The sequence below is a fragment of the Triturus cristatus genome, chromosome 5_1 (assembly GCF_964204655.1).
Source record: "Triturus cristatus chromosome 5_1, aTriCri1.1, whole genome shotgun sequence".
Lineage (NCBI taxonomy): Eukaryota > Metazoa > Chordata > Amphibia > Caudata > Salamandridae > Triturus > Triturus cristatus.
The window spans coordinates 988,482,217-988,626,395 of NC_140587.1; positions in this window are offsets into that span (position 1 = coordinate 988,482,217).

The window sequence follows — 144,179 nt, forward strand, 5'->3', positions numbered from 1 at the left end:
GTACAAAAATGTAAGTATTCAATACAATTCACCATAAACCAAACTAACCAATCCAAATGTGAACATAATTAAGTGAACACTATAAAGAGACCATTTTTTCACATTAAAAACTTAACAGTTGCAAGAAAATGACATTCTGCCAGTGAGCATGTAGAAAAGCCAGATTGTCAGCTTTAAGAAAATAACAAGACACATTCACAAGTAAGTTTAAAAATTAAATGAACTACAATGCAACATAAGTTTAAAATGAAAATCTAAAAATACATTACTAAACTCTTTTTTCTTTTATCCATTTATTAATTAATCAATATATTAAAAAAGCATTTTAGCAAAAAGTACATTATGCTGAAAAATCCAAGTCTACGCTTGTAAATCTGGTCAAAGGCACTTTCAAAGCTAGTAAAATAAACACAGTTATAAGGATAAAACAAACCTTATTGGTTAAACTTAAACTAAAACTCCATCACTCTCCAAAAATAGGCAAACCTTAATTTTTGACATGTATATAAAGCAAAAATGTTTTCACCAACACAAAAAGAAACACCACCTGACCGAAATCTCCATCACATCAAACTGTAACCTAAAGCAACAGGACATTTGCGAGTATAAGATGTAAAACGTGTGGAAGCATTTGTAAATTATGTTAGTGAACAAAATACATGTTTTTAACACAATAACTAAGTTTAAATTCATGCTACCTTGAGACAGAATGGCTGAAACAGCCATATATTTCACTTCAGAGAAAGGTAAACAGTTGTTTTCACACATTGGATACAGTCAGGAAGGCACAAGGAACAAGAATGTTAATGCGAAATGTATTAAATATTATGCAAATGCTTGTTGTGAGAGGGCTACAGTGAAAATCAATATTGTAATTAACATCAAGGAACACAACCACCGTTGCAATTGTAACAGATATAGATTAGAGCACTTACTACAAGATGTAAACAAGGCAAGCACTAGTTCCCAGGGCCCCACAACTATACATTTTCAAAACATACTCTATAAAGTACATGGGCACAATATAGATCAGCTACCAGCAATCCCTACTATAAAGTGGGTAATATCACATACTTTAAAGGTCACAAGTGAAACCCCAGCTGCTTCGAAAAGATACCAAGACCTGAGATTTATAACTTAAAAATAACTTCAAAAGACGTGATTACGACTTTGGCGGCCCAACAGCGGGGACAGCAACGCACCGTTCACTTGAGGGCAGCCAAAGCTGTGGTGAGACCGCCCACCATATTAGGATTTATATCTTGATCTAGCGGGAGATCCTTCAGTGGTCTCATGGAGGCTGCTGTTAGGCTCATGGAAGAACCTAACATGCAGATTGCCGCCCTCAGACCACTGACTGCACCTTTCTGCATGGTGTGGCATACATGCCACACTGTGCAGGAACTGGGGGTGCAAATCCAGGCGGGTACAACATGTGCCCCCCTGCATACACCTCCAGACCTGGTGCATCTGTTAGGGCCCCTTTAGTTGCCTCTCCGACACCCTTTTCATGGCAGCATACCACCATGAAATGGGCAGTGGACCAGCAACTTGTAATATGCTCAGCAGAGCCGCAGCAGCATCGCCTGCATATTGCTGCCACTGTCAGCACCACCTACAACGTGCAGCACTGCCTCTGCCGCATGGAATCCTTGATCCCTGCAGAGCGGGCGGTCTTGTGGTAGTTGGACCGCAGCACTCAAAATAATGCGGGTGGACTCACAATGTGGAGGTGGTTGGACCACCACCACAATTACGGTGGTCTTGTGGACTGCCTTACTCACAATCAGGCCCTAAGCAAGTGTGATGATAGACTGAACTTTTAAAATGTGCTCTCCACCATTCACACATGTAGACCACACACTGTGAATATCATAAAACTAACATAACCCTCATTTATGCAGAGCTGCCTAGCAAAGTGCAATTTACTATGAACTTTTAAAACACCTCAATGTAAAAACTAACAGCTACTCATCACAAAAAAATTATCATAGAGTTTGAACAGGCAATTTTACAAACAATACTTAAACAATACCCACACTTTAGCCAAAGTATTGGAAACATCTGCAAAAATCTGCACTACAGGCCTGAATCCAACCTTTGCAGTTGGAACTCCAGGCCTCTGCCTCGGCAATCACAAGAAAGCCGCCAAGCCAGCGGCATCCTGACTGCCGCATTCTGAGGTGACTGCCGGGCGGTGGTGGTCTTGTGGGGGTGGCATGCTTTAACTCACAAAGTGAGCCTGAAGACAATGCTGCCACACTGCAGCATTTGAACTGTCATACCCGCACTGCACCATGTAGTGCATGGCACACAGTGCGCACACCGCAATGGAGGCATAGTGGGCACAAAATTCGCCCCCTGTCACAATACCCTGTTTAGAGCACCCTCCCTGCCTTTCTGCTGAACTTTTTATGGCGGGATACCTGCCATGAAAAGGTCGGCAAAAAGGCAGGTCGGAATTCTCCACTGCTTTCCACACTGCCGCCTCCACGGGATCCAGGATCCTGCCAATGGTGGCGGTCTTCGGTCGGTTTGACTTCCAGGGTCGGAATTGGGTGGTCGGACTGCCAAGGTTGCGGGCGTTGGCCCGCCACCAAAAGTATGGAAGTCTTGGGACTGCCATACTCGTAATAAGGCCCATAGTTTAGAATATGCCACAAACAGCCAGTTTGCATTTGAAATTAAAAAGGTAATAGCTCTGACAGATCTGTAGCAAACATAGCAAACCACTGCAACATGTTAAAAGAATTCCCATTTTATCCAAGAAATGTACAAAAGCGAAGTCCATTGAGGACTTGGGCCTGCAGACTGCACTGTTCTAGACACAAACTCCAACCCAAATGCCAAATACCTTGGTGGAATGTGTAAAACTGCTCCATGGCTCAACAAGCCAAAACCAGCCATGTAGTTGAAGGATGGAAAAATGCCTTCCAAGCCACGCTAGGAAGAACCCAATTAACACTCTGCATATTCATAAAAGCCTTTCAAAAAGAACAAAGCAACCAGCATCCAAGGATAGAATTGTCATTGAACTAAATCAAACCTTAAATAACTAAAAAAGCTAGAGAAATGTACAAAATGTTACAATTCAAAGTCAGACTCTTTGTAAACAACAAAGAAGTCGATTACCTAGAATTATTAACTAAGGGCCTGATTTTTACTTTGGTGGTCCTGGTACCCCTGTCCCTTTTTGGCAGTCTGATCACCCGCATACCTGGCGGTCCAACTGCTGTATTACAATGTGGGTAGTAAGCAGGCCGTTAGACCGCCTCCAGACTGCTGCTTCTGCCAAGCGTTTAGCTCCTGCAGTGGCAGTGGTGGGGATAGCAGCAGTCATTGGTGGCAGTGCCGGCATTGGCACCGCTGTCAGTATCATGACCTGCCTTTCAGCCGACCTTTTCCTGGCTGGGATACCCTCATGAAGAGGTCAGGGGAAGGGCAGGTTTTGGGGTGCAAATATGTCTCCAGAGCGAATGTGCCCTGGAGACATGTTAGCAAATGGCAGTTATGTGTGGCCATCGGCACTGTTGCGCACACTGATTCTCATGCAGACCATGCTGTAGGGAAACCATCCAGATGCAGTGCAGCATGGCCAGCATTGGCTGAAGGCTCTTTCCTAGAGCCGCATCATCCCGTCGTCATGAATGCGCTGCTGATATACTGTTGTTTCTGCGGTGATGTCGTGATGTGGCAGTCGGAATTCCGCCTGCTTGGCGGTGTTTTACCGACCGCCACCATGGAGGGCTGGGGGTGTATTCACCAGGGTGATAATCAGGCCCTAAATATCTTATAAACCACCTACCTACTAATATGCGTACAAATAAAATACAACATAACCTAAATCCATAAAATAATCAATTTAAATAAGTATTAGAATAATTGTTTTTACAAACCAGTCAAAAAGAAATATATATTAAAGTAGAAAATAAGACTGGTAAATAAAACCTTTTTATTTTAAGATTTAATAAAAAATATTCATATAACAAAAAAGATGCAATATAAATATACACAAAGCAGCTCAAGCATTCAACCACACACATACAAAATAAAACGTTTTACTTCTAGTAAGAGTAAAAGACATACCCATATTACCACGTAGCATTTTCCACCCAGAAATAATTTTAACAATCATACTTACAGTTGTGTAGTGGGCGTTCTTGATCTACCTCCACCTCACAAAAATTCGATTCGCACAAAAGTAAAAAAATGAAAAGCAAGAAACCCAAAGAAATGTCAAAAATAAGGGGCTCATTATGATGTCGGGCAAAAGGCTATCCAACAATTCATCGGTGATGGTTCACCCTACATCTGAGGCATCGGTCTGACACAGGCGGTCCAGCTGATGCCTGCAGAGAGAATCCGCTCTGCCTCCGACAGACTTAAGGAAACCTGCGGGGCAGCGGGTGGATCGTAATTCCCAAAATGGAGGGGGTGCCTGCTCAGGTACCGCCATGGTGAATACGATGCACCTTTCTAACAGCCTTTTCATGTCAGTTCTGCAGCCATGAAAAGGATGGCGTAAAGGGTCTTTTGGGGTCCCTAGCAGGGCCCCCCATGGCCCTCCGCTATGGGCCCTGGGAAGCACCTGTGGTCCCCCCCCAAACTGCCACGTGTGTTGAAAAAGTTTATTTTTCCTATTAAGGCTTGCGGTCGGCAGCGCAATGCTCCAAAAGGAACAATACACTTTCCAACTGCCATGAAAGCGGTCACATCCTAATAATGGTAGTGGGACCACTGATTCCTTGATGGGCGGTCCCATTTCCACTACGATGCCGGTTGGACGTTCATCTGACCTGCATCGTACTGAGGCCCCTAAATGTCCAAATTAAACTCACCAAAGTAATCGCCAGTTATTGGATATTATAGAAAACGTGAAAATGGAAGGTAAAAACAACTCCAGGGAAAATCAAAGCAAATTAAAAAATAATATTGGCTTAAATAAATCCAAATTAATTTTCTTTTTTTAGAAAAAGTAGTAGTAATAGCTTCAAAAATTCCACTCTGACTTCGTAACCTGGAAAAATATAAAGTAACTAACTCTTACAAACCACACATGCCAAATGCAATTCAAACAAAACAAAAAGGGCCTTATCACGAGTACGGCGGTCCTGGGACCACCATACTCACGGTGGCGGTCCCACCTCCACCACCCGTCAGCCCTAGTACAAGTGTGCCAGTGAAAGCACCACAAGACTGCCACCTCGCCAGGATCAAGGATCCCACTGCGGCAGTGGTCTGGCAATGGCCTGAATATGCTGACGGTGCTGACCTGAATATCCACCACCCTTTTCATGGCAGGAAACCTGCCATAAAAAAGGTGCTGGTAGACATGCATGTAAAGGTGCCCTAAAAGGGCCCTGGCCGATTCTGGGCCTGGGGGTGCATGTGAGGGGCACATGTTGTGCCCCACTGGAATTGCACCCTTGTTCCAGCATGGTGTAGCATTCACAACATGGTGAAGACCATACCATGCTGGAACGTGCTACAGCCATTCTCACAGCTACGGTATGCTGGGTAGGCTCTCCTAAAGCTTTAGAAACATAATACAACACATAACTCTTTATATATCCAATACCATACTACTACTACCACACTATACATAGGCCTACCACATTGCAGTACATAACAACACAAACTACTACTATAAACCTTACCAAATAAAACTAATGCCGTAGCCCACACTAACTAGACCTACGAAAACCCTCAACCCCTAAAATACTAAATATTAACTTTGAAAAGGTCTTACCTGGTCCGTCAAACTGCAACAGGGAACCACTACCAACACAATTAAATCCACCTCAAAAGGACAGTAATAGAGTACAAAATACAGGCAGCAGTAACTACGAACTGCCACTAAATGAAATAAAAAGGCTATCTTCCTATGGAAAACAATAGAAATATTATACAACCAATTGGGGTGTTGCTGACAGGTGTGTTGTCCTGGGATACAACCAAAAATTGATTAAAATGATAAAGAATGTACTGAAAAAAGCAAATATATATGTAAAGAATAAAGAGCACTATACAAACATAACTTTTTGTTGAATAGTTATGAAGATATAAAAATACAAATGGACACGCATAAAAATATATGTATGTACCATTTTGTATAGATGTTCAAAACAATACATGTGTTTGAATTGTGTTAAAAAACGTATATTACAGCAAAAAACTACATGAAGGTGCCAATTCCGATCCTGTAAAATCTGGGTACGAATGGTCGTACGGAGCGTATTCTCCGTCCGACTCGTCCCCGGGTAAAACACCTTACAAACCCGCAAGTACGATTCGTAAAGAAATACAATTTCCGTACGAGTCGTACAAAAGACCGACCGACAAAAAAATACCCACAATTCCGATCCGGGACACCGCGTACGTGACGTACGGACGGAGTCAGCCAGCGTTTTAGGAACCAGCAAGTACGATCCGTGCCTACGTCACTCCGCACGGATACAATTTTACGGCAGCCAAAAACTCCCGGGAAATTGAGGACGACGCGAACAAGGAGCACTGGTACGCAACGGACAGCCATGGACCCCATCCTACGTGTCATCCCGGCCCTCATAGCCTACGACCTTGTGTACAGAAACTGACGCAGACGCCGCAGAAGGTCAGAACAACCCCCAGGGGCAAAGGAGGGGGCAAGGGGCAGGAAACATAACCCACACCCCACAAAAAACAAATATATCCTGCACATTAATTACCTCCATGGTCTGGTCACTTCGGGGGGCGTGTCCACCAATCCCACGTCCCGCCACAACGGAAGTGGACGTGGACGCGTACCCGTCACCACCACAATGGTGGTACGGGATGTACCCATGTCCCTCAGAGCGTGGGTACGGTCCGTACCACCATTGCAGTGGTGATGTAGGGGTACGCGTGTACGGACCGTACCCACGCCCCCCAGAGCATGGGTACGGTCCGTACACGCGTACCCCTACATCACCACTACAATGGTGGTACGGACCATACCCACACCCCCCAGAGCGTGGGTACGGTCCGTACATGCGTACCCCTACATCACCACTACAATGGTGGTACGGACCGTACCCACGCCCCCCAGAGCGTGGGTACGGTCCGTACCACCATTGCAGTGGTGATGTAGGGGTACGTTTGTACGGACCGTACACACGCCCCCCAGAGCGTGGGTACGGTCCGTACCACCATTGCAGTGGTGATGTAGGGGTATGCGTGTACGGACCGTACACACGCCCCCCAGAGCGTGGGTACGGTCTGTACACGCGTACCCCTATATCACCACTACAATGGTGGTACGGGACGTACCCACGCACCTCAGAGCGTGGGTACGGGCCGTACCACCATTGTAGAGGTGACGTAGGGGTACGCGTGGTACGGCCCGTATACACCCTATGAATGCAGGGGTATGGGCCGTACCACCCGTACCCCTACGGCCCCATTACATGATGGATACAAGGCGTACACACGCCACGAATGTTGGTCTACCGCTTGGTGCAGCACATCAGCTGTAAATTGGGGGTGGTGTATGCCCAGGACAGCAGTGTACCACAGCAAGGGGGCAAGTGGGTGGGTGGGTGGGTGCAGAGGAATACCAGCAGTGGACACAGACATGTGAGGGGTGGGTGCAGAGGAATACCAGCAGTGGACACAGACATGGGGGTGGGTGCCTATCACTCCCAGCAGTGGACAGAGACATGTGAGGGGTGGGTGCAGAGGAATACCAGCAGTGGACAGAGACATGTGAGGGGTGGGTGCCTATCACTCCCAGCAGTGGACACAGATATGGGGGTGGGTGCCTATCACTCCCAGCAGTGGACAGAGACATGTGAGGGGTGGGTGCCTATCACTCCCAGCAGTGGACAGAGACATGGGGGTGGGTGCCTATCACTCCCAGCAGTGGACACAGACATGGGGGTGGGTGCCTATCACTCCCAGCAGTGGACAGAGACATGTGAGGGGTGGGTGCCTATCACTCCCAGCAGTGGACACAGACATGGGGGTGGGTGCCTATCACTCCCAGCAGTGGACACAGACATGGGGGTGGGTGCCTATCACTCCCAGCAGTGGACAGAGACATGTGAGGGGTGGGTGCAGATGAATACCAGCAGTGGACACAGACATGGGGGTGTGTACATCCTTATCAGATGATCCCAATTCCATGGGTGTATGTACGCATCCCGATATTTGGACTATGTTGATAGTGCCATAACAACACATCACTGACAGCAGTGTCCCACTCCCATGAGGATGGATGTCTTTCCCCCACTGCATGACACACCACATGTGGGTGTGAGGCCAACCACACATGCATACCCATCCCTGGCAGATGCAGCACAATACACACACAGAGATCATGCCACAAGACTGGATGGTCATGTCAATGCCTACTAAACTAAGAGTGACAAAGGGAACACACACTGTCACGAACATCCCAGGACTGATAGGAATGTACAGGTGCTGGGACAGCCACCAAGATGTTGTCTGCCATGGAAGGAATAGGGTGGAGTTCCCACAGATACAATGCCCACAATTGTGAGTCAGGTGTTCAAATACCCAGCAGAACAAGTACCATATGTGTGATAGGCTGGGATTACACACATGCATTGTGCGGAAAAGGGACAATTTCTCCATGAAGGCATGGCTAAATACTCTATACACAAGTACAGCGAGTACCAAGGATGGCACAGACGATGAAGCCGGAGACATTGCTGAGCAGGCATGGCCAGAGTTGAAGGGATCCATCACCAGCAAAGGAAATGTAGACACAGGGCAACACAACAATTGTGCAACCCTCTGCAGGGGAGATGTCAGGTGCCACAGAGGAAGGAACACTCCTAGGGACAATGTCTCCAAACACAAAGAGCAGACACGACCAAAGATTCTTTGCAGAGACCTTGTGAGGGCACGCAGATACCAGGTTCCACCCCATGAGATGCAGACTACAACATTTCCATGAAACATAACACATTACCACCACCCCAACTCCTGGAGCCTCAGCATCAACATCAATACATGAAATGCAAGACTTTTCAAAACGGAAAAAAAATGCTTTATTCAGCATGAAAAAATAAGATGTAGTAAAGAACACTATGTACAAAGGCCAATGGCCAGTCCAGATATGAAGTCCTTGGGGGGGACACATGGCCACGCGTATCCCCTAGCGTGCCTGCACATACTAAACCTCTGGTTCAGCGACTGGGGGGGGCATCATGTGGGGAAGGAAGGGTAGGTGTGGTGGGTGCAGGGACGGACGACTCCACCACAGGGGGTGGGGCAGTGCCAAAGGTGGAGGCGACCTCGACGCTGCACACTTCTGCCAGATCTTCAAGCGTCTCCTCTGCACCCGGAGAAACAACAGGCCCAAAGAGGGGGGGGGGGGGTCGGAGGGATGGCCTGCCGCGCTACTGGGGGTGGTGGTGGACAGGCTGGGGGACTTAACTCCCCTACCCGTGGAGTGCCTTGACCATTTGAGGCCAGGTGAACTAGTGGGGCTCAGGCACAGCCCAGCAAAGTAGGCCTCCTTCTCTGATTCTGGGGCAGGGGAGCCAAGGGGAGTGACATCGGAGGGACTGGGGAGTGAGTCATGTGGACGAGGACTGTGGCTGCGTGCCTGCCTGTGTGCCTCAGACCCAGTGGGTGTGCCTGCTTCCCCCTGAGTGTGCGTGCCAGGAGGTGTGCGCTTGCCCTTACGTGGTGGTGTGCTGCTTGTGTCTGGTGGGGTGCGTGTGTGTGGATGTCTTGGTGTGATTGGGACAGGCATGGGTGTGGGACTTGTGGATGGTGCAGGGGTAGGGGAGGGGACGCAGCGCTGCAGGTGACTCACTACTGCCATCAGTGACGAGTCCAGGGACCTCAGCAACATGCGTTGGTCAGACATCGCTGATGACATGCCCTCCATGTACGACACCATCTGGGTCAGCAGTCTGGTGTCACCATGGAGGACAGTCAGGATTGATGTCTGCCCAACCTGCAACTGCCGCGGAATGTCCACAGACTCGGCAGTGAGGGCAGCAGGGGGTACAGGGGCAGGGGGTGCGGTGCCTGGCCCGAAGGAGACATGTGGTCGCCTAGCACGGACAGAAAGGACCCGAGCAAGTGGGAGGGCGGTGATGGGAATGGAGGGGGCGGTGAGAGATGTACTGCTGCTTTCAGCTGTGGGAGCACCCTTCGCCCCCTTTGGGAGCTCAGCCTCGGACCCGTCAGCCTCGTAGTCAGTGTTGGTACTGGGCAGGTCCTCCGCCTCATTCCCCTCGCCCTCCGTGCCACTAGATTCCGCCGACTCCTCAGCAGTGGTGGCACCAGTGCTCGATCCCTCCTCCACGTCCGTGCCGGTGTCTCCCTCGTTGTCCTCCGATGATGCTGTGGGCAAGGTGAAGAGACAGGAAAAAAACAGTCACCTGTATACATCTGACACATGAGTCCAAACAAAATAGGCAACAGTGCATAACAGGAAAGGCATCATGAGTAACATCTAGAATACTCCCCACATATGTAAGCCCTGCACTCCCCAGTCGGTTGACCCACCATGCCACTTGGAAAAAATGAAAATTAGGACACAACAGTAAATAACTTGAAATCCCAAGATCCTGAGAAGCTAGTGTCTGGGATCAGTTGAGCACAGCAAGACTATGAAGGAATGCCACCTCTTCTTCACTGTGAACCCAACAGTAATGTCGCACCCAAGGCCAAATACCACATGCCAATGCAGAAGGTGTCCCCACACTCAGAGACCTGTGAGTACTTAGGAAACCCCAAAGAAATACATTGTGATTCCTGGAGAATCACAACCCTTTACACAATGGACATGTCTAGAATGTGTGAATGTGCCACTTTGTGAACAGAACACACATGTGTCTGTATAACAGAAGTCACACAAGGAGGTGCACACCAAACTACATGTACACAGTCATTGTCTGAGCTGCCAGACTCATTCAAATAAGCCACTGTTAGGCAGAAATGGGGTATCAGTCAGTAAGTACATATACATGGCACCACGGTGGTCTGGATGACTTGACACTCATAAGTTGGTATCGGCCACAACCAAGGACTAACCCAAATGCAACCACACTGTGGGAACATGTATATGTATGAACTCTAAACACGTTTTGTTCAAACTGTGCCTTACTTTAAAATGTGCCAGCGGCTCCCAGGAAAGTGTAAAGGTGGTGTCTTGTGCACTTCCTTGGGAGACATCTGTCATGCAGGCACATTATTGTCCTTCACAACAAAACAACAAGGTCAAGCATATGAAACATTGAGACATGTTGACAGGTGTAGTGATTGCCAAGGGACAATTTCTCTGAGTAACAACTTGAATAATGTCATTTGTCACATGGCTATCCGTCACCTGATTACACAGTTGGCTACACATATAACCTACTGACTGTCATCTGGAGTGGCACACATGACACCCTCATGGCAAGCCAGAATTTACCCACAGATGTCAGCACACAAAGTCACAACTGTGTAGCATCTGAACCACGCACAGGTGCAAAAAATGTACAAGCAGGATACATGATTGTCAAAAACTGACACAGGCTACGAAGCACAAACATTAAGCACTGGCCGACATCACGGGGGCACTGCACGGTGACTTTCTGTACTGCGAATTATCACACACAAGTCAGAACTGGAATTGAAAAATCAGGGTTGAACATGTACACCCCTCCCGCACACACGCACCCATACCTGAGTCAATGTGACTGATACCGATCAAGAAGTGACACCTCTTATTCATGGTTACAATAACTGTGCTTGAAAACTCGCTTCATTAACACAACATCACCTTGTAGGGCTGGCAAAACATATTTGTCACAAACAACCATCAACAGATTGTTGTGAATAGCCACACAGGCACTGCCCAGTGTGAGTATGCACAAGCAAACTGGTGTATCCATGTCCAGTGGACACATGTAGCACACATGTGAAAAATACAACCTAGGCCAGGGAACAATGCCACAGAGGCAGGGCCATGCTGAACCCACAGTGAATGTGCACAGTGTTGGATGACACACATGATTAGGAGGGCAGGCTGTGTCAGGGGACTGTAGTGGGCACACTGCTCCATGGTCCTGGAATGAGCTGACTGTAATAGGAGCAACCGTCCCAGCACTATGCATATCTCCCACTCATGCACATCATGTCTGAGGCCACAACATTGGTAATGCATGCTGCAAGTCTGTTCTTTTGAAACCTCACACTCCTATGTTGAGACTCAGCATCAGTGCCAACAATTATGCACCCCCAAATGACTGAACAGGACAGGGCACAGGCAGACCACCCCCACACATGATGCTGAAAGCAGTGTGCACCTTGATTAACTGGCAGCCTATATGACCATGTGCAATAGTGATAACACACAGACCAGGTAACACATGTCAAGGAGGGGAAGGGAGGAAGAACAGCACAGGTTGACTTGGGGGAACAGGATATGCACTGCACATATATACCCTGGCAGTGTCTCCAGGCGACTGAGCAGCAACAAAAGCTGGTGACACACAACAAACACACATGTACCTACCCCCTTCCTGCTGCTGTAACTCCTGTATCCGCCTATCCAGGTCAGGGAAGACCACCGCCAGGACACGCTTCATTTGGTGGGTCAGGCGCCGGCACCCGCCATGCTTGCTGGGAGCCTCCTCCTTCAGCAGGACCCGGGCGATCCTCCAGGTCCAGCACCGGATGTTCTTACATCTCTTCCTCACTTGTGGCAGGCGCCGACTGCGACCCTCCACCGAATGAACGGCCTTGACGGCCTCTTTCCAGATCTTCCCCTTATGGTAGGCGGTTACCTGTGAGGATGACAAAGTGGGACAACATCACTACACCTGCACCATGTCACAGAGACACACATTTTAACATCTTTGATTTGTTGAACAGGGCATAGTATGCTGGCAAGTAATAGCACCTTAGTCATAGGGACATTTGCCACTGTGGACGCACCAATGCACTACATGGCATAGTAAGTACACAGGTGGCATGAGGGGTGCGAACCAATCCCTGATCATGGCACACACTGTGCATCCCAAGCAACACAAGGCTGATGGCCAGCACCGCAAAGCAGTCACATGCCCCAGGCCACTGACGAACCCGCAGCAGAGTACACAGACACACACAGGCACAGATCAATCACCTGCCATTGTCAACCGCAGATACAAAGCTCACTCTGCACATGTGCCACTTGCCAGGGGGGTGTCACAGGTGTGGGGCTAGCTCAGCAAGTCAGACACACAGCACAGCTTCCTTCTCACATCAGATGGGTCGAGCAGTTGCCTCCTCCATGCAGCTGTGGTGCAACACTCCACATAGACACTCACCCACATGACAAGGAACATTCACACACATCAATGTCCAGGGGGCGTACACATCATTTGGACACTCTCACCACAGCTCCACTCAACTCACACACATCTGTGGGTGCAGTCACCTGTCACACCGGGGTGACCAATGAATCACCGCAGGACAATAGAACAAGAATGCCCAAGAGGATTAGCCAGGCTTAATGTGCCATGCACTATGCAGTGAATGTCACAGTAAGCACAATGCAAGTGAGGAGTGCACACATGAACTACATCAAGCCCTGCATGAGAGACATAAGCCATCCCCCCCCGGGACCCACTCTAAACAACATTGCATGTCTGTCACACCTAGACACAATGCCAGAAGTGACAGACACAAAAAAGGTGCACAGGCAAAGGTAGTGGAGTCAGCAGTCACGTGATCCCCTGGTCGACCATACAGCATGGGGTACCGTGGGAGGATCACATCCAGCAGGGCCTCATTCTCCTCCTGGGTGAAAGGCTGGGCTCTCTCCACAGTCCTTGACATGGTGCCAGAGGGAGACAATACAGCAGCAGTGGTATCGACTGACATGTTGTGCAGGCAAGTGCCCTCTCATGGGTTCTGCCTGCCTTATATCTGCATTGCTGGCCTATTTCATTTACAGGAGTACAGAGTGATTGGTCAGACTCATTTGCATCCTACGTTTCCTCCAATCCCTTTAAACACACCAGTGACAGCCTTAGCATCTTTCGAATTTGCAGCATCATGTCAAGTCAACAACCACTTTGCAACAATGTATAATGTCGTGGCCAACTGCTTTTTCCAGACCACGTGATGTAAAGTTTTGAACTTGAAACTCGGTATCCATGACAACCAGCATGCATTTATGCCCTAATACTTGTCCCTCATGTGTCCCCATTGTAATTTTTAAATCCCCACACAGGTACGGCGCGTTTCACACGTACCCCTAGGGCACCATCACTACAGTGATACAGCCCGAACTCACGCGTGTACGGGCCGTACACGTGTGAGTACAGCCCCTATCACAATGGCCTACGGTAACACAACTATAGTGATAGGGGCCGTACTCACGCGTGTACGGCCCGTACACGAGTGAGTACGGCCCCTATCACATTGGCCTACGGTAACACAACTATAGTGATAGGGGCCATACTCACGCGGGTACGGGCCGTACACGCGTGAGTACGGCCCCTATCACAATGGCCTACGGTAACACAACTATAGTGATAGGGGCTGTACTCATGCGTGAACGGGCCGTACACGCGTGAGTACGGCCCCTATCACAATGGCCTACGGTAACAGAACTATAGTGATAGGGGCCGTACTCACGTGTGTACGGCCCGTACACGCGTGAGTACTGGCCGTACATGCGCGTCTATGGCCCGTACACGTATGAGTACGGCCCCTATCACAATGGCCTACGGTAACACAACTATAGTGATAGGGGCCGTACTCACGCATGTACGGCCCGTACACGCATGAGTACGGGCCGTACACGCGTGTGTACGGCCCGTACACGAGTGAGTACGGCCCCTATCACTATGGCCTACGGTAACACAACTATAGTGATAGGGGCCGTACTCACGCGTGTACGGGCCGTACATGCGTGAGTACAGCCCCTATCACAATGGCCTATGGTAACACAACTATAGTGATAGGGGCCGTACTCACGCGTGTACGGCCCGTACACACAGCCTCAGAGCGTGTGTACTGCGTTTCACAGCTTACACTGGTGATAGGAGGCGCACACGAAAGGAATGGAGGTGTCAGACTCGCACAAGGCTGTACATCAAGTCATTGTCAGTGCAGTCCTTCATGTGCAGGGCCCAGGTGTGTCAGGCAGTGATGTGGCACATGTCTCCTCATGTTGTGGCACAATAGACGTGTGATGAGCTGTTTACACATGTCATGTGTGATGAGGCACTATGTGGCACACTTCCCCTTCACACTTTGCACATGTGTGCGTGTTGTACAAACGTGTCAAGCACTGCATCACTGGTAGGGGTGGGCGGAATTTGCGAAATTCACTTTAGCAAATTATCACGAAAATGTTCAAAATCTCCGCAAGCACGCGGAAATATCGCAAAGATGCGGAAGTTTTTTTCCCGCCCATTCGCGGTATTTTCTGCGTGGTCGCAGCTCGCCAACTTACCCATGCGGTTGCTCGCGGGCGTGGCCATCTTGTTTTCACTTGTCTCGCGGTGCATGATTGCAAGAAGAAAGACGTGATTGCGCGACGCATGACGTTACTGCGGGCGCGAACTGTCGCGAGACAGCGCAAATGGCTACCAACAATCCAACATCTCATGGAGAACGCGACCGGATTGGGAAAACTTGTCAGCAAACGCGGGGATTCAGGTAAGGCAATCGCGCGCACGCGAGAATGTATTATTTTACAGCGCGAGCAAGAAACAAATTATCGCTAAGCTGCGGAATGCGGAAATTTTGACATTTTCGCGCTTTCCGCGGAACGCGAAAATGCCAAATTATCTCAATTTCCGCGAACGGAATGGAATTTTGGCCCAGGCCTAATCACTGGTATGCCACAGTCACCAACACCCACAACTGTCCCCTGATGGCAGGTACATGGATAATTTCACCTGACATGTGAATACCAGCATGCCACGATGTGACTATGTCATGTGTGTGTCATGTGTTCCCATGAGCTTGCAGTTGGTGTTCCGTCAACTCCATCTGCTGTTGCAGCATCCAACATGTGTCTGTGTGCATATGTGCATGGCACACAATTACGCACACCATGCCACATGTGCAATACCACGTGACATGTGTCTGCATGCATCGAACATGGTATTGCAACCTGAAGACATATCTGCGTTGTCTCAATGTCTGGGTTATCAGCATTTGACATGTACCCCTTCATGGAAAGGTGTGTGATCTGCCCTTCTTAAATGACATCTGACCTGTGCGTCTAGCTTCCCGTCTGCTGGCTGTATGAGATTACATCCTTCAAATGCAGATATGTGGATGTCTGTCACTCCTGTAATGTGTCTGGCTGTTCACTTACACTGGCACACAGCTCGTTTCATGGCATGTCACGTCGACCTTGCAAATAAACTATTGTAGCTGGCTCTTTGTAGGAGTATCACCTTGCTGGCATACGTGTGCTGGATGTATTGCACAGACTCAGACTAGCAGATGTGTATTAGCTGTTGAACATGTGCTCATTTCATTGACATTGTTGTTGTGATGTACTCGCTCATCGTTATTCCTTCCAAATCTCTGCAGGGCACCGCCTCTCCCCCGACCAATGCCAGACCTGGGTGCCATGCGTGAACATGACTGCATCCGAAGATACCGCTTCTCGCAAGAGTTGATTGAGCGCTTGACCACGCGGCTGGAACCACACCTCCAACCGCGACACAGGTATCCTACTGCTCTGACGCCCAAGATGAAGGTGATGGCAGCCCTACATTTTTTTGCCACCGGTACCTTTCAATTCACCATAGCTGATGTCGGTGGCATGTCCCAGACAATGTTCAGCCGTGTCCTGCATGATGTTTTAGAAGCCATGTTGGAGCACCTGGATGAATTCATCCATTTTCCCACTCGTGAGCAGTTGACAGGTGTCAAGGGTGAGTTCTATGCCCTGGGAGGGATGCCTCATGTAATTGGGGCCATTGATGGGACACATGTGGCTTTGGTACCACCACAGGCACAGGAGGTAGCCTTTCGGAACCGCAAACATTATCACTCTATTAATGCCCTTGTGGTGTGTCTACCTAACATGTGGATTTCCCATGTCTATGCCCGTTTTCCAGGGTCAGCACACGATGCCTACATCATGAGGCATAGTAGGGTGCCAGAAATGATGCTGCGGCTGCACGACAAACGAGCATGTCTTGTTGGTGGGTATACTCTGTTTGTCCTCTGTTTAGCGGTATCTTTGTATCTTACGGCATCTCCTGATCCACTTCTTCACATGATGTTTCCATGTAGGGGACTCTGGCTATCCCAACATGCCATGGCTGATGACGCCTCTCCGCAATCCCAGAACAGCCGCAGAACACCGTTACAACGACGCCCATGGCCAGACCAGGCGCGTGATTGAGAGGACGTTTGGCCTCCTGAAGAGCCGATTCCGGTGCCTCCACAAGACCGGCGGGTCCCTCCCATATGCCCCGGTGAAGGTCTGCAAAATCTTCCTTGTGTGCTGCATGCTGCACAACATGGCAGTGGAGAAGGCAGTGCCACTCATCCTGGATCCCGATGAGCAGGAACATCCACCCGTGGAGGATGAAGGGCTTGGGCACGAGGAAAGTGAGGAGGAGGAGGAGGACATCCAGAGTCAGCTCATCCACAACTTCTTCTCATAATGGTGAGTCCCTGTGTCTGAGTGTGCACGCTTTGAGCCTTGTGTGGCATGTGTTTCAATGTGTGTGTCCAGCTGACCATGTGCTAAGTGACTTGGAGGTGTGTTCTGATGTGTCATTCAAGTGATGATGTCATTCCACACATTTTAGCATGGACACTAATTTGTTAAATTAGCATGGTGACAACATCATTCCTGTCGAGTACATGTCCATGTCTGCCGATAACTAGCTCTTTGCTGACTTGTGATGTGTCTGTCATCCACAGTTTCTTGCGCATGTCGTCTGCTTGTGTCTTCGTTGGCCTCCAGCTATTCCTCATGAGTATTGCAACGTGTGCTGAATCAGCGTTCCATGCACGGACATGGTGAAAAGTCATTTTGCGTAAGGAGTGCAGCAAGGCATTTTGTGTGTGGTACGTGTTTGGTTTATGTTGTGACTGCTCCTGTGCTTGTTACCATGCATACCTGTCGACTCACCATGGGGCACATGGCATGTGGCATGGCTCCCATGACTTGATATTCACCCTTCCTGACAGTCATCTGTAATGTTTTGTGGAATGTGATGAAGGCATCAATGTGTGTCAAACGTCCCTCAGGAACATACGGGATGCTGATGGTGGACATAGTGTGGGACATCCCCATAAGAGGCTCAATGGCGAATTGCAGACTCTCCGTGTGGAGCAAGGGGTGTTTGGCTCACACACTTCACTTGTGTGCCAGCTCAGTAGGATTTTACACATCTGGGTGTTGCAGGGGGTGTCCAGTGTAGGTCCCACATGGTCAGAGGAATGACCTGTGAGTCTGTTCAAAAGGATGCATTTCCCTTAGTGTGAGCCTGAGTAATAAAGGTGTTTCTCACACTCCAAGGTGCCTCATCTCTGTCAATGCTGGTCTCTTGCCACTTTGCATGCGGCATCTCTGGAATAGTTGTGAAAGATTGTGCAGAGGAGTCCATGTGTAGTTTAGCAACATGCATGCAGTTCCTCATGGATTTTGATCCCTATTGTGCATGAAGTCCATGGTTGTGTATGTATTTTGGCATGTTGGTCCACACAATGGGCCATCAACACCTGCTGAGGGTGTGTCTCCTGTGCGCAGCGTGGCCTTCAGTTTCCTGATCCGGTGTCATTCATCTTTGGTGTTTGTGCATGCATTGTCTCTGGCTGTGCCATGTACAACCGGACACTCCTTCCTTTACACACGCCTGTTGCAGTTGTCCTTCAGACATGCTAGTCTTTGTGTGCAAATTGTGGCATATTTTCAAGGACATTCCGCTTGCTGCTGCGGACCCTGCGGCAAGGGCCCACAGAGTATCCTGATTTGGCAACACACACGCCTCAAAGATGCTCCTCCCTCCCTTCCTCCCTCCACCCATTCATTTGGCTGTCCTCAGCTTGTCTATGCCACAGTTGGCGCCACATGGTGGCAAAGGCTAGACCATCAGCACATGCAACGTGCACATTGCACGACCCTCATGTCCTTGCATGACACACATCACACTACAGTCTGATGTAGCAGCCACACTCCAAGCAATGTCCATCCGCAAATCTACCGCATGCTGTCAGACATACCCTAAGTGCACACACAACACCTTTGCATGCTGAGTGTGCTACTCCAACTGCCTACACAGTGCTTCCATGCCTTCCAGGCCCTGTCACACCAACCAGGTCATGTCCCGCCTACTCCCCACCGGCTCTGTACCCCAGCAAGGCCATGGGAGTGGGACTCAAGGCTTCTGCATGTAGTATGGTGTCGTCGTCTGGCACATGGCACAGGTATCATCTCTCAGCGTGTCAATCTACAATGTGTCCAGGACCCCCCTCTCCACCATCACATGCGATCAGCACCTCATCAGCTGGTATGCCATTGACAGCCAGGTGCTCCTCACCCTCACCAAAGATGCAGACATTGCCAGTTCCATTATTCCTGAATGCATGAGATCCATTGATGAATGGCTGTACATGAGCCACCTGAGGCTGGACTTGTACAGGACTGAGGTGATCATCTGAGGATTGTCCCCTTACAGCTGGGTCAAGTGCTTGTGTCCCACCCGCAAGAGCCCTGCCCCGGCACCCAGTGGCCACACACACAAGATGGTGTGCATCATGTATTGCTCGCACACATTTGCCATGCCAGTCCACAGCATCTGTACCTCATGCTGCAACGCCCTCTGCATTTTGCACATGATCCACAGATAGATCCACTCCAAGGAAAGACAGACCATCCCCCATGTCCACGACAACATCCGTGTCAAATACTGGCCTGCCCTCTACGGAGCACGTACATCCAAACTCACGGGAAACTTGTCCACATCCAGGGTGCATCTGCACACCTCAGCTTCAACATCCTGTGCCCCAGCCACATCACCGTCCACCATAGATTGCTGCAATGGATCACTGTCTGCTGCAGGATGACCTCAACACTCCCCACCCACACTCAGGTGGCAGTCCACAACCCCGACACAAAACCAACCTTGTACGTCTTGTCATACGAGACCCCGTTGGGCCATCTCCATGCATCCGACCTTGCCCTGGCCACCATTCTTCACATCCACCATACTCCAGCATGCAGGGCATAGTTCTCCCACCTGCCACACATACCTGGGACTCCCTCCCCGGGAACCTCCACATGAGCCATGACCTCTACGCCTTAATGATAATCTTCCAAATAGGTCTGTCCGCTTAGTATTGCAAGCCCCCTGTCGTGGCGACCCCTGGGTTTTCTCCTCGGGATGACGCTGATGCTCTAGAGGGGTCCCCCTCCCATCCGTCCCCAGCTCGGATTCGTATAAAGACCCTCGGGCTCAGGAGACAGGTGGGCGAGGGAAAGAAGGGAGGAGTCAGCCGGGAGAGATACCTGAAATGAGACAAACAGATGTTTTAGATGCGACACTATTCTTTCCCTTCCTGAATACAGAGCTCTCTCCGCAGTGTTCCCCACATTACCTCTCTCTCTTTCTTCCCTTGAAGGTTTGGTCTGAGGTCGGGGTTCTTGCCATGGTCCCGGCCCAGTTAACTGCACTGGTACGAGGCCTCACGGTCGTAGGGTTGGTCTAGAGTTGAATCCGGGGGTGTGCTCTAGGACTCAAGGGTCTGTTGCCAGGTTCTCTCAATGCTCTTGAGCTTCGCTTGAGCCGCCGGTGGTGCTACTACTTCCAGCCCAGGTATCCGTGGGGCCGAGGAGCGCCGTGAGAGCGGGTTCCGAGAGGAAGGGAAGGTTGTCTTGAGCTTCCCAGAAACCGCAGACGGCGCTACAACTCTAAGCCCAGGTATCCGAGGGGCCGAGGAGCGCCGTGCCAGCAGGTTCCGTGGAGATGAGTAGGGGAACACACAAGAATAAACAACTAGAGAACGGGAGGAACTTGGGGACCTACTCACTGAGCCTCGAAATGTTTGAGGACCAGAGGGGGTTCCCAGCACCCAAGTACGGAGGGGTCTTAGCCCGGTGTTTACGCTGTGACTCTATGCTCAGGAAGGAGGAGTGGAGGAGCGTCCGGTCAGACGCGGAAGATTGTGCTGCTACTCCTTTCTCATCACGGAGGAGGAGCAAGCACCCTTGAGGCGTTGGCCCGGACAATCCGTGGGTGCTTCGGGACGGATGCAGACGGTGTCACTCACCTCTCTCGGCAGTCCGTTGTGGTCGAGAAAGGAACATCTTGGGATGCGGGGCGTTTCGAGAGGGAAACGCGGGCAGGAGGAGTTCTTATCACTCGGCGGGATCGGACAAAGCAGGGTAACGGGCCGTTGACAGGAAACGGGTCAATCAGGAATCATTGGCACCGCCCCTTGCGTCGAGTCGTCTTTTATGAGCGGCCGTGCTCATGGTCACGGGGAGAGCGTGGCCGCTGTGCCTCTAGGGAGATGTAGTTCCAGAGTTTTGTCCTCCACGGAGAGTGTTCGGTTCCACTCTCGTCCTTCTGCGTGATCGTGATCAGGACACCCCCCCCTCAGCAGCTTGTGGCCATCACAGGTGAGTGTTCTGCTCCATGCCTGCTTTGAATGATACCTTGTGACCCATGTGTGTCCTGTACCAGACTCAGATCCCAGGGTATGGATGGCTGGAGTTAGTTTAACACTCAGGCATAGTTTGAAATTTACACACACATATGTTGTGGAATTAAGCAACATGACAGCAACGTCTCATGAACCAAATAACATTTTTATTTGCGGTGGGGTACGTGTTTTGGTAGGTGAAATTAGGTGCTCTACCGGGGGAATAGAATCCAAAGTTCACAGTGGGAGATGGTATCCTTGGCATTGGAAGTCATCAGAGTCCAGAGGACAGTGTTGGTCATCATTGGTCAGACTGTGACGAGCAAGTCCATGTGGCAGAGAATGTCATTGGATGAGGTGCTGCTGTTGCACTAGAGGGCCAGGTGCCAGGCCAGGTCACCTGGGAGATGTTGATGGTCCGCTGACTCCCACGGTCTTTTCCGTGGACGACCCACCTTCCTCCGGGGACCCTCAGATGCAGGCCTTGACGATGTTTGGGACACTCTGTCAGATGAATCCTCCTCCTCCTCCCTCCCTGTGGCTGGTGCTGGTCTGCGCCTGCTGTCACAGGGAGGGTTGCCCATGTTGTCGGCAATCTGACGGAGTGAATGGCTCATGTCCCTTTGCACCGCCAGGAGCTCAGCCTGTCTTGCCTCCATCCATCCTTGGTGTTGTTGTTGACTGGTATGTTGCTCGGCCTGCATGTTCTTGATCTCGTTGAGGGTCCCCTGCATCTCTGTGAGTCTTGACACTACCTGGCTGATGCCCCTAGTGTCACGCTGGTTCCCTCAGCTGGCTGGTCAGGTTTGCGCCTCCGCCTGCCTCCACTCCCACCACCCCTGCCCACTTGAGCCTGGCCTGCCGTTGTGGTCACATCAGGTCTAGGGGACCTCTGAGGGATGGCATTTGCAGGGTTGCCTGCCTCCTCCTGGGTGCCCGGAGAACCTTGTCCCTCCTGGTCAGACTGGCTCTGTTGTTCAGTGCGAGCAGGGCTCCTGGGTGTCTCCTGGGATGTGGCAGCAATGGGGGTGGTGGTTGGCACAGATGTACCTGATGCAGGTGCTGCAGGGGCTTGGGCACCAGAGGGGCCAGGTTGGTCGGGGTCATCCACGGAGTGGAGAGAGTCGTCGCTGCCGGTGGGGTCATCTTCACGCCGAGCCGGGGACTGTGATTGTTCCCCCCCAGTGTTGGGGGGAGATCCACGACGTTGCCCTGTTTGTGAGAGAGAGACAATGTTAATGCTGTTTCATGCGACATCCATGTTTCATACATATTCAAGTTGTCACAGTTCCTCCAGGTAGTTGGATGTGCCTAGCATTCCTCTCAATGTCCACTTGGGGATGGGTATGTTGCGGGGGACAGATTGATATGTTCTCCTGAGTGTTTGACCTGTAGAATTTTGGCTGGGATGCTTATTTGGCTATGGATTGGTCTTGTGTCACATGTCCATTGTGAGAGTGTGTAAATCTGTTGCCTGCCCCGGGGGTGTGTGCTTGTGTAAGGGGGGGTGTGTGTGACCGGGACTGCTGTTGGGTGTAGTGTGAGTTGGCATTGGGTCTCCCAGGTGATGTGTGTGTCCCCTAATGGTGAATGCTGGCATGACAGTGAGTGTGAGTTCCTGTGCTAGTTACCTGTGCTTGTGGAGTTGGTGTTTGAGTGTACAGTGGTCCCAGGAAGGCCTTGTGCTGCATACAGCAGGGCCAAGTGTCAGCGACCTTGTCAGTACTTTGTCAGTCCCTGTGCATTGTGCATGGGTATGTACCTATGCCATATGGGCTGAGGGCATTGGTGTCTGCTTCTTATTTTCACAATGTGTTGTGTGAGGCCCACCCTCCCAGCCTCCCGGACATCCAGTCTTGGGTTTGTGGTTGGTGTAGCCTGGGACATGGCATTGGCTTGATTTGTGAATGGTGCATGGAGACGTTGGTGGCATGAGCGTGGTTTTTGAGTGTGGTTGTGTGCGGTGAGTGCTTGGAGGAAGTTGCGTGCATTTGGTGTATTTGTGGTGTGGACCCCATTGCCCACATGTTACGTAAGTTGTTTTTGTACTCACCAGGCTCTGCGACTCCTTCAACTCTGTGTACTCCCACCGACGGAAGCCGGGCCATCACCTTCTCCTCCCAGGAATGGTAGTGTACGGGTCTGCGGGGCAGCCCGCCTCCAGTGATGTTACTCTGGGCGTATTCCTCATTCATCTTCCTCTTGACTGCCCTGCACAGATCGTACCACCTGGCTTGGCATTCATGCCTGGTCCTTCGGATGGGCGCAACAGCATTCACCTTATCGAAGATCCTCTGCCACAGGCTGTTTTTTTTGGCTATGCTGGTCTGTCTGACCAATGTTCCAAACAGCTGTGGCTCGACTCTGATGACTTCGTTGACAAGGAGCTCCAGCTCCGCCCTTGTGAACTTTGGATTCTTGTCTGTGGGCATGGTGTGGTGTGTGGATGGTTGTGGGTGAGTGGGTGTGAATGTGACGGTGTGTGTGTGAATGTGAGTGGGGGTGTTTGTGGAGGAGGTTGTGGGAAGGTGTGTGAGTTAAGGTGTAGTTAAGGGGTCAGTAAGTTGCAGTTGTTTGTGTGTGGGGTCTGACAGCAGTGGGTCTGTTGCAAAGGCTCATGGGTTGTGTGTGTGGGCCCTTTTTATTGGTCCATTTTTGGGTGTGGCTGTGTTTGAATTTTGGTGGGTGTGTTATAAGAGGTGGTTGTGAGTTTGGGCCTCTGTTTGCCTGTTTGGATGTGCCAGGTCAGTCTTTGAGATGTATTTTGTCATGTAGACGTGTTTTGTGGTGTTGTGCGAGTTGAATTGACCCTCCTTGTGCTGTTTTACAGTGTACTGGTTCTGTACGAGTATTTTTCGCGTAGGTACGGTCTGTACATACGCGATGCTGGATGAGGGTGCTGGGGTACAGGGTTGGGGTGCTGCGCGTACATGCGGTGGGGGTACGGCGCGTAGAGGTGTGGGCCTGGGGCGGTGGGGGTAAGGCGTGTACAGGTGCGGGCCTGGGGCGGTGGGGGTACGGCGCGTACAGGTGCGGGCCTGGGGTACCCGCGTACATGGGGGGGTACGGCGCGTACATGCGGGGGTACGGTGCGTACAGGTGTGGGCCTGGGGCGGTGGGGGTACAGCGCGTACAGGTGCGGGCCTGGGGCGGTGGGGGTACGGCGCATACAGGTGCGGGCCTGGGGTACCTGCGTACATGGGGGGTACGGCGCGTACATGCGGGGGTACGGCACGTACAGGTGTGGGCCTGGAGTACCCGTGTACATGGGGGGTACGGCGCGTACATGCGGGGGTATGGCGCGTACATGTGGGGGTACGGCACGTACAGGTGCGGGCCAGGGGTACCCGCATACATGGGGGGTACGGCACTTACATGTGGGGGTATGGCGCGTACAGGTGCGGGCCAGGGGTACCCGCGTACATGGGGGGTACGGCACGTACATGCGGGGGAATGGCGCGTACAGGTGCGGGCCTGGAGTACCCGCGTACATGGGGTGGGGGTACAGCACGTACATGCAGGGGTATGGCACGTACTGGGGGTACGGCGCGTACGCGTGCAGGCCTGGGGTACAGTGCGGACAGGGGGGTGTACGGTCCTGACATATTGGGGGGTGGGGGGGCTGTACGGCTCGTACACAGGCACAAGTTTACCCGTGTACATGTGTGCTACTGCGTTGGCTCCGTACGGGGCCTTTTACATGCGGTTGTGTATTCGGACGGGCGGTACAAATCGTACTTGCGTGTTTGGACTTTTGTTTTACGATTTGCACGTAAAAATGTCCGGCTCCCTCTCGTACACTTTTCACGAGGCCATTCGGACGTAAGAAATTCCGACTCCCACTCGTAGACATTTCACGACGATATTCGTAGGTATTTTTCACGTCCGAATCGTACTTGGCCGTTTGTACGGTACTTGTACGATTCGTACGTAAAAAAATACGGATACGAGTTGGACGGTAATTTTTTTTGACGGATCGGAATCGGCACCCAAATGTTGTAACACTGTAACATAAGAAAATTCATGTTTTCTTTGCAAACCATGGATTTATCAGAAATAACAATATTCATTCAATAAAATAAATAAAAAACAACAATAAAAAATGTGTAAACACTTTAATATGTATTGATTATTATTGTAAATAACTACACACTATCCAAAAGCACAAACTATAAACCATTTTAGGGTAGGTGTTTGACACTAAAAGGTTAACTTTTGCTACTATAACTCCAATTTGAACCATTTTGGGAAAGGTTTTGTGTACTAAAAGTGTTAGGTTTCCTATTCCCTCAACTAACGTATACCATTTTGAGGAAGGTGTTCAACACTAAGAGGGTTATTCTGGTGGTGGTCTGATTGCATCCAACAGCTCGACGGATGCTATTCGACCACCATCTCTTGCTGCGGTCCGACCAACGCATTACAATGTGTGCAGTGGGAGGATGTAGACAGAGGCACAGTCCGGTGCTGAACCCGTCGGACCGATGGAGGGTCAGTAATCCTTACAATAGTGGTGGTGCCTGCTCAGGCACTGCCATAGGATACAATGTCCCATTCTACCTGCCCTTTCAAGGCTTTTCGCCATCCATAAAAAGGCAGGCAGAAAGTGACTTTCAGGGCCCATAGCAGTGCCCCCTTCCTTCTGGACTTCTGCTATGGTGCCCCCGTAAAATCCCTGCACCATGTGGCAGGCACTGCATGGTGCCTGCCACATGGTGCAGGGATGTTTTGAAAGTGTGCATTTTCTGTTGCGTCGTGTGCTGCAGGCCGCAGCACAAGCCCCAATGGAAAATATATATTTTGCGACCGCCGTGAAGGCGGCCGCATTGTAGAAAGGACATCGGACCGCTGATCCCTTGTGGGGGAGGCGGACCCACTTCCACTAAGGTACTCTCGACCAACCGGCATCGTAATGATGCTCTAAAAGAGGTATATTTACTATCCTGACTCCAATCTTAACCAGTTTGGGGGAAGGTGTTGAACGCTAAAAGGGCAACATTTACTATTTCCACTACGATCTAAACCAAAATTTGAAAGGTATTGCGCAAAATTAGGTAATTATAATTTTCCCTCATATTTTATGAAAGGTGTTGAACACTAAATGAGTTACTATTCCAAACCCGATGTAAACCATTTTGTGGAAGGTGTTGGACACTAAAGGAGTTACATGTAATATTCCCACTTCAAAGTAAACCATTTTGAAGAAGGTGTTAAACACTAATGGTGTTACATTTTATATTCCCATGCCAATCAAAAACATTTAGAGGAAAGTGATGAACACTACAGGGGTAGCATCTAATATTTCTACAAGGCAATACCAAATTTTTCAAAATTATAAATAGTCAAAACTAGACAAAATAATTTGCACTACCTATTTGCATAAATACTCCACAAAATAAATATAAAGCAATATAAAATAGAACATACCAAACAAATGAGAAGAACCTCTATAAACTAACAAAAAAACATGTACCAATCATATAAATAAAAACTAATAAATAAAAATATTTATAAACTGAATCACTTTAATTCTACACAATAGTTTTACCAACAAAATAAAAATTATAAAAAATAAAAGTGATGTTATAAACTTAATATATATCTATATATATTAAAATATTTTTAAATATATAAGTAAATTATTATAGTGACATAATTTATTTAAAAATTAACACAATATACATGCAGTATACACATATACAAAAAGATACATTTTAAATATGTGAACACAAAATTTAATTGTAAAGTAAAAATTGTAACTTTTTATAAATGTACCAGTTAAAACAGAATAAAATATTTACATTTATATTTCAGAACTTAATTCAAAAATAAAAATACAATTCTTAAAAGGTAAAACATTAAATAAATAGAAATCAAATCATAAATTCTTCAAACATCTCCCCACCCTATTCCCCTATAAACTCAATGATCTAGTAATAATAATTATTCATCATTTTATTTCAAATAAATACAAAACGCCAAATATATAAAATTCAAGTTTGGTGGAAGATATAAGAAATGCACAGGTTTTTGTATAAAATAAATCTAAATTAAATGTATAATGTTTATTGAAAAAACAAGAAAAATATATTACATTTTAAAAATTACACTTTAATAACTAATGGAACAATAAATTGCTTTTAATATTTCCCTCTTAGTTATCATAAACACAGAATATACACAAAATAATGAAACATGAACATGCCATTAATTAAATAACTAGTTACCAAAGTCTAGAAACAAGTACATGTACAAAATATATTTATAACTTACATTTAAAATAAATATTAAAAATCAACCATAATCAAAAACAATATTTTTTACCTTTACATATATATTTATATTTTTTTAAAAAATATATAAAAATACAGTAAAAAGTGTTCATACAAATATACTTTCAAATCGTCCGCACTGTTATCCCCATTAAACCCAACCTTGTGCTACTAAAAATGTTATTAAACTTATATTTCCATTTTAAAAATTACAGAAAATTTAAGTAAGTAGAATAAACATAACAATAACATACAATAAATATATACAGCATCAAGCTATTTTAAAATTAAATACATAACATACATTTCACAATCATCCCAACTATTTAAAAAGAAATCCTCAAAAAAGACATCATATACAATATTTTAGTTAACAATATATTTTATAGAAATATTAAAAACAAGACTAAAAATGATAAACTTACCTTCGATATATATGTACAGCATATTTTTGACATCACAATATTTCTGCGACAATATTTTTGTATCACAATATTTTGTTACAAAAATTTATCCAAACATGCTTGTGCTCTGTTGGGAAAGGCAATGATCTCAGTTTAACATCTTGTTATCTATCAATGGTGCTCTGCAAAACAGAAGCCTAGTGTATCAGAGCAACACACAAGATGACCAGCACTGCTTTAGGATGCATAACTAGATAATTAGTTATGCATTCACAAAGCAGTGCCAACCATTTTATGCGCTGCTAAGTAGACTAGGCTATCATTTTTCAGAGCACTGAGTACATTTGGGGGCCTATTACGATGGCGGGTGGATCGCCACCGCAAGGCGGTAGTGATCCGCCTGCCAAGTGACCCATTTTCACCCCTCGCCATATTAGAATGGCGAGGGGCACCGCGTCGGACGGAAAGACCATCCACCGCTTTTGCGCCAGTCAGATTGCCGGCCGGGCGGAAAAGGCACAGGTAATGGTGGCGGTGCCTTGCAGGCACTGCCATCCATATTAGGATGCATGCCTTTCCATGACGGAGACTCCGCCATGAAAAGGCATGCGGGAATTCACCATGGGGGCCCATTGCGGTCCCCTGGGAGTGGGGGGTGGGTGGCTACACTGGGGGGTACCCATGGTACCCCCCATCATTGCCATGCACAAGGTGGCAGGCACCGCGCGGTGCCTGTCACGCAACATGGGCTTCAACATTGCTGTGGGTGCTGCTTAAAGAACCGCCCGCCGCAATGTTGAAGTCGAGTATGCATGCGCCTGCCAGTGTGGCAGGCGCATCCTGATTTGCCTGGTGGACCGCTGCAACTTCGGCGGTTGGTCCCGTGCTCCGTTGCATTGGCGGGCGGACAAATAATAATAATAGACCCCTAAGTTCTTTACTGCATTATAACAAATTGGGATTTTTAAAAAATTGAAGGGGGAAGGCATTGATTATATGGGAGGTGTTTACACATAACGTGAGAGGTGGGCAGTGGGAGGATTGGAAATAATGGGGTGAGAGAGAGAAATGAATGCAGCAAGAAGTGGGCAATGGATGAGCATGAGATCAATGGGAAGAGGACAGCAAGGACAATGAGGGGAGGAAGGGTAGGAAGCAGGACAATAGGATGTGAGAGGGAGGGGATTGAGGACAACGGTGGTGAGGGGGAAGCAAAAAGCATATTGACCTATGGGAACTGTGATGGGACACTGAGGCATAGCTTTACTAGATTCTCATGCAGCGCAGTAGCCAAGAATGCTGTGCTGCATTTCTTGAGAAGGAGATAAGAGCAAAGCACCATATTATAGAGATATAGCTCTATTTTCCACTCTCCCTAATGCCGGTGAAGAAATTTGCTGCCAAGCACCACACCTTTGCAGCATTTTGAAAGGGTGTCTGCGTGAGACTAGCAGAGGAAGGATACCCTTCCAGTGCAAAATACTGTGCTTAGACTAACTTTAAAACTTTTCCCACCCTATTTGTGTGCTGTACAAGTCTGAAAAGAACGGAGAAATAAAAGCATTTCTCCTTGATAGTGTCTTAATAAAATGGGTGTTATGTTTTGACAAAAAAATCCTGTCTCCAGTTTATAGTAGATGGGGTCTTGCATAAAAAAAACATAGGTGGTTGCATGGGAACCCTCAGGCACCACCCATGGAGTGTCCCCTTGGTGCTAAGTAATGCAGCTGCTTTGCTTTATTTTCAAGTAAAGTTTCATTGCCAAACAAGTTTTTTGCTGAAAAGTAAATTGGAAACAAACGATTTTGCGCTGATTTGCGTCACTTTTGAGATGCAAACATGACACAGTCAATATCAAACCATGAAAAAGTGCATGAACATTATTGACTGTAAGGGACTGATAAAATGCTGACACTGAACTTTTCTTGTATATATATTTATAACGTTTTCATAACATGAGGTCTTTGTCTGTAGAAGAGAACTAAAAAGAGCAATAGTGCTCTCATTTACTCTTTCTAAATGCTGAATAGCACTAACATAGATTTGTGCATACGCTCCACAAAAGGACTGGCTAAGTGATCTGAGGCAATGGGCAGTTGAAAAAAAGGAAATTCAAATGATTACAGGCCTGATTACAAGTTTGGCGTTCTTGGGACCGCCGTCAGATTCACCGCTGCACCACTGGCGGTTCGACCGCTGCACTACAACACATGCGGTTACATAGACAAAAGACCATCATGGTCCCGCCGCCACCACAAGGAAATCCCGATCATTGCAAAGGCAGGATAGGCCAATTCATCTGTTGGAGGGCAGACTGCCAGTGTTACCACCGGCCCCATTATAAGGTGCCTTGCAGCCCACCTGAATGTGGCAGTCCAACCACCACATCTGAGCTGGCAGAAAGGGAGGTATATTATTATTATTATTATTTAAACTTATAACGCGCATCAGCTACCCGCAGTGGGTTTCCCGGCGCAAGGGATAGACTCAAGGAGAAAACAAACCTCTCAGACAGCACCGTGAATCAACTAAGGCGGCATGAAGATCATTGGAAAAGTAAAGTTTTCAGTTTTTTTCTAAAAATGAGGAAATTGGTTTCCGTTTTCAGAGTGGTGGGTAACGCGTTCCAATATTTAGGACCTAGATGGGAAAAGGTCCGTCCCCCCATCCTTACAAGCTTGAATCGCGGGACAATAAAGTCGCAATTGACAGAGGATCTAAGTGTGCGACTAGGCTTGTAGGGTTGGACCAGACTTTGCAAGTATTTTGGGGCCGAGCCCTGCTTGATTTAAAAAAGATAGCATATGGCTTTGAAATTAATGCGGCTGGGGATCCTGAGCCAATGTAGATCGCGCAGAGCCTGTGTGGCCGATGATCTCCTCAGGATATTGCAGAGAAGTCGGGCTGCCGAGTTCTAAACAACCTGGAGTTTGTTTACGGTGGCCACATCGGCGCCGAGATAGAGGACATTTCCGTAGTCCAGGCGAGATGTTACTAACGCCTGGACAACGGTTCTCCTGGTGGCAGGAGGCAGCATCCAAAGAATTTTCTGGAGCCATCGCAGGATGGCAAAGCATATGGCAGCCGCCTTTGTGGCCTGCTGTCTCATGGAGAATTTGTCGTCTATAAGAAAACCGAGGTTGCGAACCACAGAAGATGGCTGAGGAAGGGGTCCCATCTCACTAGGCCAATGTTGAGGGCCCCATAGATCTTTATGCTTCCCTAAGATAAGAATTTCGGTTTTGTCACCGTTTAGTTTGAGGAGATGCCTTTGCATCCACTCAGCTATACGTGACAGTCCAATTTTCAGAGCCGATATATCGTTGCTCTCGCTGCTGGAAAGGGAGAAAACAATTTGGGTGTCATCGGTGTATGAAAAAATAGTCAGCCCCGCGTCCTCCGCAATGGAGGCCAGGGGTCTCACATAGATGTTAAACAACAAAGGGCTGAGTATGGACCCCTGAGGAACGCCATATGCCGATGGACAAGTGGAAGATGTGGCTCTCGCGGAAAAGACTTGGAAAGTGCGCTCACTTAAAAAGGAGGCAAATCAGGCCAAAGCCGGACCGTCCACTCCCAGGGATCGAAGAGAGTTCAAAAGAATGCAATGGGACATGGAATCAAACGCCGCGCTCAAATCCAAAAGGATGAGGGCAGATGTTTCCCCGCGGTCGATACCGTGTCTTAAACTCTCCGTCACCCCTAGAAGGGCGGTCTCTGTGGAGTAGTGAGCAAGAAAGCCAGACTGGGATGGATGTAAAAATCCCGAAGATTCCACTAGATGGTATAGTTGAGTGTTAACGTGCCTTTCCAGCACTTTGGAAAGTACAGGCAGCAAGGATATCGGTCTGAAATTAGCTAGATTGGACACATCGGCTCCAGCTTTTTTTAGGAGAGGAACGACCATTGCGTGCTTCCAATCCTGTAGCACATGGGACTCAAGTAATGAGGCATTTAGGAGTCTCATAAGAACCTGTCGAGGTTCAAGATCCAGCAATTTAAGGATTTTGGCAGGTACAGGATCACGAGGTGAGCCAGATCTTATACTGCTTAAGCAGGTGAAGAACGAGGTGTCATCAAACAATTGCCAGTGCGTTACCTTCACCGTAGAAGGAGGCTGTTCGGTCCCTGCGACCTGTCCCGAATGAAGTTCCTTTGCATTCAAGGGAGTGCTCATAACGTCGTATATGCGCTCAACCTTGGAAATGAAAAATTTCGCAATAGAGTTACACTGGGCCTCCTCTAAAACTGGAGGTGTCGGGATAGTGTCCGCTCCTGTCAATTTTTTGACGATGGAGAAAAGAGTGCGAGGACAGTTCTGAGCTTGTGTTACTGTATCCACAGTATAGGCAGCTCTCGCGATTTTACATTTTGAGTGGTATTCCTTTAGAGCCTCTTTATATACAGTCTTCCGAGAGACTGAGTAAGAGTGCCTCCATATCCGTTCTAGGGCCTTGCATTTGGTACGCAAGGCCTTCAGGTCGGTGGAAAACCATGGTGCCGGAAGGCGGTGTGACCTGGAATGTTTCGAAGAGAGCGGGAGAAGGGTAGTTACAGCGTTAGTAAGCCAGTGGGAAACAGCGGTGTTCAACTCCGCAACTGAAGCCTCGCATCCCTCAGGACGGGTATTCAAGAGGTGCTGGTTCAACTTATTAATATCAAGTTTACCCCAACAATGAGTTGGTGCACCCTTGTCGAGGCCACTATTTTCCTGGTTCTTGGTATAGAGTAAGGAGAAGTGGACTGCGAAATGATCGGACCACTCCAAAGGGCGAGCACTCTGAGAGCAATCAAAGGAGAGATTAGAGAGAATGGGGTCCAATTGGTGTCCAGCAGAGTGAGTGGGGCCAACATTGAGCAGGGAAAGGTTGAGAGCCTCCAGATCAGATAAAAAGCGTTTGCTGGTGGTACACTGTGGGTCTTCAAGATGCAAGTTGAGATCGCCAAGAATGGTGAAATTGGCTGCCCTGAGGAGTAGGGGAGCTATAGTATCAGCTAGTGAAGATACCCAAGGAAGAGCATTGCCAGGAGGGCGGTAGATCAGGAGGCCCGATAAAGTGAATTGGGGATTGATGACTAATTTAAAAAGTGTGGTCTCACTTCCAGACATGGGAAGGGCTTCAAGCTTACATGTGTAGGTAGACTTAAAAATTATGGCAATCCCCCCCCTTTTCCGGAGTTTCTGTCCAGTCTCACCATTACATAGTTGTTAGGGACAGCAACGGCGGTGTCAGGACCGGAACAATCCTGAAGCCAAGTTTCAGTAAGGAACAACGCATCGGGCTGCTCTTCGACAATGAAGTCGTAGATGTGATGTTTGTGTTTCGGGAGGGATTGGCAATTAATACTCCAAAATTGGAATGTAAAGCTGTTAAGATGTGTATGCAATCTCCTCCGTCTACCACGAGTGTGAGAACGACGTATTGCTTTACAATTGGACATTCTGCCAGTAAGAAAACTACAGCCAGCACATTCAAAATTATGAGTCGGGAGAGAGCAGACAGTACAGTTTGTATGAGGAGTGGGACGTAGGGATTCTAAAACTTCACCTGAATAGAAGACACTACCACAGGAGCTAGTAGTAAGAGTCATGGCCCCTGGGCCCGGTCTGGCACGGACGGGCACAGACGGGCTGAACTCTGGCGTAACTCCGGTGGAAGTTCGGTGATCCACTGCGCGTATCCGCTGGGCGTTAGCGTGACCCCTTTAAGTAGAGGTCTAGCGTCCTTGTGACGTCTAGACCGTCAAGCAAAGTGGCGCCGTCAGGCGTCCTACTCACCCAAGATGGCCGCCGAGTTTTGACTACCAGGACAAGGGCCCGCCAAATGCGGTGCTTGTACAATTATTGTGCAGGTGAGGGGCGTCAATTAAAAACAAGGGTAAACAACTCAAATTAAATAAAATAGCTAAACAGGTTGTTTTAAAAGCGCGAATTGCGCGTGAAAGCGGCGTTCAAATGGCAGTAATAATCGCAGCACGCTCTGAGCGATCTCCGTAGGTGCAGATAGTGGTATGGTCTGTTAAATGGCCGAGCGCCTAGTTTATCCCCCTTAAGTAGAGGTCTAGCGTCCTTGTGACGTCTAGACCGTCAAGCAAAGTGGCGCCGTCAGGCGTCCTACTCACCCAAGATGGCCGCTGAGTTTTGACTACCAGGACAAGGGCCCGCCAAATGCGGTGCTTGTACAATTATTGTGCAGGTGAGGGGCGTCAATTAAAAACAAGGGTAAACAACTCAAATTAAATAAAATAGCTAAACAGGTTGTTTTAAAAGCGCGAATTGTGCGTGAAAGCGGCGTTCAAATGGCAGTAATAATCGCAGCACGCTCTGAGCGATCTCCGTAGGTGCAGATAGTGGTATGGTCTGTTAAATGGCCGAGCGCCTAGTTTATCCCCCTTAAGTAGAGGTCTAGCGTCCTTGTGACGTCTAGACCGTCAAGCAAAGTGGCGCCGTCAGGCGTCCTACTCACCCAAGATGGCCGCTGAGTTTTGACTACCAGGACAAGGGCCCGCCAAATGCGGTGCTTGTACAATTATTGTGCAGGTGAGGGGCGTCAATTAAAAACAAGGGTAAACAACTCAAATTAAATAAAATAGCTAAACAGGTTGTTTTAAAAGCGCGAATTGCGCGTGAAAGTGGCGTTCAAATGGCAGTAATAATCGCAGCACGCTCTGAGCGATCTCCGTAGGTGCAGATAGTGGTATGGTCTGTTAAATGGCCGAGCGCCTAGTTTATCCCCCTTAAGTAGAGGTCTAGCATCATTGTGACGTCTAGACCGTCAAGCAAAGTGGCGCCATCAGGCGTCCTACTCACCCAAGATGGCCGCCAAGTTTTGACTACCAGGACAAGGGCCCGCCAAATGCGGTGCTTGTACAATTATTGTTCAGGTGAGGGGCGTCAATTAAAAACAAGGGTAAACAACTCAAATTAAATAAAATAGCTAAAACAGGTTGTTTTAAAAGCGCGAATTGCGCGTGAAAGCGGCGTTCAAATGGCAGTAATAATCGCAGCACGCTCTGAGCGATCTCCGTAGGTGCAGATAGTGGTATGGTCTGTTAAATGGATATAAGGCCAACACTCACCTGTACTCACCTCCACTTGTCCTGTGGTGCCATGGAGCCGATCGTACACGTCCTGCCGCTGCTGTTTGATGAACGCCAAAACTGACACTGTCACAGACGCAACTGACAATAAGCTATTCTCTTACCTGTTTCCATCGACTCCTCAGCAAATAGATGCCTCGCCATGGACCTGGCATCGGGGTTGGGTCCCTGGGCAATACATAATTTGTGGGACCATGTTCAAAACTGTTTTCAATGTATGACCCAAATACAGCTCTATGATGTCCTCTTTGGCCAGGTCACTGACACTGCACAGGCACACTGTACACACGTATTTACATCTCATAATCAGTGATAGTGATGTGTGCATTGTGTCACACAGCAGCACCTCCTCATCAATTTCACACCTATTAATCTATATCACAGCCTCACATTGCCCATATCCTAGGCCTGTTGTGATATCAAATATACATCTGTAGAGATGTGTCATGAAACTCAAACCTACGTTCTTTGCCACAACTCTGTATTGGTCTCTCACACATCACCTACATTAAAAGGCAATGCCAGTAAATGGGATGACAAATAATCTGTGTGATAAGCATTCATAGGGCACACTGTAAACACTTCCTACAGAATATGTATGCCTCTGCCAGTGGGAACCCTGGGAGGATTGGGCCCTGGGCCACAGTCCACTTTGCACATGCCTTAAAACCTCAATGTGCACATGACCTGTGGAATTAAGTATATCAGGGACAACCAATAGCATGCCCAAGTGCCATGCATTTGTAGGAACTGTGTAAGTGCAAGTCATGAAAGCAAACACAGCACTAACAGAATTTGTAACACATTTAGCTAAAGTAGGTGTAAGGTACACACTGGAAAATGGACACATATCCTTACAAATGCTTACAGAGATATGTCAATGTGGATGTATGACGTTACAACGCATGCTGTTACAACGCATGCTGTTACAACGAAAGTTTTACAACGCAAATGCATTGACAATGCAGGACATTCAAATTCAAATTCAAATTCAAAAGACCTTTATTCGAATTACTTGAATTCATAAAAGTACAGACATAAAAACAATTCATCATCAACACAATATCTCTAAAAATTTTATAAGGAACTAAAACAACAATCTTTCAAGGATTTTCCATCATATTGCGTGCACGGATTATTAGTCTTAAAAAGGTGCCAGTACGAAAAATCAGTTCCTCAGAGTCCAGGGAGAGTAACATTTGACAAGACTCCATAAGGGAAAGGGGTTTGTGTTTTCTAAAATAGGGTGTTAAAAACCAGTTAATATATTTTAAGTAAAATTTACAAAAGAATAAAAAGTGCAACTCATTCTGCTTACTGGTGCTATCACAGGGGCACGGGTTACAGTCGGTAATTAAATTGTAACCCAAAGGGAAACCCAGCATGAATTTTATGGAACCGGCCCTTAGTCGAAATAACAGAGACCTCTCCCAACTAGTCATAGGTAAAGTAAGATAAAGTGGGAGAGGTTGCCTGGGCAGGTCATTCTCAATATATCTAATAACCGTAGCTTTCAATGTTTCCCTTTCCAGCCGTTCTGCCTCATAAAGTGCGTATAATGCTTGTCTGACCTCTACCTTGTCTTGACATCCAATACTGGAGGGATCTACAAAGAGATCACCTTTATTCACAGCGCTTAATGATTTTGAAACTCCCGCTAACCATGGGATTAAAAGCCCATGATCACATTTAAGACAGTCTTTGATTATGTCTTGTGTTAGCGAGGCTGCATTATTCCTCCAAATTCTCAACCAGAATAGAACTGGTCTACTTCTAATGAAATCACAAACGTAAGGGAGGTTTAGCTCTTTGTGGCAGATAAATTCAGAGGACGAAATTGGGGCACCCAAAACTTTTCTGCAAAAACGTGTCTCTTCTCGTTGGATGCCGGGATTTTTTGCAGTAGCCCAAACTTCGGCCCCGTAGGTGGCAACAGGAACGCACTGTAATTTAAAAATTTTTAAAATAGCACTGGTTGCACCTAATTTCTTAGGGCGTGGGAGACTCAATATTGAGTTAATGGCCTTCGAGAACTTGCTCGTGGCGTGGGCGGAATGCCCACTCCACGAGTTGTTCGCAGCGAAGGCCACCCCTAGATATATAAAAGAATTTACGGAGTCAAGTTTGTCAGACCCGATATGGATAGTGTTAAGTTTCCGTTTACCAGGTCCGCATGACATAACAAAGGATTTTTTAAAGTTCACACGCAGGTCCAAGCCCTCCATATGATGTACAAAATTTTCCACAAGCACACGGAGGGCATTAGGGGTGCGGCCCATAAGGACCGCATCATCTGCGTATAATAGAACTGGCAAGGGGTGCCCCTGGATGGTTGGGACATCTCTGGTTACTTGTTTTAGAGCCTTTGCTATGCCATTAATATAAACGATGAACAACAGGGGTGCTAAGACGCACCCCTGTCTGACCCCCCTGCCAATTTTTATAGCACCGGAGACTTCTCCTCCTGACCCAATCCTAACTTGTGCCCTAAGATCGGTATGGAGATATGCCAGGAAGTGTACTAAGGGCTCGTCCAGTCCATAACTGAGAAGCATTGACCACAGTTTAGATCTGTTTACCAGGTCAAATGCGGATGAAAGATCCATGAAAGCGAGATATATAGGAGAGGATCGGGCAACGGTATACTTATCAATTATTAATTTTAAATTCAAGCATTGTTCGACCGTGCCCACCCCACTCCTAAATCCCATCTGACATGGATCCAATAGGTCAGAATCTTCAGCCCACTCTACCACCCTATTGTAAATAACTCGCCCAAGTATTTTTAGAGTATTGTCTAAAAGCGAAATTGGTCGGTAGTTTGCTGGGTCTGACCTATCGCCCTTTTTATAGATTGGAACAATAATACTAAGAGACCATGTCTCAGGGATGGATGCTCGTGTCATACTGTTAAAAACGTTATATAAAATTGGTGCCCATAGGTCTGTGCTGTGTTTTATAAAATCTATCGGTAGGCCGTCTGGGCCAGGGGCCTTATTGCCTAGGCTCTCTCTAATGGCTGTCGTCACCTCAGGGAGATCGAACCGTAAGTCTCCCAACTGTTTCAAATCCAAGGTAATTATTTCTTCAGCGGGAGCAGCATAAATGTTGGAGAAGTGGGCTTCCCAGGTGGGGCCAGTTATATTGCAGCCAATAGGGGATACATTTTTACCCATGTCGCGCATTTTCCTAACAGCGGGCCAGAATTGCCCGCTGCTCTTTAAATTGGCACTATCAACCAGGGCCTCCCACTGTTCCATCAGAAGTGCCGCCTTCCTTTCAGCTATTTTTTGTTTGTAAAATTTCCTAGCTGTTTGTACCTCCGCTGTGTTCCTTGGTTTCGTGGTTAGTACCCTACGTAATTCCCTATTTGCCATAGAGCAAGCCGAATCGAACCATCTAGGGTCCTTCGTCTCAGGGAGTATAGGGACTAACAAATAATTTTTAATTGCCACGCATAATTTCCCAAAATCGGCGACTATTCTGTGACAATCTTCATCCATTGATAAACAGGAGTTTACCAATGCTAGGTGATCATTCTTCACGTGGTCAAGTAGGGCTTCACAGTCAATTCTCCTCCATTTAAGACGAAGACCGTCTCCCGATGGCGTGATATCTCTTGCGCCATTGAATTTAGCGTATATTGGGCTGGGGCCCAAGTACAAGGTGACTGTAAGAGGATTATGATCTCCATATAGGGTCTCTACCACATTTGAGTCAGTAACACAGTCTGTTAAGTGGGGGGATGTGAAAATAAAATCAATCGTTGAATTTGAATCTCTCCCTCTAAACGTGGGGGCGTAAGTCAGTCCTGGGGATTGGCTTGTTTCCATAACATTACTAAGAATGTGGTCGTTTAAAATCTTAACAAGCTCAATACCTCTGCGATCTGCTAGATCGGAGCAGCTTTTGTCCTCTGCATGGTATTTACTTGAAATTTTTGCATTGAAATCACCCCCAATGAGGATCCCTGACTTCTCGCCTGGGCCTATATTCATATTTGCATCAAGGTGTACCAATAAATTAGAAAGTGCTGCATAATTCCTATTTGGAATTGAATTAAAATCATTATTATAAAAATTGATTAAATAAATCAAGGTCTTTCGTTTATACTCGAGGACCTGGATATTTGGGTTCCCCAGTGATAGGTCCTTAAAAGTACCGCCAGCCAATATTCTGATCCCTATAAAGAGTCCTCCCATTGCTCGACCATGGGCGGGCTTAGAGGCGGGTACACTAAAACAGTGATAGCCCTCTAGGTACACATTCCCTGTAGCCCAAGTCTCTTGAAACATAATGACATCTTTGCCATCCAATAGCTGGACCCACTGGGGGTCAGACAGTCTTGATTCGATGCCTGCAACATTCCAGCTAAGGATGGACAGATCATAACCACTTTGCTTGCCTAGGTGTTTAACACTGGTGGTCTGCTTGTAATTAGGTTGTGGCGTTAATGTTACGTCCTCACATACAGCTCGGGATTTGTCAGTAGTAGGCTGTATGGCCATAGGTTGAAATCGGATAGTATTGAAGAATGTAGTTCCAGGCCCCACTAATATCGGAGATACTAATGTAGTGCTGACGCTAGGGGCCGGTGGGTCAGAAGGCCTGCTACAAACAATCTCCACCGATGATGTGTTGATCGAACTTCCAAGAGCGTTGGTAACATTATGGGCCGATAAATTATCCAAAACAGCCCGATTATTCAGTGGCCCATCCAATACAACAGCAGTCAAGGTAGGTAACTTAAGAGAGCTGCAGGCACCGCAATCCACAGCCATTGGTTTATCACTAGAAAGTCAATCGACCCCATCCAAGCCATTCAGGCAGTTAAAACGATTAAAATGATTAAAATGGAAGTAGGGCCTGTCTAGCACCTGAAAGTTTGGACGTTGTGCATGATCCCTATACCTATGTCTATGTTCCACCCTCACCCACTCATCTGATGTCGGAGTATGATACATATGGGTTGGGGGGAAGAAGAAGGATACTGGCATGGTCTGGATAGTAGAATCCAATGACCTATTTATTCCTTTGCAAATATGCCGCACAGTGCCCGGATCCTTAAAGCTTGTCAGGATGCAGTCCCCTATTATAGATTTCCTAGTTTTGCCTAGCCAGGAGACCCTTCTTACCATAATAATCTCACTATTAAAATGGGACGGTAGGGGTCGATTCCAATTCAGCCATTTAATGACCTTATGTTTTAGTGATTTGTAATCCTCGTTCTCCCCTGGTCTTAAGCGGGGAGCACCTGCTAAAACCACCGTTAGACTATTGCCTCTGGTGGCAGGTCTGGTCTCCGTGGACTTGGGGCCGGCCGACCCGGAGATGGTGGGGGGATACCACCAGCTTCTAAGTTGCCGTCAATAATCCCCAGGTGGGAACTTTGAGAGGCAGAGTTTAGTGTCTCTCTGGGCCTATTGGGTGTGTTACAGCGCGATACATGGTCTGAAACAGCCATTAATGGTTGTAGAGGAGGGGCAGTAGTCACTCTCTGGGGGGAGACTTTATTGTTACCCCTCGTACCTCCCTTTTTGGTAAGGTTCCCTGCGGGGGGATAGGGTCCCATATTATTTGATTGCATGCTAACTATGATGTTCAAATTAGTAAAAGCTGTTTCCAATAAGGTGAGCCTGCTCTCTACTTTTATCAGACTATCGCTAATGGGCTGTAAAAGAGAACGCAATAGCGATTCTAAGCTCCCTATAGCTGTAAGAGGGTTAGATGTATCAGCCACTGGGGTGCTTAGAATAGGGGCTCTAGTTAAACTAGAGACCTTTGAGAGAAGAGCAGTGGGAACATTCTCGTTATCCCTCCCAGGTTGGGGTACGAGTGTATGTTTTTTACCGAAATCTAGATGCGTCGGTTTAATTTTCCTCCTGCCCCCTGTTGACTTTTTACTCCGTTTACTCGGTGGGGGCTTGTGCAGCTCTACCTCAACTCTTTGTTTAGGCTTGCATTTCTTGGCTGCGTGCGAGTGTGAGATTTGGGTGACCAGATTAACAAAAGTAGGACAAGTCCCAGAAGGGGTTATATCTGGGGGTTTTCCAGGGGCCAGCTCAGGGGAAGTGGGAATGTCCCGCAATAAGAGAGGAAAATCCTCAGGGGTCAGAGATTTTAAGCTAGGTGGGGGCGTATCATCCTCTTGGGTAATAGGATACGGGATGATCTCTGGCAGGGGCGTATTCTTCAAAGAATCAATGGAGCGCCGCCGCTCAACCCTGCGTTTCTCCAGTGATTTTTCCTTACCCACATCATCTTTAGTAGGTTTAAAGTACTTGTCCAATGTCCCCGCATTACAGCCCCCTTCCCTGGCAGTCGGTTTGCAAAGTCCTGGGGAGGACATCCTCCTGGACAAGTTGTGTTTTGGACGAAAGAGATGTGGCCCAGCCCGGCCTCCTTTGGCCCCTGACGGCCACAGACGGCCCGCCCTCTGCCCGGGCTCAACCCGGCGCCGCCCGCGCGCGTCCCGCGACGCGGGGGATAGCCTCTCTTAAGTAGCGCCTCCGGGCGATGATGGTTGGCCGAGAGCTTCCGCCCCAGGTGCCGATGGGAAATGTAGTCTCCCTCGTGGCGCGGCCGCGGGAGCAGCGGACACGGCGCCGGGAGGGAGACAAGCAAGCAGGGCAGAGAAAGGTGGCTCAGGAGGCCTCAGGTGCAGCAACAATGGCGGTAAGTTCCCCCGCTCCACCGGGGATAGCCTCTCTTAAGTAGCGCCTCCGGGCGATGATGGTTGGCCGAGAGCTTCCGCCCCAGGTGCCGATGGGAAATGTAGTCTCCCTCGTGGCGCGGCCGCGGGAGCAGCGGACACGGCGCCGGGAGGGAGACAAGCAAGCAGGGCAGAGAAAGGTGGCTCAGGAGGCCTCAGGTGCAGCAACAATGGCGGTAAGTTCCCCCGCTCCACCGGGGATAGCCTCTCTTAAGTAGCGCCTCCGGGCGATGATGGTTGGCCGAGAGCTTCCGCCCCAGGTGCCGATGGGAAATGTAGTCTCCCTCGTGGCGCGGCCGCGGGAGCAGCGGACACGGCGCCGGGAGGGAGACAAGCAAGCAGGGCAGAGAAAGGTGGCTCAGGAGGCCTCAGGTGCAGCAACAATGGCGGTAAGTTCCCCCAGGACATTACAACGCAAGTCTTTACATCGACTTGCACTAGATGGCGTGCTAACATTAAAAAAGTGTAATTTACTATTCCAACTCCAGTCCACGTAACAGTAGGGAAGGTGTTGGGATAGTAAACTACACTATTTTTAATGTTAGCACGCCATCTAGTGCAAGTCGATGGAAAGACTTGCGTTGTAATGTCCTGCGTTGTCAATGCACTCGCGTTGTCACAGTTTCGTTGTAATGGTAGTGCGTTGTAAAAGTTGCGTTGTAAAGGTTGTTCCCCTGTCAATGTATCACCCTCCTTGTGTGGATAAACACATATCTAACTTGAACACATCAAACACATATCCAACCTACATCATAGTGATAAGTGCAACCTAAATGATGTTGACATTGGCCAGGCCAAGCTGAAATACTTATCATATAATATAACACCCAATTCAATGTCAGCTCCAATTAGATTTCATCCCACATATCCATCCATTCAACATTTCACCTTGTCCTGTGTAACTCCAGTACTGGTACCAAGATCAGATCATACTATCCACTTCAACTGGATCAGCAATCAGGGATGAAACAAACACAGCTGTAAGTCAAACATCACCAACTATCCAATAACATCAAATAATTAAAAAAAGTAATGGCAGGACTAATGTCTTCCAAACTAAGAATTTTTTTAATGATTGGACAACAAAACACCAAGTAAGACAAAGGCCAGCCAGCAAGAAATCCTGTCTATACCGCGGCATCGACTGACTTAGAGTGAGCACTCAGCCTGAGAACACCTCTTCTTCCTACACAAGTGGCATAAGAAAGGCTTATGGGCTCCTAGACTGCGGAGCCCAGTGCAAAAATCTGCAGGCGACGTGGAGAGGCAGCCCATCGGGGTGGACCGTCAGGCCTATCGCACACAGAACCTACCCGACAGCTGTGGCAAAGACGGCGAGGCCTGAAGGAGCAGCGGAACGAGAAGCGGAAATGCAGGGTGGAATCAGAAGTGGGGACACACGGAAGCGGAGACAGGTCCCAGCTGAAGCAGGCCCGAGTAGTAGGGGCGCAGCTTAACATTAGGCCACCGACAGCAATTCCTCAATGACGAGCACAGCCCATACGTGCTGAAAAAAAAATGCTTGGGAAGGAGAGAGGAGCAAGGGGAGGCGCGCTAGCAGGGAATCCCTGTGGTCCCCAGAGCAAAGAAAACCGGACTGCCCTCCCTATCCCTAATACCTACATCAAGGCCTGAGGGCCTAGACTGCTGGCACTGAGACGGTGGTGGGGTCCTGGGAGCACCGGATCACATAAGGAAGACTCCTGAGGGCCTGGTCCTACCCCCTCAATTGACCACCAAGCTCCCTGAAGACGTCTATGACATGGTAAGGCGGGGTAGAGAGCGGGCGAAAGCGATGTGCATCAGTTGGTCCTGGTTATGAGTAGAGCCGTGACAGTGGAACTCGAGCCCAACAGAAGTCTCTTTAGTAGCCCTCACTGACCAGATAGTTAGCACCCCCAGATGACCCCATAGAGAGGAGGAGCAGGGCCGAGATCCGAGCCCCCCAGAAGATTCTGTCTCCAGCCAGGTTTCCCTAGGGCTCGAGCTGGGTGCACCACAACCCACGCAATGCCACAGGTCTATGCAGGGACCAAGTACAGGCAGCCGGATGGAGAGGGCATTAATGTCCTGTAATCAACATTGAGAACTCATTACTAGCATCTTTTTAATTGAAACTTATGCCAACGGCTGATAGTTGAGCCCACCAGACTCCTCCCTAGCCCCAACCAAACTAATCGGGCTGTGCACACATTAAGACAAGCTAAAGAGAACAGGAGCCCCCTCTTCACCACTGCTCTTGCTGCGCTATCCCAGATCGAAGAGAAGCCCACTGAACCAGGATCGGGCCACGATGCCTAAACCAAAGCAGAACCCTGGCACCACCCAGACTGCCACCAGAGAGCCTTCCCCTGTACTGCAGGAGACAGGAGGAGGAGAGAACACCAGAGCAGACAATTCTCTACACTCACACTTAAATAGAGTGCTGGCAGCCATTGCAGACACCAAGGGAGCTTAACAGGAGGACATTGGGGTGGTGTCCGTGGGTCTAGGTCTCTGCAGGCAGACCACCACAAACTCGCTGAAAGAGTACAGGGAGTGGAGACCGCCATTATTGAGCTTCAACCGGAGCAAAAAAACACATACCTGCAAGCTAGATGAGCTCTCCTCCAGAGTGACAATCTTGAGTACAGAGCTGAAGACGTGGAGGGCCACAGCCATAGAAATAACATCAGACTTATAGGAGTAGCAGAAAATGCAGAGAGGTCAAACATGGTGGACTAACTGAAATAATTGTTGCATTCTGTAGTGACTCCAGAACACCTCTCCCAATTCTTCGCCCTGGAGAGGGCACACAGGGTACTGGCTCACCCACCGGCTCCGGGAAGAACTCCCCGCCCTGTAATTGCCAAACTACTTCACTACGGGGATCGAGACACGATATTTTAACACTGTACGCATGGACCCTATGTAATAGAAAACAGTAAAGTGCTAATATTCCCTGACTTCACTGCCAAGGTTCAGGCCCAACACGCGTCTTTCATGGAAGCTGAAAGAGCCCTCCGTGAGGCAGGAAACAGTATTCTTAAATATTCCCTGGACGGGCCACACACTTCTGCGACTATCCAGACAAAGTTTGGTCTTGGTTAGAAGCACACATTGTGGGCACACCACTGCCTCTGAAAAAACAGAGTGCAAGGACTGCACAGTATACAGACAAAAAGAGACTGAGGAGACCCCGTAGGAGATCACAACTACTAAAACCCATGGCCTCCCAAACTACACGCAGTAGTGCAACTCATTTCGCCCCACAACCGAGACTGAGACATTAGCTAGATCCAAATATGCAACCTCCGAGTCTGGAGACTCAATTGAAAGTGACCCCCCCTCTGACAAAAATCACTCCACGGTCTGCAGATGATATTGTGTAAATCTGCGGAACCCAAGCTACACCTAGACTGGAGTACAGACAGATGCCACCAAGAGAATTCCAAATTGGGAGGATGTGACATATCGAATTGAACACTGGGGCTCCACCGGCTGGGGGTTTGAGGAGTCCCTTGGGAGCAGCCGCTTTGAAGAAGCACATGGGATGGGTTCAGGACAAAGCCCACCTGCTCCATCAACACGGTGTTCCCCCCCACCAGAGTATTCTGCCTGATGGTCCAGAGGCAGCGTTCTATTTTAACATGCAATTTTGTTTACAGATTTAGGAGATTAGCGGTTGCGCTGTTGCCCTTAGGTAGGGGAGTTGGGGTTCTAAACTTACAAATGAGCACTCGGGGGTCCAGACATAGTCCCACCCAGACATGGCAGGTACAACAAGGCATTAGAAACATATGGCAGTCCCAAAAGCAAATATTATAGGGATAACATTTTTATCTTGGAATGTTAGAGGCATGGGGTCCCCCGTAAAATGCCACAACATACATAGTTACATTAGGTGTAGAGGAGCACAGATAGTTATGCTCCAGGAAACCACCTAACACTAGAAGGATAGCATCTCCTTCGACGGTGGAGAGGGCAACTGTTTGCAACAACAAACTCTGCTTTTTCCCGAGGTGTGTTGGTGGGGATACGAGCATGGACACCTTTTGACACGACACAAACACTTGTAGACCCTGAGGGTTGATACGTGCCGGTTAAGGGTAGGCTTATAGGCAAAGAGGCACCAGTGGGAAGTATTTAAGCTCCTAACCAGGACCAACTGCTGTTCTTCCACAAGCTCTCAGGTCCACTGGCGGGAGCTGCTGCACAAAACATATTACTGGGGGGGGGGACGACTATAACTAAAGAGCAGAAGTAAATATTGACAGATCCACCTCACTGCTATATGGCACAGTAGCCAATACAAACGCAAAAATCCGCCGAGACTGGATAGAGCATGGGGAGTTAGTCGACATATGGTGGGTGGAACACAAACAAACCAGAGACTACTCATTCTACTCCCCACTGTACTACTTACGCACTAGACTGGACATGTTCCTCTGCGTGACACATCTGAGCCCACTAGTAACAGATACCGAATAATTGGGATGCACCCTTTCACACCATAGCCCAGTACTTTTGTCCTTCTCTCCTGTCCCCGAAAAGGCGGCCATCTGGAAGATGCCTGTTTCCAACAAACATTAAACTCTTCCGTCACCGAATATTTCCAAAAGCACCAAGGCACTGCTAGTTCCTCCCTAATTGAATGGGATGCTTTTAAAACTGTCATTAGGGGCCATTGTAGGGGCAGACAATAGGGGCAAGAATGGAGATAGAGAGTGAGCTATGGAAATATGGTAATGAGATCCACACTCTAGAAATTAGGCTCAGGCACAAAACGACACTCAAAACCAGCTTTCCACAGCCAGAAGTAAATATAATAAAGCGCTGGACAGACTACGAGCATTAGATCTCAAAACATATCAGAAAAAACAACATCTAGAGGGCGGGAAGTCTGGGAAACTACTGGCGTGGCTGATTCAGCCTGAAAGCCGAGGCTCACCCATTACCAGTTTGCAGGCTAGGGACAGGGCCACGATTTATTCACCCAAGGCCATCAACAGTTCCTTCTTCGAATACTACACTACACTCTACAAGCCCCCACTAGAGCTGTCGGATGAACACACATAGATACCTTGACAGACTAAACCTGAATAGAATAGACCCTGAAGCACAGGAAAAATTAGGAAAAGAAATAAGCGCCCATGAGATCCAAGGGATGTATGTCGTTACAACGCACACTTTTACAACGCATGCACTTACAACGCATTTTTTACAACGCATAATCCATTACAACGCATGACATTACAACGCATGACACTACAACGCATTTTTCAAAACTACCTTTACAACGCATTTCCATTACAACGCATACTACCTTTACAACGCATACCATTACAACGCATAATATTAAATTGCATTTAAGGTAAGTATTAGATAGTATAGGGGTAAAAGTTACTTTTCTAACTCCAGGGGGTGCAACAGTAGGGTAAGTGTTGGATAGTATAGGGGTAAAAATTACTATTCTAACTCCAGGGGGTGCAACAGTAGGGTAAATGTTGGATAGTATAGGGGTAAAAATTACTATTCTAACTCCAGGTGGTGCAACAGTAGGGTAAGTGTTGGATAGTATAGGGGTTAAAATTACTATTCTAACTCCAGGGGGTGCAACAGTAGGGTAAGTGTTGGATAGTATAGGGGTAAAAATTACTATTCTAACTCCAGGGGGTGCAACAGTAGGGTAAGTGTTGGATAGTATAGGGGTAAAAATTACTATTCTAACTCCAGGGGGTGCAACAGTAGGGTAAGTGTTGGATAGAATAGGGGTAAAAATTACTATTCTAACTCCAGGGGGTGCAACAGTAGGGTAAGTGTTGGATAGTATAGGGGTAAAAATTACTATTCTAACTCCAGGGGGTGCAACAGTAGGGTAAGTGTTGGATAGTATAGGGGTTAAAATTACTATTCTAACTCCAGGGGGTGCAACAGTAGGGTAAGTGTTGGATAGTATAGGGGTAAAAATTACTATTCTAACTCCAGGGGGTGCAACAGTAGGGTAAGTGTTGGATAGTATAGGGGTAAAAATTACTATTCTAACTCCAGGGGGTGCAACAGTAGGGTAAGTGTTGGATAGTATAGGGGTAAAAATTACTATTCTAACTCCAGGGGGTGCAACAGTAGGGTAAGTGTTGGATAGTGTAGTGTAATATTATGCGTTGTAATGGTATGCGTTGTAATGGTAGTATGCGTTGTAATGGAATGCGTTGTAAAGGTAGTTTTTAAAAATGCGTTGTAGTGTCATGCGTTGTAATGTCATGCGTTGTAATGGATTATGCGTTGTAAAAAATGCGTTGTAAAGGTAGTGCGTTGTAAAAGTTGCGTTGTAAAGGTTGTTCCCCGATCCAAGCAGCAATTAAGGAAATGGCAAAGGGAAGACTTCAGGCCTAGATGGGCTTCCAGCAGAGTTTTATGCAGCCTATAACTCTCTATTGGCTCCCTATCTGGAGAAGCTATATGCTGACTCACTACGATATGGCCAACTACCAACCACGACCATTGAAGCCCTGGTGGTTCCCCTTTCCAAAAGCAAATCAGGAACTCCCTCTGTCACAGAATTTAGACCACTGTCTATGCTAAATATGGACTTTAAAATCTTAAGTAAAATCTTAGCTACGAGAATACTTCCGTAAATGCGCGCATTGGTCCACGCCAACCAGAATGGATTCATTCCCACCAGATCAACATCTTAAAACCTCCGATGATTATATTACGCAATGTTCAACCGTGACCTCACGACTCACCCCAAAGCTGTGGTAATGGCAGTAGATCTCGAAAAAGCCTTTGACTCCCTGCGATGGGATTTCTTGATGTGTGTAATGCAAACAATGTGATTAGGAGAGGGCTGGATTAAATGGGTCAGGTTGCTTAACACATGTCCCACAGCCAGGGTTAGAACAGGAGGAATAATCTCAAACTTGTACAATGTGTATAGAGGAACCAGGCAGGGCTGCCCATTGTCCGCCGTCCAGTTTGCTTTAGCCATGGAACTGTTGGCTCAACAGTTTTAGGGTAGAGGGAGGGTGATTGGGTCTGTTGCTCGACAGGAGGGAGTTTATGATCTCCTTATATGCAGATGACATCCTCCTCTATCTACAGAATGGAGATTACGGGGTCAAGAGTGCATTGAGTATATTGAAAGAGTATGCTAAGCTGACAGATCTGAGGGTAAATACATCTATAACGCAAGTCTTCCTGCTCACCCCTACTACCCCTTGCCCACCGCCATTCCCATTAGACACTAATTGGGTCACCCGCTCCTTCAGATATCTGGGAATACAGGTGTACCAAGAGCATCAAGACCTTCGGGAGGGTAGCCTTGGGCATACACTACGCTCACTAAAATCAAGCATTCTATTCTGGCGATCCCTCAAGCTTCCCACTAGGTCCAGGGTGGCACTAGCCAAAATGGTAATGTTGCCACAGCTGTTATATTATTTTGTAAACCTACCAGTGGTAATTTCAAGGAGCTGGTTCAAGGATCTAGATACCTTACTGAGAGGTCTGATATTGGATGGGGACAAAACCGAGTGTCATTGTTCACTATACAGAGACCCCCGGAGGAGGGAGGATTGGGGGCTCCGGGCTTCTAAGGGTACTACCTAGCTGCACAGCTGCAGTGGCTGTCCCTGTGGCTGGAGGTGATAGGTCTAGAGACCCTAGACTTTTCAACACACACAGACGTAAAGGGAAGTTTATTAGCCAAGCTGCTGCATCCCAGGATGTGGAACCAACACCAGGGTATCTTACTCACAGTGGCTTTGAAATGCGCAAATAGAGGTATACTGAGAGCATCCGGAACCTCATTATATGCACCTGACCTCCCACTGGTGGGTCTCCCACGTAGTGGCGCCTCCTCATCCTTCACCGAGACCCAGATGAGGGAATGGACTAATGCGGGTATACAGACGACTAGGGACTACTATCTAGAGGGTGAACTGATCACACTAGCAGATTTAATCACCCACTGCGATCTACCACCAGGGCAATTCCTGAACTACCATGGGTTACAGAAGGTCTTCCAGACACTATGGGGGGGGTGGGAACCAGGAACCAGCCACACATGCTCTGTTGCAATCCATAGTAACATTGGATCGGTGAGGCACCTTGTCACATGGTTATACAGGGCTATCAGGGAGATGGTTGACAGACCACTGCCAACACTACAACAAAAAAGGGAGCTCTTCTTAACCAAGACATATTAGAGGCAGTATGGAAAAAAGCGTTCAGTTTGCCCAAGAAGGTCTCTAGAAACTCCAACTTTAAATACTCCCAATTCAACATTCTGCACATGACATACATTACCCCACACAGACTCAACATAATGCTAGACAGCACTGACAAGCAATGCCCGTGATGCGCAACTGTTGATGCAGACTTTAAGCACATGATGTGGGATTGTCCGGCTCTGCTTGACTACTGGCATAAGGTCACAGGGTTGCTACACAGGGTTCTTGCACGTAAATTTCGGATTGGGAAAAAGACTTTATGGCCTGGGCATGGGCAGAAGACTGAGCACTTTTTAAAAAAGAGAATAGAGGTGTGAGATGCTGCCCCGTAGTGGACCTGTGGTCGAAGGTGTTGCGGGAGTAGGAGGCAAGGGACATAGGTGAAAGGGACAGTTGCCGCAAAGTCTTATAGACCACCGTACTAATGCATATACTACTTTTGGTGCCCCCACTGCTTTAACAGTAGCATTAGAATACCCCTAATACACAATTAAATTCACTGATCAATAGGACAATTGGGTAGATGCCTGTCAATCCTTATTAAAACCCCAGAGTGTTCTCGTTGTTATTGAGTTCTATAAGTACCAGTTCATTAAAATGTTCAACTATAAATCATTGGAATATCGTCCTAAAGACACTGTGCAAACTCCCTCATATTGCGCGATGGCCATTGGGGCTCAAAAACACAATTGGATCTCAAGAGTACTCACAGGCATGTTGTAAATTTGACTGATTGAAGATAACGCTGAGACGTTTATATATCTTCATACCTATTGCTTGATGGATATTATTGTTTGGAGGCCTAATTGCATATGTATTTTTTGTAGCTGAAAAATGTAATGAAAAGATGTGTAAAAAATGTTTTAAAAAGTAAAACAAAGGCCAACGGCCAGTTCTTCCTTTTGTACAGTCTGTGCTACAGCACAATGCTGTGCCACTAAACTTGCCCTTACTGACACTGCCAGGAAACCTTCTCACAAAGTGGTATCCATTGGGCATGGCAGGTACCTCAAAAATGGTACTTGGCACAGGGGCAGTTTTGGGAGGGGTCGGTTTGGTTTTGGGAGTGGTTTTCTTGGACTTCTTAGGGGTATGGCTGGATTTATTGGGGTGGTGATCAGGTTTTTCAGGGATAGATTTGGATGTGGAAGTGATTGGTTGGGGTCGGGTGGGGTTTGGGAGAGGTTTTTTAGATTTTGGTAGGGAGTGCCAGATTACACAGGGTCACAGGCAAAGAATACACTTTCACACAGGGGCGTAACACAGGCCCCCACAGCCCCCGTGGTGTGGGGGACCCCCTCAGTACCACACTTCGGCTAGAGAGTTCCAGATTGAGTCTGGAGGGGGCCCCTTCACGTAGCCTGCGGGGGGCCCCCCTCACGTTTCGTTACATCACTGCTTTCAAAGGGAAAATGGGCAGGATGTTTGGGAGGAAGTTGGGTATGGGAGGTACAGGGAGTTGAAGTGTGAGGTGTGTATGCTGTGTCTGCTGTGTGTTTTTTATAGGTGTCTGTTTTAATGGTGACTGTGAGAATTTGTGTTTTTTAGGTGTGTGTGATATGAACATGATGGGTATGCTGGGTGTTGTAAATGGGTCTGTGTGTGTTGATGTGGTGTCTGTGGGAATGCTGGTGGTTGGGGATGGGTCTGTGGGTGTTGGTGGGGTATCTGCTGGAATGCTGGTGGTTGGGGATGTTGGTGGTTAGGGATATGTTGGTGGATGGGAATTGGTCTGTGGGTTTAAGTGTGGTATCTTGGGGTGTGTTAGGTCGTAGGTGGAGGTGAGGGCAGAGAGTGAATGGTTGCATGCCTGTGTCTTATCTGCTGTTTATGTTTGTCTGTATGCTTGGATCTGATGAAGTGTGTGAGTGCAAATATTTGCGTATGCTTGGGACAGGCATGAGAATTGGGAATTTGGATGGGGAAGGGGCAGTAAGTGGTGCGGAAGGTTGGGATGGGTGCAAGGCTGCCTTGAGGGAGGAGGCCGGAGCCTGAAAATACCTCTGTAGGCCAGACATAGCACAGTGGATGGCTTTCAGGCAGGCCACCATCTGTGTCAACTGGCTGCCTTGCCCCTGGATGGCACTCAGGAGTGCAGTCTGACCCGCAAAGATGTTCCTCAGGAGGTCAATATCCTCCTCACTCAGGGAAGCAGGGTAACAGGGGCAGGGGCTGAGGTTCCTGGAGTGAAGGAGACAGCTTTCCTCTTAGGGGAGCTAGCCCAGCCAACTGTTTGAGAAACAACAGGGAGGGTGGTAATGAAACAAGTGATGGCGGGCCAGGATGACGGTGGAACTAATCCTGTGGGGTCCGCCATCATTTTGGGACTGTCCACCTGAGGATGACTCAGATGAAGAAGAACTGGAGCTTGTGTCCTCCGTGGTACTCCCCCCACTTTCCTGCTCACTGGGTCCCTCCATGTCTGTGCTGTCATGGCGGTCGTCCCAAATGTCTTATATGCGAGGTCAAGGATCTGCCATTTTTAGGAGTTGTATATCAATGGGGTGACCCGATAGACCACTGGACTCAGGTAAATAATGGTACACAAACAGATAGTCACAGTGGAAATCATTCACAATGTATCAACAACCAATAAATGGTAAATGGAGAAAAGATGTGACAACACCAAAACAATTTATATCATACAGTAAATGATTTGAAATTTAATTAGCGGTTGTCATTAGATCAATAATTCACAAGATAAACTAGGGCTAACATGTTTACATTTGAAATTCTCCATTCCCATGTAATTTCCAACACACAAATCATTTGTGAAGTGTATTAATGTGCCTAAAGGCAAAATGTGTGCTGTGCACTGTTCTTTGGTTGACAGTTTTTGACCTACAATCTCTTAAATCCATCATTATAGTGCAAATGTAACATTTCTAAATAGATAATGTTAACATTTCTGTTACAGGCACATGTAAAGGCCACAATGGGGATTATTGATGGATGCTGGGCAGTAGACAATGATTATGTAAATTATGTGTAATGCTTTATGAAGAAGTTATGTTTTGTCACATAACTTTTGGCTTACTATTTATAGTTGTTACTCTGGACACTGTGACCAATGTTCAAAAATGTCTTCACTACTCACATATGTATCCTACTAAAGGGAGGAGACAACAGCCTCTAGTGTACCGCCCATTCCCAGACCTTCAGACCATGGAAGAAAGACATGTCATCAAGACGTTTTGTTTAAATAAACAAACAATACAGGATTTATGTCATCAATAGGACTCTTTCCTCAAATCACTTATCCTACATGTATCCCACCAATTGTACAACTTATGTCAGTATTGCATTTTCTGGCCTCTGGTTCTTTTCAATACACCTCCGCCTCCAAGTGTGACGCGCCAACACATCACCGACACATCACCGAGAGGGAAAGCCGCGAGGGGAAACGCCAAGCGCCGACCTATGCCGTGTGGAGTAGTGCTTTCCGCCGGCTAGTGTATCGGAGCGTAGGCGTGTTAAAGAAAAACCACTGGTTAAACAGGCACGGAAGGACCGGGGAATTGAAAGGAAGTCTGTGCAACCCCGCAGGATTTAAAAGGAAGTCTGTGCAACCCATATGCCCATGTGCCGAGAGGCAGAAATTGACACTGTCTCGGACCGGCAAGATAAGTGACGCTGCAGTTTTTAGTGGGCAGAACTTTGTATTCTGCGTTTTTAAATAAAGGACAACAGGAGAGCAGCCGCAAATCAGCAGAGCAAAGCTGAGTAAAGTAGGAGACTGCGTCGGATAAGGTACACAAGCACAGGTGGAAATAAGGGGCTGGAAAGTGTGCAGGGGAAAACCGCGGGAATAGAGGTAAGTGCTGAATAACAGATATTTTATGCTGGCAATCTGTAGTGGTTTAAAGATTTAAAAGCTATCCTTTTGGGTTTAAATTAATTAATATTTAATCAATGATGATTGCCCTACGCTACATAATTTAATCTAAATCTAGTGCTGGAACAAGAGTCGGTATACCCCCAGAGGAGGCCTGTACCCAACGAGACAGATATCCTGGTAATTCTAACCCAGCCGGGGGAGAGGAAAGTCAAAGTTAGAGAAAAGAAAATGGCACCGGTAAAAGCACCGACCAAAGCGAGAGCTCGTAAGACTACAAAAACAGGGAAAAAGACTGAGAAGGATATCGAGGTGAACCCTGCAGAGCCCGGGGAAGAAAATGGAGTAAACAATCGAAGGGGGGTGGCAAGTGACCCAATCGAAAGGAAAAAGCGATGGACGAGAAATGCACAATCTCTGACCCTAACTCCTAAGCCAGGAAACCTAAAAACAGCAAAAGGTGGCGCATCAGTATCAAATTCAATCAAAGACTTCCTTGGAAGACATTTTAAGGGGAAGGACGTGATGGAGAAGGAGTCAAGGGACATGGATCATTCAATCTCTGGAATAGTGGGCAAAGAAGATTTAATTTCCATAAATCAGATTGTACTTAATTTATCTGAGGCCTCCTTAGACCCATGGTTGTCTTCTTCACCGAAAATGACTCAGTGGCCTCTTGAGCGGGAAATAGAGGACGGAGGCGAAGAAAGACCTATCTGCAGTATTGAACTAAGCTCAAAAGACTTAAATGACTCAATGACCCATCCAAATGAGAAGGGGGAAGATGACTATTCTCTTGGTATAGAGAATGATTCATCACGCTCCCCACTGTGTGGGCTTGAGGTTACAGGAACTTCAAGTACCGCCATGCTTGAGGTTATGTGGGTCCTGCAAAAAAACCCTGCAGGGCCTACTAGAGGTCTCGGTATTGAATAATGACCTTTTAAAAATACAAGGAGAGCAGTCTAAGGCTATGCTGGGCGAGCTGGCTCAGATTAGAGGTTTAATGCCCGCCTTAGCGAGCCCGATTGATGGAGTTCAGGAGGGGATAGACGGTAAAAAGAAGGAGGAAGTAGGGTTGAGCGCCCCAAATTTTAAGAATGAGGAAACCTCTGTATATATATCTCGTCAGCCAATGATGTAAAGAAATGGGGGGAAAGGAGATACTATGCAAGCGGATTCCCGAGGTTAGGAGGGGGTGAGGTAGCCCGTACTAAAAGACACCTAACCAAACTCCACGTAAGGAATGAGAGAGTGAAGGATGGAGGAAAGAAAGAACATAAACTTAAAGAAAGGGAGAAAATGCAAAATTTAATAACGAGGAAAGTAAAGACTCAGATAGAAGGTGAAAGAAACCACACAAAGTTAGAAAAACCAAAGAAAGGTAAAAGCGACTCGGCACTAATATCAAGGGAGATGGAGATGAAAGAAGGGGAAAGAATAAAAGGGAGATTGATGATGCAGGGGGGACCAGGAAACTTAAATGGTAGCCAGGTTCCCTTAGGGAAAGATAAGGGTGAATATAAAATAAAGTAAAAAGAATCCAGTATTAAGGGGGATTTGTATGGTACAGGACAAGACTGCTCCCCAGACCTATGGATCTTCTTAGAACCGTATAGGGATGCAAAAGGCGGGAAAAGAGTAAGGAAACTAAACCCTCTAAACTGATCCCAACTTCTCTTCTCAATGGCTAAATGCGTAAGTCTCAGAAGCATTGGCACAGAGGATCTTAAAGAAGTGGGGTTTGTCATAAGTAGTAAAGGGGGAGATGTGACTAAAGTACTCTTTCACTCAGCCATGGTGAAAAATGCTGTAGAAAAAGCCAAAACTGAGCTGCAAAGGGAGGCAATTAGACTGGTAAGAAAGGAGGAAATACTGGGACAGGATTTCTTGACGAAGCATGCGGGCCTAGGTCTATGGCAGATAAGACTAATTAATTCAAATTGGAATAGGAAGGAGGATCTTGCAATAACTATAACAGAGAGCGGATCCGTGAGCTATGAAACAGACCTATTAATAGGAAATAGATACAACCACCTAGCATCCCCAGATTTTAGGGTTGACGATAAGGAGGGTTCTCTGAGCGAAATAGACTAGGAACCTGGGATGTCACACAGCTTATCAGCCATTTCATGGAACATAAATGGTCTCAAGAAAATAAGTGTAAACACAGATTTCGTTAAATTTATAAGGAGTAATGATATTGTATGTTTACAAGAGACTTGGCTGTGTGACGATACCCTAGAATTACAAGCTTTGGAAGGATTTATCCAATATTCCAAAGCAGCAGAGAAAAAAAATTTCGGGAGACCATCCGGGGGCCAAATAACGTTGATCTCTTCACAGATAGCAAGGAAAATTGATAAGTTAAAGCTTTTATGTGATTGGGCATTAGGTTGTAGGGTCCTAATACAGAAGACCAACCCTCGATATGAAGGAATATGTGTCATAAATGTATACATACATAAGGGAAAGTATGGCGGAGACAACGATTACAAAGTAAGTTTGGGTAATTTGAAAGAAGATATAGCGGCAGTTTGTGTAAAGTATCGGAAGGATCTAGTATTGGTGCTAGGAGATTTTAATCACAGATTAGACCCCCGAAGAGTGGATAAATGGTATAAAGAATTTTTAGACGCTTACAATATAGAAGGAGCCATCTTTCCAAAAGGTGAGATCTCGGCACAGGATATGATATTTACCCAATTGATGGGCTCATTGGGCATGATCTGCGCAAACGGGAGATCCCATCTGGATCGACCATCAAGCCGGACCTTTGTGAGGGGCCAGCAATTCTGCCCAATTGATTATATGTTCTGCCAGGCCTGGTGTTTTGACACAATTAAAAATTTTGAAGCGGTAAAAATGTCAGGCAGTGATCATTACCCACTAAGGGCAGAAATCCAACTATCAAGCAATAATAGAAATAGAGAAAGGGTGTTATCCAAAATGGCTGAGAACATGTATAACTGAAGAGCATGTTAAAAAGCTATCGTTAATCCAGCAGGAAATTTCAATGGAAGAAATGTTTGTGAATGTTGGAATAACCTGGTATGAATCATCCTTGGGAAGGCTGGTGGAAACCCTAAAGAAGAAGTTTAGGGCAAAAAAGTCAGAGATGGGTAGGAATAAATCTGTAAATATGAGGAAGACCTGGTTTGATAAAGATTGTAGGAGGGTAAAGGCTGAGATTAGACAAAAGGAAAGAAAACTAAGGGCTAAGTTCAAGCTGGATGTATATCAGTCGCTCCAACAAGTAAGAACCAAATATAAAAAATTAATCTGGGAAAAAAAAGAAGCCATAAAGATAAATGCTGGACAAATATGTTGGAGGTAATAGAAACCAAAGACATTAAAGGGTTTTGGAAATTAGTCCAAGAATGTGTGGGTATGAAAACCGGCTCCCTGATATGTAAGGTTGCAGAAGATGATTGGGTGGGTTACCTGGGAGAAATTTATGGGCAATGGCCAACGCAAGAAGATCCAAGAGCTATCGACTGGACGCCGTTGCCAGAGGACATAAAATAATATTTTTCCTCAGAAAACATAAAAAGTATAATAGCCAGTTTGAAGCTCACTGGTGTGGCAGGCCCAGATAACTTACCGGCTGTAATAATAAAAACAAGACCAGAATGGTGGGTCGACCTTTTTACAAAACTGTTCCAAATAATCCTGGAAACAGGAATTATCACAGAAAGTTGGAAGGGTGCCATTATAAGACCCATACATAAAAAGGGTGATTATAATTTACCGAAAAATTATAGATTGATAAATCTCCTAGATATAGGGGAAAAGGTCTTTGCAAAAGCATTATTGAATTTATTAAAAGACTGGGCTGAGGAAAAACAGATTATCCCACCGGAACAGGGGGGGTTTAAAGCTGGCCATTCCACAATTGATCATTGTTTTGCGCTATGGGCAATAGCACGGAAGTCAATGGAAACACGGGGTAATTTATTTTGTTGTTTTGTAGACTTCCGGGCCGCTTTCGATCTGGTGGATCGGAAGCTCCTATGGGAGGACCTAACTAGCTATGGGATCCCAAATGAACTGCTACGCTTGATACAAATCCTGCATACCAAAAATTGGGCCCAGATAATTCTAGATATAGACGGTAGTTTATCTAAGAAATTAGAGATTGGAAATGGGCTACGGCAGGGATGTGTATTGGCTCCCCTGTTGTTCTCCATGTTCCTGGCAGACCTACCTTCGATTCTAGGGGAACCAATTGGGGCTAGCCCGAAACTTGATGGGAAGCATATTGCCTGCTTACTCTATGCTGACGATCTGGTAATTATGGACCAGACCGAAGTGGGCCTGCAAAGGAAACTGAATTCTTTTAAAGCTTATTGTTTGAAGAAAAAACAGGTGATTAATATGGATAAGACCAAAACCTTGACTTTTGGTCGAAAGAAATCCAGCTTTACATGGTGGATGGGGGCCGAGAAGGTGGAATCAGTTTCTGAATACAGATACCTGGGGATATGGTTTGAGAAGAGCATGAAGTGGCATACCCATCTAGATGCATTAAAATTGAGATCCTCAACAACAATCAGTGGCCTGAAAATATTTAACCAAGCCTATGGTGATTTGTTGGATGGCCCAGTGTTAAAAGCTTATTCCGCTATGGTACCCCCTAAATTTCTGTATGGTGCTGAATTGATATATCTAAGTGGGAAGACGACCTGGGACCTTGAGGAAGGTAAAAACTTAAAAAACTTATTTGTGCTCCCTCAATCGTCAATGGTTCAGGCCGTAAGATTGGAATTAGGACTGACTTCATGGGGTGTGTTGGCTGGTATGGCCCTGCTTCGTTTTTGGCAACGGTTAGGGGCGGATGGAAACTTAAAAGTATCCCAATGGTGTAAAAACGAAGTAGAGAAAAGCGAGTTAAGATGGGCAAAAGAGATCAGGGCAACCATGAAGAAGTTATACCGTAGGATGGAGGTTACCCTGGGCCCTAACGATTCTGTGGTAAATATTGATAAAAAGATCCTCAAATCGCTGGGGAAAGAAATTTCTATTGTAGAGGATCGAAAGTATCTTGGGACTAAACCATCAGTAGATTTCATGATTACTGTTTGGGAAGCTAATCAATGTTTCCCTTATATTGATAGGCTACCAGATTGTGGATTACGGAGGGAGGTCCTTAGGGTAAGAATTGGGGTAAACCCATGTTATACAAACCATATGGTAAAAAGCGCCATGATTGACAAGATGGGAAGATGTACTTGCACTTTGCACACACGTTGTGATCTGTTACATATATTATTAGATTGCCACAGGCTTTTAGAATTACGATGCATGTTCTTAAAACCATTATTTAAGCTATATGAGATAAAAACTAGGACACAGGCTGTCACACTATTAACCGAAATGACTAATTTAGATATTGCTGTTGCTATGGGGAAGTTTATGCAAAAAGTGAAAGTATTTTTGAATACCTTTATTGAGCTGTAGCAAATAGATTACGTGCAACTTAGGTTATAAGACGTATAAATGAGTTTTTAAGATGTATTTTAATGTTTTAAAAGAAATGAACTTTTTAAGATGTAATTTTAAATATTGTGTGTTTTGTTTATGGATCTACGGTCCAAATAAACGTGAATTAAAACTGAATACACTGTAGCTATACCTGGAGGTATGTCACAACCAAAGTGGTGTACTACAAGATGTTCTTTCAGCAATGATGACACACATGGACAGCCACTTCCAGTTCCCCAGATGTGAGAATTCAGCCACTGTGAATGGGGATTTCTATATATTTGGTCACATTCCACATGTGGTTGGAGCCATTGATGGTACCCATATTGACTTAATACCACCGTAAGCCAGAGAACAAGTTTACCATAATAGGAAGCACTTCCATTTTATCAACGTGCATGATGTCTTCTTACCGGATTTGTACATCTCAAACATCTGTTCCTGGTTCGGAGATTCCTTCATACTGCAGAACAGCACCATACCCCAGCTGATATTGCAACTACTACCAGAGGGGGCCTGGCTTGTTGGTAAGTATGATATTTCCTAACTTTTTGTGAGTAATATCAGGTGCTATAATCAGAAAGTGTGTGACTTATTGTTGCACTTTTGTCTGTCTTCCATCTAGGAGACTCTGCATATCCTAACTGTCCATGGTTGTTGGCACTGCTGAGAAATCCAACTACGCCAGGGAAAGTCTGCTTCAATGAAGCTCATGGAAGAACAGGCCTTTGGGCTCCCAAAGGCCAGATTCAGATGTCAGGACAAGCTTGGGGGCGCCCTCCTCAAATCTCCTCATCTGGGAAGGTGTGTCAAATCACAGTGTCCTGCTGCCTGCTGCATGCTCTACAACATTACCCAGCGACGAACATCCCTAATATTGCAGAGGATAAAGACAATGATGAACCACCGGGAGAGAATCCTGAAATGCCAAATGATTTGGGGAGAGGAGTTGGCCTAACGGCTAGGTCGGTCGAGATCGAATCTGGAGAACTGGGTTTGAGTCTCTGCAATGACGCTGAACATCCTGTGATTCTGGGCAAATCGCTTAATCTCCACGTGCCTAACAAAAATGAATGTGTCCTCATGTAACGCAACTGGTGCTATGTAAAGCGCTCTGATACCCGATACCTGCGGGTCCAGTTCGCGCTATATAAAACTCCGTAAAATAAAATACAAATAAAAAAATTGTACTGGTGCAGAGTAAGGAGCTGACTTGCGTCAAGATCTCATCGAAAACTTCTTCTCAGTGTGAGTATGTTGTGAGATGTTATGACTTTGACTATTATAGCAACTCTTTGATGATGCTGTGAGGAGGATGTTTATGAGAATTTCTAGGAAGCTAAAGCCCTGGCAAAACCTGGTGAAACATGTTTGTTGAAGAAGATTATGGCACATGCTCCCTTTTGTTAGTATTGTTTTGTTTAGCTTAGAATTTGTTCGTGGACTGTGTTCTCGAGAGGTTGACTATGTGAATTGTGTCATATGTATAGTTTCAAAGCTAATCTTTTTGTTTTGGTCTGTCCCTTCAACATGGCATCTTCATTTGGACATTTCAGACTTGTGACATTAGCTGGTATATGATGATATTTGGACGCCCAAAGATGATGCAGATTGTTACTGGGAATGTTTGTCACAGATATTGGGTGTACAAACCCTGCACCAAGACAGCTTGCCCAGTGATAGGATAGAAGTTATGAGGGTTCCATTGGACTTGTTCCTTGTGGTATGGTGGTCCTAATGCAAAATGTGTGTCATTATGTGCTCCAACCCAAGGTTGTGTTGGGCTCCAATCATGTTATTCTGCCTTCGCATTGGCTAAATCCTCATTGCGTATGGGCTGTATGTCGCTGTTGATGTGCCTCCTCATTGTAGGCCAACATGCTTGTGGCACATCACTGACATTTGTTTGTGGCATTCCACCAGAAGCAGCAATACTGGATTGGAATGACCCTGTGATCAGACACTGTTGTACTGCCATGTGTCTGTTTATTGGTATAAATGATGTGGGATTCCTTTTGTGAGGTAGGAAATATGGCTCCAGCTGATGATATAGACCTATTTTTATTTTTATATTGTCTATTCTATAGGAAATTGTTTGATGTGTCTCCTCCTTACATGTTGGTAAGGTTTGCACATGAAAATGGATTACTGATGCAGAATATTTGAGTCATGTATGATTTTCTATGTTTTTGACATCATGTCATTCTTTGATTGAAACAATGGAAGAAAGATAAGACCAGATAATTGTATGTATGTGTTGGTGTGACATGGTTGTGATCCTGAGTTAAACATTGTTTACATTCAACATATCCATGCTTACACAAGTAGCTTGTTTTGGCATTGTAAAGTTCACAAGGGAGTATATGTACATTGCTAGATGTGAAACATACTACAGAAGACATTGAGTTTGTGTCTAGTGTATTTATTGCAGTTAACAAGTAGAAAATAAACAATGTGCAAAACGAAACAGGGAAAAACAAAAGTGAAGAAGTCAGTCATGGTGAATTAAACCATAGTTGTAGATGCCAAATTGTCTGAAGTTCTAAATTCAAAATACTACTTCTATCCAAAATGGAAAGTGTCCAGAAATAACCCACAAAGCAAATGTGTTGAACACACTGGAGAAAATTAGGTGTAAGGTTTCTTACTGGTGGTGGTGAGTGTGTTGCCATCCACACGACCTGGATTTTTGGGTGGACGTCCCCTCTCGCAGTGGAGGGTGGGATCTGCTGCTCCTACGAGACAGGGGTGTCTGCAGATGTGTCTTCCTTTGACAGAGCCTCCCTTGCTGTGGCTGTCGTAGATGTCAATGGCACAGATGTAGAAGGACCGCAAGAAGGGGAAGATGGTGGTTAAAAAGACCTGCAGAGGGTGGTGGTGATACCCTGCAGCACCCCAATGAGCTTGCACATGTTGGTGTTGTGGGTGGCCAGCTCCTGATGTTTGTCCCTCTGCAGCTGCTTCATCTCCCGGATTTCGGTAAGTACCTGGTTCATCATGCTTTGGGAGTCCGAATAGGCTCCCAAGACTTGGTCAATGGATGCCTGGGTACAAGTGGCCCCGTGGGCTCACTCTGTGGGGCCACAGTTACCATCCCATTAACCCTACCCCTCTGGGCCTTGTGCACCTGGACCAGGCTGCACCCTCTCACTGGGTCTTGGTTCCTCAGTGACTGGGTTGGTGATTTTCACCTCAGAATAGAGGACTGAGGGCACAAGATGTTAGTGATTATACTAGGTACCCAGGTTATGGGGGCAGGGGTTGGCTAAGATGTAGCTGGGGTGGGAGGTGTTATTGTGGCCACAGTGAGACCCACTGTTGCTGTCTGCCTAGGCTGACAGATGGGCCAGGAACATCATCCATCTCCACACCTCCAGGAGCGTTGTCATCTCTGAGGACAGGGTGGAGTGGGAGTCTGTTACGTGGCCAAGCTCAAGCCAGGTGAGAAAGAGAGAATATTATGTGTTATCTACATCCACATCATTTGTGTCACAGTAAGTAAAGACCTAGGAATAAACAAAACAGGTTAAGATTACGATTGTGATCTATTTCTGTGGAATTGAATTTTTTTACAAGACATTTGGAGACATTCAATACATGTAGTGGCATTGAGCATCTCATTAGATGTGCTGATATGTTGCATTTTGGATTAAGGAATGAACATATAGGTGAACACACATCTTGGTTGTATGTTTAGCGTTAGTCACTATGGCTCAATTCACAAAGGTAAAGTTAGACGAAAGTTTAACTTTACAACTTTTGGTATTCACAAAGGGCATTTACTACTCGTAAATGCCCCTTGTGACTACTGAAAGTCGCAAAGTTCAACTTTCGGTATTCACAAAGGGCATTTACGAGTATTAAAGGCCCTTTGTGAATACCAAAAGTCGTAAAGTTAGACTTTCGTCTAACTTTACATGTGTGAATCAGCCCCATTGTGAGTAATGCAGAGTCAATGGGTCACCTGCCACTTCTAATCAGCTGAGTTACCTTCATGTCTTTTATTTAATTTTATTTATTTATAACGTTTTGCATAGCGCACACAAGATTCTAGAGGGTATCAGAGCTCTTTACATGAAGGAGAGGTAAGGTAGAATTGTCATAACAACTAAAAACTAGTCATATATATGAGCGAAGAACAAAACATTGAGGATAGACAGAATAATGAACTTGACCTCTAAGGTAGTCAACTATTTAGTGGGCAGGCATCATAAATGAATAGCATGCATGAGTACAGTCAATAAACAGAAGGTGTTATCTTAGGGCGAAAATGTCTTAATCAGAAATGTTTTTACTTCTTTTTTTAAGGCGGCGGTAGACAAGATCAAGCAAACATCCCGAGGCAGAGAGTTCCAAATCTTCAGGGCGACACTGAGAAGGCTCTGTAGCATGTTTTCTTTTTATGGAAACACTGTGGTTTCAGTAGCAAGGAGCTAGCACTTCGTAAAGATCTGCAACCCCCCCGATTTTTCTACCTTTTGAACCAAATATCTGGGGTATTGAAATGTAGGGTTTTATGAGTCATGCACACAAAGGGAGCCACTTCAGGTATTTTAGAGCCAGGGAGATATGAATATTTATTTTTCTACCGGAAACAAGTCTGGCAGCAGCATATTTGATGTACATCCTTGGTATGGTGACACTCATGCCATCAATAGTTTCAGTTGAGGAGACCAAGACAACATCAAGCTAAGTAGGCAGGGCTGTCTCTGAGTAGAGCATTGTTTGTAGATTGTTCAGTCCACGAGAAGTGGAAAACAGTTGTAACATGGCTGACAAATGAGAATGGGCTAACAACACTATTGCATCTTGTTTAGAGTTACAGAAACATGGCCTCATAGTAGTAGTGTCATTTCAATCTCTACTTTCCCACACTTGATAAATAGACAAATCCATGAGAAGTGAACATCAGTTGTAACATGGCTGGTAAGTGCGAATGGGCAAACAACACTGTTGCATCTTGTTGAGGGGTACAGAAACAGGGCCTCATGGTAGTTGTAGTCATTTCTATCTTTACTTCCCAACCCATGACAAATGGTTAGTGCAACATACCTGTTGCTAAAATTCAGTTGGGCTGGACCATACATTTATATATTGACACATTTCATGTGTCCTGGAATGGCAATTTCTTAGTAATACATTTACAGACAGCATTGCAACACGTGGCATGTAATTGAGATTGTACTGCATGTTTGGAAAGTAGATAGAGAACACATTAGCAAAAGCTGAGATGAGAGCATACAGGACATTGAAGTGTTATGACAGTTAGTGAGCTGTATCTTACCAGACTCTCCTCCCCCAGTTATTCCTGTCAAGCCCTCAGAATGCAAAATGGCATAGACCTTCTCCTCCCACAGAAAGAGTTGTAATGGGGAGCTGGGAGGACCATTGCCAGTCTTTTTGGCCTCCAAGTGATGCTTGGAGATCAGGGAATTGTCCTTCGCCCTCAGGTTGTGCCACTTCTTACTAATTTCCAGCTGTGTGTGCACGGTGAGACCTTCAGCATTCACTTTGTTAACTATCCTGGTCCACCTTTCTATTTTCCTACTGCGAGGAGTATGTTAGACTTGGACTCAAAACAATTGTTGCTGTACTTTTATGATTTCATCCACCATGACTGAAAACGTGGATTTTTTGTGCATAGCATAGCTAGAAATTAAAGTGGCTGACAATGACTTACAAAAAACAGCAAGGGTTGTTTGTGATGTTCTTTAAATAAAAGTGTGTGGAGGTATCAAATGGAAAAAAGGGAAGCCTTATGTGACGGAATATGCAGCTTTGTCTTGCTGTGCTGAAGTGTAGAGAGAAAGGATCATGGTCTGGGATGGGGTATATTTTTTAGTGTGATTTGCAGGTGTGTCCACTCGGTCGAAGGGACTGCCACTGCGGCTGTATGGCGGTCAGACCAACAAACTTGTGATCAGGCCCTATGTTCTGGGAAAGGAAAATTAGTGAGGATCTGATTGACTGGAGCACATTTCCAAAAAGCATAATTAAACTGACCTGTCACTTTAACCTTTATTCTTAGAACTACACAGATACACCTATACTGTGTTTAAATATAATCCTATACAGTACATAGAAAAGCCTTGTGCTGACAGCCCTAATGGGTGTTGAGCTACGACACCTAAATTGTGTTTCTAATTATATAATCAAGGCAGTATAATGTTGATATGTTCTTGGCTCTGGACTGCATTTATACTGCTACCTTGGGTTTACAGAGGAGTTTCATAAATGTATTATGTATTTATATGCTACTGTATTATGATCAACTGAAAATTACATTTAAACAAAATGATTACTGTGAAGGGAAGTCTTAATTTTATTAAATACATGAAGACAATCATTTTCCATCTACCGTGTGTTGGGAGCTCTTGCCTACCCACTGCTATAGCTTTAGCTGCCTGACAAGACCCCATGTAGGTACACACCACACTCAACATTATAGACACAATACATACAGAAAAAACGTACAACATATTTAATATGCAGAATGAGGCTTGTGGTATCCCTCTTTAGACCTTGACTTTTTTGCGTGACTGTTATTTGAGCATTGTTTTGATGGACTGCCCCTTACATATGGATCAGTTCTCTTTATATGAGGCAAGACTAAAAGTAGTTCTGTATATTGTTTTATGTTATTTAGTATTTAGTAAAAAATTCTAACACATGACACCACTTAATCCACATTTCCAGCAAGGTGAACTGCACCAATGTAAGCCATCCACCCTCTAACCTTGATATATCATAGCTTGTGCAGTCATAGGCGCCTAATCCATCATGGAGCACTGATTGCTGATTCCGGACAGCAGAGTACAGACAACCCTATTAATACATCCTCCAGACATGCAATGTGACCTCACCTGGACCTGCCACCAGTTATTTTCATTCCAGATAAAATCAAATAAGCATGTCTGGTTAGCATATTGAAATTGCCTCCAAAGCTGTGAGTACCACTGGCACTCATTGGTAAAGATCAGGACTCCTGCCAGATGTTGTTGTGCCAGCAGCGGCAGTTCCGGTCCTCTCACTCTATAAGCAGTGGTGCAGGAGTGTCAGAAGTTGTTTTATGCTGGTGAACCCTGCTGTAATGCATTGTTCACTTTGCTACATCTAGCTACAGGCTCAAGAAGAAGTGAAGGGTAAAATAAATGGGAATGGTCAATGCTTGATGAAGAAAGAGTGAGAAGGATTGCACCATGCAATGATGGGAGAGAAGGTGAGCGATGCATCAAACATCAGGGTTCTTGTTTACGCTTACAGTAAGGGCGTTTTACAACGTGGCTGTCTCTGCTTTATGTTAATGAGAGTGAAAGGATTGGAATGGTAAGTGGTATTTTCCATATGACTTTCTGACATTGTTCTATTCCCGGTGTGTATCTACAAGGAGCTCTGTCACTGCCGCCTGAATGTGCTGGCCTTTAAATGACTTTTATTCACAAGGAAGTGACATGTTGTTAAGATAAACAAGCTCACCTCTGTCTACTCACACCTTTTAGTTTTAGTCAATCTCATATGCCCAGCCGCTCTTGCTGGTATGCAACAAGCTCTCTTTAAACACTTGAGTCCAAATTAATAAGTAACATAGAATTAAAAATGGGTAACAGTGAATTATGGCAATGTTTTTCAATGAGGAGTTCTGAGTAAAATCAAATTGAGAGAGAAGTTGTCTTTGATGTCGCTCAGCATCCCGAGGTGAGAAACATCGTCCAAATTCACTTTTACCCATCTATAATTTTATGTTATGTATGGTCCCCAAAATCATCTTTCCCTGCTTTGAACAGAAACGCAGTGACCGAGGAGTTTTTCCGGGAATCATAGATAACATGACCTCCGTTATGCATCCCTGTCCCGAAGGCAAAAAAAAGTATCCTTGACTGACCCTCTCCATCTTCCCTGCCTCACTTTCCCCTCATTTCATCTGTGCTCTCCATTCTGCTTTCAGTCAAAGCAGATAAGTAGTACTGTACTGACAGGCTCTCAGGGAGGCCTGTCAGCCTGGACTGGAAGGTCATTTAAAACATCACAACAGTGGGTAGCCAGTTTGTTATCAACTGTTGCCATCTCATAGCAGTGGATTATGAGATTCAGAAACTGAAATAAACAAGAGACTCGCTATGAGTGCCATACATAACAATTGCTCCTTATCACGGAGAGCACTGTATTAGGCTGAATAAACACCTCACATGAAAAAGCACTATTAGACACTATTAATTTGGGGCAGTTGTATGTAAGGATAGTGATGTGTGTCCAATGATTATTTATTGTAATTTGTAAATACATTATTTATGGAGAGGTGTCAATACACTTCTTGTCAGAATAAAAATACTAGCTTAGACCAGTATTCTATACTACATACTAAAAACATTTGGTGATAGTTTAGCGGTCCAGCTAATTAGATGCTCATGCCAAATGTAACCTGTCCAACTTGTCATGTTTAACATGTTGCTCTGCCTGTTTTTCCACCTCTGGTACATTATTTGACTGAGATATTGTGTCCTTAATTTTGACAACTTTCTTTAAAGTGGAATGGCACAGTATTATATTTAAACAAGTTATTTGCAGTTTGAAATTATGGATCCCTTTTGCCTCCTAATCGACTCTATGAAACTCTGATGTAAGTGTTAGAGCTGAAGGCAGTGAAGGCTGGTTTAGAATATTGAGTTCACGGTTACACACAAAAGATGTGTAATAATAAGCTCCGTTTGTGCATAGTCACTGGTGGGTACCCGGGCTGGTGAGGATGCTACCACTGGTGACGAGATAGGGGATAGGGAACCCTAAGATAGACAGTGCTCTCCCAGAGTGTTTGTCATGGTTCAAGCAAACTGCATGTGCATGCCATGTGGGTTGCAGCTGAAATATGGAACCCATGCTTGACGCATCTGGAGTCAAACCTCAACTCCGGCTGCTGTAAAGCAGTTGACGACAATGTAAGCAGTGCAGAGAATCTACACGTCGTTGGGCGAGAACCTGCTGGTCAGGCAATACATAAAGGTGCCACGCTGCCATGCAAGAAAAAGCCATATGTTATACTGAGCGTTAATGTCACAGATGGATACATACAGATAAAGAAAAGAAGCTCTAAAGACTGCAGGAGTCAAATACGAATGAAACAGGTTAATCGCTGGCTGATGAATCAGGTAAAAAAAAAGCATACTCTCAGTTCACTTACCAGAGCCTCAATAAGTGGAGCTCTATGACATCAGCACTGGGAGAGGAGACCCAAGAAGAAGCATGAGGGTTGTGCTTAATGAGCTGTCCAATACATGGAGTGGCACACCACCAAAGCTGCCAGGTGGTGTCTCAGAACAACTCCAGAGGTCTCCAGAAAGTGAAGGGCTCCGATAGAGACCCAGAAGGAGGTCACTATACCACAGACTGTCCCAGATAATCCAGAGTTCGATTCACTACACGGTCTCAGAGATGGTGCTAATGAAGCAGGTGTTGGTGGACAGCCGGTGAACTCTGACAGAGCTCCAACCCTTGATGTCAGCCACTCCCATAACTGGGTACAACACTGCTGCTTTCCTGAAACCACCACCACCGTTCGATACTGCCAAAAAGTAAAATATTGGTGAGGAATGGACTGTTTAGAGAGACAGTTGATGATTTCATTGATGCTTTCAAACAGACTGAGAACAAAAAGATTATCAGGTATATCAGAAATCTTGCTGGTGATGGTGTAAAAGAAGTCATAAAGAAAATGCTCCAAACTGATGAAGAAGTCACATATCATCAGATTAAAGAAGTATTGAATCTAAAGTGTAATCCAATGCCAAATGTTGATTACAAATGATACATCCTCAACCAAGAAAGCCGGGAGATTTGTAAAACCATTGATGAATTTGTGGAGAGATTCGACAAGCTCATTGGACATTGTAAGTTCAATTAATTCAATGATGAGGAAGCTGTGCATCTGGGAGTTATTGACAGATGCTTGTCAGATTCATTCAGATGATGAATGCTGAGAGAAACTCTTTATCTGAAGTGAGTGCTGATGAATGATGGAGCTGAAGAGCGGGCTGATGGACAACCTGCTCATATGGAGGCCGTATATATGTAATTGAGTTGTCATGAAATATATGCTTAAATTGTTCCTTATATGCTTTCACACTTTTAATCATATGAAGAAAATATGGACAAAAAATTAAGAAAATGTTGATAAAAAATTAGAAAAGGGTTGATTTATACATCTATATTTGTTTTATGCATCTTCATTTGTCTGTGTTAATACAGATGTTGTCTTGAGAAAATGGATGCACAAATATGATATAGAAAAAGTCAAGAAGAAGTCCAGAGAGGAAGGATAGGGAACACACACAAAGTTAGAAAACAGGAGCATCATTTTCCTGTCTGGAAATGAATAGGCTACAAATCTCATGAAAGCAGACACACATTTATGGAATACGGAGTATTTTTTTGTTGTACATTTAGTTTCATTTGATCCCTCCCCTTATTACCTCAACAGGATCACCCCCATATATGTTATACAAAGTGCCTAGTACAGAGTGAGTAACACTGCAATTACAAGTGCTGCTTGGAAAAGATCAGCCCGGTGTCAAGAACAGTAAAAAGCGATAACCAGGTGCACAAGAATTCTGTGGTTGGAAGCAGACAATCACATCCTGTCAATGTACGTACCCGAGCCTTGATAGGGAAGACCTCTACAACCTCAGCGGCGAGAGAAGAGACCCAAGAAGAAGGACAGGGGTTGTGCTTACTGAGCTGTCCAATACCTGTAGAGGCGTAGACAAATTGCTTTTCATCTGCAAGCAGCTATTGAAAAAGAACTTGAATCGTTGCTTAAGCATGATATTATTGAGCATTCTACTGGTCCAACTCCATGGGTTTCTCCCATAGTAGTAGTGCCTGGAAAGGAAAGGGAAGGATCTGTACGCATATGTGTTGCTATGCATCAGGCAAACAAGGCACTTGAGCGAAAATGACATACAGGTCCACACATTGCTGACATGATAGCGCAATTAAATGATGCAAAGCTCTTCTCTTGCCTCGATTTAATCTTGGTATACGTGTTTCTCCATTACAACGATGATGGATATTCCGCCCATCAAAATATAAATCCCATAGGATATAATGGGATTTATATTTTGGAGGATTGGATATCCATCACCATTGAGATGGAATAACTCGTCCGCCAAGATGTTAATCAGGCCCTACGTTGTAGTGTGTCATTTGCAGCAGAAATGTTTCAAGACGTAATTCGACGTATCATACTGCCTGTCATGAGTGCGTTCAATTACAGCGATGACATATTGATTTTCAGAGCTACACAAAAGGAGCTTGATAAAGCTCTTATACAAGTATGTTGTTTACTAGCAGAAGCAGGTCTGCCTTGAGTGTGAGTTCTAAGACAAAGCTAAAGTTATTTGGCCATGTCATTTCAGTTTGGGGTATGACACCTGATTCTGTTAAAGGACAAGCACTGTCAAATACTGATCCCCCCCAGGATATTTCTATGTTGTGTACATTTCTTGGCATGGTCAGTTACTGTTCCAGAAACATACACGACTTTGCCACTGTAAGTGCTCAGTTGAGAGACTTAACAAAAAAGAAAGTTTCATTTCATTGGTCACATGAATGTGAATTTATTTTTAAGAAAATCAAACAAACCTTTGAGAATGCTACTAAAAGGGCATACTATAATCCAAAGCTTTATACAGCGGTTGTGGTTGACGCTAGCCCAGTAGGGTTAGGCAATATACTTGCACAGCACAGCGAACACCTGAATGCTCAAAGGCATATTGTGGCATATGCCAGTAGAAGTTTGTCCCAAGCAGAAAATGTTTACTCACAACCTGAAAAAGAAAGCTTATCAGTGGTATGGGCTTGTGAACATTTCCATGTATTTCTGTACTCTGGTAAATGATCATTAAGCTTTACTAAAGACATTTGGCAATCCAAAGGCCAACATGCCTCTTCACATTGAACGATGGAGACTACGGCTACAAGAGTACCAGAAAAGGATCAGAACCCTGCTGACTATTTTTCCAGAGTGCCTATACTAGGTTGTGGTACTTCATCCAAGAAGACTGAAACCTATAATAATTTAATTGTAAGATTAAACACACCAGCTGCCATTTTGTTAGCTCAGATTATCACTGCCTCGAGCCATGATAGTGACAAGTTTAAGTTTAAGGATATAATTACACATCAGTCATGGAACCAACACCCTCGACCGCTCACCAGTGATGATGAATATCAAAAATACAGAAATGTCAAGGATGAACTTGTCATAACTCAGGAAGGAGTTATACTATGAGAGTTGAGAAACAAACTTGATTCCAGAGACTTCGACAGAAAATCATTGAAGTGGCCCATGAAGGACATTGTGGAATCATTGCAACACAACAAGCTCTCCGAGATCGTGTTTGGTTTCCTTAACTTGATGGCAGGGTTGAGAAGGAGTTTAGGGCCTGTTGTCTATGTAATTGCCTTTCTACAAAAACTGCTCACCACACCTTGAACATTTCAGAGCTCCCGAGGCATGATGGGAGAGAGTAGCTGTTGACGTTTCGGTCCACTCCACAATGGACATCACCTGATGGTGATTGTAGATGAATACTCATGATTTCCATTAAGTGGAGATCTTTTGTCTACCACTCAAGAACGAGTCATTGAAAGACTAGATAGAATCTTTGCGACATTGGGTATTCTAGCCATAGGTAAGTCTGACAATGGCCCGCCTTTCAATGGAGAGTTCAAAGATTTTTTGGAGCATCTGAATATAAAGCATTAGAAGAGCACACCTCTGTGGCTGCATGCCAACTGACTGGTTGAGAGTTTTATGAGTAGGCTAAAAAAAGAGGTGTGCTACTTTTGAGATGCTCAATTTAAAAACTTTGCTGAATTCTACCTTGAGAGGTTATCTTTCAACACTTAACTCAATCACAGGTGAAAGTCCTGCAACATTGATTTTTGGGCGAGCACTATCCAAGTCCACGTTACCTCAATGGATCAATCAGAGAAAGAAAGATGAGAAAGCAACTCATGAGAAGGACTTGGTTAACAAACAAAAGATGAAAGCATATGCTGACAAAAATGACATACACAAAACATCATCCACAAGAAAGGAGATTGTGTGCTCGCATGACAAGTGCCAAGAAGAAAATGTGATGCTCCATTTGGTGCATAACGTTTTCAAGAGGTGTCTACCAAGTGACTCATGGTAATTGCCAGCGCCCTGAGAAGTCCATTACCATTTTCGGCATTTAACTAATCGTTCATCAGATCTAACTGTCAAAGGAGAGAGTGGGTCTGAAACCTCAGTGACTGCTGTTGCCCATACACAGATCCTGGGTAATGGTGGTGACCAAGATAAAGATCAGGTTGATCAATTAAAGCACCAAAAAGATTGATTGAAGAGATTTAATGGTACCTGTCTCCCTCTCTCTCTCGCTCTCGCTCTCTCTCTCTCTCTCTCTCTCTCTCTCTCCCTCTCCCTACATATATATCCCAAAATATATATATATATATATATCCTCCACTCCATTTCCTACCGAACGGACCGAACTCCCCAGTGTGTGCTACCGTGACATGAGGGTAGGACTCACGGAATATACGATGTTCAGGAAGAATGGAATACACGATGTTCAGGAAGAAAGCACGGAGCACTCACAGGGTGTGTCAATTGCTTCTTTAATTATAAACAGACACATTTTGACAATGTTGCCTTTTTCAATGTTTTTCAATCAAAAGCAATGCGCACGCAAAATTCATGTGATTTAAATTGTCCCAATCTTCTTCTTATTGGTGGTTTCACAAGGTAAGCAGTGACAAAGGACTACATAATCTTTCGTGAATGTCCATTATTGTAGTTGACATGATGGCATGATGTTGTTCACTTGCATTTCAAATGGCAGCCTTATTATTCCTTCTTTGTAGTTCTAAATTACAGCTTAAATGCCTCCATCAGCTATCAACTCCTTCCTACGCAATGGAATAATAGAGTCACTTTCATCCATCACAAGATCAGACAGATCTACAACAGCTTCGACATCCCAGACCCTGCCACTACACCCGCCACCACTGCACGCAACCACGTTCCACCCCAACAGACCATGCTCTGCTGGACCCTGCTCACAACTGAGGATACACTCAAGAACATGAAGAACATCCACTCAGGAGCCCTGTTGGATCCTTGCCCTTACCACATCTTCTACAGAGCAGCTACCGCCATCGTCCCCAAGCTTCGCCACACCATCAACTGCTCCATTGAAACCACCACTTTCCCCGATGACTGGAAACATGCCGATATCAACCGCCACTGAAGAAGCCTTCCACAGACCCGATGGACCTGAAGAACTTCCTCCCCTTCCCAGCCAAGTTCCTCGAGAAGGCCATCAACGCCCAACTCTCTGTGTTCATAAAAATGAGCCATGTCCTGGAACCTCCCAATACAGCTTCTGAAGAAACCACAGAAGGTAGATCACACTCATCTTCCCCCACTGATGACATTCGCTCCCTCCTAGAATGGGGTGAGACTGCAGCCCTCATCCTACTTGACTAATTAGCCGCCTTCGACCACCATCTTCCAACACATCCTGATCACGAGCCTCCACAACGCTACAGGGCTCTTCCCTGAGCCCCATTTTCTTCAACATCTACATGGCCCTCCTCACAGCCATAGTCAGAAGCCACAGACTCAACATTGTCTCCTACACAGATGATACCTGCTGATCCTCACCCTCACCAATGAACCATCAACTGCCAGAATCAACTTTCACAGCTGAATGAAGGCTGTCGCCATGTGGATGAAAGACAGCTGCCTTAAGCTCAACTCGGACAAGACTGAAGTACTCATCCGGGCACCCTCCCATTCATCCTGGGACAATTCTTGGTGGCCAGCCATTCTGGGACCCCCTCCTACCCCAACAGACCATGCTCACAATGTTTGCAATATACTGGACTCATCACTCACAATAAACCACCAAATCAAAGCAGTTACCTCAGCCTGCTTCCACACACTCTGCCTACATCGAAAGACATTCTGATGGATAACTACAGAATCCAGAAAGATGGTTACCCTCGCACTCATCACCAGACTCGACTATGGCAATACACTCTTTGGTGGCATCACCCAGAAACAGCTCAAGAAACTACAGAACATCAAAAACACAACAGCCAGACTGGAACTCGACATCCCCACCACAGCCATATCAAGCAACACCTCTGACAGCTCCACTGGCTCCCAGTCAACAAGAGAATCACCTTCAAGCTCCTCACACATGCCTACAGAGCTCTGCACAATGAAGGATCAGCATACCTGAACCACCGACTCGCGTTTCACATACCTGCCAGACAACTCAGTTCTGCCTAACATGCCCTAGCCTTCATCCCCAGGATGCAAAAGACCAGAACCGGTGCAAGTTCATTCTTTTACCTCACCGCCAAGACCCGGAACACCCTGCTCCTCTATCTGAGGCAATCCACGTCACTGATCCAATTCAAGAAGGACCTCAAGACCTGGCTCTTCAAATGATCCTACACCCGGAGGGACCAGCAGCACACCCCAGCGCCTTGAGACCCTCACAGGTGAGTAGCCGCGCTTTACAAGCCTTGATTGATTGATTGATATATATATATATATTTATATATTCCACACGAAAGCATGTGCTCCTGCAGTGACATACCAACAGGGCCACCAGGCGTGCATGAGTGAAAAATCCTTTAATCCTGACAAGTCTTACAGCATTACACGTTTTGACTCTTTAAGAGTCTTAACCATATGCAAACAGGTAAGAGTGAGCAACCATCTGATCTCGTTCAAGCTCAGCTTCAAAGAGAGTAATCAAGGACTACAGAGCATGGACTTATCTATAATATTTGATATGAGATGCTCTTTTTTCCAGCTGTGTTGTGCTACTTGTATGTGTATGTGTGTTAATGGAGATTGTACACCACTCCTTTAACTGCTCTCACTGCCTCTTTAGTTTGTGAACTACCTATGTTATACTTGTCCTGCATGAGTGAAAGAATCATGCAATGTTCCTCCTGCTACAGCCACCTGGTCTTTACAGATTCTTTGTGTTAGGGAAAGCAGCACTGCTACTTTGTTGTGTTGCAATGCTCAGCATAAAACTTTCCATCCCACAAAAGATAAACTAATGTGTATTGTCAATGATTGTTTTAATGCATGCCATGAATGAAAGAGCGCACCCTCCAAAAATATTTGAGCAGTGTTTACTTTTGTTTTATGTGTGTGACAAGTGATTTCAAAATGGACTAGAAGAATCTGTAAAATTTTAAAACATATCTGACAGATGGCTCTATGTCATGAATAACACTCCTGCTACTTCTGTTATGTTAGCCAATATCATTTTGCATTCTGGGGTGTTGAACCCATTAAAAAAATTGTTACGGCAAAAATGCAAGCCCCAAAATGCAATAGGTTGTTGGCTGAAAAGCGGGGAATGACTGATATGACAGACTTGTAAAATGCTAAATAAAATGCAAATCCTGGCTTTCTGCCTTTTTCCTTGAGGGTTAAACAGCCCAGTAGTTGAGAGGGCATAGATAGCCTTTCCAATACAAACAGCAATATTACATGCAAATAGGCTAACATTAAAACTCATTAGGGAATAATAGAGGGCCGGATTTACCACGGTTTTGCATCGCCCTTGCAACACCAAGGAGGTGCAAGGGTGACGCAAAACCTAAGTGAGATTATAAAGCCACGCAAGGCTACCTTTTGGGGCCTTGCATGGCTTGATAAATCTGGAGTAATGCAAGGCAGCACAAATCGTTTACTTGCGTTACTCTGGCCTACGGAGGAGTTCCATGAGTGGTGTGTGGGTGTTTCCAGAAATACACCCACCAATTTTGATGCATTCCCAGATTTACTATTAGTGGTAGACAAGGGAATGCCCCAAAATTCTACTCCTCCCCAGATGAGATGTAAGTAGGAGAAATATCTTTATTTCTCCTAGTTTTTTCCTCTATCTATGTGTGCTGCATTCAGTAGCACACATAGAAAAATGAAAATGCTTCTGAGGATTGCTTTTGTGCAGGAAGGTGTCCCTTCCTTCACACAAACAATCCTGACTACATCACCTTGCACCATGGAGAAAAGGGTGCTTACCTTGGCACTAGGCAGCCAAAAGTGTGGCAGCACTAAGAAAGGCCTGGTATGCACCATATAATGTTAAATACAACACATTCCTTCCTTTTCACTCAGCCCAGCAAGGTGGCTTACTGCATTGCGCTGCATGAAAAAATGATAAATATGGATCACAATGTTTTTCAGATCAAAGCAAGCAACGGAGACACCATGAAAGGAAAAATAATGTGCTGGCACCCCTCCTCCTGAGTGCCTTCCTGTGACCCGCCTTCAACTGGTGCTGCACGTGATGCAGGTGCTGCCCTGTGGGTGTCCCCAGCGGGACAGGGTAAAGAGCTAATAGTGAACTCATAAAGTGAGTTCTCTAACTAGGATTGAACCTGGTGTGCACAAATTACAAGCTAATCCCTGCATTCAGTACATCAATTCAGAGAGAATTATTAGTCTAATTGGAACCTTTGACCTGCATGTGATTTGTACGTCAAGCAGTGGTAGCTCCGCTGCTAAGGGAGAAAAAGAAAGGAAAAAATAAAATCATAATATTGTAATGTTAGTATCATTTTATTTTGTCCTCCTGCTCTGGCAGCTTGCGTGAGGGTGAGGGGCGGGAACAAGGAGTGGTTTTCCCCCACTCCTAAGTGTGCAATGACTGTTTTTCCGACTCTCTTGGGCAGCCCAAAACAGTCATGCACACTTTCCCTGTTCTCCATGCAGGCTGCATTACAGCCTGCATGAAGAACATGCCCACCCCATCCAGCCCCTGACTGAGCGCCGTGTCATAGCGCTCAGACCAATCACAACGCTGCATTGCAGCATTTTGATTGGCTGCGGGGAGCATGGAAGCCCTGGTGCTTCCTGCTTCCTGTTTCTCCCAAGATGCCAGGAAGAAGATGCAGGAGAGGCGGCGGCTGCCGGCCAGCCTGTCTGTCAGGCGGTAAGTGATTTATTTTTTACCCGATTACCCCCCACCCACCCCACTGCTGCTTCAAGGTAGCAGCCGCGACTGACATCAAGTATTGTCACTGGGACTAGAATCTGCCACCAGGTAATTAAATACATGTATTAGCAGTTCACTCATTGACCTACCTCATTAGGCCTGTGAGAAGTGGTACACTATTTATATTTTAATCTGAAATATGCAGAGTCTCTCACTATAGCCTATACAATCTTCAGAACCAATTTTGAGAAGGACTAATCACTATTTTTCAATCCCGTATAGACAGCTATAGCTGTCAGGCAGTCCTATTGTTTGTAATACTTTAACAGATGCTTAGTTACAATTATAACAAATAGTGAGGCATCTTGGTTTTGCCAACGCTTGTTGTTCATTGGAGTGGTTGAACTACAGAAGATTTGAGGTGGTAGCAAGGGAGTTTGTGTCCTCAACGTCTGTAACAAAATCACTCTTGCCTTTATGATAGAAAAGGTCAAATTTCATTTATAGCTTTTTTTTTTAGAAAGTATGGGAACATATTTCCTATTGTGGATAGGAATTGGCACATGCTCACCTTTCGCTTCTTCAACTTTAAAACGAGAACTAATTATCCATTTTGAAATGTGCTCACTCGTATTAAAACAAATGCTTTAGTTTTATGAAAACACAGATTTTTTAGCAATATATTGTACTAGTATTCGATTACTCACATTTTATGTGCTGGTTCAAATTCCCCCACTTTCAGGGTTTTTTGTTAATGGCTGGATACATCTAAATATAAAAATAACAGATTGTTGCAAAACTCTCACACAGGGCCAGATGGCCCCAGTAAACATAATGTGTCCTTGTACTAAACAGTATTTGGCAGAGAAATGCTGAGGATCAGGTTCTGTTTGGATACGTATTCCCCTGAGTTTAGAAGAACCACTTAAAGAGAGACGTGTGTACAGTGCATCATTACTAAACTCATTATTCCAAAGATTATACTGTATGACAATAAAATACATTGCCCCTGAGGTTTTAATGTTGTGTAGTCTCATTTGATAAACCTGATAAAGTGAAAATCTATTGCAGAAAAGTATTTTCTAAAGCGCAGAACGATGTTGTACACTTTTTCTGTCATCCTCTGTCAACACGAATAAGCTTCATGCATACTGCCCTCTCTATGTATGGGACCCGATAACACTTTAATTATTTAATCGGCTGGCTGTTTATTAGGAAATCACGGCCTACTCTCTTTCTAGTAAAATCTGCAAATACTTTTAATGACCAAAGCTAAAGAAAAACATTTGTTTCATAGTTCATCATCATCAATATATCAGTTTATTCCAGTAGTGAAGCCATAAAAGGTGCCACAATACAACGTACAATTAAAAATATAAATAGTACAAAAGTTGCAGCCATAAAAACAATACAAAATACAATAAAAGCCTGCTAAACACTCAGTGGAAGCAGTTCCACTCTGTAGCAAATAGCTCTTAATTCATGACAAAATAATGGAAGAGTCACATGTACATAAAATGTACATTTCTGCATGCTTTCAGAGCTCGAAAACGACCCCAAAGAGTGGATAAAGTCACATTTCTGACTCATAGTCCATTTTAGATTATGTAACCAATTCTTTGAAGGACTCCTGTATTGCAGTTAAAAATCTTCCTATTGCGCATACAGCATTAAAAAATCTCATATTTATCAACAGACTAAGAGCTTGATCCGCATTATTAATTTTATAAATTATAAAAAGAGGTTTTAAAAAGTCCTTTCGTTCTTCTACAAACCACAAACAGTCCAGCAAAAATATGTGGGCCACTGCATTTTACCTGTATTCCACTTGTACACCAGACCCTGTTCACTTTTCATTGCGTTTTTATCTTCCTGTCTGCATTACATGGCTTCAGGACATCTCTAAATTTCAATCCCGCATTTCTAATTTGAGGATTAGGCATGATCTCGATGTAGGAGAACATATGATCATTACTCCACCCATTTACCAAGAACTGTGAGGACGATTTGCTTCCCAAATAACATAAGTTTTCTTCTCGAGCCTTTGTGTTAGTAATGGCACGTAGCACCTGTTTGAGGATCTGCTACTATAGTTTCCATTGTTCTGGTTCAAGAGAAAGTTTAACACACATTTTAGCTGACATATGTCTAACCTGGGATGCCCAATTAAGTTTGCTTTCCCCTATTTCTCTTTTACAAAGGTGTGATATTTTCAGGGTCCCTTCTCTACTCAATCTCTGCCAGAAGTTCAATGTAGCTTGCAGTCCCTGAAAGTTTCAGGCTGTAAGTTGAAATTCTGCTCTCACTGCCTGGATCATTGTTGATAGTGGGAGAGCAAGAAGCTGCTTCAAACATTTACCCTCCTCTAAATTCCAATCCAATTTACCACCTAAAGGTAGAACCTCTGCTCCGTATTGGAATTGTGGGAGGACCATTGCATTGAAAGCTGATAGAATTGGCCACAGAGAAGGGCCACCATACTTCCACTTGAATTGTTTAAGGGCCATACTGAGGGCTTTTAGTGATTGTATGTGGTCCCTCCAATTTAGCTTCCTTTCGAACCACATACCCAAGTCTTTATATTTGTCCACCACCTCAACTCTGGCCTCTCCCAATTGCCAGTAAAAGGAACCCTTTCTTTTCCCCAGCACCATTATTTTAGTATGTTCTAAATTAACCATAAAGCATTTCTTTAAACAATAATCATAAAAAGTTTTTTTTTGCAAACCCATCTCTGTCATGTCCGTTATCAGTAGATCGTCAGCGTATAACAGACATGGTATATGGGTCCCAACCATCCTAGGGCTTAACCCACCAGTGTTATAATTTGAATTTGGTAAGTCAGAAAGGAACAAAGAGAATAGTAGTGGGGCCAGGACACAACCCTGGCGTAATCCATTATTTATCTGAATTTTCTTGGATAGAGTCCCAAAGGTATCCAAGATTACCCTGGCCCAATTCAGCGACTGCATTTCCTGAATTAGCGAGAGTACTGTTTTATTGATTCCAAGCTTTACCAACATATTCCACAATAATCTACGATCTACCAAATCGAAGGCCACTCGGAAATTAACAAAACAGCAGAACAATCTACCTTGCAATTCAGCTGCCTTTTTTGTCCATAAGCTAAGGCAATGGTCTATTGTTGGGTGGCCCTCTTTGAACCAGCCTTGCTCTATCGGTATCAAGTTATTCTGTTCTACCCAGGTCTTCAATACACCTAGCAATATCTTAGAAAATACTTTCTCCCCCACATCCAGCAGACTTATAAGGCAATAATTCTTGGGATGTGTGGCGTCCTCCTTTTTATATATTGGTCTAACAATTGCCCCCTTCCAGCTTTCTGGTCCTGCTGCTTTCGTTAGTTTTAAAGAACGGATGGTTTCTTTTATATACAGCTTTATTTCATCCACATCCTTGAACTTTGTTTCCAGAGTCTCGTCTACCCTCTTACTATCGTACAAGCTACTAAAATAAGTAACCCAATCATCTTCTCCCACTAAGCACCGCATTCGCCCCTTGAAAGTTTCCCTCTCTTCCCAATCGCCAGAATAATCTTCTATTATTTGTGCCTATCACTTCAAACATTGTTTGCCAATTTTTGGGCATATAATCTATTTTCGTTTCCTTCAACTTTTTTTCATACTCAAGTTTTACCAAGCAGAGACTCTCCATTGTTTCCTTCTCCTGTCTTTTTCTAAACTGTCTTTCCTATTTTTGTGCCCTCAATTTTAGACTCCTACACTTGTTATTAAACCAACCATTTCTCTTCCCCCCCCTTCTCATGACCATTTTTCTTGGTCGCGGGTCCTGATTTTAGGTGTATCCTTAAACAATTTACCACCTGCTCAATCACCTGATCGTACCATGTTAGGACATTCTCTATTCCCTCTAGATTACCGAGCAACATATAATCAATCATGAGCTCATTAACCAATTTCAGACTGTCCTCAGTTATATGTGTTGAGGGTGTTCTATCTGTAAAGGGACCATTCTATCTCTTTTCTACCCTTGTTCTATACTGAATAATAATTGTAAGGACTAGTGGTCACTGCCTTCACTTTGCAGCACCTCAAGCCCTTCTACTTCAGTAAAATGCCAAGCATTTATAAAGGCATAATCAATTGGGCAATTCTGATTCCCTATGCGAAGGGTATTTCTTGCCGGCTGTCGGTATCTACACGCCCATTGGCACAGAATAGCCCTATAGATCCTAGTAACTTTGCTAGAGATTCACCTTGTGCATACCCACCTGCCCTAGTAAAGTTTGCAGGGGTCACCTGTGCCATGGTTAATAGGTTTTTAAACAGTTTATAGCTAAGAGAGTGGTCCAGTTTGTGGTTAAAATCCCCTAGGGTCGTTATCAACTGTGATGCTTTTGTTGTGCAGATGAACTCCAGGTCTTTCTCTAGCAGTTCCAGCTGCCCTTCATAGCCTGTTATAGCCCTTGGCCGGATGTATTCATTTATCTTCTTGCCCAGGGTCCACTATAGAGCTCTACCTGGCCGGCTAATAGCCACAGACTTTTCATTTTTAACTTGGTAACTTTGTTAGCTATTTTTGATAATACTAATTATAATTGTTAATAATCAGCACCCTTGAAGGTTGCCATAGGTTCATATGCACTGCCTCTTTAATAAGTATAAAGAAACCATCAATTGGTTCAGGTACCTTGCACAACCAAGGCTCCTGGAAACACATAATTTCATAACTGCCCAACATCTCTCTAAGGGTACCTTGGGTCTCTTACAACCCCCTATGTTCCACGTCAATATCCGTAGGCAGTGCGAATATCCCACTTCGTTGTACAGATCGCTCAACCCTCAATTTATATTATCATCCCAACTTCCTAATGAGTCAGATAGTGATTCAAATCGATTGCTCAAAACTGGACCTCTTACCGCATTTGCTTTGGTGACTTGTATCCCTCCCTTACTTCTATCAGTACATATTATTCTATGCTGATACCCTGGTATACCATACTGTATTTGCTCTGCATGTAGTCCTGCATGGGAGGTGAGGGCCACAAGGCCCCAGGGTTACTCCCCTCTGTACCCAATTCACCAACTTGCACAAGTCTTATCCCCTCCTTTTCCAGTTCTACTTCCGCACTTACCACCATCTATTCTACAAATAGAAGAGGACCTTTGTTACCTAATTTCCTTCCAAATGTGCTGTAAAGCTTATGTGCCTTATATCGCCGGATGTGACCTCACCCAGGGTGGGACATTTAACCAGTATTTGTAGCAGGTGTGAGCGATTCAGGAGTTTTAGCTTCCTCTGAAGTGTTCTCCCTATCCTTCTCCCCCATGGTTCCAGAAATACCCATAGACCATATCTGTTATTATACTTTTCTCCTACCATCTGTAGGTACTGTCTCCAGCCTTGGGCATTTTTTTTTCCCAGGTTGATCTGAAGAGGGCTCTCCCCTTATTATTATACCGGGCAGCTCACCATCCACCCTGCTCTCCACTCTTTCCATTTTCCTCTCTTCTACAAGACTTCGGGATTGCATACTTCTGAGCAAGGTGTTCATCCCCTCCTGGCTTCTCATGCCTCTTCTATTTAAATTCCCCCTTGGTCCTTTTTTACTCCTGGTTCCATTCATCATTTGTCTCTCTAATTTAGGAGCCGCCACCCCCTGCCATCCTGCCATTTCCTCCAACTTGGTTTTAAACCCCCTTTCTTTTTCAACATCTTCTGTGATTTCCTTCTCGTCTTATTATCGGGTATATACCTCTTTGTTCTCTAGTGCTGCCCTTTCTTTATACCAGCATTGGACACTTGAGATATATACCGTAGGAGGATTTTTGGGCTGTGCAGGTTCTCCCTCATCAATACGTGGTGACACATATACCTCCTGATCTCACTTCTCTGTTGCTGGTCGTACTGGAGTAGGCATACAGTTGTTAATTTGTTTTAACTCCTCTGCGATCTTCTGTTGTTGGGTTTCATGGGGTTTCCCCTGGCCATTGTTCTCAACTAGGGCTTCTAGTATTGCCTGGAGGGTCTTTTGCATTAAAACATCACCTCTAGCAATGACTAGGCCGAGGTTGCTGTCATATCTAGTGCCAAAGACAGCTGTGAGGTATCGAGGTAATAAGGCCTTGCGGGGGGTATCCATTTCCTTCCTTCCCTGCCTAGTTGCTGCTTGTTGTGAGGCTTCTCTGTCTACAGTGGGGCTATCAATTCCACTACGGGAGAGACAGGCTGACAACGATAACCTAGGCTCTGATAGAAACAACCCCCTCCATTAATCCTCCCTTCATCTCCCAGTACTTGGTCAAAATCTGGTAGTATTTTAAGGATGATAGAGTCATTTGTTTCACTCTTTACACTCTTTTGACCCTCCGTTCGGTCATTAGCTTGAACACTTCCCGGTAAAGAAGCATGATCACAAGCGTTGGGTTTCTTTTTAAAATATTTCCCCAAAAATTATTTTATAGATTGTCCCAGGGTTGTTCCACTCATTTCTTCTACGGGGAGTACCGAAGTATCTTACCCACTGGGCGTCGATTTTTCTTCTGAGGGGTCAGTGATAGTACTCTCTACTGACTTACAATGCTGGTCCTTTTCGTGCTTTCTTGGTGCGGAATCTTTCAGTCCCTTATTAACCCAGCATGATTTTCCTTTCAACAGCATTTCCCTTTGTAACCTCTGGGTCTGCTGCTTCAAAGTAACCCATCCAAACTTGGGCCTCTGTCGCTTAGAGACTTCTCCTCCCTCCTTAATTCTCATTCCAAAGTGAACTAAAGGAGGGATGCTGTGGCACCCTTCCTATTCCGTTTTGAGCTGCTGTGCCTTACGCCAAGCAACAGTGTTTCCAAAGCTTCAAGGTTATCAAAAGTAAATTACATACGTTCTATTTTACCACAGGAAAAAAAACTCTTGAAAAATAATTGGGAGGGACGAGATTGGCTTTTGCAACATTTAGAACATAATAGACTAGCGGGCATATTTATGAGTTTTGTGTCACAGGGCATGCCCTGTGTCACAGGGAAAGGGCTGGAATGCGCCATATTTATCCAATACAGTGTATTCCTGTCCTTTTCCCTTGTGCTGGTGCCGTTTTGGCAGCCTAGATCTAATGCAGGCATCCATGCACCATAGGGCAAGGGTGCCTATGCCGTAGACAAGATTATTTTTATGCAGGAAGCGGCACCTTCCTGCTCAAAAACAAACCTGGGAGGTGTTTTTGTCTTTGTATGTTTGCTGCATATTGCAGCACATAAAAAGAGGGAACAATGAGGAGAAATAAAGTTATTTCTCCTTGTTGCGCTTCCCCTAGGGAGGTTTAAGGTTTTGGCACATACCTAGGTTAACATGGCCTTGTAAATCTGGGGATGTGTCGAGATCCATTGGTGTTGCGTGGAAGCACCCACCGCAACACCCATGGAACACCTTTGGAGCGCAGAGTGAGGCAACAAAATGATTTGCCCTGCCTTGTCTTCCTTTTCTATGAGGCCATTCAAAACCATGCAAAGTGGCTTTGAATGGCTTCATAAATATGATTTGGTTGTTTGTTCTGCCATTGCGTCACACAAAATGATGCAACTGTGACACAAGGGGCTTGAAAATATGCCCCTGAGTGTATAGGTAGCTAGAAACAATATTGAAAATAAACATGTATAAATTGGTAATTTGCATGGGTTGAATGAAATAAACGCATTTTGGGAAATTCAGGTGATGAGTGGTCTTTAGGCAGTCTTACTGTTTCACTAGCCATTGTGTAGAATAGTAGTCTTTGCTTTCTGGCACCACAGGGAAACTCAACCTCTTTGCCCATGTGCGTTTTGACTTAGGAAAGCAAGAAGTCCTGTGGATGCAAGATTTTCACAATGACCTCTTTCTGGTCTAAATGAGTGTTTATATAACCCACTTATTCGCTTTTTCATTTCGAAAAACGTTCGCTTGTGTAATAGTTGGCATGGGGCTTCTTGGTTGTTTGGATGCCATGTTCAGTTCTTTGGGTTAATTGTGAGCTTGTTGCTTTTTGTCTAGGTGTTTCCTCTCAGGGATGCTTGCTTGAACTCATTGATGGCAATAGGGGCAGGGCTCAAACATATTATTCTCTCTCGGAGCTTTTGCCCCAGGTGGTAATTCTGGGTGTGATGGGGCCCCAGACCTTTGGGTCCCTATGGCTGTTTTAAACAACAAAATGTTCCTGTTGATAGGCTTTGTTCCTTTTCAGGTTGTTACCATTCTCCCTTTCAGAATGCCAATCCTTGGCCATTTTCACAGGGCATGCAAAACCTCCGCCCTAGGTGGCGGTGCCTGCTGCTACTGCTGGGCTTCATTTTTAGTTATGCTGAGCGAAGCCACTTCTGTTAACAGGCAACCTTGACAAGTGAGGGCTGTAACATCCTGCTCCTGTCATCACTCTGCACCAGGGGAGCTGCGCAGCTGACCGTCGCTGCAGCTGGGGACTACCAGTCCCATAACCCCCTGTTGGACCCTCAACTGCCACTCATTTGTTGAGGTGCTAGTTTGAAGCGCTGCAGTCCTGCAGCATGGGCTGCACGCGGGCCATGCCTGGGTCAAGGCCAGCCCCCTCTGTGACTGAGCTTGGAGGAGACCAGACTGCCAACCCCTCTGGTGTTGACCACCCCCAAGTAAGTCTCCACCCTTGCAGTTTTTCTTCCTTCTCTCCCCCGAAGGAGTGGGACTATGTACCTTGAAAAAGAGCCTTCATCTTGGACATTGTTTGCCTAAAACTACTCAACGCTTGATGTCATAAACGGATCATAGAAATTATTCTCTTGTTCACTGCTGTTTGAAGAACAGGCCTGAGTATTGCAGAGGCCATCCCCAAAGGGGGCCTCGAGGACTGGCGCCTTAACTGATGCCAAGCCCTGGAAGAATCTGGTTCTGGGTGCCCTAAAGCGGTATTGCTGTAGCCCAGCACCCACACGGGTGCCGGAGAGGCGCCAGGCCCCCCCAGGCAATAGGGGGGGTCTGGCGAGGTACAAACTGCCCAATCGGGGGACACCGCCGGAAGAGGTGGGAAAGTGTTGTGGGGGATATAGGTCGCTGCTCACTCTATGCAGCTCCTATCATTGTGGAGCAGGGGAGTGGTGCACCAGCGTTTTGACGGAATTGGACCAAGCTGTGTTACTGAATAAAGAGGCAGGGTTTGAGTGCTCACCTAAACACCAACAAATCTGAGGCCGATCTTAGGTGAGAAGGCCGGATGTTCCACAGTTTGGATGTGGCGGAGAGAAAGCTCCTGCCACCCCAACTCTCAAGAAGGTACTTGCAGACCTCAACAACAGGGGCGTAACACAAGCCCCCGCAGCCTCTGCGATGCAGGGAGGCCCCAAGCTGCAGGGGGGCCCCCACAGCACGATACAAGAACACGGATTAGATCCGGAGTGGGGGCCCCTCCGTGTACGTGCCAGGGGGGCCCCCTCAACTTTTGTTACGCCACTGCTCAACATGGTTGGCAGGAGAGGATATTAGCTCTCTTTGGGGAATGTGCTAGGAAAACATGTGTTTAAAGTACTCAGAACAACCTTATGCAGAGCCCTAAAGGCTTTAAAATTGATCCTTGACTGCATAGGTAACCAGTGAAGATGAACAAGCAATGACCTAGCGGACTGCCACTTGGGAATTTTAAACAATAATCAGGCAGCCGCATTTTGCAGAACCTGTAGTTTGGCCAATAGCCCCTTCTACAGACCAACGAAGAGGGTGTTGCAGTAGTCCAGCCTGGACAAGATGAGGGTGGAGACCACTGTTTTCTGGAGAGTCTCTTGAACATATGGCCACACTTTTGCAACAATTTTTAAGATGAGAAAAATGGAGGAGGAAATTGCATTGATGTGATATCTGAAGAAAAGTTTGGTGTTAAAAACAACACCTATGTTTTTGGCTTTTAGGGCTGGGGTGGGCAGATTATCCCGTTCAAGTAGCCACCAACTGGGTGTCCAGAAGGAGACCTTGGATCCGAAGAGCAGGACCTTGGTCTTACCCGAGTAAAGCCTTGTACAGTTTTGAAGCATCCATTGCTTATCTGTTGCATGCACTGGTAAAAACTGGATGCAGTGTCCTGAGTTGCTTGATACTGACATGATAATCTGGGTGTCATCAGCGTATGACACCATGGCAAACCCAAAGGATTTAATAAGTTGTGCCAGAGGGGTGATGTATAGGTTAAAAAAAGAAGGGAGCTGAGAAGGAGTGGAAACAGAGTTGCCAATTTCTTCTGATCAGTTAGAAAAGATTTGAGAAAAGATAAAGCAGAACCACCGACTCCTAGATCCTGAAGATGGCTAATCAGATGTCAGAGGTCAACAGTGTTGAATGCCTCTGAGAGGTCCAGCAGGATCAGCACATAATTACTGCCTCTGTTCACTGTACCACTGATTTCTTCAGTTGCATAACAAGTGCCAGCTCAGTACTATGCTTGGACCTAAATCCATACTAGGAATCATCCAGCAAATGATTTTTTTTTTACAAAGGATCACCTCCTTTGTCAAAAAAATTCATTTGCTTTGAGGTTGATGATTGTTTTCAATAATCTTGTCAGGTAAAGGCAAACGGGCGATGGGACGATAACTGTCATGATCAGAGGTGTCCAAGTTTGCTTTTTTAAGAGGGGTAAAAGCTTTTTTCTAAAGGTGTAGGAAGACCCCTGTCTGAAAAATTAGATTGAAGACCTCAAACAGGTGGGAACCTATGATTTCTGGGGCTAGACTGATGTGTTAGTAGGCAAAGGTCAATAGGAGAGCCAGATTTAGTTGTCCTGAGGATATTGACCACCTGCTTCATAGTGGTAGGAGTAAAGTAGTTAAGATGGGCAGTCTGGGTGGGAGGAGAGCTAGAAGGGTGCCACTGACTCTTACCATAGAGGATGCTAGGTGGCGTAGCTGAACTTCAATTTTCTCATTAACTGAGAAGGAATTATAGATATCACTCTCTGTTGGAAAAAGAGGCTAGAATGTTGCAGAAAGTTTGATCAATTGCTGCATTCTTTTTTTCTCTGGGTTTAGAGAGTTTTTGTACAGGGGCAAAAAGTTCATAAGGGCAATTGCACGCATGATTTATTTTATCACTAAAGTATGCTGATTTGGCAGAATTTTTTTTTTTTATATTTAGTATAAATAGAACAAGACCAAAAGAACAAAAATCCAATAAGTAGAACACAGATATTTAAAGTTTTTCGTAAAAATAGCACCAAAAGGCATAAATCACCAACTGTAGATATCTGATCACGCCAGACTGGGATAAAGTCACAAGTCCAGGCTGACCATGATGGAATGCAGTTCGGCTATGGGACCCACTTAGGCACACTTAAGAAAGTACCTTCAATCGGGGTTTGTGGAGCGTAGCAGGGATCCGCGTCGACGATGCATCGCACAGCCAGCTATGCGGCTAGACTGCACTATGAAGTCCTGTTGCAAACATTTTGAAGATCAAATGGATGGGGGCTTGGAATGCAAAGTCCGGAGTCAGGGATGCGTCACGCAGTCTTGGCGATACATCGGTTCCATGGAGCTGTGATACGGGGTTCAGTGTTGTCTCCGAGGATGCTGCCGATGAGAGATGTGAGGGACTGCACCGAGGGTGCATTGCGCAGTGGCAGTACTGTATCTGATGCAGGCTGTGGTGGAGATGTGGGTCTTTGTGACAGATACAATCCATGCAATAGCAACGATGTGTTGGTTCTGCTATGGGTTGCGCCGCCCAACAGAGGAAATTCATCGATTTTGCTGGATCCACAGAGGCTAGCAGAGCACCTTAATCCCACTTCAAGCAGTCTAGGAGTGGGGTGGCACCACTTGGCACAGTAGAGTTATAGATGGCAGGGTCCAGGTGCATAGTTATTGGAGCCTTCTGTCCTTGAGACTCAAGTCAGGAGGCCAGCCAACTAGCCCTGGGAGTCACTCTGGGTTCAAGAGATGGAGGCCCAGTCCTTCTCAACCAGGCAGGAGGGCAGGAAGCAGTAGGCCAGCACAGCAACGCAGCATCACAGCAAGGCAGTAGTCTAGCAGTGTGGCAGTCTTTCAGCAGCACAGCAGTCCTCTTTCTGGCACAGTATCCACAGTCCAGAAGTGTACTGCAGTGGTGGTGGGTGAGGTCCAGTATTTATACCTGGAAGCTTCTAGCCATTTCCCTTGAAGTCCCTAGGCATACTGCCTTCAGTGTCCTGGCTCCAGACTAACTACATGGTGTATGCAGCCTTGTGTGTGGTGGCAGGACACAGCCTATTCAGGTGTAAGTGGGTCTGTGCCCAGCTCTTCCCTCCCATCCTGCCATTACTGGCCCTTGATGAGCACTGAAGCACCAAAGCTCTCTATTATGTGTGGCTGCCTTGGAGGAATACACAAAGCCCAACTGTTAGCTACACCCAGTCATGTGACCAGAGACAATCTACAGGCACTAAATGGCTAAAGCAAGAAACTGACAGCTTTCTAAAAGTGGCATTTCCAAAACTCGTATTTAATATCTGACTTCACCATAAGTTAGGATTTTAAACTAGGATTCCAGAGACACCAACCATGATGTGATGGTCAGGACCACCTGCTGTAAGGCCTAAAGCACCTCCTGGAGGTGGTACAGGTGTTCCTCCCAGCTGGAGCTGAAGACAGGTATGTCATCCAGGTAGGTGGCACAGAATGTCTCCTTCTCATCTAGGACCCTGTTGACTAACCTCTGAAAGATGGCAGGGGTATTATATAAGCCAAAGTTCAACACTCTTAATCGAAAGTGGCCCTCTGATGTCAAGAATGTAGACCTCTCTTTCACACCCTCAGTCACAGCAATCTGATGTTAGGTCAAAAGTACTGAGAAACTTGGCAGCACCCGGCCTGTCTATGAACTCATCAGCTTGGGTGTGTGTCAATCTTCATGACGGAATTGAGGCTCATGGAGTCCACGCTGAGCAAAAGTTCTGGATTGGTGCCCTGTCGGGTAGCCTTAGGTACCGGCACCATGGTACTGGAACAGGGACTGTTGGAGGTCTCAATTACCCCTAATGTCAGCATCCTAGAGACCTCCTACTTGATACTGACTTTCACCTTGTCTGACAACTTGTAAATCTAATTTTTGACAGGTGTGCTGACTCCAGTGTCTCTATAATGGACGCACAGGTTTGTGAGTCCAGTGGTGAGGGAGAACAGGGAGGCAAACTGCCCCAGCAAATGGCAATAGTTACTTTGCTGCTCTGGGCTCGGGGTAGGGGAGAAGTTGACATCCTTCACTGACCCATTGTGCTCTTGGGCAGTGAGATGGTCAGGGAAAGGCTCACTTTCCTCTTCCACTCCTTCATTCATCACCAGGAGAATGCTCACTTTGGACCTCTCAAAGTTAGGTTTGAGGATTCTCACATGGAGCACCCTTAAGAGTTTTCTAGGGATCTTGAGATCCACCAGGTATGTGGACTCCCCCTTTCACTTCTTCACCTCATATGGCCCTGTCCTGCGGTCCTGGAGCACTCTTGGCTCCATTGGCTCCATGACCCACACTTTCTGACGAAGTTGAAAATCTACGAAAGGGGGCTTCTGGTCGCACTAGAGCTTCAAAACGTCTTGACTGGCCTCAAGGTTTGCTGTGCATTGGGAGACAAATCTCCCTGTCTGCTTGTGAAAGAACCCCTTCTCTTTGGACTCAGACTAGGACTGGTGACCTCTGTTCCCTTGGGAATTCTTTTTGGGGCCTTTTGAGAACTCCTTATTTTTAAGTTTTTTCTCCTCCCTCTTTCTTCTATTGGAACCCCTGCCCCCTTTCCGGGAAACTACCCCAGATACCCTTTTGGACACTCTGGTGATGGCCCAGAAATGGTCCTCCTTAGCAAGCTTTCTGGGGTCAGCTAACTTACAGTCAACTTGGTGCTGGCACAGCTCTAGAAAACAAATGATGAGCATTTGCGATTGTACAATCCACTGTAGTCCTTAACCTTGCTGCCTCACACCCGACCATTCAATGCCTTGCTAGAGTAGTCCACAAAATCCACCCAGGACTAGTTGAGGAGCGTCTGGCTCTCCCGGAACCTCTGACAGTAGTTTAGTTTTCAGGGGGCAATACAAACTTAGTGATCAAGATTGTTTTCAAGTTGGTGTACCTGCTTTGGTTACCAGCCTCTAAAGTAAGAAGTGTGTCCCGCCCCGCGTAGGCATGTGTTTCCACAAATCACCCTGCGCTCTTCTGATATCATGTGAACCCTCAGGGCTACCTCAAAGGTAGGAAATGATTTGTCAATGTCATCTCCCACCACATAACTGGGTACCAGACTCTTTGGGATGCTAACATTGTTTTCTCCTTCAGACTATGCATCTATGCCTCCTTCAATGCTTCTGCAATTCACCTACTTTGCTCCTTTGCTCCTTAAGGCTCCTTTCCTGAGCCAAACACTCAAAAGCCAGTTTCTACTCCATGGCCAATTTCCTCTCTTCCATTCTGTGCTTGGCCATCTCCAGCTTAAACTCTCTTTCTTCCCTCCTTTCAGCAAGCTCCTCTGGGGACAGGCTGAGGGAAGATACATTGCTCCCTGCTCTCGGTAGGGATCTCCAACTCTGGGGTCAAGTCATGCCCCTCAGCAAGCTGCTGCCTCTCCAAACTGATATCCAAACCTTCTCCTTGCTTGTCCATCTTATCATCTCCTTCAGCTGCTGTAACCAGTGACAGATGGACTTCAGCCAAGGAGCTATGGGCCTTTTGCAGTTATACCTCCCTGGTGGTGTTCTTGGCTGGAAGTCCCCTTCCTTACAGAACTTCTTGAGCTGTGCCACAGTGTAGGACTCCATGTTTGCCAGCTCAAACTCCATACTTGTGGAGGTGCATTAAGGTACAACAGTCAGAGAATAGATTCAGAAAAATCAAAAAGGCCAATCAAGGAGAGTTTAATCTTGAATTGGTCTTAGAATATTTATGTGGGGTGGTAGTGTAACACAAGATTACTGTGAGGCACCGCAGAAGCACAAGTCTATATCCTCACCACTGAACACCAGTGAAAGAAATTGAGTTGTTGGTTGACTGGGGTGTGATAGCCCTGGTCAAGCAGCAACCACAATCCTCGTCAGGGTAAGACACAAGCCGACCCTAAATAAACCTGTGTTCAACCCTCTGGTAGCTTGGCACAGAGCAGTCAGGCTTAACTTAGAGGCAATGTGTAAAGTATTTATGCAACACTTAACACAGTAACACAGTGAAAACACGCCATAAAAGGAGCCCATAACAGAGTAAGAAAATAGAGTAATTTTCTAATAAAACAAGACCAAAACAACAAAAGTCCAATCAGTATAACCGGAGTTAATCAATTTGTAAGATTTTAGTAAACATTATTGTGCAAAAAAGTGTAAAACACCGATTGTGGATTGGTGGTCGCACCAGACCTGGGCAAAGTCACAAGTTCAGGCAAATCACGATGGAGTGTGGGCCGGCCACAGCGACCCAGTTAGGCCTGCTGAACAAAGTAACTTCAATTCTGTTTTGCGGATCTTTGGAAGGCTATGCGTCAAAGACGCATCGTACAGCTGAAGGTAGGCATCTGTTCTGAAATGCGGCAAGGCTGTGGTACGAGGTCCTGTTTCATCGGCATTGAAGATCCCATCGCCAAGGGCTTGCTATGCAAAGTATGGCATCGGGGTTGCGTCACGCAGTGGCAGCGTTTCATCGGTTCTAAGGAGCTCAAAATCTGCAGTGCAGAGTACAGCATCTTCGTTGAGACTGCAGTCAATGAGAGTTGTGAGGGACTGGGATGAGGATTCGTCAGACAGCGTCAGTTCCATAAACCTCCGTGCTCTCCTTGTCTTCCCAGAAGCCCAGATAAACCTATTAAACATATCTTCCAACCCCTTAAACCAACGCTTTTCAAATTCCAAAGGTATAGTCCTAAAGAGGTAGAGGATTTTGGGTAAAAAAATCATCTTGATTATATTACACCTGCTGACACTACATAGGTGGAGGTTATTAATCCTATCAAAATCTTTCTTACCTTTGTCCATGACTGGGGCTAAGTTTAGTTCCTCAGTTTGCTCCAGCATTGATGTAATATTTATCCCTAAATAGGTAGTTGTCTGCGTTACCCGGGGGTCATCCAGGTCTAGCAAACTATTTATAACTCAATTTCTGCAAGCGCTGATTGGGGATCAGATGTTTCTACCACCAGGTCATCAGCATAACCCAGGATTTTGGTTTCACAACCTTGAAAGCACATTGACCTAATATTCCTGTTTGCGTTGATCCTTCGGATCAGTGGATCTATATAGCATGTGACGAGAAGAGGGGAGCAAGGACAGCCTTGTCTTGTCCCACTTGTATTCTAGAGTGGTTCTGTATGTCCCCCATTTAAGCCAAGCTGGGCAACAGGGGCCAGATACATGCGTCAATAAAACCCTTTCTGATGCTGAACCACTTAAGAACAGCCCAAAGGTAATCCCAGGAGACACTATTGAATGCCTTTTACGCATCAAGCAAGATCAGCACCATAGGGTCTCCTGAGGTTTCTGCTGCATCAAACAGTGCTACCACCCATCATATGTGATCAGTGGTGCCTCTGCCTGGTATAAAAGCATGCTGCAGAGGGGATATCACTTTGCCAATAATAAGGCTTAGCCATGCTGCTAATTCCTTTGAAAATATCTTTGCATCACTATTCATAAGTGTTATGGGTCTGTACGACCCAGGTTCGGTTGGGGGCTTTCTCATCTTTAAAAACATTATGAAGGTGGCCCAAGCCCATGACTTTGGGACGGAAAGCCCTGCTTGAGCCTGATTGAGGGTTTTCACAAGGTCTGGCCCTAAGATAGTAAAGAAAGGTATTATAAAATTCCAAATGAATGTAGTCTGGTCCCACAGCCTTTCCAGAGGGAGGATCCCTAAGTGCTCTGCTTATTTCTTCTTTTGTGAGGCAAGCATCTAAGTATTCAGCATCTTCAGGGGAAAACTGCTCCAGATGCGCACAACCGAGATACTCTGTAATTAGGTTATCCTTGGTTTGCTTCTCCTACTGGTATAGGTTCTCATCATACTTACTGAATTTCTCCCGAATACCTGTGTAATAGTTATTAAATTGCCCCTCTTGTTTTTATCTCAAGGATCTCACCCCTGACTATTTTCTATATTGACCGTACTGCCAGGGTCTGTCCAACCCGTTCATTAAGCTCATGACATTCCTGTCGACGTGCATGATACTTTTCTGCTGCTCTGCCTGCAAAGATTTCTACAATTGCAGCTCTTGCTAAGGCAAGTTTAAGCAGTATATCCTCTGTGGATGCCCCATCGTTATGGCATCAACAAACTCCTCCTCAACATCTGCTAGCACTTTGTATAGAGCCATTAGGTTCTAGGTTTCCTTCTTTTTATGCTGCAGACTATAGCTGAGTGTCTCCCCATTACCCCTGTCTTAAACGCATCACAGACCATACTACTCCCTGTGCTGTTTCTCTTAATCTTCATAAACTCCTTAATGCATTTATTCATATGTGTCATATAACTTTGATCCTGCAGCAGGCCCCTTTCAAATGTCCAAGTGTAGTCCATTCTTTCCACCCCTGTAAAGGTTACTTCCAACACCAGGGGGTTGTGATCTGACATAACTCAGGGGTATTTTTCTATACTGCATCTCGGGACCGGCTACTGGGTTACAAAAAAAAGTCAAGCCGTGTTACAGATTTCTGGGGAGATGAAAAGTAGGTGCTGCCAGGGTCGAGAGGCTTTAAATATGGCCATACATCGGTTAACCCATTGTCTCGTGTGAGGGATGTAGGGGCTCTAAATACCTTATGTTTCAAACCAACATAGTTGCCAGTATTAATGCCCCATCGCCCACCCATACCATTAATGTTCAGATCCCCACAAAGTATAATCGGTGTTGGCTACAATGCTAGCTTATTGTTGACAAATCCAAAAACATCAGGATCATCTCCAGTAGAATCATATACCAAACAGATGATATAAACAAGTTTATAATAGCAGCATTGGACTAGCATCCAGCGCCCATATTTATCCGACACACGCCTTTTGAAAATTATATCTCTTCTTCGGGATAAGATTCCCACCTCTCTAGTTCTTGTTCCTTGTGTGGTATTAGCAATAAGATTTTACCCAAGCTGATCCATGAGCTTCCTCCTCGCACCCTCAATATGTAAACATAAAGTATTGTTGTGAAGTACTTTTAGATCTATTGCTACTTTCCATAATTTGATGTTATTTTTTAGGCCACGTATATTCAACATTACAATTTGGATTCTAGTCATCTAAAGCTGTATGTTTTTTTAATTAAGCAAATCCCATTGGCTTTACCTCCTGACCCTTCTCTACGATGCAGCAGCCGCTTGCTCATCCTTCCTCCTAGTTTCTTAGAGCTCCTCACGTACCATGATTTTTTGTTTTTTACTCCACCCCCCTCTGTCCTCCCCTTACCTGTGCCCAAGCCCTCCTCGTCTCTCTAACCGACACCTTCCCACCCCAGAACCCTCTGGTTCCCCTCCACCCCCCTCCCTCCACTCCCCCCACCTAGCCCTAGAGGCAAACTGACCAATAAGGTCTGGGTGAAGTAGTTTGTGCTTGGATCCACCCCTGCCGCTCAGGCCCTGCCACTACAATTACTCCTGGGGTTAAAAGAGAACCCCCTCATCAAAGTTACTGGCCTATGCCAAACCACATCTATTTTACAAACCATAAAGATGAGGGGAAAAAGAAAAAAATGCTTTTACTCCGCCATGCTACACCATTTCCTCCATAAATGTTTTGGCTTTTATCTCTGAGTTAAAAACTCTAGTTTGGTTTTTATAAATTATTTTCAGGTGAGCAGGATTCAGTAGTGATGTGGTTGTATCAGCTGTCTCAGCCTCTAGCGTCTCTCAATGGTAACATGGCAAAAGTTTGGCCTAGTAAAAAAAGACTGCCCATTGTAAGTAAATGATTATTGCTCTGGTCTTCCTTGCTTCTCCAGTTTGTGGCTGGCCAGATTTTTTCAAAGTAAGGGGAAAGTGGTGCACTCACTGGATTCCCAGCTACCATTGTTGAAGCTTGGGAAATGCCCCTTCATCAGATTCAGAATATAGCCCCGGATATATTTTGCTTCAACCCCTTCAATGCCTAGGACTCTAAGGTTGCTACGATGTGGCCAGTATTCCAAATCTTCAATTTTCCATTAAATATCAAAGATTTGTGCATTTGTGCTTCTGCATGCTTTTGGGTTGTGGTAACATAATTGTCCAGGGCGGCTGTTAATTCTTCTATCGTTACGAGCCTCTCGTTAAACTCAATGCATGCTTTAGCCACATTCGCAACTGCTTCTTGTAGTTTTTTCGTGGCCAGTCTGCTTTTTTGCCATCAGCTTGAGTCTCTTCCTGATGTTGTTTTGTAGTCTCATAGATCAGTTTAGGGAAGGTTTCCCATCTTGGGCATCCACGGCATTTATATGAGTACCTTCTTGTGAATCAAGATAGATTTTGCGCACGGCTGAGTAATCCCATACTAAAGTGGTACCTGACCCATGCCTTTGTAGCCAATTGGAGGCATGTCCTTGCCACGTGGCATCTTTGTTCCATCTGTATTGCCTGTTTTTTTATTATTGTGGTGCCAAGACCATCATACTGGCTACCTGGGCTAGTCACTGGTGCTAATGACCGAACTATTCATAAGGGAGAAGAACGTATCGCCCAGATCCTGGGAATCCTCTAGCCCTTTGGGCACCTTAGCCCCTTCAGCCAGAACACTGGTCTCTGTATTGCTCCACAAAAGGGGTTGTGATGGTTGGGCTGCTTGATTGCTTTCTTCAATGATTATCATCTGGTCATTTGTTTCCTTGATGTGGTGTCCCTGGGGGTCAGTGGTTTGTTTGATCTTGTCATTATCCTCCTGTTCTGCCCATTGGGTGGGTTCATCTGGAGGTTTTTCTGGCCGCCTGGGGGGCCCCCAATGACCATTGGTTAAATTACATGGGAGACCATCTGCTCCTCCCTTCACTCTAGGTGGCTTGTGTTTCTACTATTAATGCTGCTGTTGTTGTTGATGATTGAAGCACCAGCCCTGGCAGTCTAGGGGTGCTGGGTGCAAGTTAAGCTATTGCTGGGTGACAGCGCTGAGACATCAGCTGTATTTTTGCACACCGGTGAGCCGCTTTGGAAGGCATCCTATCCTCCCTTCTTCCCCTGGTGTAGTCCTCTGCCGCGAGTCACCCAAGCTTTACCGCCCCTTCAGTGAGCAATGAGGCAGTCCTTCACAGGAATCACTTTGCGCAGCTGGTAGCCAAAGCTCCTGCTGCCGAAACTGCAGCCGACAGCCACACCAGAACCCCAGACTCAGTCCATGACTGCAGGTAGGGCATCTGTCCCTCGTCGTTGTTAGCGCTGTCCACCAGTGCCAATAGCCCCTTTTCTTCCTTAATTAGGGCTCAGAGGGGAGAGGGAGTGGCCGATGAGACTGCTTACACAGACGCCATTTTGCCAAATAGCTGAAGTTGCGATGAGATGGCATGCCTCGATGCCATGTGGATCTTTGTGGTGGCTTTGATACTCACAACAGCGGCGCTGCAGAGGTTCTGCTCGGGTTGCGCCGTGCAGCAGAGGAAATGCGTTGGTTCCGCTGGATCCACAGAGGCTGGGTGAGCACCTTAGACCCATTTCCAGGACTCCAGAACTGGGGTAGCAGCACTTGGCAGGGGTGCACAGACAGAATATCGAGTTTTGAATATCGATATACAAAAATATTGAGTTTGAAACATCGTCATACAGGAATATCGAGAGCAAGAATATTGTGGACCAGAATATCAATATTAGGGTAAGAAATATTGTTTTTGAAAATATCGAAGTTAGTAATATCGTTTGTTAAAATATTGTTGTTTAAAATATTGCCTTTTATATTAGTATTAGTATTGATTTTGTTTGTGAATATATGTGTTACATTTTTAGTCGTGCTTAATTTTATGTTAATAAAATTTCGCATATTTTACTTCTGTAGCGGGTTGTAGGTTTATAGGGGAATAGGGTGGGAAGTAATTTAATTATAATAAAGCAATTAATATTTTTTATTTATTAGTGTTTATATAATTTAGATTTCATAGTGTTAATTGTGGAAATGTATTTATCATTAATTAATTATTAATTGGTTGTTAATTATTATTAATTAATTGGTAATCATGTTAATTGTGTTATTAATGTAGGATTTGGTTGTGGGTTTATAGGGGAATATGGTGGGAAGTAATATAATTTCAATCAATTTAAAAATAAGTTTTATATATTATTATTTATTTAATTTTTAATTTATAGTGTTAATTGTGGTAATTACTATATTAATAATTAAATACCAATTGTATGTTAATTAATATTAATTAATTAAATCTTTTTAAACTAAATATGATGATTGTGTCATTTTTAAGGAATGGGTGGTGGGGTTTATGGGGGAATAGGTTGTGAAGTAATTTATTTAAAATTATTAAATAATTAATTGATAATTAATGGTAATTTATAAAAAAAAGTAATTATGGCGATTGTGTAATTAATTTGAGATGTGAGTTGTGGGGTTTATAGAGGTAAAGACTGTAAAGTACATTATTTTCAAATAATTAATATGGTGTTAATTGAAATAAATTAAAAAATTTAAAATTAGTTATGGAAATTCTGTAATGGCTTTTATGTGTGTGTTTTGCAGTTTATTGGGGTAGAGGGTGGAAAGTATTTTATGTTCTATTAATTAATAAATATTTGCTCAGTATTATTCATTCTTTAATTTATATATTTTTATTGTGTTTTACTTTTATTTTGTGTGTGGAGTTTAGTTTTATAGGGGTATTGTTTGGTCAGTAAATTATTTTTTATATGTTTTAATTTGATTTTTAATTAATAATATTTGTTCATTTGATAATTAATTATGTTAATTATGGAGTTATAATTTTTTTTTTAATTTAGATGTGTGTTGGGAAATGTGTGGTGTTATAGAGTAGGACATAAAGAATATTTATTTTATGTAACAATTAGGTGCCGATTCCGATCCTGTAAAACCCGGGTACAAATGGCCGTATGGAGCGTTTTCTCCGTACGACTCATACCCAGGAAATCCACCGTACAAACCAGCAAATACGATTCGTACAGAAATACCATTTCCGTACGAATCGTAAAAAACACCGTGCGGCTAAAAAATACATACAATTCCGATCCTGGACAGCGCGTACGCGACGTCCGCATGGAGTCAGGCAGCGTTTTATGGACCAGCAAGTACGATTCGTACCCACAGCACTCCGCACGGCTATATTTTTACGGGAGCCAAAAAGTGCCGGAAAATCTAAGTACGCTGCGATGCACGAGGAAAAGGGGGCCAGGTACGTGCTGTACCCCCACCCCGTGTAGGTACGTGCCGTCCCCCCACCCTGTTGGTACACGCCGTACCACCACCCCCCCGTAGGTACGCGCCGTCCCCCCACCCCGAGTAGGTACGCGCTGTCCCCCCACCCCATGTAGGTACGCGCCGTCCCCCCACCCCGTAGGTACGCGCCGTCCCCCCACCCCATAGGTACGCACCGCGCTGGGGGTACGGCACGTACCTACGGGGGTGGGGGGACAGCGCGTACCTACACGGGGTGGGGGGATGGCACGTACCTACGGGGAGGTGGGGGTACGGCGCGTACCTATGGGGGGGACGGCGCATACCTACACAGGGTGGGGGGACGGCGCGTACCTACGGGGTGGGGGTACAGTGCGTACCTATGGGGGTGGGGGGACGGCGCGTACCTACGGGGGGGTGGGGGTACGACTCATATCCGGGCACAAGTTTACCCATGTACATGTGTGCTACAGCGTTCGCTCCGTACGGGGCCTTTTACATGCGGTTGTGTATTCGGATGGGCGGTACGGATCGTACTTGCGCGCTCGGACTTCTGTTTTACGATTTGCACCTAAAAATGTCCGGCTCCCTATCGGACACTTTTCCCGACGCTATTCGGTCGTAAAAATTTACGTCTCTCTCTCGGACCATTTTCCCGACGCAATTCGTATGTATTTTTCACGTACGAATCGCACTTCGCAGTTTGTACGGTACTTGTACGATTCGTACGTAAAAAAATACGGATACGAGTCGGACGGTAAATTTTTTTAACGGATCGGAATCGGCACCTTAATGTTCTTGTTTATAACTAGTTTATAACAAATATAGTTATTTGTAAAAATATTTTCATTTTTTATAAAATAATGTTTGTAATGTTTAGATTTTTTTAACATATTTTCTATTTTTGTGTTTTTAACAATTTTTGTGTTGTAATTGATCTTTTGTTTGTATTTTTTTATTGACGTGATTGACAAAATAAATGTTAACCCTCTGCTATCCAACACTTTCCCTACTGTTGCACTCACTGGAGTGGGAATAGTAATTTTGACCCCTCTGCTATCAAACACTTTACCTACTGTTTCACTCACTGGAGTGGGAAGAGTAATTTGTACCCTTCCACTATCCAAAACCTTCCCTACTGTTGCACTCACTGGAGTGGCAATAGAAATTTTTACCCCTCCGCTATCTAACACTTTCCCTACTGTTGCTCTCACTGGAGTGGGAATAGTAATTGTTACACCCATGCTATCCAACACTTTTCCTACTGTTGCACTCACTGGAGTGGGAATAGTACTTTTTACTTCTCTGCTATCCAACACTTTCCCTACTGTTGCCTCAGTGGAGTGGGAATAGTCATTTTTACTTCTCCGCTATCCAACACTTTCCCTACAGTTGCACTCACTGGAGTGGGAATACTAATTTTTACCCCTCTGCTATCCAACACTTTGCCTACTGTTGCATTCACTGTTGTAGGAATAGTGATTTTTAACTCTACGCTATCCAACACTTTCCCTACTGTTGCACTCACTGGAGTGGGAATAGTAATTTTACCCCTATGCTATCCAACACTTTCCCTACTGTTGTACTCACTGAAGTGGGAATAGTAATTTTTACCCCTCCGCTATGCAACGCTTTCCCTACTGTGACACTCACTGGAGTGGGAATAGTAATTTTTACCGATGCGCTATCCAACACTTTCTCTACTATTGCATTCACTGGAGTGAGAATAGTAATATTTTCACCTCCGCTATCCAACACTTTCCCTACTGTTGCACTCACTGGAGTGGGAATAGTAATTCGTACCCCTACGCTGTCCAACACTTTTCTGACTGTTGCACTCAAAGGAGTGCAAAATGTAAGTTTACATTTTTTTAAATATATTAATATTTTAATTTCTAATATAATGTTTTTATTAGATTTTGTGTTATAGGTATATGTATATTTATATTCACTGAAAAATCCATAGGTTTCAGGAGCGTTATAGTTAGCTGGACTTTTCACTCGTACAAAACCATTGAAATTACCCCGTTATAATTAGTTCAGCTAACTATAACTCGCGCGCCCGCAATGCACTGCTGATGACGTCACATATTACATCACTCATGACATGGTCAGTGACATCACTGATGACATCACTGATGACATCTCAAATGACATCACTGATGACATCATCCAGTGAATGTGTGTTTTTCTGAAAATTACATATGTTTTATATATGTATATCTCAAGGTCGATGGAAGAATAAATGGGTATATAAGTGTCTAAATCGATGATTGTTTTTGAAAAATTGATTGTATAACTGACTGATTAAGTGTATCTTAGTGAATACATGGCTTAGTGAGTAATGTTTAAATGTGTAAATATCTGTATCAGTCTCTCACTTTGTGTATAAGTGGCTGCATGGGTTGGTGAGTAACTACATGAGTGTCTATATAGGTTATTAGTTGGTTTTTTGAGTATCAGTATGAGTGTCTAAGTGCCTGTATGGTTCGGTGGGGGGTATTACGTAGTGCATAGGTGCATGAATGAGTGACTCACTGTTTTTATGTGTTGAAGACAGCATGTTTGCAGGACTGTATGGGTGGATGAGTGTGTGCATGAGTGTGTTAGTGAGTTTTAGACTGTCTCAATAGCGTCTTTATGAGTAACTACATATGTTTTAAACTAGTATATGTGACTATTGGTGTATATAAGTGAGTATATGTGAGAGAGAGAGATTGAAAGAGTTCCTGTATGAATAAGTATGTGTTTCTATAAGTGATTGTTGAAAAGACTAAGTATGTGTAAGTTTCTGTAGAAGTAAGTGTGGTGGTGTGTGTATAACTGTATATGCAAGTAAATGGATGTTTGGTTCTTTATTAGCATGAGTGACTATGTGTGTGAGTAACTCTATGGATGAGTGGCGTTGTGTAACAGGATGTATAGGTGTGTGAGTACATATGATGAGTGAGTACATGTATGAGTGACTGTATAGGACTGTTGGTGAATGAGTGGATGTGTATGTGGATCTTAGAATTACTGAAGAGGTTGTTGTAACTGGTATTGGTATGTTCATTGTTTTGAACATTGTAGTTTCTATTTTTGAATGTTTGTATCAAAGGTTATATTAGGGGAAGAGGAGGTCTGCCACTCTATCACAAGGATGATGTCATCAGTGATGTCATTAGTGATGTAATTTGAGATGTCATCAGTGATGTCATGAGTGATGTCACTGACCATATCATGAGTGATGTAATATGTGACGTCATCAGCAGTGCATTGCTGGCGCGCGAGTTATAGTTAGCTGAGCTAACTATAACGGTGGAATTTCAATGGTTTTGTACGAGTGAAAAGTCCAGCTAACTATAACGCTCCTGAAACCTATGTTTTTTTCAGTGAATTTCTAAGGTTTTTTAAATGCTAATTCCTAACTATAACGTGCCTGAAACCTATGGTTTTTTCAGTGAATTTCAAAGGTTTTTTAAATGCTAATTTCTAACTATGCCTACAGAGATAGAACATGTGTAGAAAGAAGAAAAAACGCACAGAAAGAAAAAAAACAAATGCAGAAAGAAGCAACAGAAGTCATCAAAGACGAAGAAAAGTGCAGGAAGAAGGATAACGTGCAGAAAGAACAAACAAAAGAGCAGAAAGAAGCCTTGTTGCAAAATCATCCTGTACCCTCAACTTTTTCAGACGGATACTGGTGGTAACTGAGTCTGACTAACCAGTCCTAGAGCCAGTGCTATGATAAAAGTCACTCAGAATGCAGTGAAAACACCTACATACACTAGGGAACACTATGCGTTGGGGTCCCCCTGTGATCAGCATGACCTCCTCTGTAAGCCCCTAGTATATAATAGGGCAGGGGATTAAAACTACCTCTTAAATCGCGCCACAGGGCGTGTTTGCACACGTCACCTCAGACCCCGTCCCCTCACTTCCCCACTGTGTAAACACGCCCTGTGGCCGGTTTTAGTTGGGAGAATAAGTTCATTTGAATCCTGAGGGTCCCTAGGGTCCAACTAGCCCACTAGGTACCTCCAGTATGCGCCACAGAGCTGCGTTGCAGAGAGGTGTAAAAAGTGGCACGGCCTGGACCACCTCTCTGCAACGCAGCTCAGTGGCGCTTACTGGAAGCACCTGGTGGGCTAGTTAGCCCCCAGGGGCCCTCAGGATTGAAGGAGAATTATTTGCCCAACTTAAAACGCGCCACAGGGCTTGTTTGCACACTTTAACTCAGGCCCGTCCCCCTCCCTTCACCACTGTGGAAACACGCCCTGTGGCCGTTTTTAGTTGGGAGATTAAGTTAATTTGAATCCTGAGGGCCCCTAGGGTCCAACTAGCCCACTAGGTACCTCCAGTATGCGCCGCAGAGCTGCGTTGCAGAGAGGTGTAAAAAGTGGCACGGCCTGGACCACCTCTCTGCAACGCAGCTCAGTGGCGCTTACTGGAAGCACCTGGTGGGCTAGTTATCCCCCAGTGGCCCTCGGGATTGAAGGGGAATTATTTCCCCAACTTAAAACGCGCCATAGGGCGTGTTTGCACACGTCACCTCAGGCCCCGTCCCCTTCCTTCCCCACTGTGTAAACACGCCCTGTGGCCGTTCTAAGTTGAGAGATTAAGTCCCCTTGAATCCTAAGGGTCCCTAAGATCAAACTAGCCCACTAGGTACCTCCAGTAAGCGCCACAGAGCTGCGTTGCATAGAGGTGTAAAAAGGGGCTTGGCCTCAGAACACCTGTCTGCAGCGCAGCTCCCTGGCGCATACTGGAGATACCTGTTGGGCTAGTTGGCCCTCAGGGACTCTCAGTATTGAAGGGGAATTAATTCCCCAACTTACAACAGGCCAGGGGGCGCATTTGCAGAGTGCTGCAAGGAGGGGGCATGGCCTCCAGCGCGATGCCGGTCTTTTATTTATTTTATTTTTTTAAGAAGGAGGGCTGTGTGGCCCCCCTTCTTTTTCTAATGTACTGGCCCTGGGGACCCCATCCCCCAGGGCCTGCACCCTAATTTTTTTTGTTGAAAAAAATAAATTTGGCTCTCCCAAGGCCTTAATCGGCCCCGGGGACCCCAACCCCTGGGTCATGGCCTTTTTTTAATTTAAATTCTTTAGGAGGGGGCTGCGTTGCCCCCCTCCTCAGGCCACTTATGGTTCCGGGGACCCCATCCCCCGGGGCCGGCCTTTGTTTTTTATTATTTTAAAAATATATATATTTATAGAAACACCTAGGACATGCTGGACAAACCGTATGTACCTATCACCATGACGATTTGCGTGATATTCATTAAAAGGCGACTATGCATAGAATGAATCCACATGGAATGTATTTACACCGCTAGTGAAGCTCTGACATGTCTGACGCCCTACCGTGCCTAATCCCGGCGCCCCCAAGTAGACACCCTTGTCGTTTATTTCTACAAACATGGGTAGCTATTGACGGGCACATTTAATATACACGCACACCAAGCCATTCAAAGGGGGTTCGACAAAAATTCGACCAAACTATCGGTTAATAAAAAACACATCCACCGCCGGATGTGTAATACTTTTTATTTTACTCTCTGGAAAGGAGACGAACCTCACTTGAGAGTCACAGCGTGCTCCTGGCTGAGCCCAATGCTGTGTTACACCCACCAGTGCCCGCCGATTGCCTCACACCTCTGTGTTGTATTCCACCAGCTAGTGCGTATGCTATGACACTCTCTAGCCCATGTGCACTGTAACACCACCCCGTGAATATGTCATGCCACACTTGCCTTCGCACGGGTTATATTGCCCCATCTAACTTGCCTTCCTCGATGTGTATGTTATAACGCACAGTGCTATGCCATACATATTACAATCTGGGATCCATATCTTTGTCACAGTGCATATGCAACGTTACACTCCCCAGCACATATTTTATATTACAACTTTAGAGACTAGTTATGTTACACAACACTGCCCTGTGCATATTACACTCCAAGGCGCATATCGCATAGCACGCGCTAGTGCCTGTGCTATCTCGCGCTCTCCAATGAATCTGTCATTGCGCACAATGTATTGCATATTATATTTCACGCCCCAGTTCATCTTATATCACACTTTTTGGTGCATATTTTATACCATATGCTACATCTAGTTTTCATTTTTAATCGTGCTCTCAGGACTATGTTCTATATAACACTGCGTCCACCTACCCTTTTCACGGGCATTACATTTTGAGATGGGGGTGGAGGGTCAGGGGGTGTTTCTGCCAAGTGAGCCCGGAGTCACAGTCACAAACGTCCTCTTCTTCCAGAACAAAAGTGAGATTATGCTGCATACTTGTTCATATTTTAAGTAGTTCGCACAGACACACATTTTAAAAACAATAAAGTTCCTAATACCCACTTTCTCTGAACAGTTAGCTTGCTGCCCCATCCCCCTCCTCCCTATCCTCTGTTGTCTGAATCCATGGACTAGCCTCCTCCCTCCTGCCATGCATGGTCTGATGTGCTGCCACTGCCCTCCATTTAGCATGATGTACCAGTCTACTCCTCCTGCCCTCCATTGCCCAATTCTATGGCCAATCATCGACCTCCTGCTTAGCCTCTGTGCTTAGCTTGCTGCCCCTATTCTCCTTCCCCCTGCCCTCCGATGTCTTTGTGCATGCCCCTGCTCCATCCTTTTTGCCCACTATGTTCCATGGACCTGCCACTCCTATCTACTCTGAGTGTTCTGTTGAGCTGCCCCTCCCCTCCCACCTGCCTAGCATTGTCAGATGACTGTATCCTGTCCCTGCCACCTCCACCCTGCCTGTCCACATACCATGCCCCTATCCCCTTCCTCCTGTCCTCCATGGTCCATTTTACTGCCACACCCTTCTGCCCTCCCTGATCAGTTGTGCTGCAACTGCTCCTCCTGCCTGCCCCGCGCGGTCTGTTGTGAGGCCCCTTCCCCTGAACTCTCTTGTCTGTGCCCAGGTCCTGACCCTCCCTTCTATCCTCCATGGTCCTTTGTGCATGCCCCTGCACCCTCCTTCTTGCCCATCATAGCCATTGTGCTGCCACTAACCCTCCCGCTTGCGATGCATGGTCTTCTGTGCTGCCATGGCCCCTCCCACCTTCCCTGTGTGGTCAGCTAGCTGCCCCTGACCCCCTCCCACCTTCCCTCCATGGTCTGTGTGTATGCCACCATAGTCTCATTGTTGCTCTCCATGGTGTGTCTTGTTTCTAGTGCCCATCCTGCCTGACCTCCATGGTCATCTTTCTGCTCCTGCCATGCAACCTTGCCCCCAGCCCTCTGTTTCCATGTGTAGACCCCCTATTCCCTCCCTCCTGGCTTGTCTGTTCCATTGTAATGCCCCTGATCCGTCCCTCCTGCCCTTTATGGTCTGTTATGCTGCAGCTTTCTCTCCTGTCTGTCCATTATGGTCAGCTAGCTACCATTGCCTCTTTCCCATCTGTTCTCTGTTGTCCATGTGCATGGTCCTGTCCTCTCCCTATTGCTTTCTATGGATTGTTGTGCTGCACTCCCGTCCCGCATGCGCTGTGTGGTGTATTGTGCTGCTGCAAACCCGAATGCCTGCCCATTAGGGTCAGTTTGGTGCACCTCTCCATGTCCCTCCTGTCCTCTGTTATCCGAGTCCATGTCCCTCCCCCAATTCCTCCCGCCTACCATGATTCAATGTACCATACTTGCGAACATTTTGAACTTGGTAAGAGGGATATTTTGAAAAAAAACTGGGGTATTGATTTTCCCCTTTGAGTTACATTGAAAAAGAGGAGATTGTAGACAGGAGACAGATCAAATAAAGCCCATTTGAGCTTAAAAACATTGGACGTTTCCTGGCTGAAACGGGTCTGTTGGCATGTATGGTTGTACTACCACTGCCTCTTCCTTCTGCCCACAATGGTCTATTATATTGCCACAGCCTCTCTTGCCAGTCTTGTATTGTTGGTTTGTTGCCCCTGCCCCCCTTTCCACTGCCCTCCATAGTCTGTTGTGCTGCCACTGCCCTTCCTGCCTGCCCAGTGTGGTCAAATTGTTGCCTCTGCACTCTCCTACCTGCCTTCAATTTTCAGAGTCCGTGCCCCTGGCCTCTGCCTCTCAACAGTATCCCAATGAACAACTAGATTGCTAACATTCTATATTTATTACAAAAGTGTGGAACGCCTGACGTCATCTTGATGTAATCAAAACTGTAATACCTAGAGTATTTCCTTTAGAAATTACATATATGAGAGGGTCTTATTTGCATCAAACTTATGGTTAGTGCTCTAAAAAACTAAAATGAGGACATATTTTCTGAGTTTTCAAATAGCGACAAAGAACTTTTAAATTATTTGTAATCTTTATGTTTTTTATCTAGTTGACCACTTGATTAAATGTTGCACCTTGGCGAGAGGATGTGGTGTTACTGCCAGAGCTGCAGACTTTGCAACTGGGGAACCAGGTTGGAGGTTCTGCTTCAGCTCAACATTCTGTGATTGTGGTCAAATCACTTAATCTCCCCATGTCTACAACCAAAATGAATTTGATCTTGTGTGATGTAACCAATGCTCATGTCAAGCATTCCAATACCTGACAAGTCTACACTATATAAAACTGCAAATACACAAAAAAATAAGTGTTTTGCACACTTCTGTCATTGGGCTACATGTGGGCTACATCTGGGTGATATTTGTGCTACATTTGGGCTCTTTTGTCTCTGGTGGCCATCTTGGGAGATTTATTTGTTATGAAGTTTCCTAATTTCATCATTTACTGCAGTCCCCTCATTAGGAAATGCTTTCAGTTTTTTACTTTGATTCCATCAAGAAGGTATTCAGATATGTCACACATTTGCCATAAATTCTGAATGTTAGCACTCTAGTTGCTCATTAGATCAATGTAGTAAAGCTACTGCTCACCACGGAAGTCTGCTGCAGGTATTAAAAGTGCATGTTTCAGTCTGCATATCAGAATGTTTTAATGAAATAGAAGAGGATTTGAGAAGTCACTCAAAATGTGCCCTAATTTCTCTTTCTTCAGCACTAATCATAATTTCTATGGCAAATGAACCCCCTCATTGTGTTCTTTTTTAAATTAAATGTTTTAAGTGTTACCAGTTTATTCCAATCAAGATGGCTTCAGGTGTGCCATACTTTTGTCATAAGTAAGACAGTAAGCGCTCTAGTTGTTCTTAAGAACACTCTGGGACATTCTGTCATTAGGCTATACTTGGGCTACATCTGGGTGATATTTGGGCTACATTTGGTCTCTTTTGTCTCTGGTTGCCATCTTGGGAGATTTATTTGTTATGAAGTTTCCTAATTTCCTCATTTACTGCAGTCTCCTCAGTGGGAATACTTTCAGTTTTTTTATTTTGGTTCCATCAAGAAGGCATTCAGATGTGTCACGCATTTGCCATAAATTCTGAATGTTAGCACTCTAGTTGCTCATTAGATCACTGTAGTAAAACTACTGCTCACCAGGGAAGTCTGCTGCTGGTATTCAAAGTGCATGTTTCAGTCTGCATGTCAGAATTTGTTTATGAAATAGAAGAGGATTTGAGAAGTCAAAATGTGCCCTAATTTTTCTTTCTGCAGAACTAATCATAATTTCTATGGCAAAATGAACCCCCTCATTTTGTTCCTTTGTAAATTAAATGTTTTAAGTGTTACCACTTTATTCCAATCAAGATGGCTTCAGGTGTGCCATACTTTTGTCATAAGTAAGACTGTTAGCGCTCCAGTTGTTCGTTAGAACACTCTGGGACATTCTGTCATTGGGCTATACTTGGGCTACATCTGGGTGATATTTGGGCTACATTTGGGCTCTTTTGTCTCTGGTGGCCATCTTGGGAGATTTATTTGTTATGAAGTTTCCTAATTTCCTCATTTACTGCAGTCTCCTCAGTAGGAAATACTTTCAGTTTTTTACTTGGTTCCATCAAGAAGGCATTCAGATGTGTCACACATTTGCCATAAATTCTGAATGTTAGCATTCTAGTTGCTCATTAGATCACTGTAGTAAAGCTACTACTCACCAGGGAAGTCTGCTGCTGGTATTCAAAGTGCATGTTTCAGTCTGCATGTCAGAATTTTTTTATGACATAGAAAAGGATTTGAGAAGTCAAAATGTGCCCTAATTTTTCTTTCTGCAGCACTAATCATAATTTCTATGGCAAAATGAATCCCCTCATTGTGTTCCTTTGTAAATTAAATGTTTTAAGAATTACCACTTTATTCCAACCAAGATGGCTTCAGGTGTGCCATACGTTTGTCATAAGTAGGACTGTTAACACTCTAGTTGTTCTTTAGAACACTCTGGGAAGCTGCAGTAGAACACAAGGGAATCAACTGACAGTCTCTGCCCTTGTTGGATGTTCATGTTTTACTGAGAGTGTCAGACTTCATTCTCACATTACTGAGAAAGATAATGTGAATTTACAGAAAATATGCTCTCAGATAGCTTATAGATCACCTTCCAAACCTCTGTGGGAAAAGCATGAGAAAATAGTTTTCTCTCAAACATGATTCATGATATCACAGCAGAGGTTTTTCCACATGGTAAAATCACCTTAGAACACACCACAATTCCTAAAATGAGTATGGTACCATCAACAAATGATTTATAATGTAACTAAAGTCTTAAAACCTTCTATTAACTGCAATGCTTTTTAATGAGGTGCTATCATGTATATTGGTCCCAAAATGGCTGCCAACACTTCTTGGATGAAGTGCTGACAGCCAATCAGATCTCACGATGAGATGTGTGGTTAGGCTCCGCCCAGATATATATGTGATTTTACTTTTGATTTTCTCAGGAACTACTGAACGGATTTACACAATTTAAGCAAAAGGCACATGCCTGAGCTGAGGACTACTTCTTTGCCAAATTTCAAGTAATTCTGTTCAGCTGTTCGGGCTGTACCTTCGACTAAAGGTCCTATGGGAAAATGCATGGGGAAAACGCGTTTTGGGACCCCCCTTTTTTCTCAGCCCCCGCTTGACGAATCACCCTGAGACTTTCAGGGTAGGAGCTGAGCAGAGCGCCCCCTTAGTTTTGAAAATTTCATGAAGATAAGTCAACCGGCGCCAAAGTTATTCAAAATAGAATTTTCAGATTTCCTATTGGAACTCGGTCCTAACTATAACTATCTACCGGCGACTGCCAGTAGATAATTACATTCTATATATGTATATTTAAATAGTTTTAATTAAAATTAGTTTTTATATTTGTTTAAATGTACATTACATATAAATATTTTTTTAAGTTAATTTTATTATTTAATTTATTAAACATTATTTTTGATATAGAAAAGAAATCGATATTTTGTACATTGATATTTTTTACATCTTTATATTTTTTTCGATATTTTTGTATTTTACATTTTAAAGATAGGATGTAGATATTGTAGATATCGATATCTATGTGTCGATATTTGTGTATGAGGATATTTTTATAGTCGATATTATGTCAGTGATCCCATGGCCAGTCAGTCAATAGGCTTTATTTCGATAAAATCTTATCTTAAAAAGCAGTACATACAATATGGTGAAAAAACAAACAAAAAAACCAAAGCCATAACAATACAATACAGTCGATAAAATATACCATAAACAAATGACATTAATCAGTTACCTTGAACACACAGCTTTAAAAACCTCCAATTAAACAATTAATTTAAGCCTTCTTGATCTGATCACCCACGCCCAACTTAAAAACTTTGCCATGGCACACACAATTAGGGGCCGTGAATCTGACTTCAATATTCTCAAGGCTACCATATAGTGCCTAGTACCCAACTCCTTACATAATGGTTTTAACCACCTAGATCTAGGCGCTTTGTAGGCAGGGCACTCAAACAATAGATGGGCAACCGACTCAGTCTTCTGCGAACAAAAAACACACAAGGGACTAGTTTGAGCCGGGATTTTCCAGCGGGCAGTCAATTCTCCCACAGGTAGAACCCCAATTCTAAATTTGATATACAAGGCCCTGTCTCTGGATTTTGAAATTATGTCGAGATAGGGTTCCCTTAGACGACACATCCTTAACCAAGAAGAATTCACTGGAAGATCTACATAAATTTGGGTTAGAATTGTTCCTACCCACTACCCAATTCCAAAAAATCTTCTTCAAGGCGGATTTGGGAGGGGCAGACCTGGAATACCATGACTCCCAGAGACCCAATTCCCCCAGCAAAAATTTAACATCCCTTAACCACCCAATTTTTGACCAGCCAGGCAGCGATAAAATCTCCCTCAGCCCATCTGCATAACTCACTAATTCAGGGACTCTCCATAGGCGAGCCCAGAGGAGCAAGGGGCGAAGCCTGGCCTGATCACTAATAGAGCGGCAGACCATATCCATAAATAGAGGTAAGGACGGGGTACTATATGGGAGGGACAACAAATCTCTCAGAAATTTACTCTCTGAACATGCTAGTAGGTCAGTGTTCTGCAAACCCCATAGCTCAGCACCATACAGGGCCGCACTAACCCCTCTGGCTGTGTAGATGTCCAACACAGGAGCGATGGGTTTTGAGGTGGATAATCGTTGCTCTTTAAGAAGAGCCCCTATCACCCTTTTATGACTCAGCAACATCTTCTGGAGATGGGAAGTCCACCGCATGGTATCAGTGAGACGGATTCCAAGGTAATTAAACTCCTTGACCCTTTCCAAAGGCACCCCATTTAAAATTGGAAATTTTCCAAGTTTCTTCGGGGGATTAAGGTTCAGATATTTAGTTTTATCTGTATTAATTTGAAGACCCCTTTTCTCACAAAAAGTTTGGAAACTGTCAAGGAGGCTTTGTAAGCCCATCGGGGATTTGGAGATGAGCAGGGTGTCATTGGCGAATAGTAAGGTGGGTATACTCCTACCCGCCATGGATGGTGAATCGGTAGGATTTTCCAAAAGATACTCCACCACACCGTTCACATACAAAGTGAACAGAGTGGGAGCAAGCACACACCCCTGGCGGACACCCCTATTCACCGGTATTCTAGCGGTCTTCTGCCCCTGCTTGCCCCACCTCACCTGTGCCAAATTTCCTGTGTGGAGCTTCATTACCAAGGATAATAAATATGCGGGCATTCCCATTTCCGACAGAACCTTCCATAAACAGCCCTGAGGGACAAGGTCAAATGCGGAACGTAAATCAATAAAGGCAAGAAACAAACTGCCTTTACCCAGGACAACCACTTTCCAATACAAGAGCATCAATCTAAATGTCTGCTCAATAGTCCTGGTGCCTGATCTAAACCCAGCCTGTAGGTCTGAGAGAACTTTCATGTCATCCACCCACTGAAGCACTCTCCCCAGAACCACCTTCCCCGCCACTTTCTGGGAAGAGTCAATTAGGCTTATGGGCCGGTAATTAGCTGGGTCATCCCGGCCCCCCTTCTTGAAGATCGGAACGACCTCAGCACCCATCCAAGAATCAGGAAGTGCTGCACCACAATACGAAGCATTTAATAGTGAAGAGATAAGTAACCCCCATTCCGTTAAGTTAAGACGGAACAGATCCCCCGGTATCCCATCTGGGCCTGAAGCTTTGTTGGGGGCAAGAGAGTTAATAACCTTCTCCACCTCCTTAGGCGTGAAAGAAACATCTTCGCTCGAACCAGGAGGGCTCAGAGAAGGTAAGACAATCATCCCACTGGTATCGTCCTGGGAGGGAGAATAAAGTTTGGAGAAATGATTAAACCACATCTCCTCAGAGATGTTACAAGTTAACAGAGAGTCAACCGGCCTGTTCCTCGACCTAACTAGGTCCCAAAAACCCCTCGAGTCCCTCCCAGCACTAGCCATTTTCAAATCACACCAGAACTTATCGTCCCACTCTTTCTTAGCGATACTGATAGCATACCTATATTCCACTCTAGCTACGCCAATCAACTCAGAACTCTTGGACTTCACAGCTTCAATTAAAACCCTTTTCGCTCTCCGACATTCCTTGGAATACCATCCATAGTTGCCCCCAGATTCCCTACAGACTCTTGTTGAAGAACTCTTATTCCGTATCACAAATAACTCTCCCAGGGCTTCAATAGTGTTACAAAAAATGGAGGAAAGGTCAGGGTAGGTCAGGGGGCTGGTTCCTACTCCTAACATAACCTTAGTCAAGGTCAGACCTATTTCCTGAACCTTCCCCTCGTCCAAAATGACCTTTTGCCACTTAAGACGCCTCCCACAGTTTGCTGGACAGACTTCCCCAGTTGACCGCAAAACTGGAACTTCTTGAGAGCGAATACGGGCTGACAGCATAGGGGAGAGTGACAAAGAAAGTGGGTTATGATCGCTGTCTATAGATGGGAGGACAGCCATGTCAATCATATGAACCCCCCCCCCAGCCCCCGTAGGTACGCGCCAACCCCCACCCCAGCCCCCATAGGTACGCGCTGAACCCCCCTGTATGTACACCCGTGTACGTGTCGAACCCCCCGTGTACGTTTGAGTCGAACCCCCCCGTGTACGTTCGAGTCGAACCCCCCCCGTGTACGTTCGAGTCGTACCCCCACCCGTGTAGGTACGGTGCGTACCCCCCCGTGTATGTACGGTGCGTACCCCCCGTGTATGTACGGTGCGTACCCCCCGTGTATGTACGGTGCATACCCCCCATGTATGTACGGTGCGTACCCCCCCGTGTATGTACGGTGCGTACCCCCAGCGCGTAGCGCTGGGGGTACGCACCGTACATACACGGGTGGGGGTACGACTCGAACGTACACGGGGGGGTTCGACTCGAACGTACACGGGGGGGTTCGACTCGAACGTACACGGGGGGGTTCGACTCGAACGTACACGAGGGGGTTCGACTCGAACGTACACCGGGGGGTACGCACCGTACATACACGGGTGGGGGTACGCACCGTACATACACGGGTGGGGGTACGCACCGTACATACACGGGGGGGGTTCGACACGTACACGGGTGTACATACAGGGGGGTTCAGCGCATACCTACGGGGGCTGGGGGGGGGTCGGCGCGTACCTACGGGGGGGGTCGGCGCGTACCTACGGGGGCTGGGGGGTGGTCGGCGCGTACCTACGAGGGCTGGGGGCGCGTATGCGGGCACGTCTCCATGGTTGCTATGGGAGTTCGGTGCGGATGGTGATTTTTCCATCCGGTTGTAACCTCGGACGCACGGGATGGATCGTGATTCCTCGGTCGGACTTCACCTTTCACGTTTGTACGGTAAATCGTCCGAGGACGTGTCGGACACATTTTCCGACCCGAGGACGTGTGGGGAATGATTCCCAATGCGGTTCGTATGGACTTTTTACCATGCGAATCGTGATTGCCAGTTCGTACGGCACTTGTACGATTCGTACGGTAAAAAGACCGGATACGAGTCGCATGGGGATATTTTTTACCGGATCGTGATCGGCACTTTAGTCTGTTGGAAAATACATATTCCAAAGGACTCAATGAAGATATTCCAGTCTGGAAGGTCTAAATTTCTGGCGATGCCAGCTATGTTCCAGCTAACAATCCTAAAGTCGCCTTTGGTTTTATCTTGAGCCACTTGCAGATGTTGTGGGGCCATACTGCTTATAAAAGTGCTAATGCAGTGGATTAAAACCATACAGTATGCAAAGTCAATTTTTAAATAAGAATAGAAAGGGAAGCAACATTTTCTTTTGTAACTAGCAGGCATCAATAGTAGGTTTTTTTCTCAGCGATTCTTAATTTTTTGTTGTTGTTTCTTATAAGACCATAGTGTAGCCAAATGACTCCACTCTAGGGGATCAACAGAAATTCTGCATGAAAGAGTTGAGGCAGAGCATTACAAGCTATAGAGAGACAAAAAAATTGAGTGTAAATGCAGTGGAATAAAATCATACAGTATATCTGCAAAGTCACTATTATATTTTTTTAAATAAGACAAGAAAGGGAAGCAAAATTTTCTTTTGTGAATAGCATGCATCAATCGCAGATAGTGTTATCCAAACAACTCTTAAAATTTTGTGTAACGACAGTTTATCATAGGATCCGCAGTTTTTAAACTTGCAATAGCTGCCTGCCTGCAGGTCTGTATTCTGCACTGATTAAAGGGGGCTTTTAACAGGAGCTTTCTTTCTTGTAGTAATGCTAGGTATAAGCATGCAACATGTAAGATGTTTTCTTTCCCTGAACTACACATCCTACAACACTCCTTTGTAGTTGCCTTTCCCCACAACTTTTTATTGATTTCTCCAGGGTGAAGGTCAAAACGGTAAAGCATAAAGACAATTTCTAAGTTTCTTGCCCACCATCCTCTAAGGACAATTGGCTCTTAAGTATCTTGTATTCATTAAGAATTGACCAGGCATGTGCTCTATGATCTAGCGTATCTTTGTCTTTGAGCAATGATTATTTCTTCATTGTGAAATTGACCAATGTTTGAAAAGCTGCTGGAGCAGAGTAATTTTCCCATATTGTTTGAATTTCTAGTTCTTTAAATGCAAGGTCAAGGAAAAGGCGGGCAGGTGCAATTTAATTTGTTTGCCGTTCCTGCCACAGAGCTTGGCATAGTTAACTTTCTGAGGCGGACCCTATTCTATTACAGGTTTTTACGCAGGCCTCTTTACTCACAAGTACCTGGTCTGCTAAGCCAAACTCCGGTCTTTCCTGGGCTGGATATGCATTTGGAAGGAGGTAGAACAGTGATCTAAATACGTTCGATGAGATTCAATTTATGAGTGCTGCATCTCTGCCCCAAAGTGCTTCACTTGTGTACATAACCCTCAGAATAAGTTTTGCCACAATTACTTTCAAGAGAGGTAAAACACTAGGCTAATCCAGGGTTCTTTGTAGAGTATTGAAGGCCAGGGTCAGGACAAAACCTTTTCTCATCAGATCTTTTCTGTGCTATTTGAAGGTGCCCCTGTCATTGTAAAGTGTGCATAGATAGCTATAAATTGTTGTCTGCTCCAGTTGGTCACCACCTATGAACCATTTATATCTTTTCTTTATTCTGCAGCTCACTTCCATGACCTTTGCTTTCTTTAAGTTCACTGTCATGCCATTGGTTGCCGAAAATGAGCATAGCTTATCTATGAATCATTGCAGGCGGATTTTTGTCTGACTGATCAAGATAACGTCATCCGCATAAAATAAATTTGACATATACATGGGTCCTAGTTTTGGAGCATTGAAATTTATTGCAGCCAAATTGGTCGATAGGTCAGCTAAAAACAAATGGAACAAATATGGTGCTATAATACACCTTGCTTTACACCCTGAAATATTTGTATTTTTATTGATAGGATTGAACCGTCTCTGATTTGCATCCTGGCCCAGTCTTTCATGTACAGCAGCTGGATTGCTTTTAAGAGACATGCTGGAATACCTCTGAGTCATAACTTTAGCCACAGAAGATTACGATTCATGCAGTGAAAAGTAGACTTATAAACAACTTAGCATAGGTAAAGCTCTTGCTTCTTATGCTTAAGTTTTTCCATTATTAATGATAATGTCAATCAATTGGTTGCTGTACCTGCCCCTCGGATAAATCCAGTTTGGTTTGGTGGTACAATTTTATTGTCGTCCGCCCACCTCAGCAGATCTATAAGTAAGAGGCTAGCAAAATGTTTGGCCTCTACATCTTTGAGGGTGATCAAGCGATAACTTTCAGGTTCATGCTGAATTGCATCCTTAAACAGGTGATTGCTTATTGATTCCCTCCACGACGCTGGGATAATCTGTTCCTGCAATCCACAATTAAAAACTGGAGTTAAAAAAGTACTAGAACATTATGTTTGACTGAAAAAGGACTTGTCGTTGACCGTTTGGTCCAGGAGCCCCATCTTGCCTGCTCCTTTGTATTACCTTGTCTGTTTGTTCATCCAAAAACATATATGGAGCAGCTTCCTGGGTGTCTGATGATAGTCATGAGTCGGTGTATGTGGATGAAGTATGGTTATTATAGGAGAGAGTTGAAAGTGCTCTGTCAAGAACTTGACACATCTGGCCTCTCTTGGATTTGAGCTTGTTACTGGGGTAGATACTCAGTTCAAGCCATTAACTAGTTTCCAGAACTCCCTTGACATTTTCTTTTTGGAGAGAAATAAAAACCTTCACCCAGAAATCTTTTTTTACATTTGTTGTTTCATCCCATAATATTCTCCTGTAAATTATATTTAAATGAATAAAAGTTCTGTGTACCTCTTGGTCTCCCACATATTTTTTGGCCAATCTCAAAAATCGACTGAGCTCCTTTCTGAATGCACAACAGTAAGCTGATACTTTAATTTTTCTTTGTTTTTTTAGAGATGCTTTGTTTCGCATGGGCGGTGGGCCCCTACTAAGTTATTGATCATTCATTAATATTTCTATAAAAAGAGACCACTTGGCCATTGACTCAGTGAGACCTTGCTATAGTTAAAACTGAGTCTTTAGTACTTTCTTTTGTTTCTTCTGACCATCAGAGCTTCCGATAATTAGTTGTGCCAAGTTCTTCCGGTAAAGCAGGCATCTTATGATAGGGTTAGTTTTAGGCATTCCTTTACATTTTTTGCAATTTTAAATAATGTAACTTGGTGCAGTAGCATGAGAGTGGTGGCCGTATAATCTAGAATGAAATTTTAGAGGGTAGAGTAATAGGCCCACTCTGGTGGAGAGTCTTGCTTGTACCTTCCATTCAGAACTCCCAGGCGTAGGGATTTGAGATCTTTTATTAATGTGATAGCCTTGGCATCCCACAGTCTACTAATTGTGTCCCTTGTGGAGTGTGTTCGGACAGACAACAAATAGTCCTGCTAGCTTATTTGATCATCTGGTGTAAATGGGTTCAATAAGTTCACGTTAAAACCCCCCTGTTACCAGAACATCGGGGTGTAGGCATTCTTGCAGACTGGCAAGGATTATATTCAAAAGTTCAGATATAGTTAAAGTTATTGTTCTTGACTTCGGGGTATGTAGAGGGTTATCAAGAAGAGAGGGTTCTCACTACCTTTTTGCCACTTTGTGAGATTTATTATTAAAACATTTGTATCTTTTGAGTTCACCTGTTCAACTACAGACTGCAGGGCTACTGCTCCAAAGGTAGTCAAACCTCCCTTTGAGTGTCCAGACTCTTTCATTTTAACTACCGAGTTGCAGAAACCTTCAAAGCCGTTTATTGAGAATGGTTGTAATGCCCACATGTGAGAAGCTGAGTTTCTGTTGCAGTAACCCCCCACTTTTTGCCAGACTACTGATGCACTTTGACTTGATGTCCCCTGGGTCCCTGCCAAACAGGTTACCACTGCCTGTGTCCTTTCCCCAAAACTAACCCAAACCCAATTGGCATCTCTGGCCACAGGTCAGCCCCTGGTAAATGGTAGCAAAGGTACCCAGGGTACTGTGACCAGGGAAGACCTCTAAGGGCTGCAGCACTGATTGTGCCACCCTTAGAGGCCCTGTACCTTTACACACACACTGCCTTTGCAGGCTGCGTGCCTTGGTGCAGAACAAAGTTAAGAGTCGACATGGCACACATCCCTGTGTGCCATGCCTACAACCCACTGCCCTGGATTAGTTCAGTCACCCCTCTAGCTGGACGCCACCACAAGACATGTTTCTGGACCCCTAGGGTGGGAGCCTTTGCTCCTTGAGCACAGAAACAAAGCCTTTCCTGGGCAGAGGCGTTCACACCTCCCCCAGGCCAGGCAGAGCCATCTGTGGCAGGGGGCTTCAAAGATCTGGCAGCCTTTGTAATGTGACCCCCAGCCTCTCCTGCTGTCAGGAGAAGGCCCTCTTCCTGTCTCCCCTCGTTTTCAGCAGGAAAAATTAGCCAACCCAGAAGTTGTGCCCACCTCTGCCAACCCCACCCCTCAGGTGGGGGAGGTGAGGTGAAACCCACTCTTCAGTGCCCGCCATCTTGCAGATGGCAGGCACTCCCCAATCAGAATTAGGGATTGTGCTCACTCCCCCATGTGGGGTGAGCACACCAAGGGTGTAATCACCCTACGGTCAGTAGCCCATTGGCTACTGACCTCAAGACCCCTAAAACGCCCCCTAAAAACAGTATTTAGGGGGCAGCCCTGAACCAAGAAGTTAGACAAGAACCTGCAAGAAGAAAAGAAGAAAAAGACCGAACAGCCGTGCTGAAGATAACAAGAGGAAGACGCTCACTGACTTGGCCCCAGCCCTACCAGCCTGTCTCCACCTTGAACCTGCTCCTGCAAAATTCCGGTGTGTCCTGTAGCCAGCAATCTCAAAAACCCCAGAGGAACTGCCTGCCTTCAACCACAAAGGCGCTGTCTCCCGTGAACACCGGATTGGTTCAAACAACAGACTCCAGTTGCGCAAGGATCCGCGGGTTTGCACCACTCCGCACCCGACGCCCATGACCCGAGTTTGAGTGGCCCAACACCAAAAAGAGGTCCCCCCAGCAATACTGGCCCAAGATCAGGTGACCCCTGACCTGCCTCAAGCCTCCAGCCGACGCCTGCGTCTTCAAACCAGAAGGTCCCCCCAACCGCGACCAGGACCAGGTAGGAAGATCTGACCCTAAAAGGCACTCCTGCACCCAATGCCTGACGGCCTTGGGTGGCCCAACCGACAGTGCCTAACCAACCCCCAAGATCCCAACTTACCTCTCCAAGTGGTGGTCGCACCCAGAAGACCTTTATCCCCGAGCCTGCAGTGCTATTGCAAACCGGAGACTCTCCATTGAAAGCTACGGGGCTTCCGACGCCAAAACAGCACTCTGCACCCGGCAGCCCTAGTACCGCTGAGGGTGCATCTTTTGTGCTGGCCTAAACCCCCATTTGCCCTGAGCTTAAGTCCAGGAGCTTTGCTCCCGCAACCCTGTGGCCTGCTTGTCAGCAGCCACCAACCGGAGGCCCCCTATCCCCCAATGGATAACATTGGGCCTTAGCACTCTGCACCCGGCTGCCCTAGTGCCGCTGAGTGTGTAACAGGAGTGCATCCTTGACCCTGGGGACCCATGAGTCTAACCCCAGAACACCAAATACCACAACACAGTACTTACCCTAAAACCGATAACACTACTTTCCACCATAGGATAACATTGACGGTTTTTCTTGGAAAAGTTTCTAAGTGTGGAGTTTGAAAACCTAAAGAAATTCTTTCCAATTGTACTAACTAACAAAAACGATTTTACTTACCTGTTTACAGGAGATGTCCCAGTGTAGTATCCAGGCCTATTGCACTGTGTAAGAAAAGTAATCTCAAAAGTAACTTACCTGTAATTTTACTAAAACTCCTGTACAAAGTATATGTAATGTACTCTGAAAAGCATTGCATTATCAGTAACACTACTGTAATCAAATCAAAGTACATTTACAATTGCAATCCAAACTGTGTTACAAACTGTATATTTACTTATCCCTTACCTGTGACAGGTTTGCTTGTTTCCAGGAAATAAGATATCTAAAATAATATTTTGATACAAAAGCAATTAGTCTAAAGTTCAGTCTTTGAGTGTGTGAATTCATTTGCTGACTGAGTGTGTACAACAAATGCTTAACACTGTCCTCTGATAAAGCCTTACTGCTCGACCACACTACTACAAATAGAGAGTGAGGTGTTGTCTACTTTGCCTCTGCCTACCTTTTGGGTTCCACTGGACTCTGTGCACACTATACCTCACTTTTGTATAGTATATACAGAGCCAGCTTCCTACAACACATCTCTTGCAAGCAGAATATATGATTCCCTTTTAGAAGGTCTGAGAGGTTTTTATCCTGAGTTTTTGTTTGAGAACTGTTGATGTTCCATGAACAAATACTTAAACTTTCTAATTCAGTAGATGTTTGAGGTTTAGTTTTATGGACCTTATGGTGTCCTAAGCAATTGTTGTCATGCAGGGCTGCGCTTAGCCAACCTATATTTGTTTCATTCTCCCATTTTAGTCTGACGCAGTCATTTAGTTTTTATATGGAGATGGTGTTATAGATGTACTCCCTGCTGGATTTTTCAGAATTGAGTAAGTTTGTTTGATGTTTCCTAGGGTACTCAATGTTGAGTTCAATTATGTTGAGGCAAACAGTGCTGGATAAGCATCTAGGAAGGGCGTAGTGATTTTAAACCCACAAGCCAGTAGGCAGTCTTTATCTTGAAGAATCATATTTGCAGTAAGGCTGCATGCCCAAGTAACAAGGGTTGATTTTTTAACCTTACTATCTGCTGAGCCTAGGAATTCAATTGATTCATTTTCTGTCAAAGATATCTTTGTTAGGAGAGCGACTGTCTGTAGTACTTTGAGAATATTTCCTCGGTTGAGTATGTCATGCCTCCCTCTCAATTGATATGTTGGGGCAAAATTGTTTTGCATTGGGAATTAGGAATTTGAAAATAACTGTCAAATGACGGCCTGGCTGTCTAGGCGTCTTGCTTTTCATCTGTAGTTAGTGACAGATTTGTTTAAGGCGCTATTATATGTCGGATTGTTCCTGAGTTTGTATTTGCCAGGCCCAGATTCGGGCTGCCATAGTTGATATTATTATTTAGGTTTAATAACTCTGCTGCAACTTGTATCCTTGTGGCGGAGTGGGTTTTGCTGTTGCAGCATCTCCTTATTGTTAATGTCTCTTTCTGGTTGTTTACTTTTGGTGCTAGCATCTTTATGTTGGAGAGATTTAGCCTGAATGTCCGCCGGGTCTGTTGTTTCTGCATCTGCTTTCTTCCCAGTTTGGGCTTCTTGTGCCTTATTAAAAATCGGGAAGAACTTAATATTTTTTACCAGGATCTTATTGTTGTTCTTGGTTGTTTAATCCTCATGTATAATGGTGATTTTGATGCTCCTTTGCTTGATTGCAGTTAGTCCATGTGCCATTACTATGTTTGTTCCTTGTTTGTTCTTTGATTTACACAGTTTATTACACTTTTTTTTATCTTTTAGTCTCTGGCGGTGATTGGTGGACAGTTTGGGATTCACTGGTATTCAGCACAGATTGTATGGGTTGGGTAAATGAGACTTTAGCCTCTGTATCTGCTGTGCTTTGGGGTGGTGTCCCACCTTGCTGAGACTCTTCCTTCTTTTTTATATCTTCATATCCCTTGGTTCTTTTAGGGGTCCTACATCACCCGTTGCAAAATCTTGTTGTCCATCCAGTTGAGTATCTTTAATATTCCAGGGAGACTTTAGATTTGTTGTTAAGTCTTCTATCAATGTGGAAAGTGCCTCAGGAGTTGTAGCAAGTTTGTTGACCACTGGAGCACATGTGCAGTCTATAGGCATTGAAGCAGCATATTTTTGTGAACAGATTACCAAATCATTTAACTCAGCCAACTTCTGGAGAATTCCTGATACTGAGGTCACCATTAGATTCAATAGATCGATTTGATCATCCATAGTATTTGTTTGATAAGGCTTCAAGAGTCAGCTGTGTTATTCTAAATAAAATGTCCCATACTGTCCCTGTATCTTTCATTGCTATTGAGTTGTGTTGTAAAGAAAGGTCAACTGGTTGATCTCCCTACTCTTCTTGGCTACTTTGGGAGGTTGACAAGACATCCCATAATGGTTCTGAGTTCACTAAATCAGGTTCCGTTGGTCCAAGTTCTTCATGAGTTAATGCTTTTGGCCTCATTGTATTTATTCTGTTGTTAACTTCAACTTTTACTCCTATTGGAAGTGGAGTTCCATTCATTATGGTCCTGAAAAACCATGTGATTGCTTTTGTTCTTGCTGTTATGGTGACACAGATTTTAGTGACAGAAGTTCCACATTACTGACTGTGCCCCACGCAGACTCTTTGCTCTCCGCAAGCTCAGACTTCGAAGTACACTCTAATGGACCTTCCAAGGGTTCTAGATTTATTTTGGATGGTTGTACTAGGCTACTGGTATTTTCTATTGGTATAATAGGTTCTGGAAGGGAATTAGATTCCTGTGGAGTGTAAAGAAAATGTACTGATGGGATCTTTTAAGAAATCACATTTTTGTGACACTTTTAAGGATCTCTCAAACATGCGGGCTACCGGTGAAATTTTTGACTGATTCTCTCTTGCTAGTTTAGCTTTTGCCTTAACTGCTGTTTGAGAAGATTGAAGCCTTTTCTTCCTTTTTGTCAAAATATGCAGCATCCTTTTATATCTAGACCTCATGACGTGGTAGATTTATCATCAGAATACCACAGCAGGTTGCTTCTTCCCATTCTGCACACCTTATGGTCTATGGCGTTCTTGGGCTTTTCTCAGTCCATGCTCCACGCACCCAACTGTTCCCAGTTTGCTCCAATATGCTCCTCTGCAAGGTTCTTCTATAGGGTGTCCTTCTACCCTGTGGGAAGTTGGGTGAGGAGGCAGAAGAGGGAACCTGTCCCATAGTTCGGTATGAGGTCTTGCTGCCAGACTGATGAACTAAGGGCTTAATTATGAGTCTGACTGAGGGGAGGGGCAGCGGTGGTGGTCTCCCGACCCCCCTATCACCATTAGGGCTGTCGGACTGCAATTGCCCCGCTGCAGCCACCAAGGCAACTGCCGTTCCCTTGCAGTGTTGTGGAGGTCAGGAGGCATCAATAGGCTTGGCGGGACTACGTGGTCCTTTCAATCATATTAGGAGTTTCCTCTTGTGATGGTTTTCATGGCGATTCCTTCTCCATGAAAAACCCTGGTGGAGAGGAAACAAAGGGGAGCATACAGCCCCCCCCCTGTGCCTCTGCACCCTGAGATGCACCCAGGAGGGTACAACATGTACCTCCCTGTGTGCATGCAGCCCACTTCCTGCACGACACAGACTATACAGTTTATATCGTGCAGAGTTTATATCGTGCAGTAACTGTTTTTGGTGTTCCCATTGCGGTGCTCATTTTCAGGGCACCACCGTGAGAACCTAAAAAATAAAGCCTGCCAGACAGGAGGAAACTTCTAATCTGGCAGGTGGCCTGACCATGGAAGTATGGCAGCTGGGCGGAACCACGACTCCTCAACGCTCTCAGGATGTCTAGCGGGGTCTTTGGGGGGGGGGTCAGTTGGGACCGTGCTGCACCACGACTTAGCCTGCACTTCCTTTGACCAGTCTCCACCTTGCTGGCGGTTACAAGTTCATGTTCATGGGCTCCACAGCGGTGCAGCAGCGGTACTGGGCGGTGAGGACTCGCCCGGGCAGCTGACAACTGCTCACTACCGTGTGGCTGTTAAAGTTCGCTAGTGGGGCCGGGCACAGTTGTGAGCTTTCAAGTGTCGCCTCGACTGCGACCCTGCTCAGCTCGGTGTGAACATTGTCCGGAAACTATACTGGTCAAAGGTTAAAGAATAAACATTAAAAAAAGTATGGAAAGCGATTACCTGTTCACATTTGAACATTCTGGTTTCGTTAAATTTAATAAGGTAACTCCAATTTTATCCTTTGGGAAAGGTAGGCCTTGCAGTTGTAAAAAACAAATGTAAGAGTTTTTCACTACCAGGACATGTAAAACATAAAAGTACATACCCAACTTAATGAATACACTGTGCCCTGCCCTTTGGGCTGTCCAGGGCCCACCCTAGGGGTGACATGTGTATTAAAAATGAAGGTTTGGGCGTGGCAAAAGCCTGACTTTTTAAAGGACTACTTAAGTGGGTGGCACAATCAGTGCTGCAGTCCCATTAGTATATTTTAATTTTCCGGCCTTGGGCACATGTAGTTACACTTTACTTAGGACTTATAAGTAAATTAAATACTTAAGCACTTTAGCACTCGTTAGCAGTGGCAAAGCATGCAGAGTCCTAAGGCCAGCAAAAACGAGATCAGCCAAAATGGAGAAAGGCAAAAAGTTGGGGGAAAGGCCACCCTAAGGCTGACAGGTCTGACACATCCATTCAGCTTCTTTACGCTGAAAGTCCTGCGTAAGATCCTTCCCTTCATCCCATTCTTTTTGAGGAAAACGGTGGTGGAGCTTTAGTTCTGTCAGGGTAGGCTATTGCAATGCTTTTTATTTGGGAGCAGGCACAAGACAGTTTTCTAAACTTCAGTTACTCCAAAATGCGGCAGCGTGAGTATTACTTAATCTACCCAAACACCACCCTACGTCTGCCAGCATAAAGCAGCTCCACTGGCTTCCAGTACGACGGCGGGTGGATTTCAAAGCCCTCTGCCTAGTGCATAAATCCCTATATGGTGGAGGTGCAGGTGGATTTACAATCATTATTACCCCGATATGTGCCACTACGCTGCTTAAGGTCCGCTAACACTGGACTGGTTCACCTCCCCAAGATAAAAAGAGCAAGGTGGGGAGGAAAGGGCTTCTCATTTCAAGCAGCTAAACTGTGGAATTCTCTCCCCGTACAGCTACGACTACAGCCCAGAAGGATGCTCTTCAGGAAAAGTATTAAAACATGGTTTTTCACCTAACCTAAATCTATCAGCTGTTTCCGGTTTGCACACACCTCAGTACCAAAATGCCACGGCAATAGTGCGCTTTATAAATATTCAGTCAGTCAGCTTGAGATGAACTGGAATAGTCCACAATATCATGATTGTATTGTGTGAGTCTAAGAATGTGACAGAGCTGGCAGGGACAGCAGAGAGTGCCAACAACAAGGGCCTCCTAAGAAATGCCTCTTATATTTCTACAAATTAAGCAGTAAGAGATTCTAGAATTAATTTGATTCGGGTGGAAAGCACACTTATCAGATAGCTCGTCCTTTCTGCCTCCATTGCAGTGGGTTAAGCAGTAGCCTAGGTGTCTCCCAATTGCCACTGGAATTTGCAGCCAAACTTGGACTTGCAGGAGTCCAGATAGGTTAAGTTACTACACCTTTATTTTACAGTGTGTTATCAAAGTGCTTCAGTTGCAGTCATGCTTTTACCATCATTCAAATTCATGTAGAAATTGTGGTATAGATAACTTGTTTCTATGTCAGTTACATTTAAAAGTCTGCGAAATGGTGGAGTAGATTTAAATGGACCATCTGATGCGGGGTAACGGCCTCATTTAGGGCTGAGTAATAATAAGATATTTGCCAAAATGCAGCAGATTTCTCATCCCTAAATCTCTTAAAGCCTATCATATCTAGTGGATGGCTATTTCAATTCTTCCCAATAGTCACCAATGCTAATCCGGGGCAACCCCTTGCAGCAGAACTAGTGTGGGATGTAATCGTGTTGGGGAAACCACCCTGTTAAGGAATACTCCTCCCACTTCATTTCTCCTGCTGGTCAAGGAAATTTCCTATTTGGGTCCTTAAAATGAGGCTCCATTTTACGGATCTATGTGTAGGACTCACACTAGCGTGGCAAGGCATAACTGCTACTATGTTTTATATTTATAATCACCTCAGATAGGAAATAGAACAGAGCAATAACTTAAATAACAATTCATCGTCATAATGTCATCATTATGATTAAAAACCTTAAACATTGCAATCATTCTTATTTACATCTCGACAAGGCTAAAAAGTTCTTGTTATAGATTCCAAGTGCAATTATCTTACTGCCTTTTGAAACCCGGCACCTGACTCATATGGTGCATAAATGATGTTTCCCCCAAAGATTTAACATTCACACTACATCTGAAAGTGCAAATAACGCTCTGAATTGTTGCGACCGAGTGAATCCCCATAATTTCTCTGAACATAAGGAAGACCCTCTTTTTTGCCCCAAAGTGTCTGAAATTTGGCACGCTCCATACTCTTTGGGAATACAGTTTTTCCTTGTGTTTAACTTGGGTCATTTTATGTTCCCAGTGGCTAAAGGCAGGTGGTTCAATCATTTTCAATTTTTTGTAAAATGAGGGACTTAGCCACTAAAGATGCAATAAATACAAACTGTTTTCGACGCATTGTTAGATTACAATTTACAATTCTGAACAAAGCAGCCAATAGGTTGGGAGCCAGGGAAGTCAGTAATTTTCTATTTAGCCACTGAAAGATCTGATTCCAAAATTCTGTTAAAAGTAAAATAAGCATGCATCCAATGTCCAGTTTGGTGGGGACATCTAAAACAACGCCCAGACGTTGCTGGAAACAATTTATTTAAATGAGCTGGGGTATAATAGAGCTGCCACTTACAAAAGAAGGTTGGAGATTGGCCCCTCTGATGGCTTTAGAAGACCATTCATTATATGTTTTTCATAGAGGTATTGTTATTCTTAATCCTGTGGACATCTGAATCTTTTGGAGAGTATTAGGGATTATCTGCTCATGAAGTTGTTGTTGAAGTATCTGATACCAGTTCCCAACCCCCATTGTCTCTCTCACGTAGAAAGCTTGGCTGATTGCTATTGCAAGCGTATCATTTGAAGTTTGTAAATTCCCTACTAAATTAGGTACTTGCATAAAAGAAAAAATACCGAGGGCGGGAGCTCTGGTCTACCTGATTTTCATTGGTCCCATGTTTTCACCCCACCCCCTATCAACAAGTCCTTAAAATGGTGAACCCCAACATTTTTCCAATTATTTATGTTCCGTTCACCCAACTGGAGACCTAACCTGTTACATTGTCTCATCTGGATGTCAGGGTGAAATGGGGTGAACCTGTATACTTCCTTCAATAGAGCACACTTATGAAATGTTATATGGGGGACTTTGTATCTACTTCGTTTGGGCAATTTTGGAATTTTTATAAATGGCACTAACTGAATATTATTTTCTGATAGCATTTGCCGCAAGTCAAAATGTCCTTCTTGTCCCTGAGGAGTAACTGCACATCCATGCCAATCCATAAAAGCGGCTTGGAAGTATTTCTTAGTATGAGGTAAACCAAGACCACCATCTTCTATAGGCAGTTGCAGAGTTTTTAATTTCATACGGGGTTTCTTGCCTGACAATAGACATTTTTCGGAAGATCTGATCTATCTTTATAGAATATCTTTGGGGGACTTTGATCATCATATTAGAAAAGAGAAAAAGAAAAACTATCATAATTTTTATTAACACAGTTCTCCCACTAATGGAGAGTGGTAACGACTGCCAGCTATTTAAAATATTTTTTACTTTAGCCGGAATGGCCAGATACTTAAATTGAAAAAGTTGTGAAAAGTCATGGGACATAAAAGTTCAAATACATATATTTGGGGTAGACCATATCTGGTGATATTCTGGGCTTCAGCCCCCAAATACAAAATTAGGTCATCGGCAAATAACTTACATTTTGGTGCCCCCAGGACTTTGATTTGTATTTCCTGTCATATCTTGGAAACGAGCAGTTCGATAAATAATGAAAATAGAACTGGGGACATAGGACACCCTTGCTGAGTGCCCTGACACATTTTAACTGACCCTGCCAAATGAAAATCTATTATTCGTCATATAGTTTCTGTAAAAGATTCACAAAGATCCGTGGAAACATACATTTCAACAAAATAGAAAACAAAATGTCCTAATGAACTAAATTAAAAGCTTTGTCGGCATCCATTATAATAATCGTTGCTTTTACATAATTATTTGAAAAATAATCAATGGCCTGGATTAGAAAATTTGTATTATTGGTAATGGTCCTCCCAGGTAGGAAGCAGCACTGATCTTCATTTACCAATTCTTGGGCTAGTGGAGTTATTCTAGCTGTCATCATTTTAGTAAATAATTTGTAATCGTTATTAAGTAAACTAATTGGACGATATGATCCTGGCCTGTCTGGTGGTTTATCCTTCTTCAAGAAACTCACTATGATTGCTTCTGAAAATTGCATTGAATAACAGTACCAACAGCCTTGTTATTTGCAACATAAAAAGTTTGTATAATTCTATTGCTAATGCATCGCAGCTGCAAGCTTTTCCACTAGAGGTGTTTTTTTATGGCTTCCTGCACCTCTTTTATTGAAGTAGGTGTCATTTCCTGGGCCTGCTGAGCCATACTTAGCGTGGGTAATTCCGTAATTGTGAGGTAGTTATTCACCATCGCAGGAGCCATCGTGGAAGAGGAGGTATAAAGCCTTTTAAATTGCATCAGGAGTATCTTGTCGATTTCCATCATTTTGTCTACGATTTGGCCGCTATCCTCATTGAAAATAGACTTGATGGTGGCATTATTATATATTTTTTTAACTGACCAGGCCAGGAATTCCAGGCATGTTCACTCTCCTCATATAGCTGCTGTAGTCTGGGTGTCTGGTTGACTATTGACTGGGAGTTGTAATGCTTCCTAATATCATATCTAGCTTTTCTCAGCCTAGTTTTAGTTGCTTGCGAGTGGTATGTTAAATGCAACTGTGATGCCTGGTCTAATTCCAGCTGCAATTTCAAGGCAGTCTTTTTTGCTAAGTTTAAGAATATTTATAGGATATCGTCTCTCCTCTGATAAAAGCCTTACATGAACCCCAAACTGAAAGATTGCTGCTGAACCAATATTCGTCTCCAGAAACTCTGTGAGGCAGGCTTTCATAATCGCAACCGAGTCTTCATCAGTCAAAAGAGTCTTATTGAATGTCCAGTGTGGACGTTCTCCTGCATCAGCCCTGATCCTGATTTCGGTCACTGGGACCGAGAGATCTGAAAAAGGATTTGGAAGAATCCATGATTTCCCTTTCTCCTATTGATGTGAAATTGAAAAGAAATCTATTCCTGAAGCTGAATTATATATTTTTGAAAAATATGTCTAAGTTCTGGATAATGGATTTTGAACTCTTCAGGGGTCAATTCATGCTAAATTATGGATAATTTTTGCCAGTCATCTGTATGAATGTAGCTTATTCTGTGCTTTTTTCTAGTGGCTGAGGAACTGTGTAAATCTATAGAATGTTAAAATCCCCTCCCATGATCATTAAAAAAGGTAATGGACCTAATACTTCTTCAAGTTCATCCCGAGCAGTTGTATTGTCTTCTACTGGGCCAAGAAGAACAGCAACTCCCCTGACTGCAACACCTGCAGAGGTAAAAAAGGCTTGGAAAGAAAACTTGGCAATTTGGGGTAGGTGGAATATATTTTAAAATGTGTCTCCTAGAGAAAAATTACTTGTGGCTGTGATGTCATAAGCCACTGGAGAGTAGATTTCAATTAAGTTTAGTTCTTTGCCCCATTGATAGTGGATGAGACGATCCAAAATATCTGGTTGTCAGTAATTTTTTTTCAATTGATCTTTCACCGTAGTTTTACTTTTTGTTGCCCCTCCTATTGCTTGCCTACTCATCCTAGAGCATTAGATTTTAATATAGATGAACCTGTTTTTTGGAACGCTCGATCTTTCTTCCTCTCTTCTACCTGAGATTTTTTCACCCTTTCAACCCTTCTACTCTCCGTAACCCCCTATCCTCTCTCCTCCCCTTACTGCGAGCCCTATCCGTCATGGGCTTGTGCCCCACCTGTGCCATACCCCACCACACGTGCCACCCACCTATCCTCCTATGGAGTACCTTGTGATGGTACTCAGAGAGCTCTTCTAGGAAGGTGTGTGTCAAGGTTCAATACTTAACCGTCTAAGAGCTTGCACAGGAACAGAGATGCTGATTCCCAACTCCCGCTCAAAGATAAACCAGAGATCAATGAATTGTACCTTGACTCCAATATTACCTTCAAGGGGGAAGGGGGAGTGGATAAAATAACAAATCAAGAAGAGATTGGTCTTGAAAACTCTGGTTCACTCTTGCTCGTCTACTTCGTCTTCCATTCTGCAGACTTCTTCTAAGAGAACCTTCAACACATAACACATCAATATTAATGCCTACTCTACTCTAATTCTATTCTTTCTATATTTTCTATTGTCTTACCTACCCTAAGTTTTCAAGTGCTGCGCCTCTCCTCTGTAAGTATTTCTATCTAATACAATTCCTTTTTCTTTCTTATTGCCGCCTCTCAGTGTCTTCACCTATAAAATAAGTTTTTTGTCACTAACTACTGTCGAGTAATTTGTTTCTTCCTTATAGGTTCTGTCTCATCTCCTGCACTGGTAAGTTGTATTTATTACCATCTATTTACGCTCTTAAATTTTCATTTGTTTTATTCATGACTTTTCTATAAATAATTATACTTAACTTCGGTCTTCTGTTCTTCGATCCTTCGGTGGCGCTGAAGTATCTCTAACTTCGGACAAAGCTGCTGACTGGTTTCTGAAACTGGTACAGGTGAGTAATGACGAGAAAATTGTCTTCTTCAGATTTTACGATATTTTCTCTACTAAACTATAACCAGGTATTAAACTCTACTCTGTACTACTTCCGACGGAAAGCGAAATGGATACCGGACGAAAACCCGATGTGATGCTCTGGAACTCTAATTCTAGCTGTGCACTCGAGAATTACTTCAGTGAAGTGCGCGCTCTTCACGGAGCGCGTGCTTCACCTGGATTCTGGACACCTGTAGATATAAAGACTAGACCGCCTTCGATTCTTCTGCAGCGGTGGCCATCTTGGAATTTCGTTGCCGAATTAACTCGGTCCAAAGATTCTTTTTCACCAGTCTTTTTGTTTTTGGACTACACGCCTTAGTTAGTGTTGCCCCCACAGTTGTTACTTCATACTCCAGAGGCCTGACAGTACCCCTCAACAAAGGAGGTCCTTTCAATCTCGGTTTCGTAGGGAATCGTTGATGAAACGATTTCACTAGTCTAGGTGCATGAACGTCTGACTCCAATTCCCAGGATCGCTCCTCTGGTCCATAACCCTTCCAATCTACTAAGTAGTACAGTTTTCCCTTGACTACCTTTGAATCTAGGATTTCCTTTACTTCAAATTCGACTCCGGACTCTAATTGGATGGGTCTTGGTGTCAAATGTTTTCGCAGTTCTGGTGATGCCTTTTTTAACAAGGAAACGTGAAAGACTGGGTGAATTTTTAATTTAGTGGGTAATTTCAATCAGTAATTAACTGGAGTAGTTTTTTTTTCTTCTATCGGGTAAGGCCCTATAAACCAAGGCTGGAATTTTCGGTTCCCCTTTAACCTAAGGTTCTTTGTGCTTAACCAGACACTATCCCCTATCTTTAGGGAAGGGCCCTCTCGTCTCCTTTTATCTGCATAAATCTTATATTTCCTTTTGGCTTGTTCTAAATTCTGTATAGCAGTCTGATGGACTCGTTCTAAATGAGTCACCAGATCTTTTACTGCTGGAACTATAGTATCTGTTTGTCTGATGGTGGAATTTGGGTGTCTACCGTAATTCAGATAAAATGGGGAGAGCCTGTAGAGGCATTTCTGGAATTATTGTGTGCAAATTCTGCTGCCCATAGATATTCTGACTGTTTCAAGAGGAACAACCTTAGGTATTGCTCCAATTCCTGGTTCACCCTCTCTTTCTGTCCATCTGTCTCGGGATGGTAACTAGTCAAATATCTAGCCTCTATTCCTAGACCCTCCACAAATGCCTTCCAAAAATGGGACACAAACTGTGTTCCCCTGTCCGAAATAACCACCTTGGGAACCCCATGAATATTTACTATTTGTGTACCAAAGTGGTTAGCTAGCTGCCTTGCGGTGGGAACCCCTTTTAAGGCCATGAAATGTGCCATCTTTGAAAATGCATCTACAAACACTAGAATGGTATTGTAACCTTGACTTAGAGGCAAGTCCACCATAAGGTCTAGCGTGACTGTGTGCCATGGATAAGGTGGTGTGGGGAAGGGTTGTAGCAGCCCTTTTGGTGCTTGTCGTTCCGATTTTCCCCTGAGCACAAATTTCACAGGTCTTAACGTACTTTTCAATGTCTCTGGTCATGTGAGGCCACCAATAATGTCTTTTGATTAACTCTTCAGTTTTTGCCTCTCCCTTATGTCCTGCCAAAAGATTATCGTGACACTCCGCCATTGCTTGATCTTGTAACTCTTTGGTAGGCAAGTATAAGGCCCCTTTATAATAAGGTAATTGATGTTGAATTTCTCTCTCTGCTTCTTCTTTTATCCAATCCTGCATCTCTTCGGGGCTCATGATTTTGATTATTTGTTCTTTAAGATCAGAAGAGATCGTAGCTCCAATTATTTTTGAACTTGGAATTATAGTCTGATTTTCTATTTGATTCTTTTGTTCATTCGTTCCTAATCTAGATAGAGCGTCAGCCTTCCCATTGTGGGTGCCGGGTCAGTAAGTAATCACAAAGTCGTAGTCAGCAAAATACAATGACCATCGCAGTTGTCTTGGGGTTAGGGTCATGGCTGATTTCGGAACTTTTAAGTTTCTATGATCTGTGAATACTGTTACTTGATGTTGCGCACCCATGAGATAATGCCGCCATTGTTTAAATGCGTCTTTAATAGCCAGTAACTCTTTTTCCGTTATGGTATAGTTCACCTCTGCTGGCGTTAGTTTTCGTGATCTGTAGGCAACTGGATGTAATTGCCCCGTTACCTTATGTCGTTGGGACAACACTCCTCCTACTGCGAGATCAGAGGCATCCGTCTCAACATAGAAAGGCTCTGTGGGGTCTGCATGCAAGAGTATTGAAGCAGTGGTAAAGTCTTTTTTTAAAGATTCAAAGGCTCTTTCTGATTCTTCTGTCCACTCGAAGCAAACACCTTTTCTAAGTAAAAGTGTCAATGGAAGTATCTTTCGTGAAAATTCACTTATGAACCGTCTATAAAAATTCGCAAATCCGATAAAGCTCTGAATTTCTTTCAAACATTGAGGGGATTTCCAATCAACCACAGCCTTGATTTTACGCTCATCCATGTTTATTCCTGTTGGAGATAGGACGAAACCTAAAAACTCCACTTGTGTAACATTGAACGCACATTTCTCTAGTTTTACAAACAACTTGTTTTCTCTGAGCTTTTGTAAGACTCCTCTTACTTGTTCTTGATGTTGGCTCGTGTCAGACGAATAGATCAAAATATCGTCAATGTATACTATCACACATTGATCGATATATTCACTGAGAACTTCATTGATGAAGTGCTGAAAGGCAGCCGGGGCATTGCACAAGCCATATGGCATAACTTGGTATTCAAATATTCCAAATCTTGTCCTGAAGGCTGTCTTCCACTCATCCCCCTCACGCATCCTCACGAGATGGTAGGCTCCTCTGAGATCTAATTTTGTATATATCTGTGCTCCTTTCACCTGATCTAGTAGGACAGAAATAAGAGGAAAGGGGTATCGGTTTTTCTTGGTGATCTTATTGATTGCACGATAGTCGATACAGATCCTAAGATCTCCCTCCTTCTTAGGCACAAAGAAAAGGGGGGAAGATACCGGAGACTGGGATGGGCGGATAAACCCATTTGCCAGGTATTTGTTCAAGTATTCCTTCATATGGTGATGTTCTTTTTCGGTTAGACCATAGACTCGGCTGCAAGGTAAATTAGAACCTGGTTCCAGATCTATTTTGCAATCTGTGTTCTGTGAGCCATGGAAGACCTAAAATGAGCTGAAATTGAGGTGCATCAATTAAGTTAAATTGAATGACTTCTTTGTGGCCATCACTGGAAATCAATTGCACCTGTTCTGTATGGCTTACTATAGGCCCGGAGGATAGGTTTGTTCTGTCGACTGCTCGGACTGGTTCACTTTTGGGCTTCAGTATAGCTCGTAACCCCACTTTTGCAGCAAATTTAAAATCGCAAAAATTTCCAGTTGCTCCGGAATCTATCATCACCGATACTTCTGTCAATGTTATCTGCCGAAACTTAAGTACCATAGATAAGATTAAATGTGGGACAGACGATTGTAAGGTGTTTGCCACTCGATGTTCTTCTGGAGTTGATTTTTGATTAGCATCCACCGGTCCAACTCCGGCTACAGGTGGTGCTGCGAGTTTTCCTTCGGTCTCAAAGAAATTTTTGGTTTCTTGGGGCACCCTCTAACGAAATGTCCACTGGAACCACAGTACATGCATAGATACCCTGTCCTTCTTTTCTCTTTTTCTTCCTTCATCAAGGGACCTCTTATAGTTCCTATCTGCATGGGTTCCGAACTCATCTGTCCTTCAGCAATTTTAGCTCCGTCTGATCGGGCCCGGTCAAACCTTGGAACTATTGGTCTAAACTCTCTTCTTTTTTCTCCTCTTCTCTCCCCTTGACGGAAATCTGTGTCTACTAGCTCTGAGATGTCCATGGGTCGATTTGGTATCTGTGCCAGCACATCCTTGAGTTCATCTCTTAGTCCTCTATAAAATACCGCAACTCTTTTGCTCTCTGGCCAGTCAGTCTCGACGACTAGTTTGTTAAACTGTGCCAAATACGCCACTAAATCTCGGTTTCCTTGCCTTAAGTCAAGTAATTCATTATCAACTGCTTGGGAGATTCTTCGTCTGTCAAATATTCGGAGAAATTCTTGCTTGAAATTTTCATAATTTTGCAATAGGGGATCATCACGGGAAACCAAGGGCATGAACCAGGACGCAGCATCGCCACTCAAGTACGATAAGACAAAGGCCACCTTTGACTGCGCATCTGGGAAAATGGAAGGGCGACACCTGAAGTGTAAGGAACACTGAGTGATGAACATCTGTGCCTTTTGTGGATCCCCACTAAATCGCTCTGGAGGGGCCAACGGGATAACTGGGGACAAGGAATGGATTACTTGTGTGGTTATTCTATTTGGCTCTTCAGCAGACTGATTTAATGTGTCTCTTCCAGAGCCCACTGGCTGTCTTAATCTTAAAACTAATTCTGCTGTCTCCTTTCTTGAGTTTAACACTTCCTGTCTAAGGTTTTGGTTTTCCTCTCTTACAGCCACTAACTCTTTGTGAATGGTCTCTAAGACCGTTCCCAAGGTCTGCAAATTGATTCCTTCAGTCATTTCTGTCCGGATGCAAGTATACCACTTGGGCACTTCACGCTGTCAAGTTTCAATACTTAACCATCTAAGAGCTTGCACAGGAACAGAGACGCTGATACCCAACTCCCGCTCAAAGATAAATCGGAGATCAATGAATTGTACCTTGACTCCAATATTACCTTCAAAGGGGAAGGGGGAGTGGATAAAATAACAAATCAAGAAGAGACTGGTCTTGAAAACTCTGGTTCACTCTTGCTCGCCTACTTCATCTTCCATTCTGCAGACTTCTTCTAAGAGAACCTTCAACACATAACACATCAATATTAATGCCTACTCTACTCTAATTCTATTCTTTCTATACTTTCTATTGTCTTATCTACCCTAAGTTTTCAAGTGCTGCGCCTCTCCTCTGTAAGTATTTCTATCTAATACAATTCCTTTTTCTTTCTTATTGCCGCCTCTCAGTGTCTTCACCTATAAAATAAGTTTTTTGTCTTTAACTACTGTCGAGTTAACCTTTTAACTGCATATATAGTGTTTACCTTCCTCTTCTTCACTTACTTTAGAGGTAGCTTCTGTCTTCTGTAAAACGTCACTCGAGTTTCTTCCAGTTCTCTATATTCCTTAACTAGTGTTTTTGTATATGCCTTTACTTAGATTTATTATCTTGAGAGTTCTGGTTATCTTCCTACCTAGGTACGAATTTACTACTCTCTGATATGCATTGGTCAATCTCTCTCCAACTGCTCTCTGGTAAGTATTATTCTTTCTCTATCTTTCTCTTATGTTATTTTGATGTCTACTAAGTTTCCCTAGAAAATAACCTCGCACTTTGTTTCTTCCTTATAGGTTCTATCTCATCTCCTGCACTGGTAAGTTGTACTTATTACCATCTATTTACGCTCTTAAATTGTCATTTGTTTTATTCACGACTTTTCTATAAATAATTATACTTAGCTTCGGTCTTCTGTTCTTCGATCCTTAGGTGGCGCTGAAGTATCTCTAACTTCGGACGAAGCTGCTGACTGGTTTCCGAAACTGGTACAGGTGAGTAATGACGAGAAAATTGTCTTCTTCAGATTTTACGATATTTTCTCTACTAAACTATAACCAGGTATTAAACTCTACTCTGTACTACTTCCGACGGGAAGCCAAACGAATACCGGACGAAAACCCGACGTGATGCTCTGGAACTCTAATTCTAGCTGCGCACTCGAAAATTACTTCAGGGAAGTGCGCGCTCTTCTCGGAGCGCGTGCTTCACCTGGATTCTGGACACCTGTAGGTAGAAAGACTAGACCGCCTTTGCTTCTTCTGCAGCGGCGGCCATCTTGGAATTTCGTTGCCGAATTAACTCGGTCCAAAGATTCTTTTTCACCAGTCTTTACGTTTTTGGACTGCACGCCTTAGTTAGTGTCGCCCCCACAGTTGTTACTTCATACTCCAGAGGCCTGACAGTGTGCAAGATAATCATGAACCTTAAGGTGCTTCATCGTCTGATTGTACCTAATTATATTCCAACATTCTTCAAGGTATGTTAGATATTTATTATCGATCTATAGTATGTGCTTTCTTATCATTCATGATTGCTGCCTCTTCCTCCCCTTTCCCACTTTATTGTGAGTAAAAATTTCTTAGCATCTACGATAGACTGAAATATATGGGATCAGCCCTTAAAAAGAACCTTTACTTTTGGTTGCTGTATTATACCAGCTGGCGCACCATTCTTTTTAAATTTGTCTATCAGACCTTCATGCAGCTAAGAACAACATATGGGGCTAAATTCGAAATGAAAAATGCCCAGTGTAGAGAAAGATTTGTTCCTAATCACGAGAGTAAGCATTTGTTCTTTAATCCGAGTATCCCCGAAGTTAACCGAGATTGTTCGAGGGTATTTCGCATTTGTAGATCAAACCACTGGGACCCGATGTGCTCTGTCAATGGTTAAGTCTCCGCCTTCGACTATTTCATCTGAGAGAACGATTTTATGAATTAAATCTGAAATCAGTTGGATGGGGGAATACCCAGGTTTGCGATCTTCGGGTATGCTTACAAATCTTACATTTGAGAACTGAGCGTGATTTTCAAAATCATCTAGTTTTAACTGGAGATCTACCATTTCTGTTTGCATGTTGATCCATTTTACGGCCTGCTTTTTATTGGTGTCTTCAAGAGTGGATACCTTCATCTCTACCTGGGTCATACGGGTAGCAAGTTGGTGGAGATTTTCTTCAACCTGCACTTGCTGCTCATTAACTTTAAGTTGAGCAGAGTCTTGGGAGAGCTTCATTTCCCGAAGTTCCATTAAAATCTGATTTCATGACATTCCCCATCGAAGAGGGTTGTACTGGATTCATTGTTGCAGCAGCTGGGTGTCCCATCTGACTTAGTGCATTAGTAGCCCGAGAATCTTTTTCAGAGGTACTGGGTGTATTAAATTTGATTTGGGTACCCATCCTTGTTTTGTCTGGATTTTCTATATTCTCCTTTTGGCCACCCCATGGAGCCCCTACCGTAAACATTAGATATATCTGTTTTTCATTGCTTTTGCTTGAATCCTGAGTAATCATCTTTCCAGCTGGATTTTCTATGTTTGCTGTGAAGAGGAGAAGTGCTCTCGTGCTCCAGGCTCAGGGGGGACTCCATCTTGTCTTCTGAGTCCTGGGAAAGATTGTGCCAGAATCTTTCAGGAGAAAGAATCGGTTGTTAGGATGCCTGTGAAAGGTTCTGGCCGGCATGTTTTTTTGCCTGGTGATTTTTTCTGGCTGTGCAAGTTTTCATTGATGGATCTCTTGAAAAACTTTTCATTGATGCATTTATTGAATGGCACTTTATGAGATGTAATTAAGTACCTGGAGTCTGAAGGTGATTTAGGGGATGTGGGAGATGTCACGTGACCGCAGCAAGCTTCTGTGCTACACAGACTGCTTCTGCAACTATCCCGCTCCTTCTCCTCTTGAGAGGGGGGCTAGAGCCCTCCACAAGCTGCTTCTCCTTTTATCTTTTAGCCTTTATCATGCTATGATGCTGAGTATGGGCTGTGTCAGTGGCTTATCCAGCTACCTCGATAATGCCTTTTCTCTTTTTCTGGCTGTCCGACTTAGTTGATTGTTAAAATCATGCTCGTAATCTCTGTCTTGTGGTGGTTTGGAGAGGATCGTCACCATAAAACCAAGGCGAGGGGCTATCCTCACTGATGAGATGGCTCTAGCTTGTTTGCAAAGATATTGTAGCGTTACTAAGCCATGTTATATTGTTAATGTAAAGAATCTTTACAGCTAATTTGTAGGCCCACTGGAACCCCCCCTTTCCCCCCAAGGCAAGGCATCTAGCGTGACTCACCAGGGAAAAGCTGCGTGTCACTGCTGCCTCAGAATTTACCAAATTCATCAACCTTTTCCTCTAGTATCCACGAAACTTTACCTCCAGTGTGTTGAAATGTCAAAATCATTTACTCAAAAAAACAAATGTGAGGGCGGGCAGCCACACAGCCCGTATTGCACCAATTCCTCGGCACAGCTCGGGTTTAAACGGCAACCAATTGCTTCAGGTACGCTTTGTGTTAATCCTACACTTGTACACTTTCCGCCTTGAATCTTGCAGGGGCCGACGCCCAAAATAAATGAGTCCGTGAGCCTGAGAGTCGGGGGTGCCGCCTCTGGTGCAGGAAACCAGGGTTCGAGCCTCGAGGTCGCATCCACATCCTGTGATTCTGGGCAAATCACTTAATCTCCCCGTGCCTGAATGTGTAATGTAAATACGGTGCTATGGATAGTGCTCCAATACCTTCGGGTCGAGTTTGCGCTATATAAATATGCAAAAAAAAAAATACTTGCTGCTAGAACCGAGGAGCACCGCACTCACCACGTCTCAGCGGGCCATCTTGCGTCCTTCCTGGAAGTGCTCAGCCACAGAGCATGATGGGAGCTCTGTGAATGTTAGCCTCAATAGAGGTAGGACAGACGGGCCACCAAACTTAAAATCAACCCAGAAATCCACGGACTGACTAACAGTACATGGTAGCTTTCATTCATTCTAGCAGTTAAATGGTACACTCTGTCTTTGGACAGGGCCTGCACTTTAGAAGACCTTAATGTTTAGCTGGACTTCATCTTTCAATACAGAAAAGACTATAAAATAGTTCAGTGAGTTAAGCATTTGCTTTTGTGATTTATGTGGCACATGCATCATTTTGAATAACAACTTAGCCCTTCATACTTCAGAGATCAGTATATTGAATTCCATAGAATATGCTTAAATCAGCTCACGTGATTTGCAGTGCTATGAAATAGCAATACCGCCTTTACAGAAGTATGATTGAAAAGACATAAAGAAGTCAAATCCTTGCTCATGTCAAAATGAGAATATAGTATAAGCAAAATACTTTGGGGTTTAGTAGATGGCAGGTGGAGATCAGGCGCGTCCCTTTTTTAATTGTGTTCTTCAATGTTTGTGGTATTGACCATACACATTTTATTCTGCTGAATTTACCAAACTCCATTTGCTTTAGAAGAAATTAATGGACAATCAAATGAACTGACTGCACTCTAAATGGACAATATCCTATTAGTTTGGTTTCTAATGCAACCATTTAAATTTGAAAAACATTTAACAGTCTTCCAACATGGATTACCACTTGGAAACTAAAATCCCACTTGGAAGTCAATGCAATCCAAACGATCTCCTACATTCATTACATTTATACTATAATGGCCAGCACATATTTGTATTCTTGTGTTTTTTTCTGCAGACCTGGTCTATTTGTGTCAGTTTCCTGGCACTGGAATCAGAGGAGAGCACATTAATTATCTGCACACACTGTAATGAACACTCATGAGGATATGATACCATCTGCCTTTCTCTTCTCAGACCAGGTAGCCTGAACTTCTCTTTTACTCTCATGTGCCATCTTCCCACATTTACTGGATCCGCCAGTGGCTAAGTAAGTGCATCTGAACAGCTGACTGTGCCCTATTTTGCAAACTCAGCCACCCAGTATTGCTGAAGCAGCTCTGGCTGCAGAGTTTATATCCTATAATTGCCTGCATGTATTGTTTTGCTTAGTCAAGTATCGCCCGAATACTTAGCCAGGCCACAGTAGGCCTTTTCCTTGATGTCTTCCTCCCTCTTTTGGTAATGTTACATGTCTGTAATCACTCCTCACAGCCTCCCTATACCTGCAGCTCTTTCTCTCTCTCTCTCTCTCTCTCTCTCTCTCTCTCTCTCTCTCACTTTCTCTCTCACTGTCTCTCTCTCTCACTGTGTCTCTCTCTCACACACATATGCATATCCTCTCCCTGATTTTTAGGAACCTACATTACAGGATCGTACTACATAGCATTTGAAAACTTTTGTCTTACCTCTGTTGCTCATAGCCTTTTTTTCTATTTAAAGAAGCTGCCTCATTCACTAGTTGCAACTCCTTCTCCCCTGATTGGACAACTGATTCTGTAATAAACCTTGTTAGTTCTGGAAACATATAGGGCCAGATGTATGACCATGTTATTTTGCGAGTCGCAAATTGCGCTCAATTGCGAGTCGCAATTTGCGACTTGCAAAATGACATGTACAACAGTGTCAGAAACACTGTTTGCGATTCTCAATGGGGTCGCAAATTGCCTGCCTCATCAATATACATGAGGCACTCACAATTTGCGACCCCAGTGAGAATGGCTGGCCCTCCCAGGTATGGTGGCCTGCTGAGCTCAGCAGACCTCCATGTTTGGAACTGCTTTTAAATAAAGCCATTTTTTTTTTATAAAATGCAGCCCGTTTTCCTTAAAGTAAAACGGGATGCATTTTTTAAAAAAAGAAACGTTTCCATTCATTTTTTAAGGGCAGGTAGTGCCTGCCCCTAAAAAATATTTCCCCCTGCATTTGCAAAAGGGGGGGACCCTGGGGACCCCTTCCCTTTTGCGGTTGCATTACCACCCTCTTGAACGGGGGAGTAAATTGTGAGTGTTTTGCGACCGCAATTGTGGTCGCAAATCTATCTTACATAGGGTAGCGAGTCGCAATTAGGAAGGGACGCCATGGAACGCTCCTTCCTAATTGGGAGTCGCAAATCCTATTTAGCGAGTCGCAAATAAATTGTGTCTCACTATATAGGGTTTGTACATGGCCCTATAAGTTTCTGCATGCGCAAATGGGTTGTTACCCCGTTTGCGCATGCAAAAATGGGTCATACATCTGGCCCATAGTCTCTAATAATTCCAGTGGTCTGAGTAAGCAGCATTGTCTCTGGTCACATCTTTGCAGTTCCAAGTTAGAGCAAACAGCCTCTGAGAATCGGTCTTGTTCTTACGAATAGTTATCTTCTGATAACTTTTGCAGTTCTGCGGAAGTTGATTTTCCACTACATGCACTCCATTGCTCCTGTGTGTTCAGATCCCCCTGATAACCTTAGGTTAAGACACTGCGCCTTTTGCTATTTGAACTTCTTCAGACACACGCCATGCACTGTCATCTTCAAAGATGACGACAAACACCCTAACTCACTGGACCATGTCACAATGGTCTTGAATGTGCTCCTGTTTCATGGGAAAATTGTATACCAGTGATATTTGTCCCTTTGCCGACATCTCATTTCAACCAATTGTGAACCTTCTTTACCCACCTAGTTACCTTATACTCTCCCCATCCCCTAGAGTTTCTTCTCCACCCCTATCTCCTTCGATGCCCTCTCATACTTGGCTATCCTATTACTCCTTACCCTCTCCCTTTCCCCTCCCACTGTCTCTCCTTTGTGCAATCCCCTGTGCTTATTGTACATACTCCTGTGCAAATCCTCTCAGAGGCTCTGGTCTAACTGCTCTCTATATACCATCTGACCCAAACACCATGCCGCTGAAAAACCTAATCCTTCTCTCCCCTACCTAAAAGTCAGCACTGACTTTAGATCTTACTCCAATCTCAATTCTATTGCTTCCTGCAAGCCTCTCAATCTCAAGTGTTTACGTCATTTTCCTCCTCCTTTTCCATATACTCCTTCCCAGCAGACCCAGCTGAGGAGACAGAGACATCACCTAACCCTTTGCACACTCATACTGTTCTACTTCTCCTTATTATATATTCCTCCTTGCCTTCTCCTTTTTTTCCTACCCACTTCTTCCCAGTGGTTAATTTGTAAAATAAAAAGTGCCGGGGCTCTCCCCAGGAGGCAGCGGTAACAGGAGAAATTTGCCAGTGCAAACGGCCTCCTGATTAGAGCCCCAGCACTTATTATTAGGAGAGGACTTGGCCTAATGGCGAGAGCTGCCAATTTTGGAGTTGGGGAACCGGGTTCAAGTCTCAACGTGGCTCAACATTCTGTGATTCTGGGGAAAATCATGTGCCTTGAAAATGAGTGTGTTCTTAACTGGTGCTATACACGCTGGTGCTGAGGATTAGGTGCCGGTGCTGAGAATCGGAAAGCACCGCTCAAATTAAGCACTGCTTCTTCCCCTTACCTACTTTCTTCTTTCACCATTGTAACAGAGTCAAACCACATCTCATCTTCCTCTCAAACACTATACCCTGTTGTCTACATCCCACCCTAAAGATCCCTTTGAAGCCATTTCAAACACCACTTTGCTGCATCCTCATTAATGTATGATTCATGAATGCATAAGTATTTTCAGCCCAATAACTTACTCCTGCCCAGACCTCCTCCTATTAACGGAAAGATGCTAGGAAAACATACTGTCCAAACCGAATATGAGAATTCTTCCTCTAATACAAAATCCTTACACAAAACCATGCTACCAATGCAGCTAATGGAGTACTAGCAGTTGTCTCCTGGAGCAGTTTACCCACCATCAGCTTCACAGAATTTTCTGTCATAGAATATAATCTGTGCATGT